Source organism: Cotesia glomerata, linkage group LG8 (assembly GCF_020080835.1).
Source record: "Cotesia glomerata isolate CgM1 linkage group LG8, MPM_Cglom_v2.3, whole genome shotgun sequence".
In the NCBI taxonomy this organism is placed as follows: Eukaryota; Metazoa; Arthropoda; class Insecta; order Hymenoptera; family Braconidae; genus Cotesia; species Cotesia glomerata.
The window spans coordinates 2,863,544-3,007,722 of record NC_058165.1 but is presented as its reverse complement, the minus strand read 5'-3'; the positions used below and the strand labels follow the sequence as shown (position 1 = coordinate 3,007,722).

The 144,179-nt window shown below is 27.3% G+C and overlaps 4 protein-coding genes across 6 annotated transcripts; 3 read left to right on the top strand and 1 right to left on the bottom strand.

The window, feature by feature from the left end:
• The first annotated feature begins 5,868 nt into the window (after nt 1-5,868).
• LOC123270639 (putative sodium-dependent multivitamin transporter) lies at nt 5,869-18,469 on the top strand. Its single transcript, XM_044736770.1, has 8 exons — nt 5,869-6,087; nt 9,985-10,150; nt 12,637-12,858; nt 13,178-13,518; nt 13,586-13,705; nt 15,395-15,612; nt 15,702-15,919; nt 17,692-18,469. The coding sequence occupies exons 2-8, from the start codon at nt 10,031-10,033 to the stop codon at nt 18,232-18,234; spliced, it is 1,782 nt and encodes a 593-aa protein (XP_044592705.1). The 5' UTR covers nt 5,869-6,087; nt 9,985-10,030; the 3' UTR covers nt 18,235-18,469.
• Nucleotides 18,470-28,223: 9,754 nt separating this feature from the next.
• Nucleotides 28,224-52,899, top strand: LOC123270202 (sterol O-acyltransferase 1). Its single transcript, XM_044736149.1, has 9 exons — nt 28,224-28,793; nt 35,480-35,535; nt 38,692-38,819; nt 39,869-40,036; nt 43,757-43,905; nt 44,010-44,149; nt 44,215-44,375; nt 49,193-49,466; nt 52,321-52,899. The coding sequence occupies exons 1-9, from the start codon at nt 28,733-28,735 to the stop codon at nt 52,843-52,845; spliced, it is 1,662 nt and encodes a 553-aa protein (XP_044592084.1). The 5' UTR covers nt 28,224-28,732; the 3' UTR covers nt 52,846-52,899.
• A 2,683-nt stretch (nt 52,900-55,582) lies between these two features.
• LOC123270201 (mediator of RNA polymerase II transcription subunit 1-like) lies at nt 55,583-63,269 on the bottom strand. Its single transcript, XM_044736147.1, has 4 exons — nt 63,127-63,269; nt 62,837-62,982; nt 61,130-61,263; nt 55,583-61,056 (listed from the first exon to the last, which is right to left on the bottom strand). The coding sequence occupies exons 1-4, from the start codon at nt 63,155-63,157 to the stop codon at nt 55,848-55,850; spliced, it is 5,520 nt and encodes a 1,839-aa protein (XP_044592082.1). The 5' UTR covers nt 63,158-63,269; the 3' UTR covers nt 55,583-55,847.
• Nucleotides 63,270-66,518: 3,249 nt separating this feature from the next.
• Nucleotides 66,519-137,726, top strand: LOC123270385 (histone acetyltransferase KAT7). Of its 3 annotated transcripts, XM_044736404.1 has the most exons (12): nt 66,521-66,708; nt 69,674-70,397; nt 71,867-72,127; nt 72,221-72,391; nt 74,594-74,876; nt 74,968-75,265; nt 76,670-76,914; nt 78,766-78,952; nt 109,761-109,854; nt 133,861-134,007; nt 134,170-134,276; nt 136,564-137,726. In XM_044736404.1, exons 1-12 carry the CDS (start codon nt 66,646-66,648, stop codon nt 136,684-136,686), a joined length of 2,703 nt encoding a protein of 900 aa, XP_044592339.1. In that variant the 5' UTR covers nt 66,521-66,645; the 3' UTR covers nt 136,687-137,726. The 3 variants fall into 3 exon arrangements, with proteins under 3 accessions (XP_044592341.1, XP_044592340.1, XP_044592339.1); XM_044736406.1 differs by lacking the exons at nt 109,761-109,854; nt 134,170-134,276; nt 136,564-137,726 and having other exon boundaries at nt 66,519-66,708; nt 133,861-133,994; XM_044736405.1 differs by lacking the exons at nt 109,761-109,854; nt 133,861-134,007; nt 134,170-134,276; nt 136,564-137,726 and adding an exon at nt 93,770-93,791 and having other exon boundaries at nt 66,519-66,708; nt 78,766-78,956.
• Nucleotides 137,727-144,179: the final 6,453 nt, after the last annotated feature.

Below are 144,179 nucleotides of genomic sequence, written 5' to 3'. Positions count from 1 at the left end.
CCAACGATACCGAACCCATTTGCACGCCTCATAGCGCGAAGCGCGTGAGGTTGTGCTTTATACTCGACTCGTCAAGATCAAGAAATTTTGTGATCTTTAAATGCCTCTATCGCAACCATATTACACTTATTCAATAATATAAGTAGATGTACATTGAAAAACACTTAAATTAAACCATCTTTTACTTTCTAAAATCATTTCATGTTGCTATTTTGAAAAAAATTTTACGTGGACGTCCGGATGTCACCCCATTTTGGATGTACCAACGATTACTCCCGAACAAATTGATATTTCAAGACCGGACCTTTTTTATTAGTTTAAGAATTCGATGAACTGGGTCCGTATTTCATATCAGTGGCCTAGCTTATGTATTTTTTTTTAATTGAATTTTTATTAAAATTCACGGATACAAACGTACAAAGCCAAACGAACTTTTCTTATTTGTCACGTGAAAACTATGGCGCCACTTGATCAAGCTAGATTTTTTAGACTGCGTATATGACAAGAAAAAGGGCGCCGAAATTTAAAAAAAAAAAATAAAAAATACTCTGTAAGAAATTATTTAATTATAATTTTTTTTTTTTAATCAATTACACAATTAATTTTTTTCTTAAAAAATGATTGAGCGTTATGAGGCGTGCACTTTTGGATTCTCCAAACTTTTTTTTTTTTTTTGCTTATTCTCTTAATTTAATTTAATATTTTTTTACAGAAAATGAAAAACATTTCTCATGCTATTTTATTATTTATTGATAAAAAATATCCATTGATAGATGGAAAGTTACGAATTGAAAGTTGAATAGTATAGTATTGATATTCAAATTACAATTGATGACACACTTTTTGTGCTATTCATTCTATCTCAAGCAGTTTTTTTTTCCATTTAATGAACAGCGAAGCCTTTGTTCGAACAGGTGGTTGGTTGGTTAACGTTTATAAAAGAAAACTAGTTTCATTTTAATTTTATCGTCGGCGGATTATAAAAGCGAAAAAAAAAGTTAACAACTTTATCGTTTTGTGTTGACAGTTTTATACTTTTATCGATATTAAAATTATAAATTATGATTAAAAGATAAATAAAAAAAATGAATATCATTTTTTTTTTCTAAATTGGACATTAATGATTCATTGATAAAAAATTACAACTTATGATTCAATTATACCGGTAATTAATGTAGCACACACAATCTTCTGGCTTCTATCTTTTATTAGGACTTAAGTATAACGTAAACTCTAGTTAATGGAAATACGAAAAGAAAAAAAAAGCAAAGAATGGTGTAACACTGAAAGCTCTACTATTCCTTTATTGGAATATCGATCGTTCTCAAATAGCCTCTGCGAAGAAAACTCGACATAGACATTTATTTAATATTTAATTTACGGCAGATTTAAAAGCTTTTTTTTTAGAAATTTTTTATGTAATGGAGATGTAACTCCGTTTAATTCAATTATTTTGAATAGTTCCTCTGAGGAAAAATATTAATTACTTAGATTAAATTTTTAGAAAAAATTTTTTTTCAATAGGATAAAAAGACAAGATTATAATGAAAAAATATTTTTAATTGAAAGTTTGGTTTTAATATCTGGATAAGTTAATTTAAATGTGTCATATGTGAGGTGAGCTTATCTTCGGACTATTATTATTTGACGAGATATAATGTAATTTCTTCATTATTGACATTTTTGAAGATATAAGCTCATTTTCGAGTTACACTCATCAAGACCTTTAATTAGAGTACCCACATGCATTTTTTTTATATATTTTATATATTTAGTATTTGTGAAATATATATAATATATAAAATATATGAAAAGTTGATGTGGGTACTCAAATGAAAGGTCTTGATGAGTGTAATATCGAGATCAGCTTATATCCTTAAAAATATCATTAGTTGACAATATATAATGTAATTTCTTAATTATTGACATTTTTGAAGATATAAGCTCATCTTTAAGTTACACTCATCAAGACCTTTCATTTGAATACCCACATGCATTTTTTTTATATATTTTATATATACGTTATTTATAACATATTTAGAGTATATAGAATATATAAAATATGTGAAAAATACATGTGGGTACTCAAATGAAAGGTCTTGAAGAGTATAATATCAAGATGAGCTTATATCCTTAGAAATATCATTAGTTGACAAGATATAATGTGATTTCTTAATTATTGATATTTTCGCAGATATGAACTCATCCTGATATTATACTCATCGAGATCTTTCATTTAAGTACCCACATTAATTTTTTTATATATTTCTTATATATTATATATGTGATATATGTAAAATATATGAAAAATGCATGTGGGTACTCAAATGAAAGGTTTTGAAGAGTATAATATCAAGATGAGCTTATATCTTTAAAAAAATCATTAGTTGACAAGATACAATCTAATTTCTTATTTACTGACATTTTCGAAAATATAACCTCATTCTGATGTTATACTCACCGAGACCTTTCATTTGAGTACCCACATCAATTTTTCATATATTTGATATATATGATATATGTAAAATATATCAAATATATGAAAAATTGATGTGGGTACTCAAATGAAAGGTCTTGAAGAGTATAATATCAAGATGAGCTTATATCCTTAGAAATATCATTAGTTGACAAGATATAATGTGATTTCTTAATTATTGATATTTTCGCAGATATGAACTCATCCTGATATTATACTCATCGAGATCTTTCATTTAAGTACCCACATTAATTTTTTATATATTTCTTATATATTATATATGTGATATATGTAAAATATATGAAAAATGCATGTGGGTACTCAAATGAAAGGTTTTGAAGAGTATAATATCGAGATGAGCTTATATCTTTAAAAAAATCATTAGTTGACAAGATACAATCTAATTTCTTAATTACTGACATTTTCGTAAATATAAGCTCATTCTGATGTTATACTCACCGAGACCTTTCATTTGAGTACCCACATCAATTTTTCATATATTTGATATATATGATATATGTAAAATATATCAAATATATGAAAAATTGATGTGGGTACTCAAATGAAAGGTCTTGAAGAGTATAATATCGAGATGAGCTTATATCCTTAGAAATATCATTAGTTGACAAGATATAATGTGATTTCTTAATTATTGATATTTTCGCAGATATAAACTCATCCTGATATTATACTCATCGAGATCTTTCATTTAAGTACCCACATTAATTTTTTATATATTTCTTATATATTATATATGTGATATATGTAAAATATATGAAAAATGCATGTGGGTACTCAAATGAAAGGTTTTGAAGAGTATAATATCAAGATGAGCTTATATCTTTAAAAAAATCATTAGTTGACAAGATACAATCTAATTTCTTAATTACTGACATTTTTGTAAATATAAGCTCATTCTGATGTTATACTCACCGAGACCTTTCATTTGAGTATCCACATCAATTTTTCATATATTTGATATATATGATATATGTAAAATATATCAAATATATGAAAAATTGATGTGGGTACTCAAATGAAAGGTCTTGAAGAGTATAATATCGAGATGAGCTTATATCCTTAGAAATATCATTAGTTGACAAGATATAATGTGATTTCTTAATTATTGATATTTTCGCAGATATAAACTCATCCTGATATTATACTCATCGAGATCTTTCATTTAAGTACCCACATTAATTTTTTATATATTTCTTATATATTATATATGTGATATATGTAAAATATATGAAAAATACAAGTGGGTACTCAAATGAAAGGTTTTGAAGAGTATAATATCGAGATGAGCTTATATCTTTAAAAAAATCATTAGTTGACAAGATACAATCTAATTTCTTAATTACTGACATTTTCGAAAATATAAGCTCATTCTGATGTTATACTCACCGAGACCTTTCATTTGAGTATCCACATCAATTTTTCATATATTTGATATATATGATATATGTAAAATATATCAAATATATGAAAAATTGATGTGGGTACTCAAATGAAAGGTCTTGAAGAGTATAATATCGAGATGAGCTTATATCCTTAGAAATATCATTAGTTGACAAGATATAATGTGATTTCTTAATTATTGATATTTTCGCAGATATAAACTCATCCTGATATTATACTCATCGAGATCTTTCATTTAAGTACCCACATTAATTTTTTATATATTTCTTATATATTATATATGTGATATATGTAAAATATATGAAAAATGCATGTGGGTACTCAAATGAAAGGTTTTGAAGAGTATAATATCGAGATGAGCTTATATCTTTAAAAGAATCATTAGTTGACAAGATACAATCTAATTTCTTAATTACTGACATTTTCGTAAATATAAGCTCATTCTGATGTTATACTCACCGAGACCTTTCATTTGAGTACCCACATCAATTTTTCATATATTTGATATATATGATATATGTAAAATATATCAAATATATGAAAAATTGATGTGGGTACTCAAATGAAAGGTCTTGAAGAGTATAATATCAAGATGAGCTTATATCCTTAGAAATATCATTAGTTGACAAGATATAATGTGATTTCTTAATTATTGATATTTTCGCAGATATAAACTCATCCTGATATTATACTCATCGAGATCTTTCATTTAAGTACCCACATTAATTTTTTATATATTTCTTATATGTGATATATGTAAAATATATGAAAAATGCATGTGGGTACTCAAATGAAAGGTTTTGAAGAGTATAATATCGAGATGAGCTTATATCTTTAAAAAAATCATTAGTTGACAAGATACACTCTAATTTCTTAATTACTGACATTTTCGTAAATATAAGCTCATTCTGATGTTATACTCACCGAGATCTTTCATTTGAGTACCCACATCAATTTTTCATATATTTGATATATATGATATATGTAAAATATATCAAATATATGAAAAATTGATGTGGGTACTCAAATGAAAGGTCTTGAAGAGTATAATATCAAGATGAGCTTATATCCTTAGAAATATCATTAGTTGACAAGATATAATGTGATTTCTTAATTATTGATATTTTCGCAGATATGAACTCATCCTGATATTATACTCATCGAGATCTTTCATTTAAGTACCCACATTAATTTTTTATATATTTCTTATATATTATATATGTGATATATGTAAAATATATGAAAAATGCATGTGGGTACTCAAATGAAAGGTTTTGAAGAGTATAATATCAAGATGAGCTTATATCTTTAAAAAAATCATTAGTTGACAAGATACAATCTAATTTCTTAATTACTGACATTTTTGTAAATATAAGCTCATTCTGATGTTATACTCACCGAGACCTTTCATTTGAGTATCCACATCAATTTTTCATATATTTGATATATATGATATATGTAAAATATATCAAATATATGAAAAATTGATGTGGGTACTCAAATGAAAGGTCTTGAAGAGTATAATATCGAGATGAGCTTATATCCTTAGAAATATCATTAGTTGACAAGATATAATGTGATTTCTTAATTATTGATATTTTCGCAGATATAAACTCATCCTGATATTATACTCATCGAGATCTTTCATTTAAGTACCCACATTAATTTTTTATATATTTCTTATATATTATATATGTGATATATGTAAAATATATGAAAAATACAAGTTGGTACTCAAATTAAAGGTCTCGATGAGTATAACAACATATCACTTCACGAGATATATTCCGGTGCTTCTGAATCCAAGTCCTAAACAAATAACCGACTGTAATTCTACCAATTTAAAGCTAGCGCTCAATATTCGCTTACGATCGGCGATTTTCGTGTCAGTACCGAACCAAGCTGTCATTATATCACTGCGCATGATTTGTAAGAACAGCTGATTTGATTGCGCATGAGCATGTCTATTATTTGAAAGGAATTTAATAAAGTTACGCGTGACTAACATGTCTTCGCTATATTCGCTCTTCATTTAATTTATATCCGACAAACTATTCCACCGATTTTACTGACAATGAGTGGGGACAACAGTCTATAGATTCTTATTATGAAATACGAACATACATATGCATGGAAACATTCTGCTGGTTAACTCAATTGTTACCGGCTTTTAATTAGTGTGTTTTAAGGTAAGTCTTGTTTTTTTTCTTACTTTTTTTTACGTCAATTTAAATATCGGCTCATAATTTGTTTATAATTTATTTATTACGTTAAAAATTCAATTTTGTGATCGGTAAAAAAAATTTCTGCGAGAAGAAATAATTAATTATTATTTAATAAATAATTTTTAAAGTTTTAAATTTTATATTTTATGTAATAAGTTTGTTGAGCAATATTGACACGTGAGTTCAGCGATAACTTGTTTTTGAAGTCAATTAATTTATCAGTTAATGAATATCTACTTATATTCTTCCTTTAGTGTATAATTTTTTTATAAAAATTAAAGTATTAGATATTTAATAATTTTTTTTTAAGAAATAAATTTTTGGAAATAAAAATTGACATTTAAAAATTTTAATAAACTAAAAATGAAATTTTTTAAAAATCATTTTTCGGAACAAATTTTTTAAATAAAATTTGAAAAAAATGGTCAAGTGATAGCTAATTTTTTATATAAAAATTAAAGTAGCATATATTTGATAATTTTTTTTTAAAAATAAATTTCTGCAAAAAAAAATTTACTTTTGAAAATTTTAATAAATTAAAAATGAAATTTTTTAAAATAATTTTTTTGAACAAATTTTTTAAATAAAATTTAAAAAAAATGGTCAAGAGACAGCTGATTTTTTTTACAATAATTAAATCATTATTAAACAATTCTTTTTTTTTCTTCAAAAAAAAAAATTAGTTCCAAAATATTTTATTTAATTTTTTAGAGTGAAACTCATCGAAGGATTTGTTTGTATTTAATAAGATTTATTAACTAAATTAATCATTTTTTAACGAAGGATTTAATAAATATTTATTAACAATAGATTATTTATCAAATACGATTTATTAAATGTTAATAAATATTTTTTAACAGTTGACAAATATTTATTAAGTAATTTATTAACTGTTAACAAATATTTATTTAAAATAAAAAGCAAAAATAGCAATTTTCTTTTGACACTTTTTATAACTCATAGCTGGAATACATGATAAAAATTAAATTCACTAAATAAATTAACGTTTTTAATATTTAAAAATACAAAAGATAATTATGAGCTGTGATAGAATTTGCTATTTTACAATAAACGTTATTATAATGTAATATAATTAATGCAAATAATTTATAAAGATGATTTTTGTTTATAAGCAATCTTTATATCATATGACATTGCAAGCCAAACAAATTCACTCAATAAAATATTTATTAACTGTTAATAAATATTTGTTAACTATTAATAAATACTTATTAACTATTAATAAATGAACTTTCCTCCCAAATAAATATTTATTAAATGTTAAAAAATATTTATTAAAATTTAATAAATTAAATAATTGTCTTCAAATAAATTAAATTATTAATAGTTAATAAATCCTTCTATCAGTGTACACTGATAGGAAGATTTGTTTATATTCAATAAGCTTTATTGACTGTTAATAAATGATTTTTTAATATAGGATTTAATAAATGTTTATTAACAGTTGATAAATTATTTATTAAATACGATTTATTAAATGTTAATAAATATTCGTTAACAGTTAACAAATATTTATTTAAAATAAAAAGTAAAAAAAGCAATTTTCATTTGACACTTTTTATAACTCTATAGCTGGAATACATGATAAAAATTAAATTCACTAAATAAATTAACGTTTTTAATATTTAAAAATACAAAAGATAATTATGAGCTGTGATAGAATTTGCTATTTTACAATAAACGTTATTATAATGTAATATAATTAATGCAAATAATTTATAAAGATGATTTTTGTTTATAAGCAATCTTTATATCATATGACATTGCAAGCCAAACAAATTCACTCAATAAAATATTTATTAACTGTTAATAAATATTTGTTAACTATTAATAAATACTTATTAACTATTAATAAATGAATTTTTCTCCCAAATAAATATTTATTAAATGTTAAAAAATATTTATTAAAATTTAATAAATTAAATAATTGTTTTCAAATAAATTAAATTATTAATAGTTAATAAATTATTTATTAAATACGATTTATTAAATGTTAATAAATATTTGTTAACAGTTAACAAATATTTATTTAAAATAAAAAGTAAAAATAGCAATTTTCTTTTGACACTTTTTATAACTCTATAGCTGGAATACATGATAATAATTAAATTTACTAAATAAATTAACGTTTTTAATATTTAAAAATACAAAAGATAATTATGAGCTGTGATAGAATTTGGTATTTTACCATAAACGTTATTATAATGTAATATAATTAATGAAAATAATTTATAAAGATGATTTTTGTTTATAAGCAATCTTTATATCATATGACATTGCAAGCCAAACAAATTCACTCAACAAAATATTTATTAACTATTAATAAATACTTATTAACTATTAATAAATACTTATTAACTATTAATAAATACTTATTAACTATTAATAAATACTTATTAACTATTAATAAATGTACTTTCCTCCCAATTAAATATTTATTGAATGTTAAAAAATATTTATTAAAATTTAATAAATTAAATAATTGTCTTCAAATAAATTAAATTATTAATAGTTAATAAATCCTTCTATCAGTGTACACTGATAGGAAGATTTGTTTATATTCAATAAGCTTTATTGACTGTTAATAAATGATTTTTTAACATAGGATTTAATAAATATTTATTAACAGTTAATAAATTATTTATTAAATACGATTTATTAAATGTTAATAAATATTTATTAACTGTTAAGAAATATTTATTAACAGTTAATAAGTAATTCATTAAGTACAATTTATTAACTTTTAATAAATATTAATTAATGGTTAATGAATATTTGTTAACTGTTAACAAATATTTATTTGAAATAAAAAGCAAAAATAGTAATTTTCTTTTGACACTTTTTATAACTCTATAGCTGGAATACATGATAATAATTAAATTTACTAAATAAATTAACGTTTTTAATATTTAAAAATACAAAAGATAATTATGAACTGTGATAGAATTTGCTATTTTACAATAAACGTTATTATAATGTAATATAATTAATGAAAATAATTTATAAAGATGATTTTTGTTTATAAGCAATCTTTATATCATATGACATTGCAAGCCAAACAAATTCACTCAATAAAATATTTATTAACTGTTGATAAATATTTGTTAACTATTAATAAATACTTATTAACTATTAATAAATACTTATTAACTATTAATAAATACTTATTAACTATTAATAAATGTACTTTCCTCCCAATTAAATATTTATTGAATGTTAAAAAATATTTATTAAAATTTAATAAATTAAATAATTGTCTTCAATTAAATTAAATTATTAATAGTTAATAAATCCTTCTATCAGTGTAATGGGTGGGAAGCATCTCTACAGAGAATTTCTCTACATTTTATAATCCCTCAGGAGAAATCTTTATTTTAAAAAACTCTCAGTATAAAACTCTACAATAAAAACAAATTAATTTAAAAAATCCTTCTTTTAAAATCTCTCAGGAAACAATCGATTACAATAGAACTTCTTTATATCGTTAAATTTTCAGGCGATACATCTCTCAAAAATAAAAGCTCGATATTTTGCTAAATTCATGTGTATTATTTTTTTTATTAAAATAATCAAAAATTTAAAGTTGTAATTATTAATAATTATAACAACTATAAAATATTTTTTTTAATTTGGTTTTCATCGGACGATCACATTTTGAGGTCCCAAAAAACTTTATATTTTTGATTAAGTCTAAAAAATTTTATTTATAATTTTTTAAAGTTTCTAATTATAAAATTTTTTAAATAAGTTTTTTTTTCAATAATTTATTTGATAAAAAAATTATTAAGTTTGTTTATTTCAGTAATTAATTTTCAACAATAAAATTTCGACTGATTTCAGGATCAAAAAAAATTTTTATTCATAAATAATAATTAATAAATACAAAATGGAAGAAACAAAAGTTCTGGGATTAGCAGATTACAGCGTGATTGCTGTGACTTTAGCTATAAGTATCGCAATTGGTTTGTATTACAGATTAACTGGAGGCAAACAGAAAACAGTCGAGGTAATTTAAACAATTAAGTTATAAACTGCTTGATATATCTATATATCTATTAATATATATAACTCTATTGAGAATATTCTTGCATGGTAATTCAATTCTTCGCATGAATAATCTGTGATAAATGAGAGAGAGAATATAATATGAGCTTAGCTTCTTAATTAAACTGATAACAAGGATAGTGGAAAATTTTTTTTATTATTACTCGTTATCTAGTGACACGATGGTCGATAGTTAATTAGATAGATTTGTTATTTTTTATCTGTTTGTTTACTTACTTTTTATTAATGGTGATAAATTTTTTTATGCTTATTAAAATAAATTAGAATTAAGTTAAGCTTGATTAATATTTGATCATTTTAAACAATTATTAATTAATTAATTAATTAATTTCTTTTAAGATTCAAGGGAAAGAATTTGAGGGATAAAAAAATCCTTACTTATTTAATTAAAAAGATTAACTAGCAACCTTGCAATAATAAAATTTTGCTTTATTGAATAATAACTTTTGTTAAATCGCGCTGTACTTTCTTAACTATTAACGTTTTTGAAGATATAAGCTCATCCTGATGTTACACTCATCAAGAGTTTTCATTTGAGTACCCACATGCATTTTTATATATTTTTCATATATACATATATATATTAATATAAAAATATATGAAAAATTGATGTGGGTACTCAAATGAAAGGTCTCGATGAGTGTAATGTCAGGGTGAACTTATATCTTTAAAAATGCCATTAGATAACGAAATGCGCTGTCATTTCTTAATTATTGCCATTTTTCAAGATATAAACTCATTTTGATGTTACACTCATCGAGACCTTTCATTTAAGTACCCACATGCCATTTTTTATATATTTTATATATATAGTATTTGTGAAATATATAAATATATGAAATATATGAAAAATTGATGTGGGTACTTAAATGAAAGGTCTCGATGAGTGTAATGCCAAGGTGAGCTTATATCTTTAAAAATGCCATTAGATAACAAAGTACACTGTCATTTCTTAATTATTGTCATTTTTCAAGATATAAAGTCATTTTGATGTTACACTCATGGAGACCTTTCATTTAAATACCTACATGGCATTTTTGATATATTTTATATATATGGTATTTGTGAGATATATGAATATATAAAATATATGAAAAATTGATGTGGGTACTCATATGAAAGGTCTCGATGAGTGTAACATCGGGATGAGCTTATATCTTTAAAAATGCCATTAGATAACAAAGTACACTGTCATTTCTTAATTATTGTCATTTTTCAAGATATAAAGTCATTTTGATGTTACACTCATCGAGACCTTTCATTTAAATACCTACATGGCATTTTTGATATATTTTATATATATGGTATTTGTGAAATATATAAATATATAAAATATATGAGAAATTTATGTGGGTACTCATATGAAAGGTCTCGATGAGTGTAATGTCGAGATGAGCTCATATCTTTAAAATTGTCAACAGTTGACAAAATTCAAAGTAATTTTTTAATTATTGATATTTTTAAAGTTATAAACTCATTTCGATGTTACACTCATCGAGACCTTTCATTTAAGTACCCACATGCCTTTTTTTATATATTTTATATCTATAGTATTTGTGAAATATATAAATATATGAAATATATGAAAAATTGATGTGGGTACTTAAATGAAAGGTCTCGATGAGTGTAATGCCAAGGTGAGCTTATATCTTTAAAAATGCCATTAGATAACAAAGTACACTGTCATTTCTTAATTATTGTCATTTTTCAAGATATAAAGTCATTTTGATGTTACACTCATCGAGACCTTCCATTCAAATACCTACATGGCATTTTTGATATATTTTATATATATGGTATTTGTGAAATATATAAATATATAAAATATATGAAAAATTGATGTAGGTACTCAAATGAAAGCTCTCGATGAGTGTAATATCGGGATGAGCTTATATCTTTAAAAATGTCAATAGTTCACAAGATATAAGGTAATTTCTTAATAACACTGATAAAAGAATTTGTTTATAGTTAAAAATATTTGTTAATATTTAACAAAGCATTTATTTGAGACCACTTTTTGGTCCTTCATAAATATTGTTTAGTATTTAGAAAGATTTATTAAAATTTAATAAATGAATATCAGATTTATTAAATACAAAAAAATTATTTTAAATACTAAGAAATATTTGTTTAATACTAAAAAGTGGTCTCTACTAAATGATTTGTTAAATATTAACAAATATTTTTAATTAAAAACAAATCCTTTTATCAGTGTATGTATGTAGAGATAGATCATTTTCAAATGCAGCCTAAATACTTATAATAAATTGACTTTTTTTTTTTTTCAAAAAAAATTTTTTTAGCCTCTTTATAATACTTTATCATTATATCCAACGTACAAGTCCTTTATAATTTTCTTAATCATATATATTAACTCTAAATTAAATCATTTTCATCATAAAAATAATTTTTCTTCTCTGTCTACAGGAATATTTTTCAGCAAATAAATCTATGGGCCCAATATCTATCAGTATTTGCTTGATGGTATCATTTATGTCAGCAATAACATTACTAGGCGTCTCAGCTGAAAATTATACTTACGGCGCGATATTTGTCGTAATTAATTTTTCCTATTTAATTGGAACACCAATAGTCTGCTACGGATACTTACCAGTTTTTTATAAATTACAAGCTACAAGTACTTATGAGGTATTTAATTAAATATAAAAATAAAATATCAATTAATAAATTAATAAAAAAAAATAAAAAATTAATAAAAAAAATAATAAATAAATAAAATAAATAAAACAAAAATAAATAAATAAATAAAAAATTAATAAAAAAAATAATTAATAAATAAAATAAATAAATAAAAAATTAATAAATAAAATAAATAAATAAAAAATTAATAAAAACTAAAAATAAAAAAAAATAAAAAAATAAAATTAATAAAAACTAAAAATAAAAAAATAAAATTAATAATAAATAAAATAAAAAATAAAAAATAAATAAATGAATAATTTTTCAGTATTTAGAAAAAAGATTCGGCGTATCAGCAAGAATATTAGCAAGCTCCATAGTATGGTTGCAAATGTTGCTGTACTCTGGAATAGTGCTTTACGCTCCAGCATTAGCATTTAAAACCACAACTGGAATGGAAAAACTCACTAGTATTCTATCAGTTGGTTTGGCCTGCGCTTTTTATTCAAGCATCGGAGGGATAAAAGCTGTTTTGATTACTGACATCTTCCAGGCTTTTTTAATGTTCGCTTCGTTGATAATTATCATAGCCACTGCAGCTTCTTCAGTTGGTGGGCTTGATAAAATTTGGGAAATTGCGAGAGAGGGTGGCCGATTGAACTTTAACAAGTTTGTAATCAATTTTTTATAGTTTGATTTTTTTTACGCTATATTGTACGTTTTTACGGAATCACAGCTTTTCATTGGATCCAACTGAGCGACATACTTGCTGGGGTCTTATAATTGGTGGAATGTGTACTTTTTTGTCACTCTATGGAATCAATCAAATTCAAGTACAACGAATGCTGACTGTTAAGTAAGTAGATATGATAATTGTATAGTAGTCAATAATTGAGAAAAAATATTGTATCTTGTCAACTAATGAGATTTTCAAAGAGATAAGCTCATCTCGATGTTACACGCTTCAAGACCTTTCGTTTGAGTACCCACATGTATTTTTCATATATTTTATATATTTTGTAAATATCATATATATTAAATATATGAAATATATAAAAATGCATGTGGGTATTCAAATGAAAGGTCTCGATAAAAGTAAGATCAAAATGAGCTTATATCTTAAAGAATATTAGTAATGATGAAATTACATTTTTTCTTGTCAAGTAATGGTATTTTCAAGGATATAAGCCCATCTTGATATTACACTCTTCAAGACCTTTTATTTGAGTACCCACATCTATTTTTCATATATTTCATATATTTTATAAATATCACATATATTAAATATATAAAATATATAAAAAATGCATGCGGGTACTCAAATAAAAGGTCTCGATGAAAGTAAGATCAAAATGAGCTTATATCTTAAAAAATGTCAGTAATTATGAAATTACATTTTATTTTGTCAACTAAAGATATTTTTAAAGATATAAGCTCATCTCGTTATTACACTCTTCAAGACCTTTTGTTTGAGTACCCACATGTATTTTTCATATATTTTATATATTTCGTAAATATCCTATATATTAAATATATGAAATATATAAAAAATGCATGTAGGTACTCAAATGAAAGGTCTCGATGAGAGTAACAGCGAAATGAGCTTATATCTTAAAGAATATTAGTAATAATGAAATTACATTTTTTCTTGTCAACTAATTATATTTTCAAAGATCTAAACTCATCTTGATGTTATACTCATCGAGACCTTTCATTTGAGTACCCACATCAATTTTTCATATATTTTATATATTATATACATATATATATATATATATATATATATATATATATATATATATATATATCCCATATTTGAGAAATATATAAAATATGTAAAAAAATCATGTGGGTACTCAAATGAAAGGTCTCGATGAAGGTGAGATCAAAATGAGCTTATATCTTCAAAAATGTCAGTAGTTGATAAAATACTAGGTCATTTCTTAATCATTCATATTTTTGAAGATGTAAGCTCATCCTGATTTAACACTTATCAAGAGCTTTCATTTGAGTACCCACATGAATTTTTCATATATTTTATATATTTATGTATTTCACAAATACCATATATATAAAATATATAAAAAATGTCATGTGGGTACTTAAATAAAAGGTCTCGATGAGTGTAACATCAGAATAAGCTTATATATTTAAAAATGTAAATAATTTAGAAATGATATTGTATCTCGTCAACTAATGATATTTTCAAAGATCTAAACTCATCTTGATGTTATACTCATCGAGACCTTTCATTTGAGTACCCACATCAATTTTTCATATATATATATATATATATATATATATATATATATATATATATATATATATATATATATATCCCATATTTGAGAAATATACAAAATATGTAAAAAAATCATGTGGGTACTCAAATGAAAGGTCCCGATGAGCATAACATCGAAATGAGCTTATTTCTTAAAAAAATGTCAATAAAAATTTTCTAGATTTGGGAAAAAATAATTAGTATTAATAAGCCGGATTATTTTGAATGTATCCATGTAATAAATAATTATTTAATTGTTCACAGGAGTTTAAAATCAGCTCAAAAGGCACTATGGTTAAGTTGGCCAATCTTAACATTACTTTCAGTAATGACATGTTTCAGTGGCCTAGCAATTTATAGTAAATACTTCAATTGCGACCCAGTAACAATTACAACAATAAAAAAAAACGATATGTTGATGCCACTGTACATCATGGACATGACATCATCGCTTCCCGGTTTACCTGGATTATTTGTCGCAGGTTTGTCAATCTTAATCTTAATTGAGCTAAAAACACTATATATTATTTTTTTCTTATCAAATTCTAATAATAGCACTCTTATATCGCAGGTATTTTTAGCGCTGGATTAAGCACTATATCTGCGGCCTTGAACGCTCTTGCGGCAATTAGCTTAGAAGATTACATAAAGCCGCTGTATTTTATTTGCACTGGGAAGGAATTTTCTCCAAAAAAATCACTGATATGTAGCAAAGTTTTAGCTTTCATCTTGGGAATTTTCTGCATACTTTTGGCGATTCTCGCTCAATATTTGAACAGTATTCTTCAGGTAGAATTACATTTATCCATTACTTTTTTAGAATTACTCAATTTTTTATACCCTAAAAAAAAAAATTTATTTTGAAAAAAAGGGCAAAATTCTTTTTTTTTCAAAATCTGGGAAACTTTTATTGACATTTTTGAAGATATAAGCTCATCTCGGCAATATCGAGACCTTTCATTTGAGTACCCACATCAGTTTTTCATATATTTTATATATATGATATTTGTGGAATATTACCGAGATGAACTTACATCTTTAAAAAAGTCAATAATTAAGTAATTACATTGTATTTTCTTAAATATTGATATTTTTTAAGATACAAGCTCATCTTGATGTTACACTCACCGAGACCTTTCATTTAAGTACCCACATCAATTTTTCATATATTTTGTATATTTCATAAATATCATATATATCAAATATATAAAATATATAAAATATATAAAAAATGCATGTGGGTACTTTAATGAAAGGTCTTAACGAGTGTAACATCGGAATGACCTTATATCTTTAAAAATGTTAATAATTAAGAAATGAAATTCTATTTAATTAATTATTGACATTTTTAAAGATATAAGCTCATCTCGGTAATACACTTATCAAGACCTTTCATTTGAGTACCCACATCAATTTTTCATATATTTTATATATATGATATTTGTTAAATATATCAAATGTATGAAAAATGTATGTGGGTACTCAAATGAAAGGTCTCGATGAGTATATTACCGAGATGAGCTTACATCTTTAAAAATGTCAATAATTAAGTAATTACATTGTATTTTCTTAACTATTGATATTTCTTAAGATATAAGCTCATCTTGAAGTGACACTCATCGAGACCTTCAATTTGAATACCTACATCAATTTTTCATATATTTTATATTTTATATATATATATATATATATATATATATATATATATATGTATATATATATGTATATATATATCTTTATTTTATATATTTTATATTATATATATATTTTTATATTATATATATATATATATATATATATATATATATATATATATATATATATATATATATATATATATATATATATATATATGTATATATGAAAAATATATCAAAATGCATGTGGGTACTCAAATGAAAGGTCTCGATGAGTATATTACCGAGATGAGCTTACATCTTTAAAAATGTCAATAATTAAATAATTACATTGTATTTTCTTAACTATTGATATTTCTTAAGATATAAGCTCATCTTGAAGTTACACTCATCGAGACCTTCAATTTGAATACCTACATCAATTTTTCATATATTTTATATTTTATATATATGTATATATGTATATATGAAAAATATATCAAAATGCTTGTGGGTACTCAAATGAAAGATCACGACGAGTGTAACATCGCAATGACCTTATATCTTTAAAAATTTTCATAATTAAGAAATGACATTTTATTTTCTTAACTATTGATAGTTCCAAAGATATAAACTCATCTCGATGTTACATTCTTCAAGACCTTTCATTTGAGTACCTACAAGAATTTTCATAAATTTATATATTTTATAAATATCACATGTATATAAAATATATAACAAATTGATGTGGGTACTCAAATGAAAGGTCTCGATGAGTCTAACATCAAGATGAGCTTATATCTTCAAAAATATCAATAATTAAGAAAATACAATGAAATCATTTTTTAATTATTAAATTCAATTTTCTCACAACATTTCTCATTTCTTCAAAAATAAATTTGTTCTCTCAGTGCAGTTTAAAATGACATTTTTCAATTATTGCAGATGAGCTTGACGATTTTTGGAGTAGTTGGAGGTCCTTTAGTAGGTTTGTTCACCCTTGGGATGTTATTCGAGTCATCAACTCAGCGCGGCGCTATTTTTGGAACAACATTATCGTTGATATTTTTGATATGGATTTCATTCGGAGGCCCAAGACCATTCCCCCAGGCTTTGCCGATGTCTATTGAAGGCTGTGATAGTGATTTACTCGCAAAATTCAATGGAACGTTGAATTTTCAAAATAATTTTAATCCAAAAAAAGAATTCTTTTATCTCTACCGCATTTCTTACTTATGGTACGCGCCAATAGGTGTCGTTATGACCATCGTAGTCGGTTGGATCACCAGCAATGTGTTGCAATCTTTGGGACTGGACCAGGTCAAGAAAAATCTTGATCCTGATTTATTTTTTCCATGCATTGCACGGCGCATTCGCAGTAGACAGAGAAATAATTGCGGAGAAGAGTCACGTGAAGTTAATTTAAAAAAGTACCAAGTAAGAGATGATGTGGCTGATGCCAAAACTCAAGAATCATTATGTACTTAATGTTATTTTAATTTTTAGGGTGCTCAAATTTTTTATTTTTGGAAATAAGCATTAGTTTCTAATTTAAAAAAGTCGCGTTAATTTTAAGTTCTGAAATAAGAAGTATAAGTACAGAGAAAATATGACAATACTGATTATTAATGACAATAATTAGTAAATTTTACATAATTTAGAAATAATATAAAACTGAAGTTGATATCTAACAATTTTTTGGATTTTTATGACAAATTATTATGAAAAAAAATAGAAGAATTTCTAATTTGGAAATTAAAGAAATTTATATGTATATGATATTAAAGAAATATATAAAATATATAAAAAATTTATGTGGGTACTAAAATGAAAGGTCTCAATGAGTGTAACATCAGGATGAGCTTGCATTGTTAAAAATACGATCAGTTGACAAAATACAATGTAATTTCTTTATTATAGAAATTTTCAAAGATATAAGCTCATTCCGATGTTCTATTCATCGAGACCTTTCATTTGAGTACCCACATCAATTTTTTATATATTTTATATATTCCATAAATATCATATGTATCAAATATGAGAAATATACAAAAAAATTGATATGGGTACTCAAATGAAAGGTCTCGATGAGTGTAACATCGAGATGAGTTTAGATCTTTCAACATATCATTAGATTATAAAATACAATGTAATTTATTAATTATTGACATTTATGAAGATATAAGCTCATTCTGATGTTACAATCATCGAGACCTTTCATTAAAGTACCCACTTGCATTTTTGATATATTTTTCACATATTCATGCATATAATATATATAAATATATAAATATATAAAATATATGAAAAATTGATGTGGGTACTCAAATTAAAGGTCTCGATGAGTATAATGTTAGAGCGAGCTTATATCTTTTAAAATATCAGTAGTTGACAAGATACAATGTAATTTTTTAATTAGAGACATTTTTTATGATATAAAATCATTTCGATGTTACACTCATCGAGACCTTTCATTTGAGTACCCAGATAGTATTTTTTTATATATTTGATATATATGGTATTTATGAAATATATAAATATATCAAATATATGAAAAATTGATGTGGGTACTCAAATGAAAGGTCTCGATGAGTGTAACATCGGAATGAGCTTATATCTTTAAAAATATCATTAGTTGACAAAATACAAGGTCATTTCTTAATTATTGACAATTTTAAAGGTATAAGCTCATCCCGATGTTACACTCATCAAGACCTCTTATTTGAGTACCCACATGCATTTTTATATATTTTTCATATATACATATATATATATATATATATATATATATATATATATATATATATATATATATATATATATATATATATATATATATATATATATAAAATTGATGTGGGTACATAAATGAAAGGTCTCGATGACTGTAACATCGAGATGAGTTTAGATCTTTCAACATATCATTAGATGACAAAATACAATGTAATTTCTTAATTATTGACATTTATGAAGATATAAGCTCATTCCGATGTTACACTCATCAAGAGCTTTCATTTGAGTACCCACATGCATTTTTATATATTTTTCATATATACATATATATAATATATATAAATATATGAAAAATTCATGGGGGTACTCAAATGAAAGGTCTCGATGAGTGTAACATCGAGATGAGTTTAGATTCTTTAAAATATCATTAGATCATTAGATATATAGATATTAAATATCATTAGATGACAAGATACAATGTAATTTCTTAATTATTGACATTTTTAAAGATATAAGCTCATTCCGATGTTACACTCATCGAGACTTTTCATTTGAGTACCCACATCAATTTTTCATATATATTATATATTCCATAAATATTATATATATCAAATATGTAAAATATGTAAAAAATTCATGTGGGTACTCAAATGAAAGATCTCGATGAGAGTAACATCAGGATGAGCTTGTATCGTTAAAAATATCGTCAGTTGACAAAATACAATGCAATTTCTTAATTATTGACTTTCTTAGAGATATCAACTCATTTCGATGTTTCCCTCATCAGGACCTTTAATTTTAGTACCCACATCAATTTTTTAATATATTTATATATATTATACATATGTATAATGAAAAATATATCAAAATTCGTGTGGGTACTCAATTGAAAAGTCTCGATGAGCCTTTTGATTATTAAAAAAAAAATAATAAGGGAATTTCTAGTTTAAAAATTTTAAAAATTTATAATTGCAAATTTTTAAACTCATAAACTTATTTTTTAATGAAATCTCACTACACTGAGAGAAAAATTTGGTTCTTTGAACTGGTTCCATCGTGAAAAAATAAGTACTTAAATTTAAATAAGTTACTTAATTTACTTCATTAAATTCCATGTACGAAAAAAAAAAAAAAAAAAAAAAATTCATGAACCAAAAATAAATATTCCCGTTGAAAAAATATATTTATAAAACATATATATTTATTTATACATATATATTTATAAAACACATAAATTTTTCAAATATTTTTTCCGTGGAGATTTAAAATATTTTTATATAATTTAAACATTACTTGATTAGATTAACGAATTTTATTATGTAATTATAATTTCATTTATCTTTTGAATGATATCATAGATAGTAATTCTAATTTTATATTACTATAGAAGTATCGTTTAGATCTTCAATTGATTAGATATTACAATGTATCAACTGATAAAGAAATAACAGTATTTTAAAAGTGATTTTTTTTAAAGAATTAAAACATTATGTAATATAAACAAAAATATTCATTGAGCAAGTGCGCTTTTTAAATAACATAAGGTAAAAGACCCAGTACCGGAACGACGAAGGGTACATGACTGGTTTTTATTACTTAGAAAATATTCAAACGGTTCATTAGTAATAATATTTTATCCAATCATATAGAATAAACATGTAGTTACACGAAAATAATTAAATTTATCAATTTTGTCGAATTTAATATTAAAAAAAAACATGTTTTTTGAAAAAGTCTAAAAGACCCAGTATCGGAACGATAAATAAAACTAATTTTTTTAATCTAAAGAGTCCGCTTTTCGTAACCTGGATTAATTAAATAATTAATAAACAAATCATAATACTTTATGTGAATTTTTCTGAATTTATAAAACTAATTTATAAAATGTTATCTTCGACTTAACTTTCGGCATCCTACTACTACCTATAAAAAATTAAGCAGTTAATTCAGAACTCAAATGACATGTATGCATAGTGAAACTAACAATAATTATTTAATATTAAAAAATCAAATAAATTTTTACTAAAAATCAAAAAAAAAAAAAAAAATAAACGATTCAAGATTATACTTGATGACACTTATGTAAAGAAGAAAATTTCAAAACAGAAATTTGCTTTTATTCTTCAAGTTAAAATTTACGAATATTTGAAACAATTTTTATAATAAAATTACTTTCTGTATTAAATGTTATTTCACAAAAACTTTTGTTGTTGTGCTTGATGTAAGCAATCAACACAGTATATATCGTAAATGTCAATAAATAATATCAATATTGCTGACTGTTCCGATACTGGGTATTAGCTCATTTCGGGTGTACCAATAGACGAACAGTAAATTTTAAATAACAATAGGGTCTATTTTGTATTATCAATTAATTGCATCGAATTCTTAGTATTTGTATTAAGGGGTTATACGCAGTTGCAAAGCTAAAAAAACAACATTTTTTTATGAATTTTTTCTAGGCACAGTTTTTAATTATCAATTACAAATGATGGTTATTTAAATAGAGCCTACTTTCAAGAATACAATAGCGCGTCAATTATGTAAAAATATAAATGTGCACCGCTCCTGTAGAAGATGTTCTGAACGACCTCTAAAAAAATTAGGAAAACGGTTGACCCTGAAGGCCATCCCTGCAACTTCCCGCTAATTCCATACTTAGGCGCTTAAAATTGCACCAATGATGTTTTTGAGCTCTTCGAGCTTAAAAATACAATTTATGGGTTATTTTGAGCTCTCCGAGCTCAAAGAGATTGCTTTCCTATGCTTTTGAGCTCTTCGAGCTCAAAAGCCTGATAGAGATTTGATAAGACACTATTTTTTGAATTTTTAAACCGCAATAACTTTTGAATGAATAAACCGATTTTCACGCGGTTGGCAGCATTCGACGCAGTTTTTCAAGCCTCACAAAGAATCTTAAATTTTGAATTGATCGCGCTAGGAATTTCGGAGTTATTTCGAAAAAACACTTTTTTCGGTTTTCTTTCGTTCACGATATCTCTCGAACGAATCAACCGATTTTGACCGGACTGGTGGCGATCGACGTGGTTTTTTGGGGTTAAGAGCTGATTAGTTCTTGGAATTGAACCATAAAGCCGTTTAAAAGTTATTCCAAAAAAACCACATTTGAAAAAAATTTTTTTTTCAGTTTTTTGAAGATTTCTCAAAATCTATTGATCTGAATCGGTCCAAATAGTTTTCCAAATCTAAGTTTGGTCAAGCCCTTTCGAATGGCACCAACCACGATGAAATCGGTCAAGCCGTTCAAAAGTTATAAGCGGTTCACATACTTTCACACACACACACACACACACACACACACACACACACACACACACACACACACACACACACACACACACACACACACACACACACACATACATACATACATACATACATACAGACACCGTGACAACCTCACGGGGATAGTCAGGGAAGCTTCCTGTGATCTTCAAACGTCGAGATCTGATGAAAACTCGATTTTTGTAAAACGGGGTGAAAACAATAACTTCCCGATTTTTGAAAATCTTCGATTTTCTTAGCGGGAAGTTAAAAAAGGCGCTTGGCGGTGATCTCCATTTCGGTGGTTTGGATTATCTGAAATCAAAAAATATGGTGAATTCTTTTACAGGATAGATTAATGCAGGTATTGGACGAAGGAATAAGATTCAAAAAAATTATTGCTATTTTTTTTTTAACAATTTGGAAAATTGTTTTTCAACAAAAACGAAAAATTTTTTACAAATAGACGCCATTTTGTCAAAAATCAAAATTTTTCTTATTTCTTCGTCCAATACCTGCATTAATCTATCCTGTAAAAGAATTCACCATATTTTTTAATTTCAGATAATCCAAACCACTGAAATGGAGATCACCGCCAAGCGCCTTTTTTTTAGAGGTCGTTCAGAACATCTTCTACAGGAGCGGTGCACATTTATATTTTTACATGATTGACGCGCTATTGTATTCTTGAAAGTAGGCTCTATTTAAATAACCATCACTTGTAATTGATAGTTAAAAACTGTGTCTAGAAAAAAATTCATAAAAAAATGTTGTTTTTTTAGCTTTGCAACTGCGTATAACCCCTTAATACATAAAAAAAAAATTTTAGTGAAAAGTATTTCCATTAGGTTTCTATGAGCTTAAGATCATCGAGTGATTTCTTAGCAAAACCATTAAGAGACCTTGATAAGTCAGAAATCTAAGACTATTGACATCATTAACATTTTTTTTTAATATTTCCAATATAATTTAAAGTTTCATTCATATTTTATTATGTAAAAAAAAGATTGAGGTTTCTAATAAAGAAAAGTTTGTTTAATTTGATTGAGTACGAGATAAAATATAAAATAATAATTGTCAAATCATTCCGGTATTGGGTCTTTTACCTTATGCTGCTATGTATATACGCGAAAATAATGGACCATTTATATTTTATGTACAATTATGATTATGATAATTTAGTCTGTATTAGATAAAATGCATTAAAAATTAAAATATATTTTTATTCTTCTATACGAAACGTTGGTGAAGGATTTGTAAAGTCTTGTTGCTAGGCAATAATTTCTAGGTTAGCTAAAGGTTGCTAGGCAACAGTTAGGGGCGTTGCTAAAGAGTAGAAGGAAGGGAAAGTAGTTATGTTTTGTATAAGACATTGTTATATAAATTGATGGTATTAATTAATAATTTAATTGTTAATAAAAAAAAAAATGTTGTAAATTAATAGAGTTTTTATTATTCTGTATATTAATTCCACAATTGTCCTATTTCAAAACAGATTAAGGAAATTCGAGCGTAACTAATGAGTCAAAATAGTGTTAAAATTTTTTTTTAATTTAAGTTTTCCCAATATTCGTCAAAATTCTTTATTTTAATTTAAAATAATTTAAACAATTTAATAATTGATTATTTTTACTTATTTAATAAAGTAAAGTAATAAAATAATTTATAGCTAAATTTGTCATTAAAGATAAATTTGGGAACTGGGGAAATAAAGAATAAACGGGGGAGGGGAGACCTTACTCAGTAGGAATTTTTCGGTAACCGAAAAAATAATTCAGACAGCCCAGACCGGGACTCGAACCCTGATCGTTTGGTTACGCGACAAAGGCTCTACCAGTTAAGCTATCTGAGACATTGTCCATAACTACCATTCAGTCACCTAATGAAAGGTCTCGATAAGTATAATATGGGAGTGAGCTTGAATCTTTAAAATTGTCAGTAGTTGACAAGATACAAGGTCTTTTCTTAATTTTTGACATTTTTAAAGATATAAGCTCATTTCCATTTTACACTCATCAAGAGCTTTTATTTGAGTACCCACATGCATTTTTATATATTTTATATATATGGGTGATTCTCTGTAAGGATGTTTTTTGCTGTCCCAGGCATTTTTTTATTAGAAAAATTGTTATTTTGTTACTAAAAAAAATTTATCACGAAAGTAAAAAAACATTTCTATTTGGAGTATTGAAAACTAAAATGAAATAAATTATGGTTTTTTTGCTATAAATTCGTAAACCACCGATATAACAATCCCCTGGGCTGTCCCATTCCCAAAATTAAAACTTTAAGATTAAATATTAAGTTATTCGTGCATAATATAAAATTTGGTCCGTAATGTTCATAAACTTAATTAGTTAACTAACAATCATCTTCAATAAAAAATACCGAAAATTAATTTGTTTCATTAAATTCATTAAACCAAAGTTTGTCCCAGGCATTTTAAGAACAGTCCCTTGCCAGAAGTTCAAAGCCAAAAAAAAAATCTAGCGTGTTATTTTACCTTTTGTAAGGTTTATAAGGACCTAAATAGCCTTGAGTTATTAACCATAGGGCTGTTAGCGCTTTATCGGCATTTTATTTAGTGTCAAAGCACCGTTTGTGCTGGAAATATGTGTCTGGGCCACTTCAAAACTCAGTCCCCTGGCAACTATTTTTATTTATAATTTATTTATAAAATTCGATCCATAAGTCTTAATATTATTCTAATTAATGTAAACATTGATTGAGAACTTGAAAAGTTGAATACATTGAAATAATTTGCTTGATTTTTCTCAATTTGATAAAAAAAACAGTCCCCTGGCAAACTGTCCCCTGTGATGTTATATGGCAAAAGATACACAAATATCGAAAAAGCAAAAAATAAATCGGCTTTTTATTTATTATGATTAAGCTGATAGTTTTGTAGCCCTTGTTAATTTTTTTTCTAATAAAATCAAAAATAATTTGGTCGGACAATTTTGTACAGATTTAAGACGTCCTTACAGAGAATCACCCATTTATAATATATAAAATATATGAAAAATCGATGTGGGTACTCATATGAAAGGTCTCGATGAGCGTAATACTGAGATGAGCTTATATCTTTCAAAATATCATTAGATGACAAGATACAATGTAATTTCTTAATTATTGAAATTTTTTAGAATATAAGTTCATTCCGACGTTACACTCATCAAGAGCTTTCATTTGAGTACCCGCATGCATTTTTATGTATTTTTCATATATATATATATATATACATATAAATATATGAAATATTGATGTGGGTACTCAAATGAAAGGTCTCGATGAGCGTAATACTGAGATGAGCTTATATCTTTCAAAATATCATTAGATGACAAGATACAATGTAATTTCTTAATTATTGACATTTTTTACGATATAAGCTCATTCCGACGTTACACTCATCAAGAGCTTTCATTTGAGTACCCGCATGCATTTTTATGTATTTTTCATATATATATATATATATATATATATATATATATATGAAATATTGATGTGGGTACTCAAATGAAAGGTCTCGATGAGTGTAACATCGAGATGAACTTATATTTTAAAAAATTTCAATATTTCACAAGATACAATATCATTTCTCAATCACTGATGTTACACTCGATCCTCAGCCCCACCATTCTTTCTCTTTTGCCGGCAAACTACACTGATAGAAGGATTTGTTTATAGTTAAAAATATTTGTTAATATTTAACAAATCATTTATTAGAGACCACTTTTTAGTCCTTAACAAATATTTCTTAGTATTTAAAAAGATTTATTAATATTTAATAAATGAATATCTGATTTATTAAATACAAACAAATCATTTTAAATATTAAGAAATATTTGTTTGATACTAAAAAATGGTCTCTAATAAATGATTTGTTAACTATTAACAAATATTTTTTTAATACAAATAAATCCTTCTATCAGTGTACCTATAAATACCGGAAAAAATTGCGTCATAAAATCTATCAATTTCCCAATTCTGGTCAATAATATCAAAACACCTTGATATTTTTCCTTACATATACACTACACATAGCTAACTAAAGAATATTTTTCTCAATCAAACTACCTGGTTCCCATTCTCCGGAATGTTTACCAAAGTATCCAATCACCGAAACCACAATACAAACATAAGCAGTAGATAGCTAACCAGTCAGTTGATACTTTAATTCAATACAATTTACAATAAGCACAAAGTGTAGAATTATTACAAAGAAATAACTTTACTCGAGTGCAAAACTATACATACATGCACATTAGGGTGGCGCAAAAAAACCGACTATTTTTTTTTTTAAGTCTCGAGTGAAAAAATGTTAGTTTTTGATGTTTTAAAAGCTCTCTCCAAAGGACAGCTTAAAAAAAAATTTTTAAGATGTCGCTCCAATTTTTTTTAAATTTCAAAAATCGTCAAAAATCGAATTTTTTTTTTTTTTATTTTTATTTTCGTCACGGTATGATTTTATAGACTAAAAAAAAATAAGTTTCTGAAAATTTCAGTTCAAAATTTGAATTTTGAAAGGTCGCTCATAATTTTTTTCAATTTATTAGTGCATTAGTTTAGATTTTTTCGAGCGACCTTTTACTATTCAAATTAAAATTCCATGCATTTTTTTTTTTTTATTTAGTACCATAATCGATAAAAATACATCACGAGATGAACTAAAAATCAAGCACAACATAGAAAATATAATTTTTTTTTAATTTAATAATTTTATTTAATCAACTGCCAGGCGTGGGTTCGAATCCCAAGCTGGTCTTAGAAACCAGCTTGGTTGAGATTTGACCTTGCCGCGTAGGTTAAGATTTTTTCAAACCAAAAAGACCCCAACGTACCACTCCCAACACTTAAAGTCGGCGATATGACTAATTAAAGAAGAAAAAAAAAAAAAAATTATGAGCGACCTTTCAAAATTTAAATTTTGAACTGAAACTTTCAGAAACTTATTTTTTTTTGGTCTATAAAATTATACCGTAACGAGAAAAAAAATAAAAACAAAAAAATTCGATTTTTGACGATTTTTGAAATTTTAAAAAATTTTGAGTGACCTCTTAAAAATTTTTTTTTAAGCTGTCCTTTGGTGAGGGCTTTTAAAACATCAAAAACTAACATTTTTTCACTCGAGACTCAAAAAAAAAAAAAATTGTCGGTTTTTTTGCGCCACCCTAATGCACACATAATCGATTCTTTGCGTACAGTCATTCATAAACCAAGTGTTAATAGCGCTAAGTTAAGTTCTCTAAAAATGAATAAAAACGAAGAAGGTATAGAAGAAATATAAGAAGATAAGGAAGCGAAGAGAGGGAAATAAAGCATCAAGTGAGTTTTAGTTATCGTTAATCGTACTAGTCCAATATTAGTCCCCAAAGTTAAAACTGTGCAGTTTAAAAATAATTACACTTAAAATTTATAATTTTTATTTATTAAGTATTAATAATTATTATTAATAATTATAATCAATTGCAAGATAATTATATAATTTGACATTGAATTAGCGATAAGTAAATTTTAAGTTCGTGCGTACTTGTACTTAAATTTAAGACGCTAATCCTAGAGATAACTTGAGTGCAAGTGTACCGATAAATATTTGCTATGTATAATTTATTCTGAACTTTGAAGTGTAATCTATTTAATAATTGATGATTAGCTGACTAGATTTTCTGTTAATAATTTAATTAGTTGAGGAAATTTTAGTGCGGAAGAAGATATTTTAGCTTCGAGGTTTCGATGTTTATTTGGTTTTTTTTTTTGTTATTATGATCTGGGGATTTAGTGGGCGATAAATATCTCGAGGGGAAGGTGCAGGATGAGGTCAGTGAAAATTGTGTCCTCGTTTTGCGATAATGATTGTTGGCTTTAGCTTGGTGATTGACAGAGCTCGCTGAGTTTTATTCTATCGAGTGTTGAATGAGCCGCTTGATCTATTTAGCTCCGAGTTATTTTATTTGTTATTTTTATTGTTATGGAAGAAGTGGAAGATTGCCACCGAGAGGAGATTCAGTTCCAGGAATTTTTGGCTTTTGGTAAGAAATTTTTTTAAATTATTTAGTAAGTTTAATAATAAACGTAAAAAAGGAATGTTTCAATTGGAATTTATTTTAAAAAATAAAATTTGAGGATTAAAAAAAAATTTTTTTTCTAATGAATTTTATGCATAGAAAAAAAATTAACTTGAATCAGGAAAAAATTTTATTTATTAGATTTGAATTGAAAAATTTTGAAACTAAGAAATTTTTTTGGTAGGATTAATTATTTTTAGCTTTATTTATTAAGTATAAAAATGAAGGTAAAAAAAGGAATATTTTAATTAGAATTTATTTTAAAGAATAAAATTTGAAGATTAAGAAAAAAATTTTTTTTTTTAAGAATTTTATGCATAGAAAAAAAAATTAACTTGAATCGCGAAAAAAATTTTATTTTGTTGATTTAAATTGAAAAATTTTGAAACTAAGAAATTTTTTTTTGTTTTAAATAAATTTTATTTAATGCAAAAATTTTTTGTATTGATTTAAATTAATTTTTTTTTTTTTAGTGTGATTTTATTTAACAATTTATTTTAGGAAATTTAATTTTCTATAAAAAAAATTCCTTATTAATTTTATCGTATCTGTAAAAATTAACTAAAAATTTTGATTTTAATTTTGTATAAATAATTTTTTTATTTTTAATGAAAAAACTATTTTTTTTTTAAATTCTTGAATTCTTAAATATATAATGTTTTTTTTTTAAATGAAGTAATTTGTTTTTTTTTTAATTTATTAGTTTAAAAATTTCTGCGAAATTTTTAACAAATCGATAAATATTTTCGCATTCTTTATATTCAAATTCTCACGGGTTATTTCTTATTTAGACTATTTTAATACCAACAACATAAATATTTATCTTCATATCTTTTACATTAAAAATATAACTTATGTTATGTCGTGGCTTACAATGAACGTTTTTTTAAATGCATTTTTAAAATACATTTTTTTTTTAATTTTAGTTTATTTAAAGCATAAAATTCAAGAAACATTAAACGAGAAACGCATTAAGTATCTCGTATCGTCCGGTCTCTCGAAAATTTTCCCGAACATGACCTGATCCTAGTGTGTTTAGAGATAAAAAAAATCCCAAGTACACAAATATAAAGGGAGTACTATTGCCCTCAGTTAAGGAAGTTCGAGCGTAACTAATGAGTCAAAATAGTGTTAAAATTTTTGTTAAATTTTAGTTTTCCCAATATCCGTCAAAATTCTTTATTTTAATTTAAAATAATTTAAACAATTTAATAATTGATAATTTTCACTTATTCAATAAAGTAAAGTAATAAAATGACTTTGGTATTTATTACTTGCCGGAATAAATAAACAGATTTGGCAATAGCGCGCTTGATTATACCCATAACTGAGACGTGGATGAGTGTGTGAGTTAAACATTTCTCTCTCTGTAACGATATTTCTATCCTTTTGTTTTTTCTCAGCTGTTGACGCGATGTTGTCAAATCTTTATTCGAATAAATGGCTGACGATAAACCAGTTACAAACATAAAATTTGACTTTAAATATTTCAAAAATTATATCGGTAATGTATTATTATTAAATTGTTTTTATATTTTGCAATAATCCAAGTTTCTTGTGTATAGTTTTTTATCCGTTAAAGTTGGGAGGTTAATATTGAAAAAATAATTAAAGTCTCGACAAAACGTTTGTCCGCCATAAGAGCCCGTGTATGAGGAGATAAAATATGTGATTTTAAAAATTTAATATCTAAGTAACTAAACGGTGAATCTTTTTTAAATTTTTGGATTAGATAAATGACGTATTTATTTATACGTATATTTAATTTCAAAGCTCAAAGTTGGAAATTATTTTAACTTCCCGCTACGAAAATCGAAGATTTTCAAAAATCGGGAAGTTATTGTTTTCACCCCGTTTTGCAAAAACCGAGTTTTCATCAGATCTCGACGTTTGAAGGTCACAGGAAGCTTCCCTGACTATCCCTGCGAGGTTGTCACGGTGTCTGTATGTGTGTGTGTGTGTGAAAGTATGTGAACCGCTTATAACTTTTGAACGGCTTGACCGATTGCATCGCGGTTGGTGCCATTCGAAAGGGCTTGGCCAAACTTAGATTTGTAAAACTATTTGGACCGATTCAGATCAATAGATTTAGAGAAATCTTAAAAAAACTGAAAAAAAAAATTTTTTCAAATATGATTTTTTTGGAATAACTTTTAAACGGCTTGATGGTTCAATTCCAAAAACTAATCAGCTCTTAACCTCAAAAAACCATGTCGATCGCCACCAGTCCGGTCAAAATCGGTTGATTCGTTCGAGAGATATCGTGAACGAAAGAAAACCGAAAAAAGTGTTTTTTCAGAATAACTCCAAAATTTCTAGCGCGATCAATTCAAAATTTGAGATTCTTCGTGAGGCTTGAAAAACTGCGTCGAATGCTACCAACCACGTGAAAATCGGTTTATTTATTCAAAAGTTATTGCGGTTTAAAAATTCAAAAAATAGTGTCATCAAATCCCTATCAGACTTTTGAGCTCGAAGAGCTCAAAAGCATAGGAAAACAATCTCTTTGAGCTTGGAGAGCTCTAAATAACCCATAAATTGTATTTTTGAGCTCGAAGAGCTCAAAAACGTCATTGGTGCAATTTTAAGCGCCTAAGTATGGAATTAGCGGGAAGTTGCAGGGATGGCTTCAGGGTCAACCGTTTTCCTAATTTTTTTATATTAGATTCGCTCGAACTTCCTTAAATAGCGTCACAGACCAGGCTTGGGAAAGTTTTAAAATAATTTTTAAATAAGATAAACTTAGGAAAAAAATAAATAAAATAAAACTCTAAATATTAAATAACAATGGAGTATTCATGAAAAATAAAATAAAAGATTAAATAATATTTTAACTGATAAAAAAATGCTCCAATTATAATAAATAATGAAATACTTTTGGGAAAATAATTCTTAAGATAAAATAATATTTTAAATAATAATGAACAATTGGCATAAATTAATAAAATAATGTTCAAATAATAATTAATAAAATAATGTTCAAAAATTAATTTAAATAATTCGTTAAGGAATAATAATAATTAAACATTAGAAAATTTTAAATAAATATAAAAGATTAATAATTAATTATTGATAATGAATATTATTATCAATAAATATTAAAATAAATAAATTAATTAATAAATAAATAAGTAATAGTTATAAATAAAATAAGAGATTTAGTTAAATAAGGAACATGTACTTGTGTGCAGGTAAATGTGCTTACACGTACACCGATACATAGGTACACATATAGTCTATAAGTTAGAGAGAGAGGGATAGTGTACCCTCTGGGCCTAAAGAGGGGAGTTTAGACGAACATCTTCGGAAAACCCGAAAGAGAGGATAGAAGCCGAGGAAAATAGGCCACTAATTGGTTACTGTTTTCCCCCAAATTGTAATTTTTAAACGCTCAAACTTTCGAGGCCCGGAGATCCTCGCATGAACTCATCCTCTTTGTCCTCCAAAACTCGTCAAGTGCGGATCGCCGAAATTTCTTGTAAAATTCGGTGGATTGTTCACTTGAATTTAAGGTATATTTAAAAATAGAATCAGTGTTTGACAATAATAGTTTTACCGAAGTAGTTTGAAAGATAAATAATATCAGCCAGTCAAATTCTGCGGTCACGTTAAGCGGAATTCAAGGTTTGAGAGTTTATTTATTTAAAATTATACACGGGAAAAAATTTCTGGGAAAATTTACGATACAACTATTGTAAAACTGGACTATACTTTTATTACTATTAATTGTCAAATATTTTAGAAGAAAAAATACTATTTATTCATGAAAAAATACGATATTACTATTGTAAAAAGTAAGAGATGAAAATTTCCAGTGCTGCCTCTGTATCTTTCCAATAGAACTATAGCAAATTTTACAATAGTTGAATTGGAATGTTTCTCAATTAGTGTGTGATGGCCATGCACACACTGATAGAAGGATTTGTTTATAGTTAAAAAGATTTGTTAATATTTAACAAATCATTTAATAGAAGCCATTTGTTAGTCCTTAACAAATATTTTTTAGTATTTAAAAAGATTTATTAATATTTAATAAATGAGTATCAGATTTATTAAATATAAACAAATCATTTTAAATACAAAGAAATATTTGTTTAAAACTAAAAGGTGGTCTCTAATAAATGATTTGTTAACTATTAACAAATATTATTTAATACAAATAAATCCTTCTGTCAGTGCAGCGCTAGACTCCGAGTTTATGTAAATGTTAAAGGATATGGGTCTTAGTTTACCTCGGATAGCGTAGAGGGAGAGTCTCTGGCTGCCAACACAGAGTTGACATTTTTTTACGGTAAAAGTTCTAGAGTTTTACGGTAATTTTATCGTATTATTTCTGAACTTTGCAGCAAAAGTACGGTAGAAATGCTGTATAACTATAGTAAAAAAACTGGCCAAAATAACCACAGAAATACCGTAGGGGACGATCGGGCAAGACGGAGAGGGCGGGTAAAATGAATAATCGTTTTAAATCGCTGGTCGGTCGATAGAAACATTTTAGACAGCAATCTATCAATCTATTATGTAACTACACTTACCGTTATCGATAAAGCATTGGTTTTGCATACTTGTGGGAATTTTTTTTATAAATATTGAAATTTAGGAAAAAAAAAAAATTTTAAATCGTAAGTATACAGTACTTAGTTTAATGTTGTTAAGGACGATGCAGATTTGATTTTTTTTCTTCATATTCAGGACGCGGTTGATATTTTTGCGACGATTGTTTTGATTGAAATGTATTTTCCAATCAGTATTCGTTTTACGCGACCTGAGTATTCATTTTGCCCGCCCTGGTAGGGCAAAACGGATAATGTTGACTTTTTTTTTTTTTTTAATTTCGAAGAAGAATTTCTTTGTTATTATTTTTATTTTACTTTAATTATAAACTTCAATTACCCAAAAAATTATTAGCCAAAGTTAAGAATGGATATGATTGTAATATATACACAGTAAAAAATTTTTCGTCAAATTTAACACAAAAATTTGTGTTGATGATTTTTTTTACACAATTTGTGTTGAATCAACACTCTATTGTATTGAATCAACATACTAAAATGTTAATTTCTACACACTAAAATGTTAAATTCTACACAAACATTTTTACACTTTACACAATGACGAAAAATTTTTTACTGTGTATTTGTTATTTCATTTTCAAATTAACATATCCATTTTGCCCGTCCTTCCCCTATTATTTCAGAATTATAATGGTTAATTTATGGTAAACGCATTAATACCGAAAATTTACGGTATTTCAAAAACCGCGAGGGAAGTTTCGGAGTTGGTTATGCGTGGTGGCGCTGAAGGCGCCGTGGATCGTGATAATTACGATCCGTTTCGCCGTAGTAAGGAAACGTTTCTTTATGATCGCAATAAGTTTTGACATATTCACATACCATGAAAAGTTAATATAAGAATCGGAAGTATAGAGTATATCAGGTTATAATATTTTGAAAATGACAATACTGTTTTGAGCTAATCACAATACTACGTTCACGATCCGCTGGATCGCTACACAGAAAAAAAAATTTCTTGACTGGAGAATAAAATTCTTGGCTCAAGTAAATTTTCGGGTGCCCGAAGGAAGACCGAAGTTGTCTTGGCCGAAGTAAAAACTTTTCTTGAAATTCTATTCTTGGTGGAAGTAATTTTTCTTAATTCAAATTTTCATAAATACTTGATACAATAAATTTTTATATTGGATCAAGATTTTTAGATACTTTAGGGAAGCAGCGCCACCTACTTCAGCTGAGAAAAAAATTTTCTCACCTTGAGAAAATTTTTCTCTTGAATAATTGATATTCATTTTAGATTATTTTAGCACGCAATTATACATATTGAATGAAAGAAAATGGTTCAATATTATTTGATCTTCCCATTTGACATGTTCGTCAATAAAAATATTAATGAAAATTTATTATCGAGATATTTAATTTTTTGGAGCAAGAGAAAAATTTTCTCAAGACAAGAAAATTTACTTCTGTCAAGAACTTAATTTTTTGGAGCAAGAGAAAAATTTTCTCAAAACAAGAAAATTTTCTTGATTTAAATAAATTGTCTTGGATCAAGATACGTATTTCTTGAAGCAAGAGAATTAATTTTGTTGGGATAAGTGAAATTTCTTGTGTCAAAAAAAAATTTTTTTTCGCCCAAGAAAATAATTAGCAAGAAAAATATTTTCTTGGTTCAAGTGAACCATTCTTTCTGTGTACAATAGCAATACTTTTTTCTCCGTGTAGTTTAAATATTAAATTTATATAATTATTACGACAGTATTATCTTTACATCCCTTCTGAGTCCCGGTCTAGAGGCTTCGGCTTGGACCAAAAATAAATTATAAATAATTTACGTTCCGAAATTCGGACGTAACACTTAACAGAATGATTATTGATAAAGAGATTATTATCATATATCTAGTACATTTTGCCAAAGTGAGTCTTTATTAAAATATTTACTTAGCAAATTATAAGTTAATAAAAATAAATGTAAGTTTAAACTTCGGATTAACAAGTCAATTCTTTGTGTTGAAGATTATAAATATAAAATCTCTGTTTATGTTTACAATTATTATTCATCAGCGGCTCAATAACTTACAGCGAAATCATTGCATTTATTTTATAATTATAATTATTATTTATTTTATAATGTTTCAGGTAAAACAGACAAATTATCAAAAATGACTACGGAACAGAGCAACTATTCTAAAAAGGTAAAATTTAAAAAAGTAACTTTCAATAAATCGATAAATTTATAAATACTTCAAAAGATGAGAATCATCATCAATAAAAATAGTTATTTAATTGCTAAGCTCAGCAAAATATTATTTCCCGTCTTTAGTTGATGATAATGTTATCTAACATCTAACGGTCGGGTCAAAGATATTTCATTGAAGAAATGATAACAATAAATATTTAAAAATTCTATTGATGAATGAAAATTACCCAGATTATTAGCAATAATTATAAGAGCTCAGTAAAATAATTTAAAACCATTTAATTTTTTTTTTTCTTCAATGCGATTATTATAATTATTCTAATTAAGGAAATTCATAGAGTCAAAACATCAAAATAACTTAAAAAATTTGCCCGTCTGTCAAGTATGAAGCTTGTAAACATTGTAACTTGCCAAAAAATCTATTAATTCAGTCAAATTTTTTTTTATTTAATTCTTTAAAGGAATAGTAAGTCTCTTATTGCGAATTGCGATGTAATTCGGTGTATAAAATATAATAAAATTTATAAAATAAAGATCACTATATAATTAAACTTATCAGACTAAAAATTTTTAGTGGTCCCGCATGAAAAAACTATATATGGCTGAACATATATGGAAAGTTATAGGGGGAATATGTGATCATATATAGCGGCAAAATTATATATATGAAATAATAAATGTTTTGTTAATATAATGAAGATATATTTGATTCAATATAAGTTCAAATATATTAGTGCCGTATATTACTTAGTATATGTTATAAAATATACTATTATTATATAAAAATTACTTATATAGAAAACTATATAATAGATAAATATATTTTTCGTAAAATATATGTTGAGATAGATTATTACTGTATACTTTCGTTTATAAAATTTCAATTATATGGCAATATATATTATTATTATGAGTTTTACTTGTATACCGTTTTCTGGTTTTTACAAGGCTAATTGTCTCAGCTTCTCCGCATATAGTCTTTTTCAACTCTTTATTATTAACATACGCTCCGCTCTATATTATCAACACAATCTTTCAACTCTTTTATTATCAATATGTTCTCCGCTCTTTTTATAATCAACATGTTCTCCACTTTTTATTATCAACATGTTCTCCGCTTTTTATAATCAACATATCATTTCGCACATAATTCTATTCTCAATGCGGCTGTGGACCGACTTGTGCTTCTGTACTGTAATTACCCTATTACTCACCCCTTTCTATCGGTTTTTGGAATAGTGGCGATGGGGAAACTACAGAGAAAACCCATGTCAGTACAGTCGGCTACCGGAGCGATCTCCGACGGTTGGTGTTGGAACTATTCGAACAACCGTCGGGGCTCGAACCCTCGCCTCACGACATGATGCACGAACGAACTAACGGGATAATGACTTTGTCCGCTCGGCCATCATGCCGCTTTTATATGGCAATATATATTATTGTATTATAAAATACCATACATAATACCAGATATTTATGATATGTCGAAATAGGTCAAAACGGAAAGATTAATAAAAAAAAAAAAAATTAATAGTTTGTCGTATATCTTAAGTTTCAAGAGTAACTTGGTCAATCGAGTTTACGGTCGAAGCAAATCTGAATTTCAGTAAATTAGTAACACATCACGAAATATTTTCTTTTTTTTTATAACTTTTTTTCAGAGAATTATTTGGCCTCAGCATTCTATTGTAAATTGAAAAATCTACAGAGTGATATCATACCTCAAATAGTAACCGACGGAATATCGCTACCTTATATCGAATCAACCAAGTGTCTGGGTCTTTATTTATTTAATAATTTATCTTGGAATTTACACGTCTCGAAAACTGTAAGCAAAATAAACTCTGCTTTATATACCCTTAAAGTAAAGAAAAATATTTACACTAAAGATATTAGGAGGTTATTTATCTCAGCAACGATATTACCACTTATTGATTATTGCTCTATTGTTTTAACAAACACAACTGCCAAGGACAATTCTAAGCTGCAGCGTGCACTAAACTCAGCAATTCGTTTTATTTACAACCTAAAGCGGGACGAGCATATTACACCATTTAGGCGTGAGCTTGGATGGCTATCCATAAGTAAACGTCGAATCTATTTCTTAGCATGTTACTTTTATAAACTGTTAAGCATAGGCAAACCTCTTTACTTGCGTGAGTTATTTATTGAAGACTTAGATACTAGACGCTCTGAAAGACTGGCAGCAAAAAGAAATTTTATAAATTTTAAAGTACCAAATTTTACCTCGACTGTTTATGAATCTTCTTTTGTTGTTAGCTGCATTCGTCTTTGGGAAGAGTTGTCAGAGGATCTAGTCAAAGCGCCTAGTATTGATATTTTTAAGAATAAAATCTTTCATTACCTCTTCGAACTTGATATTTAAAAATTGTCTGTTAAATTCAGTTAAATCATCAAAAACTATGTAATCAAACAAAAATGTTACTTAAATCTTAAGTTATTCTTCAATCTGTATTGTTAAATTATATTCTTCTTTTTACTCTGTCAAAATATACATTAAGTTAAGTATTTATTAAGTTATAAAATATCGTTAAATTAAGCATCAAATATGTAAAATATTTTAATATAATGTAAACTTTTCTTTTGCCATCTGGCCAGTTAAGGCTTTGGCATAAATAAATATATCTATCTATCTATCTATCTATCTATCTATTGTAATTTTGGTACCAATGCCAATATTAAAATTATATTGAACATATAATTTAAAGTATATTTTAAATTATACTGAAAAATACATTGTTCTTATACTATTTATAATATAGTGTTGATTATAATATGTACGATATATTTAATCATATATTGCTGAAAATATAATTGAAATATATGTTATGAGTATAACATCAATACATAATACTACATATATCATTATTGTATATATGAAACGGCAAAATTTTGCATATGGGTCCTTATATAATCACATATATTTTTATATATGTAAAATATAATTTTTTGTATATGATGAAGGATATATAGCTTTTTCATGCGGGGTAGTAATTTATCTTTACCATTAAATTTTACGAATGAAAGTCTTTAAATTAACTAATTAAAGCACCAAAATATTCTTCAACTTGAATTATTAGTTTTTAAGGTATTATTTTTAATTAATTTCTAATAATATTTAATTTTACAGAGAAAACATTTAAAATACGGAAATTCAACTGATCTCAAAATGTCAGAGTTCCAAAAAATAGAAAATATTGAAAAAGATGACACGAAGAACCACAAAAATGGAACAAATAATTCTCCCAACGATCACAAGTATGTTAAATAACAATCTTCTATACTTACACGCTTCCCTAGCGGTTTTGTAAATGCCGAAAAAATGTTGCAATTATACAGTATTATTGCGGTATTTTTTCAGCATTTTTTCGGTTGTTTTGGTCAGTTTTTTTATCGAAAAATTACGGAACATTTACCGTAAAAATGCGATACATTTACGCTGAAAATGCGGCATATTTACGGTAATAAGGCAGTAAAATGACTGTATTAAAACCATATTTAAAAAATGGTGTCAAATTAAATAACGCTCGGACTGGGATTCGAACCCAGAACCTCCTGGGGACATGTCGGCTACTCTACCATTTGAGCTACCCGGTCTATACCATATTGTTTTTTTGCTTATTCTATATACATTAAGCCACACGGTCCATCTTACGATAAGCACATTTAAAATTAAATAATATAATTATAGATGTGAAACAATATAACTTTTCGATTTTAGAAAATTTGCAATTTTCTAAGTGAGAAATTAAAAATTGAAATTAAAATTAGAATATATTTACTTAACATATGTATTATTTTATATTAATTATCGCTAAATACCTAATTAAAAAATAATATTCTACATATTTTTTATTCAAAAATAGTATTTGTTTTTGCAAAGTAGCGATGGAGAATAAAAAGCAAAATTTGAAATTTTTCATTTTATTCATTTCTAACATAGAAGTGAACTAAAAATAAAACTAAATCTTTAATAATTGTCCATTATGTCAGAAAATATTCGGCAAAATTACTATATTATTACGGTAATTATTTGGAATTTTTTGGGTAAAATTTGGGCATTGATGCGGTAATTGTATAGTATATTTTTGGTAACTGTACAGCATAAGTGCAGTATATATACTGGATAACTACAGTATAAAAACTGGCCAAAACAACTATAGTTTAACCGCATTATTACCGAATTATAACGGTAAATATACGGCATGAGCATAAATGCCGAAAAATTACGGTATTTTTACGGCATTATCAAAACCGCGAGGGTTCTAGCGTGAATGCTTTTTTGTAATATATATTTTTTTTTGCAGAAAATTGAAGCATGTTTTGAGAAAAAAAGTTTTCGAAACGCGTAACTCGACACTCACTGATCTCTTTAATGAAATTAAGCATGTCAAAACAATTTACAATTTTTTCGTAGCATTGTTCTTGATTGCGTTTTTGAACACAGCTGTTTATGACATTCTTCAAAATGGATCGTAAGTACAGTATAAAAAAAATTTTCAATTTTCCTGATTGAGAAATCTAATTTGAAATGATTTAAAAGCATCGGATTTGAATACTATATATGGGTGATTCTCTGTAAGGATGTTTTTCGCTGTCCCAGGCTTTTTTTTATTAGAAAAATTGTTATTTTGTTACTAAAAAAAATTTATTACGAAAGTAAAAAAACATTTCTATTCGGAGCATTGAAAACTAAAATGAAATAAATTTTGGTTTTTTTGCTATAAATTCGTAAACCACCGAAATAACGGTCCCTTGGGCTGTCTCATTTCCAAAATTAAAACTTTAAGATTAAATTTTAAGTTATTCGTCCATAATATATCGCGTGCTTAAAGATAAAAGGACGCATAAATTCTTATAAGTCATTTTACCTTTAGGCACGCGATATAATTTGGTCCATAATGTTCATAAACTTAATTAGATAACTAACAATCTTCTTCAATAAAAAGTACCGAAAATTAATTTGTTCCATTAAATTCATTAAACCAAGGTTTGTCCCAGGCATTTTAAGAACAGTCCCCTGCCAGAAGTTCAAAGCCAAAAAAAAATCCAGCGTGTTATTTTACCTTTTGTAAGGTTTATAAGGACCTAACTAGCCTTGAGTTAATAACCATAGGGCTGTTAGCGCTTTATCGGCATTTTATTTAGTGTCAAAGCACCGTTTGTGCTGGAAATATATGTCTGGGCCACTTGAAAACTCAGTCCCCTGGCAACTATTTTTATTTATAATTTATTTATAAAATTCGATCTATAAGTCTTAATATTATTCTAATTAATGTAAACATTCATTGAGAACTTGAAAAGTTGAATGAATTGAAATAGTTTGCTTGATTTTTCTCAATTTGATAAAAAAAAATTAGGAAAACGGTTGACCCTAAAGGCCATCCCTGCAACTTCCCGCTAATTCCGTTAATACTTGGCCGCTTTTTTGAACTCTTCGAGCTCAAAAGTACAATCTGTGTGTTGTTTTAAGCGCTCCGAGCTCAAAAAGATACCTTTTCTATGCTTTTGAGCTCTTTGAGCTCAAAAGTCTGATAGAAGTTTCATAGAACACTATTTTTTGAATGTTCATACCGCAATAACTTTTAAATGAATGAACCGATTTTTACGCGGTTGGCGGCATTCTACGTAGTTTTTTAAGCCTTATAAATAATTTCTAAGTTTTAATTGGTCAAACTAGAAATTTAGGAGTAACTCTGAAAAAACACTTTTTTCGGTTTTCTTTCGTTCACGATATCTCTCGAACGAATCAACCGATTTTGACCGAATTGGTGGCGATCGACGTGGTTTTTCAAGGTTGAGAGCTGATTAGTTTTTGGAATCGATCGGTTGAGCCGTTTAAAAGTTATCCCAAAAAAACCACTTCAGAAAAAATTTTTTTTCCTACTTTTTTTTAGATTTCTCCAAATTTCTCAAAATCTATCGGTCCGAATCGGTTCAAATTAACAGGAAATCTAAGTTTGGCGAAGCCCTTTCGAATGGCACCAACCGCGATAAAATCGGTTCAACCGTTCAAAAGTTATAAGAGGTTTACATACGTACACACACACACATACATACAGACATAGTGACATCCTCGCGGGAATAGTCAGGAAAGCTTCCTAGGACCTCAAAACGTCGAGATCTGATGAAAACTCGATTTTCGAAAAACGGGGTAAAACCAATAACTTCCCGATTTTTAAAAATTTTCAATTTTCTTAGCGGGAAGTTAAAAAAAACAGTCCCCTGGTAAACAGTCCCTTGTGATAGATAGATAGATAGATAATAATTTTATTGGATTCTGGAGCCTAGGCTCCCTCAGAACCATCATCAAATATACATTTATAATTAGTGTATGATGTACAGAGTTTTAGATACATAAAAATAAAATCAAAATAAATATAGTAATTAACAGTAATAACATGTTAATCATGCTTATAAATAATACTTGTGTTATACAAAGCTCAACAACCTTCAATAGCAGTAATAAACGTTCAATATAGCAGATCAATAATTTTGGAAATAATAATCATAGCACAGTCTACGGAATATTTCGAAACTTTCGGCTTTTGTAATTTCAGCTGGCAGCGCATTCTAGATACGTATACCACGAATAAGAAACGAGTTATCATACATACAACAATTAGGCAAAGATTCTAAGTGACATTTAAATAGCTGACGATAATTTAAATATATTTCTTTGTAAAAGAGGCATGCTATAAAGTAGTTTCTTCTGTCACTCAGCTTTAACCAACCCAGCCTCTTAAAGTACGGAGTAATGTGTTCAGCCCTCGCAATTTTATAGATATAGCGAACACAGCAATTCATTTTGCGCTGTAATCGCATTTGCGAGTCATTAGTAATATTGCAGTAAGCCGCACAACAATAATCAAACACTGGGAATATTAATGGTGATGTTATATGGCAAAAGAAACACATAGATCGGAAAAACAAATAGTATATTACATACCTAGGCCAGTAAAATAAGAAAAGTCTCAGATCACATGTAATTGTTGGCCGAGGCGAAGCCGAGGTTGACAAACATGTGATCTGAGGCTTTCTTATTTACTGGCCAAGGTGTGTATACTATTTTTCTGCTCGACGTAGCCGGAATGTGGCAACTTTGTTTAGCGCAGCGGCCAGAAAGTTGCCACTTTCCGGCCGGAGGGCAGAAATAGTATATTACACTACAAGGGCAGAAAGTTTGAGATTCCTGCACTGTGCGCCATGATGCCCGAGGCGAAGCCGAGGGCATCATGGCGCGCAGTTCAGGGCTCTCAAACTTTCTGCCCGTGTGGTGTATACTATTTTTCTTTATTTTCGGCCGAAAGTACGCTGACTTACAAATCAATTAACGTTACAGTTAAATGTTCTTAGTACGTTGTCGATGCCCGCCCGACATTTGCGGCACGAGCGAAGCGAGTGCGGCTGGTCGGGGGCGGGCATCGACTTCATCTAAATAGACAAAAATAATAGTAACTTTTTAAAATTAAATTAATTCAATTGAATAGTCTTATTTTTATTAATTTTTGATTACTCAAATACATTAAAATCATTAATTTTATCAAAATTTTAATTATTTCGAGTAATTTGTCAACTATTTTTAATTAATTATTGCATATTTTCTTTTTCATCACAACTATTACCAGTACATGAACTATAAGAATTATAAAAATTATTAATAATGAATGAAAAAAAATGATTCAATATTATTTGATCTTCCCATTTGACATGTTCCTCAATAAAAATATTAATGATTATTTATTATTAAGATATTTAATTTTTTGAAGCAAAAGAAAAATTTTCTCAAGACAAGAAAATTTACTTCTGTCAAGAACTTAATTTTTTGGAACAAGAGAGAAATTTTCTCAAAACAAGAAAATTTTCTTGATTTAAATAAATTGTCTTGGATCAAGACACGTATTTCTTGAAGCAAGGGAATTAATTTTGTTGGAATAAGTGAAATTTCTTGTGTCAAGAAAATAATTAGGAAGAAAAATTAATTTGGCTGTTTATTTATTATGATTAAGCTGATAGTTTTGTAGCCCTTGTTAATTTTTTTTCTAATAAAATCAAAAATAATTTGGTCAGATAATTTTGTATAGATTTAAGACATCCTTACAGAGAATCACCCATATAGATATACAATTAAAATGAAAGTAATCATTTCAAATCATCTTTCTGAATCAGGGTTATCATTAATTATTTTTCTTCAGTCTAAGCCTCGGATTCTTTACGATAAAATTGGGATTCGGAAAAATGACAACTGTTATAAAAATGTGGTGTTTTATGGAGGCTTCATCTTATAGTGTGTATTATTTCTACAATTTTTATGCTCATCAACGAATTAAATTATCACCAAAATGTAAGTCTGTTTTTTTTTTTATCATATCAATATGCCGGAAACAAAATTTTCCTTGTTCTCTTAATTATATACGTAATTTATTAAATTCAATTATTTTTTTACAGCATTTCAGTTAAAAATTTGGGATTACACGTGGTTCTTGCTATTTGTTGCATATCAACTAACGTTCTTAGTTCTGCCGGCACACATAACCTTAAAATCCCAGCTTCCGCCTCCTTCTGCTACCATCGTTTTAATGGAACAGGTGAGTAATTAAAATTCTTTCTTTTTGCCTGGGAATTGATTGAAAATGTAACAATTGAATTTCAGGTCCGCATGATTATGAAAATTCATGCCTTTGTTCGAAGCACTGTTCCATCAGTATTGAATCGTAAATTAAATGACGGAAGTGGAGATCTTATTCCAAAATTCAATAAATTTTCGTACTTTATGTTTGCACCGACTTTGATTTATCAAGATAATTATCCAAGGTAATTATTAAGATTATTTATTGCGTAAAATTACTAACCGTTTTTTAAAGAATTATTATAGAAAAATAGTATATTACACATCTAGGGCAGTCAAATAAGAAATGTCTCAGATCACATGTAATTGTTGTCCGAGGCGAAGCCGAGGTCAATAAACATGTGATCTGAGGCTTTCTTATTTACTGCCCGTGGTGTGTATACTATTTTTCTCCTCGACGGAGGCGGAAAGCGGCATTTTCGTTTAGCGCAGCGGGAGGAAAATTGACGCTTTCCGCCCGGAGGTGAGAAAAAGTATTTTTTTTTTCTCTTTAAATGTATTTGATGCCTGCCCCCACGACCAGCAGCACTCGCTTCGCTCGTGCCGCAAATGTCGTGGTAAGCATCAAAACATACTCATCAACATTTAAAGTTAAAAAAAATAAAATTAATAACGTACTTTCGACCCGCTATGAAGAAAAATCGTATACACTATACTCGGCTTCGCCTCGGGCATAATGACACGCAGGGCCGAAAATTCAACTTTCGGCCCTTGTAGTGTAATATACTATTTAATTCATTATAAAAACATGTTAAATGAATCATTTTTTGAAATTTAACATTGAAAAACTTATACACGAGAAGCTTTGCACAAGCACAAAATAGTATATTACACACCTAGGGCAGTAAAATAAGAAATGTCTCAGATCACATGTAATTGTTGTCCGAGGCGAAGCCGAGGTCAATAAACATGTGATCTGAGGCTTTCTTATTTACTGCCCGTGGTGTGTATACTATTTTTCTCCTCGACGGAGGCGGAAAGCGGCATTTTCGTTTAGCGCAGCGGGAGGAAAATTGACGTTTTCCGCCCGGAGGTGAGAAAAATTATTATTCAAAATCAATGTTATTTTCTTGAATTAAATAAACAATTAGACTTACCGAATAACGCTGGAGACGTTCCGAAGAATCTTCTTGTCGCAAAATAAATTCTTGCCCTATTTTTACTCTCATTACTAAATTACTTTTATTCCAATGAAATTCTACCCTTCAATTTATCAGAAATTCGAGCTTCAATTAAAATCAACCAATTTCTATTTATAATAATATATTTAAAAATTTTTAATCACAAAAAATTTCAACAATTGCATTTTCTTTTATTTAACTCTAAAGTTGGACTTCTAATTTATCACAGAATTATTTATAGTACATTTAAAAAAAATATACAACATATCTTATTTATTTGTTAAAGTGGAGCCATTGTGAAAATACCTCAAAAAGCACATTACGCTTTTGAACAATAAAGTAAATTTTTTTTTTTGTTAAGCCCTCTATTTTTATTTTAAACTTTTTAAAAATTATTTTCTGCATGTAAGTTTGATTATTTATTAAAGCGTGTATTCAGTTTTTTTAAATCATAATTGTTTTAAATTGAAAAACGAACAATACTCTCTAGTAGATCTTAACTTAACCTTAGTTATATTCTTGATTCATGGATTGAGCTATGCATAACTTAGTACACGCCTTAGTACTTGGCACAAGGCACTACCGTGTCTTTGAATATAAAAACTCTGTAATCCTGAAGATCCTGGTCAGGATAATAGAACAGAGTTTTAATAAAAAAACAAACTTAAAAGTATAAAATAATTTCCAATAAGATTAAAATAAAAATAGACAGATTAACAAAAAAATATTGTGTGGTTTTATGAAACCACGATGCAAGTGAAACTTTTTTTGGATTGTTGACATTCAACTCAAAATTTTCAGAAAATTAATCAATTTAGGGTATTAAAATTGCGTTTTTAATCCTAACTTGGTAATTGGTAAATGAAAAGGGTCATGTCAGCCCAGGGGATGTTGCCGCGATTGTGCTTATAGTTATTAATGAATCTTAATGAAATTTAGTACACATATTTCTCAGACGATTATCTCAAATAAGTTCAAAGATGAGTTAAGTTGGTCAATAAGTTTAGAAATAATACACGGAAAAAACAACATTTAACTGGTTTCCATGTCGGATGGAACCTAGTTCCATCTATAGTGAAAAAATGTACAGATGGTCACTACTTCTATGTAGATTGTAGTAGGGACAATCATCGTTGAACTGAGATTATACAAATATAAATAATGCTGTGAAGCGGGAAAGAATAGGAGTTACGGTAATTATTACATGAAGCGTTCCACATTCACGTAACAGGATATTGGTAGGAAAGGATTGAGAAAGGAATGTGGAGAGGATCATCTTAATGTGAGTTTATAGAATATGCGAGAAAAAATCCACAGATTCGGTAGAATCTGGCGCCAAGTTCCGTTCAAATCTGCTGTAAACGGAGCGCCAGACTACCGACTGTGTTTACTGTAAGCAGAACGGTATTTTGAGGTTGCAAAATTTTATTTAATTCTACGGTACTTTTTATTCCTAAATTGTATATTATAACAGTAATTCATACTTTATTTGACTGTTATTAATTAATTATATTCACTTATAACAATTAATCTACTTGAAATTATTAAATTTAATCCGCACAAACTATAGCAACGCAAAAATTTCGATCCTGACTTTTTTTCGATGAGCAAAGTGATCTGCCACAGACTAAATAATTCGAGAATGCATAGTAATCCTTTATTAGATGAGAAACTACAGTTAAAAAAAGATATTTCACAGCTTGCATCTACACCCGCCAGGGTGCGCTGGAATTATTTTTACATAAACTGTAGTAAATTTTTATTATAATTACAAAAAATACTAAAATCCGAACAAAAACAGTTTCACTGTAAAAAAATCGCGCCAAGTCCACGTTCATAAGACTATTAAGAAAAAAAAATTTGTTTTTTTCTTTACAAAAATATATAAAATAAAAAAATCCAAGTAACCGATATGATTGTTTATGATTTTTGGAAATTAAAAAAAATTGTGTTATAAATTTAAAAATTAAGAAAAAAATTTTGGAACGTACTTGGTGTGCGTCATTGTGTATTTCAATTTTTTTTAAGTCCTAGTAAATAGATTTTACGAATTTTATTAAAAGTAAAATATTTTGCAACTGCGCACACTAAATACGTTCCAAATTTTTTTTTTAATTTTTAAATTTATAACAAAATTTTTTTTAATTTCCGAAAATCATAAACAATCATATCGGTTACTTGGATTTTTTAATTTTTTTATTTTATATATTTTTGTAAAGAAAAAAACAAATTTTTTTTTTTTAATAGTCTTATGAGCGTGGACTTGGCGCGATTTTTTTACAGTGAAACTGTTTTTGTTCGGATTATTAGATAGCTCGGACTAGGATTCGAACCCAGAACCTTCCGAAGACATGTCGGCTACTCTACCATTTGAGCTATCCGGTCTATACTAAATTTCCTTTCGCTTATTCTATATACATTAAGCCACACCGTCCATCTTACGGTAAGCATTTTTACGTTGAGTCCCATCTCGGATTGAACTGAGTTAAACGAAGATTGTCTCCACCACAATCTACATAGAAGTAGTTACCATCTGTACATTTTTTCACTATAGATGGAACTAGGTTCCATCTAACATGGAAACCAGTTAAATGTTGTTTTTTCCGTGTAGCCATTTGAATTTTTCTGAAAATAGTGAAAGTTGCATTTTCTGTCTTGTCATTTTTGAAGAACATTTAATTGAAATAAGATATCTTATTATTTCTTCAAAACTTATCTTATGATTGATAAAATTGCGTCTTTAATTTGATCTATCAAATTTTTACCGAATGATGATCTTATTAAGATTATAAGAATTTCAATTTCTGCCAGTTTTTGGTAGACCGGTTTTATTAGTCTGTGTAATAAAACTAACGGTGGTTTGATTGAAAATTAATTGTGATTTTTCACTGATAATTTATTGTTTGATATAATTTTTTTAACTATGAATTTTATCGAGATCTACCTTTCAATTCAATTATTCTATCAATGACTTTATTTTCGCCATGAGTCTCGTAGTTTATAAATGTAACTAATATTCTGTAGTAATGAAAATAAGCCTTGATTAAACAAAAGGATTAAAAAGTATTTAAAGTATTGAACTATTAATATTTAAAATTTTCTCAAATTCTACCTCTTATGAAAGTTCAGTACATGAAGAATCATTTTTGATCCTTTTGTTTTTTTAGGGAGTAAAGAACGTCTTACATTGCATTTGAATATAAATGCTACACGGTTAGCTGATACGAGCTATGGGTGCCGCCATATTGGCCTTGGCTGCTCTGCCGTGAGCCTTTCACTTTATCCCCACTCCACGGCCGGGTAATGCGACATGCGATAGATGGACGAAAAATTTTGGGGCGATAGAATAAAAGTTTCACTTTAATAAATTTATTCTATTGTAAAAAAGATTCACTGTAAATTTGAAAACACACTAGTCAATAATTAACAACAATCAACATCCAAACGAAGTATAATTAGTAACCTCTTTGCACTAATAACTGTCTAAGACGTCCAAAATATCGAGCAAGTATAATTTCAATCACAAAAACAACAAAAGCAAAAGCAGCACAATACCCGACAAAATAATAATTGAATATCAAATAAAATTAATAAAAAATTCATGATTGATCTTTGCTATACTCTAGACGTGCACATTTTTATTTAACGAAGTTTTCGTTTTATCATTATAATACTTATTATAATAAGAATCTTAATAATCATGAGAAAATTTCTCCTGTTTTTCATCAAAATTATTCATAATTAAGGATTTTCCCTCAAAGTAAATGACCAAAGTTCCCGGACAACGTATGCGCAGAACCGTTCTAGCGCATCTAAAACCTGAATTTTCAACATTCGATCATGTTAATCTTGAAACTCAACAATTGCTTTTAAAATTACAGAACTGAAAAAATCAGATGGCGTGTAGCTACAAAATATTTTCTAGAAGCTGTCTTTGCAATATTATTTGTATCATTGATGTTCGAGCGCTACGTTCTTCCAGCTTACAAAGACTTTGGTCGTGAACCATTTAATTTGCACACATTTTCATCACGGATAATAAGCACTACATTACCAGGAACAATAATATACCTCTGTGGATTTTACTGTTTGCTCCATGCTTGGATGAATGGATGCGCTGAGTTGACGCGCTTTGGGGACAGATTGTTTTACCAGGTAAAATTTAAAGAAACCACGCGACAATGTTATACTCATCGAGACCGTTCATTTGAGTACCTGCATTTCGCATGCATTTTTTATATATTTAATATATATGATATTTGTGAAATATACAACATATATGAAAAAAATCATGTGGGTACTCAAATGAAAGGTCTTGATAAATGTAACATCGAGATGAGCTTATATCTTTAAAAATATCATAGATAGTTTACAAAATACAATGTAATTTCTTAATTATTAATATTTTTAAAGATATAAGCTCATCCTGATGTTACACTCACTGAGACCTTTTATTTGAGTACCTATATGATTTTTTCATATATTTTATATATTTGATATATATATATGATATTTGTGAAATATATAAAATATACATAAAATTCATGTGGGTACTCAAATGAAAGGTCTCGATAAGTATAACATTGGGATGAGCTTATATCTTTAAAAATATCATCAGTTGACAAAATACAATGTAATTTCTTAATTATTAACATTTTTAAAGATATAAGCTCATCCTGATGTTACAGTCATTGAGACCTTTCATTTGAGTACCTACATCAATTTTTCATATATTTTATATATTTGATATATATATATATATATATATGATATTTGTGAAATATATAAAATATACATAAAATTCATGTGGGTACTCAGATGAAAGGTCTCGATAAGTATAACATCGGGATGAGCTTATATCTTTAAAAATATCATCAGTTGACAAAATACAATGTAATTTCTTAATTATTAACATTTTTAAAGATATAAGCTCATCCTGATGTCACAGTCATTGAGACCTTTCATTTGAGTACCTACATCAATTTTTCATATATTTTATACATTTGATATATATAATATTTGTAAAATATATGAAAAATTCATATGGGTACTCAAATGAAAGGTCTCAATAAGGGTAACATCGGGATGAGCTTATATTTTTAAAAATATCATTAGATTACAAGATGCAATGTAATTCCTTAATTATTGGCATTTTCAAAGATATAAGCTCATCCCGATATTCCTCTTATCAAGACCTTTCATTTGAGTACCCACATCAATTTTTCATATATTTTATATATTTGATATATATAATATTTGTAAAATATATGAAAAATTCATATGGGTACTCAAATGAAAGGTCTCAATAAGGGTAACATCGGGATGAGCTTATATTTTTAAAAATATCATTAGTTTACAAGATGCAATGTAATTTCTTAATTATTGGCATTTTCAAAGATATAAGCTCATCCCGATATTCCTCTTATCAAGACCTTTCATTTGAGTACCCACATCAATTTCTCATATATTTTATATATTTGATATATATAATATTTGTAAAATATATGAAAAATTCATATGGGTACTCAAATGAAAGGTCTCAATAAGGGTAACATCGGGATGAGCTTATATTTTTAAAAATATCATTAGTTTACAAGATGCAATGTAATTCCTTAATTATTGGCATTTTCAAAGATATAAGCTCATCCCGATATTCCTCTTATCAAGACCTTTCATTTGAGTACCCACATCAATTTTTCATATATTTTATATATTTGATATATATAATATTTGTAAAATATATGAAAAATTCATGTGGGTACTCAAATGAAAGGTCTCAATAAGGGTAACATCGGGATGAGCTTATATTTTTAAAAATATCATTAGTTTACAGGATACAATGTAATTTCTTAATTATTGGCATTTTCAAAGATATAAGCTCATCCCGATATTCCTCTTATCAAGACCTTTCATTTGAGTACCCACATCAATTTTTCATATATTTTATATATATGGGTGATTTTCTGTAAGGATGTTTTTTGCTGTCCCAGGCATTTTTTTATTAGAAAAATTGTTATTTTGTTACTAAAAAAAATTTATTACGAAAGTAAAAAAACATTTCTATTTGGAGCATTGAAAACTAAAATGAAATAAATTTTTGTTTTTTTGCTATAAATTCGTAAACCACCGAAATAACAGTCCTCTGGGCTGTCCCATTCCCAAAATTAAAACTTTAAGATTAAATTTTAAGTTATTCGTCCATAATATAAAATTTTGTCGATAATGTTTATAAACTTAATTAGTTAGCTAACAATCTTCTTCAATAAAAAGTACCGAAAATTAATTTGTTTCATTAAATTCATTAAACCAAAGTTTGTCCCAGGCATTTAAAGATCAGTCCCTTGCCAGAAGTTCAAAGCCAAAAAAAAAATCCAGCGTGTTATTTTACCTTTTGTAAGCTTTATAAGGATCTAACTAGCCTTGAGTTAATAACCATAGGGCTGTTAGCGATTATCGGCATTTTATTTAGTGTCAGCACCGCTTATGCTGGAAATATGTGTCTGGGCCACTTCAAAACTCAGTTCCCTGGCAACTATTTTTATTTATAATTTATTTATAAAATTGAATCCATAAGTCTTAATATTATTCTAATTAATGTAAACATTGATTGAGAACTTGAAAAGTTGAATGCATTGAAATAGTTGCTTGATTTTTCTCAATTTGATAAAAAAAAATAGTCCTCTGGTAAACAGTCCCCTGTGATGTTATACGGCAAAATATACACAAATATCGAAAAAGCAAAAATTAAATCGGCTGTTTATTTATTATGATTAAGCTGATAGTTTTGTAGCCCTTGTTAATTTTTTTTCTAATATAATCAAAAATAATTTGGTCGGACAATTTTGTACAGATTTAAGACGTCCTTACAGAGAATCACCCATATCACAAATATAAAAAAAATTCATGTGAGTACTCAAATGAAAGGTCTCGATGAGTACAACTTCGAGATGAGCTTGTATCTTCAAAAATGTACAACATTAAATAAAAACTAATTTTTTCAAACTTTCAGGACTGGTGGACTTCAGTATCATACGGCAAATACTATCGAACTTGGAACATCGTGGTGTACGACTGGCTCTACACTTACATCTACAGAGACTTTTACGAAAAATTGTTTCCAGGTAACAAGTTAATAGCGACATTTTCCGTGTTTTTCACATCGGCAGTCGTCCATGAGTACATACTAGCATGTGTATTCCGATTTTTCTACCCAGTGATGTTTTTATTTTTCGGAGTCTTCGGATTCGTTCTTGTCTTGATAACAAAAAAAGAGTCGAGCGCAATCGGCAACATTTTTCTGTGGTTCTCTCTGATAACCGGCTCCGGTATGATGGTCAGTTTCTACACCATGGAATATTTTGCTCGGCTTAATTGTCCAGGATTAAAAGACGAATTTTTGGATTCCTTCGTGCCCAGAAGTTGGCTTTGCTATGACCGATTTTCCGGCGGAAACGGTGAAAATCATCTAGTTTTGTATATAAGTACTTTGTCTTTTTTGACTTTATTTACATTGTTGTATAAAAAATTCGGTTAATTTTTTTTTGTGTTTATTTAATCATAATTTAATTATTTGTGATGTGTTTAAGTCGCGAGAATTTTTGTAATTAAAAAGAAAATTTATTTATAATTGTTATGCTAAATAAAAAAATAATGTTATTTTTAAAACAAGTTTATATAGATTTATTATAGCGATTTTTTGATAAATATAATATTTAATATATTTTTATATAAATCATAAGTCATAATTCATTAATTTAATGATAAGACAACAGGATTATGCATATATACATTGTATACATAAACCAATTTTTTTTTACAATATAATTTATTATTATTATAATTAATATTATTCTTAATTAGAAGATATAAGTTTAATTTACATTTATAACACTTTAATTAATTTTATTTTTATTTTTTTAATAACTAATTAATTCGTCAATCAGATCCTAATTAACTAGGCAGTTTTTTTTTAATTATTAATAATTATTTTCATTTTTTTTGTACAAGCTCTATTGGCAAGAACCCACGAAATTTTTTTTTATTTATATTATAAACAATTTTTTTTTTTTTTTACGTCAAGTACTATCAAATTATTTTTTTTTTTTTTGAATGGTACTAAAGTTAGTTAACAATTTTTTTTAATTTTTTAAACAAATAAAATATTTAAAAAAAATTATTTAAAAAATTTCCACTAATTTTTTTTACATGTGGAATTTTTTTTATAATAATTTTATGGCTATAAAATAATTTAAAAATTATTAGTGTTAATTAACTTTAGTATTTTTTTTTTAAATATTTAAATTATTTTATAAAAAAAAAAAATTTAATTTTCGGGTAATTAAAACTTATACTTAAAAAAAAAGAGATTACGACAATTGTACTGCAAATCACAAAATTTAGTACACAAAAAATTTTCACAAAAAAAATTACTTAAATTTACAAAAATTAAACTACGTATAAATTGTAAGGCAGTTTATGTTAGATCAATAATTAATAATTAATAATTACTAAAAAAAAAAGGAAGCGCGTTTTGAAAAATTGAAATTAAGTTAATTAAAATAAAATAATGAAAATATTGAATTAATTAAAAATTGAAAAAAATAATAATAAATTAATTCCGAGAGTCGCAAAAAAAAAAAAAATAAATAAATTTAATATACAATACAATTAGATCATGTACATTACAATCCACGAGCATTAAAAGTACATAACGTCATGGATTAGTCTTAAAACAGACAACGCTTGTCACGTATACAAAGATTAATTAATATTTAATTTTAGATGGAATAAAAAATAATTATCTATTTTATTGTTAATTAATAGTAATAACATCGCGTGTGAAAAGGTAAAAGAGCGCAAAATTTTTTTTTTTGCTATTTGTTTTTAAATTATTTAAGACACAAAGATTTGAGGAAAAAAAAATTGAGAGAGAAGCTATAAGGGCGTATAAAGAAAATTTAAGTTTTAATCTATATTATTAAAAGAATGCATATGAAAATACTCTGTCTGTAGATAGATAATTAAGAAATGACCTTGTATTTTGAAAACTATTGACATTTTTTAAGATATAAGCTCATCTCGATGTTACATTCATTGAGACCTTTCATTTGAGTACCCACATCAATTTTTCATATATTTTATATATTTATATATTTCACAAATACCATATACATAAAATATATAAAAAATACCATGTGGGTACTCAAATGAAAGCTCTTGATAAATGTAACATCAAGATGAGCTTATATCTTTAAAAATGTCAATAATTAAGAAATGACCTTGTATCTTGAGAACTATTGACAATTTAAAAGATATAAGCTCATCCCAATGTTACACTCATCGACACCTTTCATTTGAGTACCCACATCAATTTTTCATATATATATATATTATATATTTATATATTTCACAAATACCATATATATAAAATATATAAAAAATACCATGTGGGTACTCAAATGAAAGGTCTCGATAAGCGTAACATCAGGATGAGCTTACATCTTCAACAATATTAATAATTAATAAATTACCTTGTATCGTTTAAACTATTGACATTTTTAAAGATATAAGCTCATCCCGATGTTACACTCATCGAGACCTTTCATTTGAGTACCTACATCAATTTTTCATATATTTCATATATTTATATATATGTATACATAAAAAATATATCAAAATGCATGTGAGAACTCAAATGAAAACTCTTGATGAGTGTAACGTCAGGATGAGTTTATATCTTTAAAAATATCAATAATTAAGAAAAGGTCTTGTATCTTGTCAACTACTGACATTTTTAAAGATATAAGCTCACCCCGACATTACACTCATCGAGACCTTTCATTTGAGTACCCACATCAATTTTTCATATATTTTATATATTTATATATTTCACAAATACCTTATATATAAAATATGTAATAAATACCATGTGGGTACTCAATAAAAACTCTTTATATGTGTAACATCAGAATGAGCTTACATCTTTAAAAATATCAATAATTAAGAAATTACCACGTATCCTGTTAGCTAACGAGATTTTTAAAGATATGAGCTCACCCCGACGTTACACTCATCGAGTCCTTTCATTTGAGTACCCACATCAATTTTTCATATATTTTATATATTTATATATTTCACAAATACCGTTTATATAAAAATATAAAAAATACTATGTGGGTACTCAAATGGAAGGTCTCGATGAGCGTAACATTAGGATGAGTTTATTTCTTTAAAAATATAAAAATTTAAGAAAATATAATATCATTTTTCAATTATTAACGTGTCAATATTTTGTTCCATAATTAATTAGACAAAAAAAAATTTTTAATTATTAATTATGATAAAATTTAAAAATTCCCGCTCTTTTAGCTTTGAAAAATCAATATTAATTTTACGCGTAGAATAAATCTAAATTGGCAATAAAAAAAAATGCGTCCTTTTACCATTTAACCGACAATATCATATAAATAATCTGCCTACTGCCTGCGTGTCGATTATTTTAAAAACAAAAGACTTACGCAGCGCATTGAGTAATCTTCATTTGCCCAATCCCACTAGCGCCTCATCCATAAGCTCGTCGTCGGTAATGCAGGGCGACGCTACCGAGTGAGGCGAGGGAATAACTCTCGGCGAAGGAGCGGGACTCTTAACAATATGAACACTTACCGACGGACTGGGAGGAAAGGCAGGCGGAGGTGGCGGCGGAGGTGGAGGTGGCGGGGGCGGAGTGTTCCTACACACAGGTACCGACTGTAGATTAATCCCCCGGTCGGTAATCCCTCCCACGGCGGCCATCTTGATGTCTTTTGGCGTCGAAAAATCCAGTAGCATTTCCCCGACTTCGATTTGTCCTTGAGCCTTACTAGAAACTTCACTAGAAGCCAATGGCGGTGTAGAAGAAGTCTTCTCCATGACTTTTCGTTCCTCCATTTTGTTGTACTTATTCAACGCAACGTCAGCCGGCTTTGTACATAAATTCAAGCTTTCGGAGCTAGCAGTGGTAGAATTTATCGCGGAAAAAGGTTTTGAATCTGTAGTATCGACTCCTAGTATCGACCCAGAATCCTCAGTAGCGCCAGCTAGCGGCAGTTTTATGAACTGAGAAGACGACCTTGAGATTGACAAATCTTTGCACTCGCGAGTCTCGTTATCCGACGATTGCATTGATAAATTAGTGGGAACGTCCTCATGTGAACTAGAAATAGCAGCCGCTGATGACGAGGGTAGAATTAATGAGGGATCCAATGAAGCGGTCAAGTTTAACATCGGCAACGCAGTTGATAAATTATCCGGCTTTGTTTGAGCGATATCCCTTCGAGATATCGAATTAGAATCCAAAATATCGGATTTCTGATTAAGGTTACCGGCCGTCGGTAATGTCTTTTGGTCTTTGGATGATAAAGTGTCCTTATTGTTACCCACTTGATCCGAACTGATCCCCGTTCCCGATTTATCCCCCGATTTCTTATCCGAATTATTATCAGCAGTTGCGTTAACTCTCGCGGATAGCTTAGGAATTTGAAATTTAGTGTCAAGCTGCTTCATCAATCCTTCAACAAGCGGAGGGTAGTTTGAAACACTTGACATGGAAGTATGAGCAGCTAGAATCTTAAAAGCACGCTCGCTTTCACTCTCTTCGCGCAATGGCGAAGGACTGGCTTTTCTTACATCAGATTTAACGCCAAATAAATTGCTACTTGGGTTGCTAGAAGTCGCCCCAGTTCCAGAGCTAGTACTTTTATCACCGGATTTAGGAATTCGGGGCTTATCACGTCTGCTTAGGTCCGTAGCTCCGGAACTGGACATTTTAGGCGAGCCGGTAGAAGCTTTAGTGGCGCTTTTTGTTAAGACACTTCCACTGGAACTGGATCCAGATTTTAGGGACGTTTTCTGACCTACTGTGCTTAGTTTGTTCCCGACACTCATTTGCTGTCCGGATGCTTTTGAGGAGGATTGAGATTGCGGTTTTTTGGAAGCGGGGCCTGAATTAACTCCGGGTTTTAATCCAGTGTGCGTTTTGGGTGACCCGTTGCCGGATGATGAAGACGATGATGAAGACACCGTTGAAGAACTTACTGAAGAACTGATTCCAATGCTTGAAGACACTTTCATATTTCCCGCTTTGGAATCTTTAGCACGAGTTTTGTTAATCGTTATTTTCATATCAGAGCTGTGCTTCACCATATACTCCGTAGAATTTTTGCCATCTACTGGGCTGCTCTTTCCAGCGCTCTTTTCACCTTTAGTCGATGTGGCAGGACGTTCCTTCTGTCCCGATTCGGGTGTCTTGCCACTGCTACTACTGCCATTGTTACCCGGATCATCGGTAACATGCAGCGCATTCTTGGACAGTTTATCAATCACAGCACTAAGAGAACCTTTGCGATTTCTAGCTTGTTGCGCTTTGCTGATATCTGAACTGCCAGCTCCACTACTTCCTGCGCCACCTCCACCGCTGGATGGAGGTGTGCTTCCACCTGATGTGCTAGGAGGTGGTTCTCCAGCATTCGGTAGCAAGTCTACGGATTTCAACTTACTGGACTTTGTTTTGGGGCTTTGTCCTGAATTGCTAAATGCAAGTCCAGTTGAAGAAGAAGTTGATGATGTGGAGGAAGTAGATGACGGATTTTTACGGTCTTTATCTTTATCCCGAGTTTCTTTGCTCGATTTGGGTTTAGAGGAACTGGACTCGTTTTTCCCACAAGTGGGTGAGTTGTTAGCAGCTGATTTAATAGCGGAAATACTAGGTTTACCCGCACTGGCAGTGCTACCATGTTTTGGAGAAGAAGTACCGTGTTTAGGACTAACACTTGCTGATATCCCAGTGGAAGAGTGTTTAGGACTATTGTAAACAGGCGAATGTTTAGGACTTGGCATTGATTTGCTAGTTGTCGTACTGGCAGTCGACGTAGTCGCGGAAATAGACAAGGATTGTCGTAAAGTTGGTGATGATTTACCAACCAATGCCAACGGGCTGTGAGTTGGGGAAGGATTCAGCTTACGCAAAGTTGTAGCTGGAGAAGATGGACGCGAGCCACTTCCACTACCATTACCATTACCGCTGCTAGTCGGCTGATTATCGGTAGGTTTTATGCTAACGGAAATAGGTTTAGAAAGCGGATCTTGAGATTGCTTCAGCAATTTTTCAGGCAACGACCCAGGTGGACCCATCGGCTGCATCGGGCTATCCGCTCTTTTCCGCTTGTTCCTTTTCTTTTCAAGCCTCGTTTTATCATCAGAGGTCTTGTTGCTCTTGCGGTCACGCCGCTCGTCTAAGCTCACTGGTTTTATAGTAGCGCCAGTAATTGGCGTTATTGTCACCGAGCTGGGCAAATTAGTCGGGGTAGTTGTTGATATAGGGATGATTTCAATACCAGGTCTACGATCTAGGCCCATTCCTGTTAGCACAGAATTGTAATTGGGTGTCTGTTGGACAATATTACTACTAGAACTGCTGCCAGTCAAACTACTGCTGCTGCCAGTTAAACTACTAGTGCTGCCACTCGTTATCGGTGTAATGCTAACAGAAGGCGGTACTAAGCTGCTTTTAGTGTTTTCATCAACAAAAATCGGACTTTTCTTGTCCTCGCGATTCTTACGAGACTTCCGCTCGCGCTTCATTATTTCATTGTAATCATCAGGTAAGTCATGAACTACCTCCATAACATCTGTCTCGTTTTCAACATCATAATCCGTTGAGCTGCGAGTATCGCCAGACACTGCGGCAATGTCAACAGCATCTAAACCCGATAGATCAAGACCAGCAACTAAATTTACGGGAGTTGATGTAGGGGTAGGTGTCCGGGTGCCATTAGTATTATCACGACCAGTTGGCGTTCCTAACGGCGTAGAGTCCGAACTAGAACTCTCTAACAGTATTTCATTCTCATTATTATCATTTTTATTCTTCGGACTGCGCCAAAGGCCGTCTGCAGTTTTTCTTTTGCGGGACTTTTTAGTCCGCTCAACTGGGGAAGTAGTTGCTGAAACAGTAGCAACTGCTGTAGTAGGGGTTGTAGTAGCCGTACTAGGAGACGTTATAGTTGTTTTAGTTTGCTGATTCAATAACGCGCTAAGTTGCAAGGGATTTAGCATAACCGATGTATCGGATTGGCCGGAAAACGACGGGAACCCGATACTATTCTCCGTTCCGGCATCTAAAAAAGACTGCTGCTGTGATGTTGATGATGATTGGGATGATGTAGAAGAGGCTGAAGAAGCCGAGCATAATCCTCCGGTAGTAGTTTGTCTATTTAATCCATTACTACCGTTACCATTACATCCCGGCTCTGTTTTTATCTTAGTTTCACCGTTAGTAAAATCAGAAATACACGCTGGACCATCATGCCCATTTTCCCGTGATAAGTTAACACTGTAATTACCATTAGTCATACCATTTCCAGGATTACTACCACTATTACCATTACTATTGTTACCACTGGTGCTAATACCTTTTGGCAATGTATTACGACCTTCCCATATCTTAATCAACGCACGCATTGTCACTGGAATACTAAGGCACCTCTGCAATACTTTACTAACTATTTCAGACGTCTGTTCTGTATTAGTTATACTAACTCCATAAAGTTTACACTTAAGGGCTGATATATCCGTCAAATCTAACTCAGCAGTAGCTAGTGTCTCTTCAAAGGGATGCTCTAAGCTTATTGAGACATGTTGCCAGGATAAAGCGCTTACTTCTATTATTGTGGTTTGCTCTAGATCATTTCGTGCCATCGCACGTACGCAGCTTGTTATCAAGGTATTAAACAGCGCTTGCTGACGTAAGCTGGATAGTATTTGCGGAACATGAGCTGGGTGAGTAAATGGAATGCTATTCACCAGAATTCCCTTCATACTTTTAGTCTCAGTCATGAAGTAGCAGTGCTGTTGGTCGGGTAGGGTCACATATAGACCTCTATTATTCCGACAGTCTAATTGTCCTTCGCTAGCGTGCTGGACTATCAAGTTTAGCAAGGGTTGAGGCTGCGGTGGCGGAGATTCGCTACCATCCAGATCATTTATTTTCTGCTCTGTTATTTTTTGGATCCGGTTGATCAGTTCCATGCAAACTGGCATTTTACTGGGGAGTCTTAAGACGAAACATGCCGGCAAAGAGGAGGAATTTAAGCTAGTTAAGGGGGCGTAAGAGGGAGTGTTTTTTCCCGAAGCTGTACGGTTTACGGTAAGTATGCTAGTTGTGGGTAATTTGTGGGAACCTTTGGAGGAACTTTGGAGGCAAACTGTTACGTAATGGCCTATTTTGCGCGATATCACTGTTTCAGGGCTTAGGGGTTCAATTGTGCGGGTCTCGGGGTCTATTAGATCATAGGGGGACACGAAGTAAGTTAGTTTCATTGGATGGCCACCTTTACGACGCTCGAGAATGCCTACTGGGCTTTTATGGACGATATTAAAAGACTCTTTTATGAAAGTTTGCAATTGTGCTAAGCCACCCAAGTCCGCTTCCAGGGACTGCAAAGCGCTAAACGCTTTACATTTCTGTTTCTTTTCAGCCTGAATTTGATAAATTGACATCAAACCTTGTAATTGCGCGGTGAAATCTACAAAGTCACCTCGGGAGAGACAAGATACTAATTCCTCGCAACTTTGCTGCTCGGTTTTACCTTCGTGGTGGATTTTGACGTCTTTTACCACTCCTGATGGCTCTATCAGAACTTCCAGGTAAAACATGTCGGATGAGATAAATAGTTCCGTTCCCGATGGCCCGAGCATAAATTTTAGACTGAATTTAAAAAATTTGTAGTTATAGATTGAGGAATAGTTTTTTAAGTATAAAATAAAGAATTATTACTTACTTTAGTTGCCTTGACAGACTCTCCAGTCTTTCTACCATTGACTGGAGTGATGTGACCTTGATTGAATGTTGTAAGGTGTCCAGACATTTTTGCAGCTGGCTTTTTTCAACACTGTCTATTGCGAATCTTTTGTCCTAAAAATAATTAATATTTAGAAGAAAGTTTTAGAAAATAAAAATAACTAGCAATCTTGCAGTCACTATGTGACTGCCGTGACTTGTGAACTATGAATAAATAAAATTTGGATTTATTAAATAATGACTATTATTAAATTGCACTGTACTTTCTAAAATATTGATAATTTTGAAAATATAAGCTCATCCCGATGTTACACTCATTAAGAGCTTTCATTTGAGTACCCACATGCATTTTGATATATTTTTCATATATACATTTATATAATATATATAAATATATGAAAAATTGATGAGGGTACTTAAATGAAAGATTTCGATAAGTAAAAAGTCAGGGTGAGCTTATATCTTTAAAAATGTCAATAGTTGACAAGATACAAGGTCATTTCTTGATTATTGACATTTTTAAAGATGTAAGCTCATCCTGAGGTTATGGTCATCAAGAGCTTTCATTTGAGTACCCACATGCATTTTGATATATTTTTCATATATAAATATATATAATATATATAAATATATGAAAAATTGATGTGGGTACTCAAATGAAAGGTCTTGATGAGTGGAACAACGAAATGAGCTTATATTTTTAAAAATGTCAGTAGTTGACAAGATACAAGGTCATTTCTTAATTCTTGATATTTTTGAAGATGTAAGCTCATCTTGATGTTACACTCATCAAGAGCTTTTATTTGAGTACCCACATGCATTTTGATATATTTTTCATACATACATATATATAATATATATAAAATATATGAAAAAATGATGTGGGTACTCAAATGAAAGGTCTCGATTAGTGTAACATCAGGATGAGCTTATATTTTTAAAAGTATCATTAGTTGACAACATAGCAATGTCAGTTCTTAATTATTGACATTTTTAAAGATATAAGCTCAAACCAATGTTACACTCATCAAGAGCTTTCATTTAAGTACCTACATGACATTTTATATATATTTTATATTTATGATATTTGTGAAATATATAAATATATGAAAAATTGATGTGGATACTCAATCGAAAGGTCTCGATGAATGTAACATCGGGATGAGCTTATATCTTTAAAAATTTCAATATTTCACAAGATAGAAGGGCATTTCTTATTTATTGACATTTTTAAAGATATTAGCTCATCCTGATACTACACTTATTAAGAGCTTTCATTTGAGTACCCACATGCAATTTTTTATATATTTTATATATATGATATTTGTGAAATATATAAATATATAAAATATATGAAAAATTGATGTGGGTACTCAAATCAAAGGTTTCGATGAGTGTAACATCAGGATGAGCTTATATCTTTAAAAATGTCAATAGTTCTCAAGATACAAGGTAATTTCTTAATTATGTATCTCGAGATGGAAAATTTTCGAATGCAGCCTAAATACATGTCATCATAAATTGACAATCTGTGAGAATGATATAAAACCTTTCAGAAGGCACAAATTCAAATCAAGACCTTTGCAATGACACTAAATTTAACTAAAAAAAAACCGATATTATCATATGAATATCCTGGACACGAAATTTTTCTCTTATTCTCTTAATAATATAGAAGATGACTTACCAGCATTGCCATACGTAGATTTTTAGCTGTCTCAACAAGACTTTTAAATGCTGATGACTTAGATCTTAATTTCTCCATCAATAATTCCATTTGCCACTCTTTATTTTTGTCGATGCCAGGGCCTCCTCCAGTGGACAATAGTCCACCTGATTTAGTCATTCATAAAAATTAGTTTATTAATTAGTACATAAATTATATGTGTTACTTAACCTTTATTACGTTATAATTATCGACAGTTTTTTTTTTTTTTTACGGCAATTTTTATTATTTGAATAAAAAATTTTATTTACCGTGAGGCTTCTGGCCATTGGCCGTATCCATTAGGACACAATTCACAATTTTATTTATTTTTTATAAAATGTTCTTGAAAATAGATTATTTATTAATAAATATACAGCCTAACACCTCTAACCACTCTATACTATGCCTGAATATTATTTTTTATTTTTAGTAGTGAAAAGATACTTTCACAACAAAATTTACAAGTCGCGCCTTTACAGATGTTTGGATAACTAAAATTTAAAAATGGTGGAAAATAATATTTTAAATACATACACTTATACTGAACTTATCTGACACCTGTAAATTTTTAAATTGTTATAATAAATTAATTATACTAAAAAAAATGCTTTAAAAAATTTCCACTAATAATTTTATTTAAGGGGTTATATAGTTAGAATTCTGAAAAAATCGATTTTTTTTTACACGCTTTATATTAGCTTCACTGTATGTCAGTTTGTTTGTCAGTTTGTCAGTATGTCAGTAACTCTCCGTGGGTAATCTGCGCGCCTGCGGCCTTCCTTGGTTCTGGTAGCCGTTTCTCAGGCTCGCTCTCCGAAATCGAACTCTGATTCCCCGTATTTATAATATTTATAAATAATTATTTTTTATTAGCTTCACTTGTATGTCAGTATGTCAGTATGTCAGTATGTAACTCTCCGTGGGTAATTTGCGCACCTGAATATTTTTGATAATCAACAAATAATAGTTTAAAAAAAAAAACTAAAAAATCACGCTTTTATAAATAAACCAAACTAAAAAGTAAAAAAGTTTGGAAAATCCAAAAGTGCACGCCTCATAACGCTCAATCATTTTTTAAGAAAAAAATTAATTGTGTAATTGATTAAAAAAAAAAAATTATAATTAAGTAATTTCTTACAGAGTATTTTTTATTTTTTTTCTAAATATCGGCGCCCTTTTTCTTGTCATATGCGCACGCAGTCTAAAAATCTAGCTTGATCAAGTGGCGCCATATTTTTCACGTGACAAATAAGAAAAGTTCGTTTGGCTTTGTACGGTTGTATTCTTAAATTTTAATAAAAAATCAAGTTAAAAAAAAGCGCAGAAGCTAGTCCACTGATATGAAATACGGACCCAGTTCATCGAATTCTTAAACTAATAAAAAGGTCCGGTCTTGAAATATCAATTTGTTCGGGAGTAATCGTTGGTACATCCAAAATGGGGTGACATCCGGACGTCCACGTAAAATTTTTTCAAAACGTTTTTTCAAAATAGCAACATGAAATGATTTTAGAAAGTAAAAGATGGTTTAATTTAAGTGTTTTTCGGTGTACATCGACTTATATTATTGAATTAGTGTAATATGGTTGTGATAGAGGCATTTAAAGATCACAAAATTGCTTGATCTTGACGAGTCGAGTATAAAGCACAACCTCACGCGCTTCGCGCTGTGAGGCGTGCAAAATAAATAATAGTTTAAAAACTAAAAACACGCTTTTATAGAAAACCAAACTAAAAATAGAAAATAAATTTAAATTAAGAATAGTGTTAAAAATTTCAATAAATATAAATTAATAATAGTGTAAATAAAAAAATGTATTTTATTTTAAAAAAAGCGTGGGGTGCTTTTTAAGATATTATCAAAATGATAATCACTATACTCATATCTGTCAATAAAATATTTATAACTATTGACACCATGCACCTCACGCTTTTTTTAAAATAAAATACATTTTTTTTATTTACACTATTATTAATTTATATTTATTGAAATTTTTAACACTATTCTTAATTTAAATTTATTTTCTATTTTTTAGTTTGGTTTTCTATAAAAAGCGTGTTTTTAGTTTTTTTAAACTATTATTTATTAATTTTATTTTCTTAATGTACATATATCGCGTTACTAAAACCATAAGGGCGTAATTCAAAATATACGCCCTTATGGTTCTGCAGAACAATTTTATTCATAAAAAAAATTCTGAAAATTGTCAGCTGTCTGCTAATTTTATTTTCATTAATAATTTTATTTATATTAAGTTATGAAAAAATTTATGACATTAAAGTTAGACCATTTTAAAAATTTTTTTTAACAAACAAATTTGTACTTAATTTCATTTTAATTTCTAGATGTGAAATTTTCTTATTAAAATTTTTTCATAATAAATTAGTTATAAAAATCTAAAAAATTAATACATGTCTTTGAAATTTAGTACCCTAAAAATATACTAGTGGAAATTTTTTTTATAATGATAATCATAAGTAAAATTTAATTTAGCAGATTTTTAATGATTTTAAGAATTTTTTTAACAAATAAATTAATAAGAATTAATTTAGCAGATATTTAATCATTTTTAGACTTTTGTTTATTAAATAAATCATTGCAAAAAAAAATGAGAAAAAAAATTTACATATGGAAATTTTGAAAAATTATAAATGCAATTTTTTAAAAATAATTTTTTAGAATAAATTTTTTTGTTAAATAAAATTAAAAAATTGTAGTGTTTGCTAACTTTAATGTCATAATTTTGCTTAATTTATTAAATTATAATTAAAAAATATTTTTAAAAAATTGCACTTTTAGTTTTTGAAGTTTTTAACAAATGAAAAAATTTTTTTTTAATTATTTTGTAATAATTCTTCAGTAAAAAAAAATCATAAAACTTTTTAAATGTCGGCTAACTTTATTTTCATAAATAAAAAATGCAATTTTAAAAAAAAATTTTTTTGTTAAATAAAATTAAAAAATTTAAAAATATCTGCTAATTTTAATATCATTAATTATAATCATATATAATAATTTATTTTTTACCTTTTATTTTTTTTAGATTATTATAATTATTTATGAAAATTAAGTTAGCCGACATTTAATAATTTTTAGAATTCTTTTTTATTGAAAAAATGATGACAAAAAAATAAAAAAAAAATTTCACTTGTAAAAAACTTTAAAAACCGTAAGTGCAATTTTTAAAAAATATTTTTTTGTTGTAATTTAATTATTAAAAAAAAAATCAAAAAATTAAAATCGTCGGCTAACTTTAGCATTATTAATTATTTTCCTTAAATTTTCTGCTGGAATTATTCTTAACTATTCTGACAGCTGATTCGATAAAGCGGCAGCCATCTTTGTCAGTATTCGTTAGTAACGCAGAAACCTACCAATGGAACTGACGTTCCACAACAATAATAACTGTGTTGTTTTATATAAACAATAAATAATACAAAAAATAATAAAAATAGTGAGTAAATAATTAAATTAATTAAATAAATAAATTTCTAAAGTTTTTATATCAAAATATTTATTAAAAATACTAAAATAAAAAAATAACTTTGTTTAAATTTTGAATTTAAGTGAACTGCAACAACAGCGCCCTCAGTTGTCAGTATTGACTTTTCGTACTAACATTGCAATTGTTTTTTTCTATTTAGCTAAATGTCTAGTTTTCGCAAGTGTAAGTCAAAGACTAAACAAATATCAATTGTAATGTTTACAATATACAATTAAAAATAATCTAAATAATTTTAGACTATTTATAACAATGAAGTTGGAGTGAATTAAATGAGTATAATGTATGAAATGTATTGATAAATTTACTGATTTAAAAGTATCAAGAAAAATGACACCTAGACGCAAGGTAAATAATTACAAACTAGGTTATGTTTATGTTTATTATAAATATTTTATATTTTACAAAAATTAATTTAGCAAATATTAAATAATTTTAAGAATTTTTTTAACAAGTAAATTTTGCCGAAAAAAAATGACATTCAGAAATTTTATGCAATTTTTTTTTAAATCATTTTTCCAAACAAATTTTTATGAAAATGAAGTTAGCTGACATTTCAAAATTTTTAGAAATTTTTTATTGAAAAAATTTCAATTAAATAATTAAAAAAAAAATTTCACATGCAAAAAAACTTGAAAAACTATAAGTGCAATTTTTTATAAATATCTTTTTAATTTTAATTTAATTAATAAAAACTATCAAAAATTTTTAGACGTTTGCTAAGTTCAGTGTCAAAAATTTATGAAAATGACGTTAGCTGATGAAAATTAAGTTAGCCGACATTTAAAAATTTTTAGAATTTTTTTTTATTGATAAAATGATTAATAAAGCTTAAAAAAAAAATTTCACTTGTAAAATACTTTAAAAACTGTAAGTGCAATTTTTAAAAAATATTTTTTTCTTCTAATTTAATTATTAAAAAAAAAAATCAAAAAATTAAAATCGTCGGCTAACTTTATTATTATCGTTAGCTGACATTTCAAAATTTTTATAAATTTTTTTTTGAAAAAATTTCAATTAAATGATTAAAAAAAAAATTGCACATGCAAAAAACTTGATAAACTATAAGTGCAATTTTTTAGAAATATCTTTTTAATTTTAATTTAAGGAGATTCGAGCGAATCTAATGTAAAAAATAATTTCCAACTTTGAGCTTTGAAATTAAGTATACGTATAAATAAATACGTAATTAATCTAATCCCAAAATTTAAAAAAGATTCATCGTTTAGTTACTTAGATATTAAATTTTAAAAATCACATATTTTATCTCCTTATACACGGGCTCTTATGGCGGACAAACGTTTTGTCGAGACTTTAATTATTTTTTTCAATATTAACCTCCCAACTTTAACGGATAAAAAACTTTACACAAGAAACTTGGATTATTGCAAAATATAAAAACAATTTAATAATAATACATTACCGATATAATTTTTGAAATATTTAAAGTCAAATTTTATGTTTGTAACTGGTTTATCGTCAGCCATTTATTCGAATAAAGATTTGACAACATCGCGTCAACAGCTGAGAAAAAACAAAAGGATAGAAATATAGTTACAGAGAGATAAATGTTTAACTCACACACTCATCCACGTCTCAGGTTATGGGTACAATCAAGCGCGCTATTGCCAAATCTGTTTATTTATTCCGGCAAGTAATAAATACCAAAGTCATTTTATTACTCTACTTTATTAAATAAGTAAAAATCATCAATTATTAAATTGTTTAAATTATTTTAAATTAAAATAAAGAATTTTGACGAATATTGGGAAGGCTAAAATTAAAAAAAAATTTTAACATTAGGAAGTTTTAAAAATTTTACTACTTTGCGTGAATCTTCTTAAGGAGGTTCGAGTGAGTCTAATGTAGAAAATAATTTCCTACTTTGAGCTTTGAAATTAAGTATCCGTATAAATAAATACGTAATTTATCTAATCCCAAAATTAAAAAAAGATTCACCGTTTAGTTACTTAGATATTAAATTTTACAAATCACATATTTTATCTCCTTATACACGGGCTCTTATGGCGGACAAACGTTTTGTCGAGACTTTAATTATTTTTTTCAATATTAACCTCCCAACTTTAACGGATAAAAAACTATACACAAGAAACTTGGATTATTGCAAAATATAAAAACAATTTAATAATAATACATTACCGATATAATTTTTGAAATATGTAAAGTCAAATTTTATGTTTGTAACTGGTTTATCGTCAGCCATTTATTCGAATAAAGATTTGACAACATCGCGTCAATAGCTGAGAAAAAACAAAAGGATAGAAATATAGTTACAGAGAGAGAAATGTTTAACTCACACACTCATCCACGTCTCAGGTTATGGGTATAATCAAGCGCGCTATTGCCAAATCTGTTCATTTATTCCGGCAAGTAATAAATACCAAAGTCATTTTATTACTTTACTTTATTAAATAAGTAAGAATTATCAATTATTAAATTGTTTAAATTATTTTAAATTAAAATAAAGAATTTTGACGGATATTGGGAAGACTAAAATTTAAAAATAATTTAACACTATTTTGACTCATTACTTCCTTAAGGAGGTTCGAGCGAATCTAATGTTAAAAATAATTTCCAACTTTCAGCTTTGAAATTAAGTATACGTATAAATAAATAAGTAATTAATCTAATCCCAAAATTAAAAAAAGATTCACCGTTTAGTTACTTAGATATTAAATTTTACAAATCACATATTTTATCTCCTTATACACGGGCTCTTATGGCGGACAAACGTTTTGTCGAGACTTTAATTATTTTTTTCAATATTAACCTCCCAACTTTAACGGATAAAAAACTATACACAAGAAACTTGGATTATTGCAAAATATAAAAACAATTTAATAATAATACATTACCGATATAATTTTTGAAATATTTAAAGTCAAATTTTATGTTTGTAACTGGTTTATCGTCAGCCATTTATTCGAATAAAGATTTGACAACATCGCGTCAACAGCTGAGAAAAAACAAAAGGATAAAAATATAGTTACAGAGAGAGAAATGTTTAACTCACACAATCATCCGCGTCTCAGTTATGGGTATAATCAAGCGCGCTATTGCCAAATCTGTTCATTTATTCCGGCAAGTAATAAATACCAGTCATTTTATTACTTTACTTTATTAAATAAGTAAAAATCATCAATTATTAAATTGTTTAAATTATTTTAAATTAAAATAAAGAATTTTGACAAATATTGGGAAGACCAAAATTAAAAAAAAATTTTAACATTATTTTGACTCATTAGTTACGCTCGAACTTCCTTAATGTCATTATTTTTTTTCCAATAAATAGACGACGAGTTCAGAATCAACGTCATCCAGCAGCTCTGGATCATCATCAAGCAGCTCGTCGAGCTCTGGTAGTGAATCGAGTTCATCAGACTCGGAAAATTCCAGCAGCTCAGCGCGTAGCCAAAAAGTATCTGATTCGGAGAATAAAAATAAGAAAAAGCCAGCACCAGCTGCTGGGTCTGGTTCCAGCAACAGCAGACATGTTAAAGGCAAGACTGAAGCAGCCTCGACGGATAATAAGAGCAAGGACAAGGATAAGACTCCCCAGAAATCATCAGCTCGTGCTATTTATTCATCAGAATCCGAGGAGTCGCCAGCTAAGTCAAAAGCTCCGGTGAAGAGAAAGCCACCTGCGAAGCCTAAAGCTACTGCTACTGTTGCTCCGGTTATAAAAGCTCAGAAGCAGCTGGCTAAAACAGTACAAAGTAAAAATTCTGCTCTAGCTGCTAAGTTACTCAGTTGCAAGCAAAAAGCAGCTGCTAGTAGTAGTGGGAGTAATAATCCTGGCTCGGGTAAGGCTAATGATAAAGGTAATAAGAGTGGTGATACTGGTCAGAAGAAGGACAAGAAGAAAAGTATATTCAGTCCGGAAAATAGCAGTGAGAGTGACAGTCCTCCTGCTAAGACCAATGTTAAGGCTGGTAATAGTGTCGCTAGGTCCAAACCACCACCTAAGACTAAGGTTAATACGGAAAGTAAACCAAGACCGCCTGTTAATAGACCTAGTAAGTTATTTATTTTATTTTTCTAACAGCTATATGTATATTTCAGCAGGATTTCGGCCACAGATCTTTATGTTTTGTGGACTTTTATGAATTAAAGATCAAGTTTGAGGATAATGATCTCTAGATACATAATTGTGAAATTACCTTGTATCTCGTGAACTAATGATATTTTTAAGGATATAAGCTTATCCTGATGTTACATTTATCAAGAGCTTTCATTTGAGTACCCACATCAATTTTTCATATATTTTATATATTATATATATGTATATATTAAAAATGTATAAAAATGCATGTGGGTACTCAAATGAAAGGTCTCGATGAGTGTAATGACGAGATGAGCTTATATCTTTAAAAATATGAGTGGTTAATAAGATACAAGGTCATTTCTTAATTATTGATATTTTTAAAAATATAAACTCATCCCAATGTTACATTCATCAAGAGCTTTCATTTGAGTACCCACATGCATTTTGATATATTTTTTTTATAGATATATATATATATATATATATGAAAAATTGATGTGGGTACTCAAATGAAAGGCCTCGATGAGTGTAATCTTAAGATGAGTTTATATCTTTAAAAATATCAATATTTCACAAGATACAAGATCTTTTCTTAATAATTGATATTTATAAAGATATAAGCTCGTCCCGGTGTTACACTCATCAAGAGCTATCATTTGAGTACCCACATGCATTTTTGATATATTTTTCATAGATATATATATATATATATATATATATATGAAAAATTGATGTGGGTACTCAAATGAAAGGTCTCGATGAGTGTAATCTTAGGATGAGTTTATATCTTTAAAAATATCAATATTTCACAAGATACAAGATCTTTTCTTAATAATTGATATTTATAAAGATATAAGCTCCTCCTGATGTTACACTCATCAAGAGCTATGATTTGAGTACCCACATGCATTTTTGATATATTTTTCATATGTACATATATATAATATATATAAATATATAAAATATATGAAAAATTGATGTGGGTACTCAAATGAAAGCTCTTGATAAGTGTAACATCGGGATGAGCTTATATCTTTAAAAATATCATTAGTTGACAAGATACAATATCATTTCTTAATTATTGATATTTTTAAGCTTCCTCAGATCATCAGCTGGTTAACGAGTTGTGGGTGTTTGAAAATTTTAACAAAATTTTAAATTTCGTCAATTTTATGGAAATTCTCCGAATAGATGAAAACTATTAAATTTATCGTAAAGTCCACATAATTTCTTTCAATTCAAGCTATTATTCATGAATCTGAAGTTAACAGACATTGGAAATTTTTTTAGAATTTTATAATAATATAAATTGTTAGTGGACAGTTATAGAAACATTATTTTTTAGTTTTAATTATTTAATTAAAATTAATTTTTTTTTTTTTTAATTATTGAAGTACTGAAATAAAATTAAAAATTAAATAATTATTTTAATTTTAAAAGATTTAGTAGCAAGACACCAGCCAAAGTCAGAAAGTTCAGCAAGTTCAAAAAGTTCTGGTGGGTCTGGTAATTCCGAGTCTTCTGGCTCATCTGGAAGTTCTTCAGATTCAGATTCATCTGACAGCGCTCCAAGCCCAGCACCTCCTGTTAAAAAGAAAGAATCGCATTCATCGAGCTCAGCAACAAACACAAGCATTGCTTCCAAGCGACCGTCAGCAGTTATTGCTGCTGTGAAACCTCAAAAGACATCAAAGCGACCTGGTAAGACCTGTTAAAATAAAGAAAAAATTTTTATTTTTTTTTTTTATTCATCAACTCGGGCACTCACTTACTTATTTGTTTTAATTACCACAGTAATAAAAAGTGAAGAAGATGCTTCAGATAGTGAAAAGGACGATGATGAGCCTGCTGGGCGAACTTCATCAACTACTTCACCTAAAGGAAAGAAAAAAGTTCAGCAGCGGAAAGGCAGCAAATTATTTCAATCGCAAATTAAAATAAATAGCGATTCGGATTCTGATGGCGGTGAGTGGAGTTATTATTATTTATTTATTTATTTATTTATTTATTTATTTATTCTAAGATCCTGTGAATAATAAGGACTATTATTATTAAATTTTTTTTTCCCCAATGCTTTGAGATCCTTGTAAACCATAATTAATCCAAGTTGAGAGGGTGCAGGATATTAATAAAACGCTAAGAAACTTTATTATTTAGCGATGTTTTGTGCACTTTCTTTGCACTTCCTCAGGCTATCATAATGTACATCTCAGCGTTGGTCACGCTTTAATTAATTGAAATGAGCACAAATTAGCTTACAACAAAAATAAATAATTCTGTTGACAACTCCAATAGTCTCATGTCCGTCATCTTAGTCATCGAGTTCAACTCATCCTGATATTATACTCATCAAGAGCTTTCATTTGAGTACCCACATGCATTTTTGATATATTTTTCATATATACATATAAATATATAAAATATATGAAAAATTGATTTGGGTACTCAAATGAAAGGTCTCAATGAGTGTAATGTCGGGGTGAGCTTATATCTTTAAAAATGTCAGTAGTTGTCAAAATATAAGGTAATTTCTTAATTATTGCTATTTTTAAAGATATAAGTTCATTTTAATGTTACTCTCATCGAGACCTTTCATTTGAGTACCCACATGGCATTTTTAATATATTTCATATATATGGTATTTGCGAAATATATAAATATATAAAATATATGAAAAATTGATGTAGGTACTCAAATGAAAGGTCTCGACGAGTATAATGTCGGGGAGAGCTTACATCTTTAAAAATGTCATTAGTTAAGAAGATACATTGTAATTTCTTAATTATTGACATTTTTCAAGATATAAACTCATTTCAATGTTACACTCATCGAGACCTTTCATTCGAGTACTCACATGGTATTTTTTATATATTTTATATATATGGTATTTGTGAAATATATAAATATATAAAATATATGAAAAATTGATTTGGGTACTCAAATGAAAGGTCTCAATGAGTGTAATGTCGGGGTGAGCTTATATCTTTAAAAATGTCAGTAGTTGTCAAAATATAAGGTAATTTCTTAATTATTGGTATTTTTAAAGACATAAATTCATTTTAATGTTACTCTCATCGAGACCTTTCATTTGAGTACCCACATGGCATTTTTAATATATTTCATATATATGGTATTTGCGAAATATATAAATATATAAAATATATGAAAAATTGATGTAGGTACTCAAATGAAAGGTCTCGACGAGTATAATGTCGGGGAGAGCTTACATCTTTAAAAATGTCATTAGTTAAGAAGATACATTGTAATTTCTTAATTATTGACATTTTTCAAGATATAAACTCATTTCAATGTTACACTCATCGAGACCTTTCATTCGAGTACTCACATGGTATTTTTTATATATTTTACATATATGGTATTTGTGAAATATATAAATATATAAAATATATGAAAAATTGATGTGGGTACTCAAATGAAAGGTCTCGAAAAGTGTAACATCGCGATGAGCTTATATCTTTAAAAATGTCAATAGTTCACAAGATATAAGGTAATTTCTAAATTATGTATCTAGAAATAGAGCATTTTGAAATGACCTCATTTGAAATTCCAGAGAAAGAAATAATGAAATAATTCCATAGATAATAAACTGACGATTGATCCTACGATAAAATTATTATTTTTTTAAATTATTTAACCCGTTGAGGACCTCGACGGGTTAAATAATTGGCACCAAACTTTAATATAACATTCCCTCTAAATATCTACTAGCTATTTTTAATTTCTAATAATTTAAAAATATTAAAAAATCGTTTAGAAAAAAAAAACTAAACTTTTTTTATAAAAAAAGTCACATAAATTTTGATTTTTACGAAAAAAAACCGACGCCATTTTATTCGGAAAACAATATATTTTAAAGAAAAAAATCAATATTTAATTAAGTTTGAAAGAAATATATTTATTCTGAAGTTTGAAGTTACGAATTTCAGTCGCTTAAAATGAGGCTAGCAGCATGGAGACCTTTGTGACGTATCACAACTTATTGCGTAGATTTCAACCGATAGCAGATGGCACACTTAGACTCATTTATAAATCTCCTTCTAAATTTAAAATTGCCTCAAAGTTCGCCTGGGGTCCAGTGGACCCCATGTGTCCTCAACGGGTTAAAAAGTATTACTTTTATTATCATCAAAATTAATAATCCTTTAGGTGTTGAAATAAAGAGAAGCCTCAGTAAATCTCCAGTAAAACGGGCACCTGCAAGACAATCTTCAACATTATCAAGGGTAAACCAAGGATCTGCAAGCGGAGGTAGTAGTACAAGTGGACGAGGTGGTTCAAATTCAGTATCACGATCTCGTAGTGTCAAGGAACGTGAGTGTCCTTTAGCGGCGTCATGTGACTCCAAAGGACATCTTTCTGGGAAATTTGACACTCATTTTACACTAGAAGCTTGTCCTTTGTATCACAACACCACACCGCAAGCTTGCGTGTAAGTTTTATTTTATTTTAACTTTAATTATAACTTTAATTTGTTAATTACCTATTAGAATATTTTTATTCAATTGTAAATAAAATTACAGAGAATTTCATAAAGAGCGGAAAAAACGAGAAGAAGAGCGTAAAAAAGCGCTAGTAAATATTGGAAAAAAATCACCTAAAGGCGTTCATCAGACAACTGAGCATCGTAATTACCAGCTTAAAATTAAAGAATTACGCAGCAAATGGAAACGTCCGACTGATATTGTTTCCAATGATGGTGACAAAGTTGGTGGCCGATTAAGTATCGAGAAAGATCGCGAGCCACGGTTAACTGGGCTAACTTCTGACTATGATTTGAAACTTTTCATGGAGGCGCAAGCTCTTGCGAGTGAAAAAATTGTAAGTTATTTATATTATTAAGAGAATAAGGAAATTCAAAAATTCTCTATTTCTAGATCGATAATTAAGAAATGACCTTGTATCTTGTGAATTATTGACATTTTTAAAGATATAAGCTCATTCCGATGTTACACTCATCGAGACCTTTCATTTGAGTACCCACATCGTTTTTTCATATATATGTATTCATATATATATATATATGAAAAATTTATAAAAACGCATATGGGTACTCAAATGAAAGCTCGTAATGAGTGTAACATCAGAATGAGCTTATATCGTTAAAAATGTCAATAATTAAGAAATTACATTGTATCTTGTAAACTATTGACATTTTTAAAGATATAGGCTCATTCAGATGTTACACTCATCGAGACCTTTCATTTGAGTACCCACATGGCATTTTATATATATATATATATATATATATATATATATATATATATATATATATATAAAGATGCCATGTGGGTACTCAAATTAAAGGTCTCGATGAGTGTAACATCGAAAACAGTTTACATCTTAAAAAATGTCAATAATTAAGAAATTACCTTATATCTTGTGAACTACTGACATTTTTAAAGATATAAGCTCACCGTGACATTACACTCATCAAGAGCTTTCATTTGAGTACCCACATACGATTTTTTATATATTTTATATACATAGTATTTGTGAAATATATGAATATATAAAATATATGAAAAATTCATGTGGGTACTCAAATGAAAGCTCTTGATGAGTGTTAAATCAGGACGAGCTTACATCTTCAAAAATATGAATGATTAAGAAATTACCTAGTATTTTGTCAACTACTGACATTTTTGAAGATATAAGTTCATCCCGATATTACACTCATCGAGACCGTTCATTTGAGTACCCACATCAGTTTTTCATATATTTCATATATTTATATATTTCACAAATACCATATATTTAAAATATAGCAAAAACGCCATGTTGGTACTCAAATGAAAGGTCTTGATGAGCATATCATCGAAAACAGTTTACATCTTAAAAAATGTCAATAATTAAGAAATTACCTTATATCTTGTGAACTACTGACATTTTTAAAGATATAAGCTCACCCCGACATTACACTCATTGAGACCTTTCATATATTTATATGTATACATGAAAAATATATCAAAAATGCATGTGGGTACTCAAATGAAAGCTCTTAATGAGTGTAATATCAGGATGACTTATATCTTTAAATATATCAATATTTAATAAAGTACAGTGCAATTTAACAAAAGTTATTATTTAATAAAGCAAAATTTTATTTATTTATAGTTTATAAGTCACGGAAGTCACATAGTAACTGGAAGGTTGCTAGTTTTTATTAATTTATTTATTTTTTTATTGTAAAATTTAATTTGTATAAATTTATTATGTAAATAGGAAAAAGAACTCAAGGACTTAGACTACGATGTGGAAGGAAAAAGTAATGGTGGTACTAAGTGTGTGGAAATGGGAAAATGGGAAATGGAAGTTTGGTATCAAAGTCCGTATCCTGAAGAATTTACACGAGCACCAAAGCTTTATTTGTGTGAATATTGTTTGCGTTACGCTAAAAGTAAACAAGTGTTGAGGAGACACAGAGAAAAATGTGTGTGGAGACATCCACCGGGACATGAAGTTTACAGGTAAATGCATTTTCTTAGAAATTTTATTTATGTAAGTTGTTTTTCAAGGCATTAAAATTTTATGACAACGGTTATAAATTTACAGAAATAGCCGTTTTTAAATTTTATTAGTAATCTAACTTTCAAGTTTTATTACTTTAGCTTGTTTTTATTTTATAGGAAAAAGTATTCAAATATCTTTAGAGTTAATTTATAATTTACAATAGAATTTAGATATTACTATTTAGCAGTTACAATTTTTATAACTTTAAAATTAATTATTATTTAAACAATATTTAAATTTATGTAAACTTTCTTAGTGATAAAACGCAGAGTCTAGTATTAGTCAGAACAATAATATGATATTGAATTAATAAAATGAGTTATAAAACTAAAAAAGATTAAAAAAAAATTTTAATAAATATGATAAGAACTAACAACCTTGCAGTCACTATGTGACTGCCGTGAACTATAAATAGAATTTTGCTTTATTAAATAATGGATTTTGTCAAATTGCACTGTACTTTCTTATCTATTGATATTTTAAAAGATATAAGCTCATCCGGATGTTACACTTACCAAGACCTTTCATTTGAGTATCCACATCAATTTTTCATATATTTTATATATATTGTATTTGTGAAATATATAAATATATAAAATATATGAAAAATTGATGCGGGTACTCAAATGAAAGGTCTCGATAAGTTTAACATCAGAATGAGCTTATATCTTTAAAAATGTCAATAGTTCACAAGATACAAGGTCATTTCATAATCATTGATATTTTTAAAGATATAAGCTTATTTAGATGTTGCATTCATCGAGACCTTTCATTCAAGTACCCACATAAATTTTTCATATATACATATATATAATATACATGAATATATATAAAATATATAAAAAATTGATGTGGGTACTCAAATGAAAGGTCTCGATGAGTGTAACATCGGGATGAGCTTATATCTTTAAAAATGTCAATAGTTTGACGAAATACAAAGTCATTTTTTAATTATTTATATTTTTAACGATATAAGTTCATCCCAAAGTTACACTTTCCAAGACCTTTCATTTGAGTACCCACATGGCATTTTTTATATATTTTATATATATTATATTTGTAAAATATATAAATATATAAAATATATGGAAAATTGATGTGGGTACTCAAATGAAAGGTCTCGATAAGTGTAACATCAGAATGAGCTTATATCTTAAAAAATGTCAATAGTTCACCAGATACAAGGTCATTTCATAATTATTGATATTTTCAAAGATATTAGCACATTTCGATGTTAAATTCACTGAGACCTTTCATTTGAGTATGGCATTTTTTTTATATATTTCATATATATTATATTTGTTAAATATATGAATATATGAAAAATTAATGTGGGTACTCAAATGAAAGGTCTCGATGAGTGTAACATCAGAATGACCTTATATCTTTAAAAATGTCAATAGTTGACGAAGTACCAGGTCATTTCTTAATTATTGACATTTTTAAAGATATAAGCTCATTCTGATGTTACACTCATTAAGAGCTTTCATTTGAGTACCCACATGAATTTTTCATATATTTTTCATATATACATATATATAATATATATAAATATATAAAACATATGAAAAATTGATGTGGGTACTCAAATAAAAGGTCTCGACAATTCTAACATCAGGATGAGCTTATATCTTTAAAAATATTAGTATTCCACAAGATATAAGGTAATTTCTCAATTATATAGAGAATTTTCCTCTTTCATTAATTTAATAAAATTTCAATCAACTAATCTATATATATAAATATTAGAGAGAATAATAATAAAAAAATATCTTGAACTACATCAAAATAATTTTTATTTCTTACAGAAAAGACAAAATAGGAGTTTGGGAAGTGGACGGCAAGCGCTACAAACAATATTGTCAAAATCTGTGTCTACTCGCAAAGTTTTTTCTGGACCATAAAACCCTCTACTATGACGTCGAGCCGTTTTTATTTTATGTAATGACAATCAACGACTCAGAGGGCTGTCACACTGTTGGATACTTCAGCAAAGTAAGTACAGTTATTAATATTATTACCAGTACTAACATAGAACTAAATATGCTTTCAATACCTTCAATAAATCATTAATAGACAGCATATTATATATAATACTGCAACATAAATTGTTACATATTCAGTATATATATATATTTATATTTATATATATATTATATAACCGGTAGCGTAAAGTTACACTATCGATTTTGTACTTTGTAAGCTTATTTATCGGTGGTTATTCGTTACATTGTCTATAAGTTTACCCTCATTTCATTGTCGTCATTGTCGTCATGCCGGTAAATATAAAAAATACATATGTACTCGTACTTGTGTATATATAGATATGTCTACTAGCTTTATATATATATATGTATATATATACTTGATGTCGTATTGGCGAATCGAGATTTCCAGGGAGTGGCTATGCGGTTTTCTAGTGTCTCTGCAAGTGGATGCTGCCGGTGCTGATATTTCCCGGGTGCATGCGCCTTTTGATCACTAGATCAAAATCACACATGACAATTTATGCATTATCGAGATCTCTATTATTCATTTATATTCAAATACTCCATACCAAGTTTAGTTGATGCTGTTTTTTTTTTTTTAATCGTCATAGATAATTTATTATCTATGAAAGTATTTCATTATTTCTTTCTCCGGAATTTCAAATCAGAGTTATGATTTTATTTACTGACAAAAAACCAGAGAAATTTTTTACTAAATTAATAAATCTTCTTTGGGGTTTATAAACAAACAAGCTCAACAAAATTTAATAGACAACTGTTTGAAGAAAAAAATTTTATTTGCCATCTTTTGATCATTTGATTTTCACTATTTTTTTTTTGTTATATCATTAGGAATTTTTTGAATACTTATCAATTTAGAACAATGATTTTTTTTTAAATCAATAAGTATTTCATTAAATTTTTTTTTTTAATTGAAAATCATGTAACAAATTTAATATTGACTAGTAACCTACAGTCACTATATGACTGCCAAGATTTACGAATTATGAATAAGAAAATTTTGGCTTAATGATTTTTTGATATTTATAATCACACTAGTAGATTGGGTACTTTTTAAATAAATTTTAAAAATAATATTGCTATCACAAGATCAATCGTTAATTTATTATATATGTATATATAGGTGATTCTCTGAAAGAACGTCTTAAATATGTACAAAATTATCCGACCAAATTATTTTTGATTTTATTAGAAAAAAAATTAACAAGGGCTACAAAACTATCAGCTTAATCATAATAAATAAACAGCCAAATTAATTTTTGTTTTTCCGATCTATGTGTGTCTTTTGCCATATAACATCACAGGGGACTGAGAAAAATCAAGCAAACTATTTCAATTCTTTCAACTTTTCAAGTTCTCAATGAATGTTTACATTAATTAGAATAATATTAAGACTTATAGATTGAATTTTATAAATAAATTATAAATAAAAATAGTAGCCAGGGGACTGAGTTTTCAAGTGGCCCAGACACATATTTCCAGCACAAACGGTGCTTTGACACTAAATAAAATGCCGATAAAGCGCTAACAACCCTATGGTTATTAACTCAAGGCTAGTTAGGTCCTTATAAACCTTACAAAAGGTAAAATAACACGCTGGATTTTTTTTTGGCTTTGAACTTCTGACAGGGGACTGTTCTTAAAATGCCTGGGACAAACTTTGGTTTAATGAATTTAATGAAACAAATTAATTTTCGGTACTTTTTATTGAAGAAGATTGTTAGTTAACTAATTAAGTTTATAAACATTATGGACCAAATTATATATTACGGACGAATAACTTAAAATTTAATCTTAAAGTTTTAATTTTGGGAATGGGACAGCCCAGGGGACTGTTATTAAGGTGGTTTACGAATTTATAGCAAAAAAAACAAAATTTATTTCATTTTAGTTTTCAACGCTCCAAATAGAAATGTTTTTTTACTTTCATATTAAATTTCTTTTAGTAACAAAATAACAATTTTTCTAATTAAAAAAATGCTTGGGACAGCAAAAAACATCCTTACAGAGAATCACCCATTTATCAAAAATATATAAAAATGCATGTGGGTACTCAAATGAAAGCTCTTGATGAGTGTAATATAAGGATGAGCTTACATCTTTAAAAATATCAATAAATAAGAAATGACCTTGTATCTTGTCAACTACTGACATTTTTAAAGATACAAGCTCACCCCGACATTACACTCATCAAGACCTTTCATTTGAGTACCCACATCAATTTTTCATATATTTTATATATTTATATATATTATATATATATATATATATATATATATGTATATATGAAAAATATATATAAAAGTGCTTGTGGGTACTCAAATGAAAGCTCTTGATGAGCGTAACATCAAAATGAGCTTACATCTTTTAAAATATCAATAAATAAGAAATGACCTTATATCTTGTCAACTACTGACATTTTTAAAGATATAAGCTCACCCCGACATTACACTCATCAAGACCTTTCATTTGAGTACCCACATTAATTTTTCATATATTTTATATATTTATATATATTATATATATGTATATATGAAAAATATATATAAAAGTGCTTGTGGGTACTCAAATGAAAGCTCTTGATGAGCGTAACATCAAAACGAGCTTACATCTTTTAAAATATCAATAAATAAGAAATGACCTTATATCTTGTCAACTACTGACATTTTTAAAGATATAAGCTCACCCCGACTTTACAATTATCAAGACCTTTCATTTGAGTACCCACATCAATTTTTCATATATTTTATATATTTATGTATACTATATATATATTAGGGTGTGCCAAAATGTAACTTCCGTGGAGAACCTTTTAAAATTGGAATTTTGAGTTCCGCTTTTAACAGGGGCTGCGTTTGGGCATTTCCTGAGATATTTTGGTGTGAGACGATGTATTTGATTTTCATAGAATTTTTTAACAGGAGATTTAATTGGGTACTTCCGGCCAAATTTTGAATTTTCACCGGAAATGCCCAAACTAAGCTTCTGTTAAAAAATTCTATGAAAATCAAATACATCGTCTCACACCAAAATATCTCAGGAAATGCCCAAACGCAGCCCCTGTTAAAAGCGGAACTTAAAATTCCAATTTTAAAAGGTTCTCCACGGAAGTTATATTTTGGCACACCCTAATATATATGTATATATGAAAAATATATCAAAAATGCATGTGGGTACTCAAATGAAAGCTCTTGACGAGTGTAACCTCGAGATGAGCTTATATCTTTAATAACATCAATAATTAAGAAAGTACAGTGCAATTTCACAAAATTCATTATTTAATAAAATTTCACACAGTGACTTTCTAGTATTTATTAAATCCTATCAGTGTATCAAAATTTTTCCAAATAGTTAGATTTTAATGAAATCCACTAACTAGTAGCAGTTACAGCATTGCCATCCAGCGTACGTAGAGTAAAAATGGAGCTACAATAGCCGTAGCAGCAGCAGTAGCAGCATCAAAATCTTTATCGACGTTCAACGACCCCGACCCTGGCTAGACGGTCGAGCCAAGCATTGAGGGTGGCCGGGTTCAGGATATACGCATCCACCAGTATTAGTGGTACTATGTACCGCTAGAGTTTAGTGTAGAGTGTGTACAATTGGTAGTAGTATGTAGTATGTAGTTGAAGAGTAAACGAGAGACAAGGACAACGATGACTGGATTGCGTTGGCCCGTATGCTCTCACGCCGGCGCGGCTTCTGGATTCTCCGAGTCTAGGGTTGAGGATAAAGGACGTACTGGGTATAACATTGAAGGATAGAACAGGGCGCTGGGTGTTGGGTGTTGGGCGCTGGGTTTAGGGTACTGCGGATGGTTATGGTAGTACTGCTGGTGCTGGTATTGAAGTGGTTGGGTGTCCCTACCAGCCAAAGGACGAAGAGAGGGCGTCGCCGCGCGTCAGGTCGTCAACCTCTCTGCAGCACTGCGACGTCGGGGTCGTTATTATTTCCTCCTCACCTCCTCTTTCTCTCTCCTTTTTATCTACATACACTACAGCATACTAACGCTAAATGGATCGGTATTTTTACTCTATATAGATAGATTTTATGTCTGTAGTGAGGGTAGCTTAAATCCTAGTCAACGCCGCCTTTTTCCCTGGATAACTTCAATCCCAGACCCGATCCTACACTTTTCGCACCTTTTCTTTTGTCAAATCCAATAGAAATTTTTTGAATTATTGATTCTGTTTTTATATTGGAGTTTAATTGAATTTTTATTTAGGAAAATTATTTAGTAGATTTTTTGAGACTTACTAGAAGACACGTGGATGTTTTTTTTTTAATTTATTTAAAAATCTGGTGAGATTTTGAATTATAATATATTTTGGGCAATAATTAAATAAAAAATTAATATTTAAATAATTTTTTTTTATTTTGCTTGTTTTTGCGGAATTTATGATAAATAAAAATTTTCATAACTTTTTTGCGTTTAAAAGTTGGAAAAAATTTTGGCTTTCATGTTTTTGAAGAAAATTTCTGTTTTATCTTTTTTTTTCAAGGTTTTTGATATATTTTTGTTGAAAAGTACATAAAAAAACGAATAATCTAAAAAAAAAGGTTGAATATCACAATTTTCTAAAAAATTTGTTAAAATTGTGATTATCAACTTTTTTTTTTAATTTTCCATTTTTTTATGTATGTAAAAAAAAAAATATATCAATAAACTCAAATAGAAAGTTTAAAAAAATGAAAATTAAAATAGTTGATTTTTTTGTAAGTAGAAACTTTTTTATATATTTGATATATATGATATTTGTGAAATATATAAAATGTATAAAAAATGCATGTGGGTACTCAATTAAAAGGTCTTGATAAGTGTAACATCGCAATGAGCTTATATCTTTAAAAATATCAATAATTAGAAAATTACGTTGTATCTTGTCACCTAATGATATTTTTAAGGATACAAGCTCATCCTGACATTACACTCATCAAGACCTTTCATTTGAGTACCCACATCAATTTTTCATATATTTTATATATTTATATATTCCACAAATATAATATATATAAAATATATCAAAAATGCATGTGTGTACTCAAATGAAAGCTCTCGATGAGTGCAACACCGCAATGAGCTTATATCTTTAAAAATATCAATAATTAAGAAATTACGTTGTGTCTTGTCACCTAATGATATTTTTAAAGATATAAGCTCATCCTGACATTACACTCATCAAGACCTTTCATTTGAGTACCCACATCAATTTTTCATATATTTTATATATTTATATATTCCACAAATATAATATATATAAAATATATCAAAAATGCATGTGTGTACTCAAATGAAAACTCTCGATGAGTACAGTAGTATATTATCAAGACGAGCTTACATTTAGGATGAGAAGCATCCTAAATCAAGAAAATAATTTCGAAAAATTTAATTATCTTGACTCACGTAAAAATCTTTCTGTTCAAATCAAGATCAATTTCTTCAAAATTATTTCCTTGATTAAATTATTATTTCTGTCTAATTAATTATAAAACACCTAAAAATTATAAACACTTCAAATTTCTTCATAAAATTACCCAAGAACCCAACAGCTCCTCTGAAGATTTTAAAAATGAATACCGCCTCAGTGATTAAAGTTATAAGCCAGCTCTTTTGTCATGAAAGCACCCAGAAGCAAGAATCAAGAAGCAAGAATCAAGAACTGAAGGACATAAAGCGTCCTAGAAATAATAAATACAGTATTACGTAATACGTCCCGTTGGACCCTCATCCTCATCCTCAAGGACAAGTAAGACACACAATCTTTCTCTATCTTACATATTCTTGAAGACGAAGAGAACATTTCTAACTCTAGATCTCCGTCTGAGCCTACATATACATCTGTAAAAGAAAGACTGGATGCTGGAGACTGGGTGAGACACATCAGGGTCGGGCAATTTCTTATAAAAAATACCCTCAGACTGAGACTACGTCTCCCAATTCACCCTCCAGACGGTGAAAGGAGGAATTGAGGCTACCAAGAGAAAGCTAGAAGAGAATTATTGCTGGATCCATCCGTCTATCCATCCATCCATCCATCCATCCATCCATCCTTTATTGTACATAGTTGGCTGGTTGGTTGGTTGGTCGGCTGGTGCTGGGTGTTGGTACAGAGTACAATCCCAGGATAACTGGATAGAGTAAAAGAGAAAGAAAGAAATAGTCGTCTAGGTCGTCGATACGATACGGCTGTGCACTAGCGGCGAGAGGTTGGGGTAGGCTCGCCATGCCAGCCAGTTCTCAACCCCAACCCTCTTTCCCTAACTCCTGGCTGCGTACAACCAACCCGACCGACGACTGGGTACGATCGATGCCAGACAGACCTGTTCACACTGCCAAATCCTACCGAATACAACGCCCTATTCTATTACACTGCATTACTCTTATTTTATGGATTACATTGCATAAATCTAGATTTTAGATTCTAGATTAGAGATTAGAGATTGATAGATAAACCTGCTTTTTCATACTTTGGTTTACTAAGTTTAATATTTATGCTGGTTACTTTATTTAATTTAATAAGACAAAATTTACTGGACTAGATTTATTTTATTGAGTCTGGAAAGAAATGCCCAATATAAATTGAAATATCTAGGATAATTTTTTTATGAAAGTATTCCCCTGAGGGCTTCAAAGGTTTGGGATTCAAAATCTACGTGTCAAGGTCACTGTTAATGGACGAGCTTTTTCTTGGTTGGTAGAGTGGTAGAGCAATATCAAGATGAGAAAAATCATTGGGAGTTATAGTGTTGCAGGAAGAAAATTACTTACTTTGGTAATATTCTACGGAAAAATTGTGAGACTTTTGTAACATACATTTTTGATGATAAAAAATTATTTTGAAATTGATAAATTGGAATAAAAAATTTTTTATTAAAAAATAATTGTGCTTTCATTTATAATTGAGCATTTTTTGATCGAAGTTTTTTAAATCAAGAGCAAAATATTCTTCAATCAAGATTTTGGTCGTTTTCTGTGTATAGGAAATTTAATAATTTAAATTATTAAGAGAATACGAAAAATTTTGTTTTCAGGATAGTCATATGATAAAATCGGTTTTTTTAGTGAAATTTAGTGTCATTACAAAGGTCTAGGCTTGAATTTGTGCCTTTTCCAAGTTTCACATCATTCTCACCAATAGGTATTTACGATGATAAGTATTTGGGCTGTATTCTAAAATTCTCTATCTTTAGACACATAATTAAGAAATAACCTTTTATCTTGTGAAATATTGACATTTTTAAAGATATAAACTCATCCCGATATTACACTCATCGAGACCTTTAATTTGAGTACCCACATCAATTTTTCATATATTTTATATATTTATATATTTATATATATGAACATATGAAAAATATATCAAAAATGTCATGTGGGTACTTAAATGAAAGGTCTCGATGAGTGTAATATCGAGATGAGTTTATATCTTTAAAAATGTCAATAATTAAGAAATGATCTTGTATATCGTCAACTTCTGACATTTTCAAAGATATAAGCTCACCCCGATGTTATACTGATCAAGACCTTTCATTTGAGTACCCACATTAATTTTTCATATATTTTATATATTTATATATTTATATATATGAATATATGAAAAATATATCAAAAATGTCATGTGGGTACTTAAATGAAAGGTCTCGATGAGTGTAATATCGAGATGAGTTTATATCTTTAAAAATGTCAATAATTAAGAAATGATCTTGTATATCGTCAACTTCTGACATTTTCAAAGATATAAGCTCACCCCGATGTTATACTCATCAAGACCTTTCATTTGAGTACCCATATCAATTTTTCATATATTTTATATATTATATATATGTATATATGAAAAATATATCAAAATGCATGTGGGTACTCAAATGAAAGCTCTTGATGAATATAAAATCGGAACGAGCTTATATCTTCAAAAATGTCAATATTTAAAAAAGTACAGTGCAATTTAACAACAGTCATTATTTAATAAACCAAAATTTTATTTATTTATAGTTTACAAGTACATACTGACTGCAAGGTTAATAGTAAAGATATTAACGATTTTTTTTTTACTCTTCTATAAACTAAAGATTAAAATAGATTTGATTTTTATAAATTCAATTTTATTCAAATTATTCTATACAAATATGAAATTACTTGAACACTTATTCAATTTTTGTGTTAAAAAATAAATTAAAGCCTGAAGTTTACTATCTTAAAAAAATTAAATCATATTTTTATATCCAAGAGAAGATAAATAAAATCTTAATTTTGCGGATTTATTTTCAATAATAAAAATTTAATTAATAAATTAAATTGATACCTGGAGTGTATCATATAAATTAATTTAAATAAAGGTTATTTATTAATATTCGTTTAATTGATTAAAGGGTGAACAATTTGGGTGAGGAGATAAATTTAATTATTTCAATAGAGCTAATTTTGTGCTCGTCAGTTAAATGTATTGATTTTAAGAAATAGGAAGTAGGTTATGATGCTTTTTTTTGCAGTACTTTATAATAAGCTCTAGAATTTTTCGCATGCAATTTCCTGAAGTACATACGAGTTTTTATCAGAATTTAAAATTAAAGGGCTTAGTTGAATTATTTTACGATTTTCTAAGGAATATTTTTACAGGAAAATTACTCTAGGCAATTTAAGGATTTAAATTATTTATAAAAAGAATAGTTTATTACTCTAGTTGACTAAAAGGATTCTATAGTTTGGAAATAACGATGTTGTAAAATTTATAGCTTTTTTGCGGTTAAAATTTTACGTTCTTTTTTTTACCGGTGGAATTTTTAATTTAAATTGTTCTAGCGTTCCGTGAAATTTCCAGGTTCTGCTCGGTAAACTCTCCGTACGCTCTACTCGTGTACTTTATGCTGGTGACACTGCATTAGTTTGCATGAGTAACGTAAAATATAGGTTACTATACTTGAAAAATCACCTGGTGCTATTTTATTTTGAGTTTTAATTCTAATAAAAAATTAAATGCACTCGGGTGTACAATCCGCAACGATTTTAATATGGAACAAACAAATGTTGGTTTCAAGTTTTTTTTTTAGTGTAAAAAATTTTTATAGAAAAAACAGAATTAAACTCTGAAATTTATAAAATTTGTTCGTTAAACAATTATCTTTTCAATACTTTAACCACATACGCATTAATGTAATGAAAGATGCAGAAAATGCACTGATAGAAGGATTTAGTTCTATTTAATAAGATCTAGTAATAGTTACTAAATAATTTATTAAAGCTCATTTATTTCCACCAAATAAATATTTAGTAGTATTTAACAAATTATTGCTACTTAAATTATTGCTCAATAAATCGTTTATTGGTATTAAAGAAATTCATTTTTTTTTCTAATTTTAGCGTACAACCTAACTTTCTTACTCAAAATAAATCAAAATAATTAAAATAAATAATTTTAAGTAAAAATATAAGGTATTATAAAGAAATTAATCTCATTAAATTATAATTTTTTATTTGAGACATTTATAAAATTTAAAATTAAACAAGTTTTTAATATATCAATAATAGACAAATTGATAAATTTAAACTAAACTCTAGTGAGAAATGACATACAAGCCATTCGGGAGTATGTGTGTTTGAGAAATAAAACTGTTTCATTTTACAATTTTTGAGAATTATTATTACGTCAAAAAATTTTGAATTCATTATTTAAAACTTTTTCGTGTTAATTCTCTAAATTCAACACAAATGTGTTAAGGATTTAACGCAAATTTTTTTTTGGGTAGTTATAGAGCGCCGACCGCTAGGTGGCGCATGGAAAGATTCCTTCTCGCTGGCAGAGCGGACTATTTCACTGATAAAAAGATTTATTTCTATTTAATAAGATTTAGTAACAAATTTTTAATTACCAAATATTTAGTAATAGTAACTAAATCATTTATTAAAGCCCATTTATTTCCACCAAATAAATATTTAGTAGTATTTAACAAATTATTTATTGCTACTCAATAAATCGTTCATTAGTATTAAAGAAATTCATTTTTTAACTAATTTTAGCGTACAACCTAACTTTTTTACTCAAAATAAATCAAAATAATTAAAATAAATAATTTTGAGTAAAAGTATAAGGTATAATAAAGAAAATAATCTCATTAAATTATAATTTTTTATTTGAGACATTTATAAAATTTAAAATTAAACAAGTTTTCAACATATCAATAATAGACATATTGAAAAATTTAAATTAAACTCCATTGAGAAATGACATACAAGCCATTTGGGAGTATGTGTGTTTTCAAAGGGAAGATAAATCTCCCAAAATCGAGCTGAATAAAATAATTTAAGTCAGTGAATAGGTTATGTATCACATTGGAATTAAAGCATAGCCATCTACCGACAATACTTACCAAACAAATATTTAGTACCTACTACTAAATATTATTTGGTGGAAACAAATATTTATTTAGATATAATAAGGCTTTGTTTATATTAATATAATTTATTTAGAATAAAAAAATGATTTATTAAACTGTAACAAATAATATTGATGGGTAAAAAATATTTTTTTCTTCCAAATAAATAACTAAAAATTCTGTTATTAAATCCTTTTATCAGTGTACGCGCTCAAGGTATAAACTTAAACAAAGTATCAAGTAATTCAAACCAGTAATTAATTGGCATGAATTTAACTAACTTTAAAATCTTATAGATTTGCAAAAGCAAGATTTATACAAAATATAAACGTAATATATCCGTGTTTATGAAATACTCTCTATTGATTCAGTCCAATTATAATTTAGTGAATAAGTTTGGTGGGTGTATTGAAACTACTCAAGATTAATCATCTCGATATTGCCTGAGTCATAACTTTGATCATCTTAACTGTTTGTTAGCAAGAATACTCAGTGAACTGATGTACAATTTTAATATAAAAATATCTCACATTTTTTTATAATATAATATTTTATTCCTCATACTGAATCTTTAAACTCAATATACAAAATGGAACCCGACTAAGAACGACAGCTTTCTTTGATAAAAGCTCTGAAGCTTCTTACGAGCCGAATGTTTTTTCCACAAGAAAGGTTGTTCAAAGCTTACCAAATAATGAAAAAATAACCTGAAGTGAAACAGAAGTGTAATAAAAATAAAAATAGAGACTTAGAAGAGATTATACGGACGAATGATCACAATTTTATTTTAATATAAATTGATGGTACTAATGATTAAGGTAAATACTTTTTTTTAAATGTAAGGAAGAAAAAATACGGACAAAAGAAAATAGTTATATTTGTAATATTATATAGAGTAATTAGCTTTGTTTTTTTATAAAGTAAATTATACTAAAGTAAAGGAAGCAAATATAGACCAAAAAGCGTAACGATTTAATTTTTAAAATATCTAGTAATTTTATTTTATATTCAGTATGTAATTATAAATTTTTTATTATACTTTACTAGAAGAATTTAGTACGGAGTACTAAACTGATTTAGTAATAAAATTTTGTAGTCATTTATTTGGGAGAAAAAAATATTTTTTACCCATCAATATTATTTGGTACAGTTTAATAAATCATTTTTTTATTCTAAATAAATTATATTAATATAAACAAAGCCTTATTATATCTAAATAAATATTTGTTTCCACCAAATAATATTTAGTAGTAGGTACTAAATATTTGTTTGATAAGTATTGTCGGTAGATGGCTATGCTTTAATTCCAATGTGATACATAACCTATTCACTGACTCAGATTATTTTATTCAGCTCGATTTTGGGAGATTTATCTTCCCTTTGAAAACACACATACTCCCAAATGGCTTGTATGTCATTTCTCAGTGGAGTTCAATTTAAATTTTTCTATATTTCTATATAATTGATATGTTAAAAACTTGTTTAATTTCAAATTTTATAAATGTCTCATATAAAAAATTATAATTTAATGAGATTATTTTCTTTATAATACCTTATACTTTTACTTAAAATTATTTACTTTAATTATTTCGATTTATTTTAAGTAAAAAAGTTAGATTGTACGCTAAAATTAGTTAAAAAATGTATTTCTTTAATACTAATGAACGATTTATTGAGTAGCAATAAATAATTTGTTAAATACTACTAAATATTTATTTGGTGAAAATAAATGGGCTTTAATAAATGATTTAGTAACTATTACTAAATATTTGGCAATTAAAGGTTCGTTCCTAAATAATTGAGTAACTATTACTAAATCTTATTAAATAGAAATAAATCTTTTTATCAGTAAAGTAGCCCGCTCTGCCAGCGAGAAGGAATTTTTCCATGCGCCACCTAGCGGTCGGCGCTCTATAACTACCCAAAAAAAATTTGCGTTCAATACTTAACACATTTGTGTTGAATTAAAAGAATTAACACGAAGAAGTGTTAAATATTAAACTCAAAATTTTTTGACGCAATATTAATTCTCAAAAATTTAAAAATGAAACAGTTTGATTTCTCAAACACACATACTCCCAAATGGCTTATATGTGATTTCTCAGTGGAGTTTAGTTTAAATTTTTCAATATGTCTATTGTTGATATGTTAAAAACTTGTTTAATTTCAAATTTTATAAATGTTTCAAATAAAAAATTATAATTTAATGAGATTATTTTCTTTATAATACCTTATATTTTTACTTAAAATTATTTACTTTAATTATTTTGATTTATTTTGAGTAAAAAAGTTAGATTGTACGCTAAAATTAGTTAAAAAATGAATTTGTTTAATACCAATAAACGATTTATTGAGTAGCAATAAATAATTTGTTAAATACTCCTAAATATTTATTTGTTGGAAATAAATGGGCTTTAATAAATGATTTAGTAACTATTACTAAATATTTGATAATTAAAGGTTTGTTATTAAATCATTTAGTAACTATTACTAAATCTTATTAAATACACTAATAGAGGGATTTGTTTATATTTAATAAGTTTTATTAACTGTTAATAAATGATTTTTTAACATCATAGGATTTAATAAATATTTATTAATTGTTAATGAATATTTGTTAACTGTTAACAAATATTTATTTAAAATAAAAAGCAAAAATAGCAATTTTCTTTTGACACTTTTTATAACCCTATAGCTGGAATACATGATAATAATTAAATTCACTAAATAAATTAACCTTTTTAATATTTAAAAGTATAAAAGATAATTATGAGCTGTGATAGAATTTGCTATTTTAAAATAAACGTTATTATAGTGATATATAATTAATGCAAATAATTTATAAAGATGATTTTTGTTTATAAGCAATCTTTATATCATATGAAATTGCAAGCGAAACAAATTCACTCATCAAAATATTCATTAACTGTTAATAAATATTTGTTAACTATTAATAAATACTTATTAACTATTAATAAATCAAATAATTGTCTTCAAATTAATAAAATTATTAATAGTTAATAAATCCTTCTATCAGTGCAGCAAGTCAAGTCAATAATTCATTTTCCCTCGTAACTTCAGAAATATTCTATTAAATTTTATTCCAAGAATTTAGAAAAAAAAATATTCAGAGCCGAGCTAAGTATAAGACGAAAGTCAATGAATAATATCTTTAACAAATTTAAGCTTAAAGTTAAGTCATTAGTCATTGTCACCCGGTCTCTCTTCTGTCACTCTTTGTTCACCTGCACCGACAATTCTTAATTCTTGTCCCTTAAGAGAATTGTTTACCTGAGTCAAGTCCTGACTCAGAGCCCAACCAGGAATGCAAGTCCTCGGGTTTAGTTTGTGAGTGTACAATACAGGAATGAAATAAAAAAAGTCTAAAGAGTAAGAAAATATTTTTTTTTTCCCCACTAATTATCGCCTCTGCAGTATTTTAAGTTGCAAGTTTTCTTTTAACTTCTTTATGCTGCTACAAGATAAATGCGGTTTAAATGCCTTCCTTCATTGTCATTGCAGTACTAATAAATCGTATTATTTCAGCCAAACGTTAAAATAAAAAAAATAACTTATTTTAAACCAAGTTTCTGCAATCCGTACATTAGCGGAGAGAAGAATATAGTTATATTCACAATGGAGATAAGAATTGATATACTGACAAGGTTAAATCGCGTGTGAAAAGGTAAAAGGGTGGTGCATTGCTACGAGTTAGCTACCCAAAATTTAAAAAAGATTCATCGTTTAGTTACTTAGATATTAAATTTTAAAAATCACATATTTTATCTCCTTATACACGGGCTCTTATGGCGGACAAACGTTTTGTCGAGACTTTAATTATTTTTTTCAATATTAACCTCCCAACTTTAACGGATAAAAAACTATACACAAGAAACTTGGATTATTGCAAAATATAAAAACAATTTAATAATAATACCTTACCGATATAATTTTTGAAATATTTAAAGTCAAATTTTATGTTTGTAACTGGTTTATCGTCAGCCATTTATTCGAATAAAGATTTGACAACATCGCGTCAACAGCTGAGAAAAAACAAAAGGATAGAAATATAGTTACAGAGAGAGAAATGTTTAACTCACACACTCATCCACGTCTCAGGTTATGGGTATAATCAAGCGCGCTATTGCCAAATCTGTTTATTTATTCCGGCAAGTAATAAATACCAAAGTCATTTTATTACTTTACTTTATTAAATAAGTAAAAATCATCAATTATTAAATTGTTTAAATTATTTTAAATTAAAATAAAGAATGTTGACGAATATTGGGAAGACCAAAATTTAAAAAAAATTTTAACATTATTTTGACTCATTAGTTAAGCTCGAACTTCCTTAAGGAGATCCAAGTACCCTTTTAGAATAAGGAATGTCTATAAGAAAATAATAAGTAGAAATACTTTTGTTATGCATCTTAAAATTAATTTTTAAATTAAATAATAACATTTTTGAGGAAATTTCCGATAAATTTACTCGTTAAATAATTATTAACATTTAATTGATTAATAAAAAATCTAGCACCCTGAATTACCGGTATACACTTGACAACACAAACAGTGTCCCTAACCTTCAAATTTATTTATGTTTACTGGTTAACTAAAATGACTAAGATCTTCTAGCATTTTAAAAACCGCGGGTACTTATGCTTTGGGTAACTGCGCAAGCGATGTTGCCAAGTCAAATACAAGACTTTAAAGAACGCAAATTTCGAGTGATTTTTCATAATAAATATAAAATATATCTGTAATACGTTCGGAAAGTTACTTTTTTATTGTTTTAATCTTTAGCTTATTATTTTTCAATCAAATTCAATGAAAATAAAATTTTTTTAAAATCGTTAATTGCATTAAATTCTTAACCAAATACCGGCTGGTGGAATCTCTATTTTACATGTAAAAATTACTATTTTCAAACCTAATTATTTGATTAAATATCCCGGAAACCTACTGTTTTTTAATTTTTTTATTAATTATTAGGCTACGTAGATTGAATTTACAAATTTTCAGGAAGTTTTAAAAATTTGACTACTTCGCGTGGATCTCCCTTAAATACTCAGATTTTAAAATTCTAACTATGAGAGCCGTAGCCATCTAGTGGAATTTTTTCAAACTAACTTTTTGATCCAATTTATTTTTAATTATTAAGGAGATCCAAGTACCCTTCTAGTGTAAAGAATGTCTACAAAAAAATAATGCGTAGCAATACTTTTGTTATGAATCTTAAAATTAATTAATAACTTTTTTGAGGAAATTTCCGAAAAATTTACTCATTAAATAATTATTAACGTTGCGAAGATCTCCTTAAATAAATCAGTTTATTATAAATTGAAATAAATCAATTTTATTTAAAAAAAAAAAGCAGTAAATTTTCAAATTTCAAATTCAATTTTTTGTTGCAATATTTCAATCAAAAAAATTTCAATTAAAAAAAAATTTTTTCTATTGTTTGATAAAATATTTTTGTACTAAAAAAAAAATATTTTACTTAAATTAAAAGCTTTTAAATTTACTAAAGAATTATTCAAAAATTTTTATGATTAATATAAAAAAAAATTTTAATATTTTAAATTGTTAATTTTTCAATTTTTTTAACAAAAAAAAAAAAAAAAAATTATAACCTTGAAGCTAAACAATTATTCACATTTTTTGGGCATGAATAATGAAAATTTAACAAAAGAAAAAGAAATTTTTAACAGTACTATATAAATTTAAATATAGAAATGACTTGTTGGATTAAGAACACATTGCTATTAAGTGTTTTGCACACTTGTATGACTAAGTAATTGTTGTATATATATGGAAAAAAAATAAAATTAGTAAGTTAATGTCAATGGAAGACAATTGCAAATTGCCTTTGTTATTTTATTTCGCGTTTTGATTTGATTTAATTTATTAAACTTTTAATTTTATACAATTTTATACATTTAATTTTATACAATAAAAATTAAAACTATAAAAAAAAAATTACTATTTGGTAATATTTTATGGAATTTTAATTATCCATTACACGATTAAAAATTAAATAAATTACATCAATTAAATTTTAATTTGAATGTCAAACACTGAAATAAATGAAAATATGAGCACTAAAATGAATTACAGAGATGCATATTTTAATTTTGAATATTAAACATTAATAAACAGCAATAACAAATACCAGTGCGTTGTTTTTCAATATTTTAATCATGACGTATGATTGAATAATGAGCCTGTAAAGGTTTTACATGGGATGATATTAAATTGCGCTGAGCTTGTTTAACCAGAGCTGTAAATAATGCAGTGCTCTTTAATGTACCAGCGTTTTCATTAGCCATTAATTTTTAATTTTTAATCCGAATAATTCCTATAAACGAGTAAAGCTTTAATTTTTAATCCCAAGTAGTTTAATTAACTGTAAAAGAGCTATTTTTAGTTAAAAATATTCTTATTTGCGCGATCACTGGAAATTATTGTAAAATATTTCATTGTAATTTTCCACATTAAATTATTTTATTATTTGCTAATTTGTAAAGTACTTTATAAATTGAAGCGTTTTTAAGTCATAAATGCGAATTTAAAATTGTAAAATTAAAATATTAAATTTTATTTGCTCATTTCATAAATTAATTACGTCCGATAAAATTTACAGAATTTCAGTAAATTGATTTTCAATTTTTTATTTTTTTGATAAACCATTAATAATAATTATTATTACTATTATTATTATCTTAATTAGCAACCTTGCAGTCACTACGTGACTGCAATGAATTGTGAATTGTAAATGAATAAAATTTTGGTTTATTAAATAATGACTTTTGTTAAATTACACTGTACTTTCTTGAATATTGACGTTTTTAAAAATATAATAAACTCATCCTGATGTTACACTTATTAAGACCTTTCATTTGAGTACCCACATCAATTTTTCATATATTTTATATATTTATAAATATGTATATATGAAAAATATATCATAATGCATGTGGGTACTCAAATGAAAGATTTTGATGAACGTAACATCGGGATCAGCTTATATCTTTAAAAATGTCAATAATTAAGAAATTACATTGTATTTTGTCAACTAATGATATTTTTAAAGATATTAGCTCACCCTGACATTACACTCATCGAGACCTTTCGTTTGAGTACTTTCATCAATTTTTCATATATTTTATATATTTATATGTATGTATATATGAAAAATTGATGAAAGTACTCAAACGAAAGGTCTCGATGAGTCTAATATCGAGATGAGCTTATATCCTTAAAAATATCATTAGTTGATCATCAAAGATACAAAGTAATTTCTTCATTATTGACATTTTTAAAGATATAAGCTCATCCCAATGTTATACTCTTTAAGAGCTTTCATTTGAGTACCCACATGCATTTTCATATAATTTTCATATATACATATATATAAATATATAAAATATATGAAAAATTGATATGGGTACTCAAATAAAAGGTCTCGATGTGTGTAACTTCAGAATGAGCTTATATTTTCAAAAATGTCAGTAGTTGACAAGATACAATATAATTTCTTAATTATTGACATTTTTAAAGATATAAGCTCATCCCGATGTTACACTCATCAAGAGCTTTCATATGAGTACCCACATGCATTTTCATATATTTATATATATAATATATATAAATATATGAAAAATTGATGTGGGTACTCAAATGAAAGGTCTCGATGAGTCTCATATCGAGATGAGCTTATATCCTTAAAAATATCATTAGTTGATAAGATACAAAGTAATTTCTTCATTATTGACATTTTTAAAGATATAAGCTCATCCCAATGTTATACTCTTTAAGAGCTTTCATTTGAGTACCCACATGCATTTTCATATAATTTTCATATATACATATATATAAATATATAAAATATATGAAAAATTGATATGGGTACTCAAATAAAAGGTCTCGATGTGTGTAACTTCAGAATGAGCTTATATTTTCAAAAATGTCAGTAGTTGACAAGATACAATATAATTTCTTAATTATTGACATTTTTAAAGATATAAGCTCATCCCGATGTTACACTCATCAAGAAGTTATATGAGTACCCACATGCATTTTCATATATTTATATATATAATATATATAAATATATGAAAAATTGATGTGGGTACTCAAATGAAAGGTCTCGATGAGTCTCATATCGAGATGAGCTTATATCCTTAAAAATATCATTAGTTGATAAGATACAAAGTAATTTCTTCATTATTGACATTTTTAAAGATATAAGCTCATCCCAATGTTATACTCTTTAAGAACTTTCATTTGAGTACCCACATGGCATTTTTTATATATTTTACATATATGATATTTATGATAGATATATAAATATATCAAATATATGAAAAATTGATGTGGGTACTCAAATGAAAGGTCTCGATGTGTGTAACTTCAGAATGAGCTTATATTTTCAAAAATGTCAGTAGTTGACAAGATACAATATAATTTCTTAATTATTGACATTTTTAAAGATATAAGCTCATCCCGATGTTCCACTCATCAAGAGCTTTCATTTGAGTACCCACATGCATTTTCATATATTTATATATATAATATATATAAATATATGAAAAATTGATGTGGGTACTCAAATGAAAGGTCTCGATGAGTGTAATGTCAGGGTGAGCTAATATCTTTAAAAATATCATTAGTTGACAAAATACAATGTAATTTCTTAATTATTGACATTTTTAAAGATATAAGCTGATCCCGATGTTACGTTCATCAAAATCTTTCATTTGAGTACCCACATGGCATTTTGATATATTTTTCATATATACATATATGTAATATATATAAATATATAAAAAATTGATGTGGGTACTCAAATAAAAGGTCTCGATCAGTGTAATGCTGAAGTGAGCTTATATCTTTAAAAATATCAGTAGTTCACAAGATACAAGGTAATTTCTTAATTATGTATCTAGAGATAGAGCATTTTGAAATGCAGCCTACTTATAATAAATTGACTATCGGTGAGAATGATATAAAACCTTGAAAATGCACAAATTCACTAAAAATATATAAATTTCACTAAAAAAAACCGATATAATCACAAGAATTTGTAATTTGGCAATAGTTTCAAAAAAATAAAATAAAAGAATGAAATAATAATCATGTCGGTCTTATTTACAATTTATTTCTCTTCGACACACAGAGAAATAAGTTTCCATCTATAAAACAAAAACAAAAAGAAGAAAAAGTCTATACAATCTGTAATTTTGGAGCCAAAAGCGTCTATCGGATGTTGACTTCTTCATTAAAAAAAAATTGGCAAAGCATAGAGCCAACCTGTATTGTTTGGATGCACATCACACATGTACTAATAAAAAATACATGTGTAAGCTATGCAGCAGTACCAGCAAAGCAATGTGAATTTTTCATCTGACGTAAAAGTTACAGGTCAGAAGAGATATTAAATAAAATGGGTAGGATAGGATGGATGTAAAAGACTGCGACGTCGACCGCAGTAAGTGCATGCGTGGTGTGTTGCAGATATTGGAATGCAGCAGAAGTCATTGCAGCTCCTGAGTCTGGCACATGCGCGAGTTAACAGTTGAGAAGCCAGAGTAAGAGTAACAGTCTACATGCTACATCCAACATGCAACTGACTGATTGTATGTATACAAAGAAAAAGACCCTTGATTGTGATTGTCTCTTTACACAAGATCAAAAGAGAAAGACACTGATGTAAAAAATAAAACATCTACTTGCTGAAGAAGAAGAACAAGTGAGACAAAAAGATACTATACTATCCAAGACGATTGGCTCGAGAGTGTTCAACTCCAAGGAGTGTTGAGGCGTAATAAGGCATGCGGATCTATACAACATCCAGCTTCTACATTGATAGAAGGATTTATTAACTATTAATAATTTAATTTATTTGAAGACAATTATTTAATTTATTAAATTTCAATAAATATTTTTCAACATTCAATAAATGTTTATTTGGGAGAAAAGTTCATTTATTAATAGTTAAAAATATTTATTAACAGTTAATAAATATTTTGTTGAGTGAATTTGTTAGGCTTGCTATGTCATAAGATATCAAGATTGCTTATAAACAAAAATCATCTTTATAAATTATTTGCATTAATTATATTACATTATAATAATGTTTATTGTAAAATAGCAAATTCTATCACAGCTCATAATTATCTTTTATATTTTTAAATATTACAAAGGTTAATTTATTTAGTGAATTTAATTACTATCATATATTCCGGCTGTAGAGTTATAAAAAGTGTCAAAAGAAAATTGCTATTTTTGCTTTTTATTTTAAATGAATATTTGTTAACAGTTAACAAATATTCATTAACCATTGATAAATATTTATTAACATTTAATAAATCGTGTTTAATAAATAATTTATTAACTGTTAATAAATATTTATTAAATCCTATGATGTTAAAAAATCATTTATTAACAGTTAATGAATCTTATTAAATATAAACAAATCCTTTAATCAGTGTATTTTTATAAGGAAAAGTACAGAAAATCCTCGACAGGTGGCGCATAATCGCTGAATCTTCTCCTTACTAGAGTTAATTTTTACAAAATAAATGTACACTGATAGAAGGATTCATTAACTATTAATAATTTAATTTATTTAAAGACAATTATTTAATGCATTAAATTTTTATAAATATTTTTTAACATTTAATAAATATTTATTTGGGAGAAAAATTCATTTATTAATAGTTAATAAGTATTATTAATAGTTAACGAATATTTATTAACAGTTAATAAATATTTTGTTGAGTGAATTTGTTTGGCTTGCTATGTCATAAGATATCAAGATTGCTTATAAACAAAAATCATCTTTATAAATTATTTGCATTAATTATATTACATTATAATAATGTTTATTGTAAAATAGCAAATTCTATCACAGCTCATAATTATCTTTTATATTTTTAAATATTACAAAGGTTAATTTATTTAGTGAATTTAATTATTATCATATCTTCCGGCTGTAGAGTTATAAAAAGTGTCAAAAGAAAATTGCTATTTTTGCTTTTTATTTTAAATAAATATTTGTTAACAGTTAACAAATATTCATTAACCATTAATAAATATTTATTAACAGTTAATAAATTGTACTTAATAAATTACTTATTAACTGTTAATAAATATTTGTTAACTGTTAACAAATATTTATTAACATATAATAAATGGTATTTAATGAATAATTTATTAACTGTTAATGAATATTTATTAAATTCTATGATGTTAAAAAATCATTTATTAACAGTAAATAAAGTTTATTAAATATAATTAAATCCTTCTATCAGTGAGTGTTGAGGCGTAATAAGGCATGCGGATCTATACAACAACCAGCTTATTTTTTTTCTTCATTTCATTATCATTATAAATTATCAGCCAAAGAATTTTTAATTTTTATTTTTGAGCCATTGCAAATTTATTAACTCCCGGCTCCTGCCTACGTTAAATCACACGTGATTGCAATCCTGTGGGAGTAGTGGTGCAATATATCCTGCATATATTGCTAATATATACAATTTCATTTAATTGATGGTCATTTTATTGCTTTATTAATTGTTCTATAAAAACAAACAATTCCGTAGAATTTATTGACTATGAAAGTTTGTACAGACATTAGACATTATAGTGAACCTTCAATGAGTAAATGCTTCGTAAGTTCAACGACCGCATTCCAGACGCGATTAGCTCGGAAACTTTATGGAGTAAGCTCGAAAAAAGCTGGGAAAACTCTTTGATTTAATCTTGTAAAGTCAAAAGTTATCTGGATTTTAATAGAATTTTCTTTTTCTTTATTTAAAGTATAAGTTTGTCTTTTAAATAAAAAAATTTTATAAGTTAAGAATGTTTTATATGATATATAAATACTTTTTATTCAAAATACTCGATTTCTAGATATGTAATTAAGAAATGACCTTGTATCTTGTGAACTATGTACATTTTTAAAGATATAAACTCATCCTGATGTTACACTCATCGAAACCTTTCATTTGAGTACCCACATCAATTTTTTGTATATTTGATATATTATATATATTTCACAAATACTATATATGTAAAATATATAAAAAATGCCATGTGGGTACTCAAATGAAAGGTCTCGATGAATGTAACATCGGGATGAGCTTATATCTTTAAAAATGTCAATAATTAAGAAATGACCGTGTATCTTGTCAACTACTGACATTTTTAAAGGTATGAGCTCATCCCGACATTACACTCATTGAGACCTTTCATTTGAGTACCCGCATCAATTTTTCATATATTTATATATATTATATATATGTATATATGAAAAATATATTAAAATGCATGTGGGTACTCAAATGAAAGCTCTTGATGAGTGTAACATCAGGATGAGCTTGTATCTTTAAAAACATCAATATTTAAGAAAGTACAGGGCATTTTAACAAATATCTTGTGAACTATTGACATTTTTGAAGATATAAGCTCACCACGACATTACACTCATCCAGACCTTTTATTTGAGTACCCACATCAATTCTTCATAGATATATATATATATATATATATATATATATATATATATATATATATATATATATATATATATATATATATATGAAAAATATATCACATACGCATGTGGGTACTCAAATGAAAGGTCTCGATAAGTGTAACATCAGGATGAGCTTATATCTTTAAAAACTTCAATATTTAAGCAAGTGCAGTGCAATTTAACAAAATTCATTATTTAATAAACCAATATTTTATTTATTTATATTTTCCAATTCACTGCAGTCACATAGTGACTGCAAGGTTGCTACTCATTATTATTATTAAAATTTTTAATTATTATATTTAAAATTATTTAACAGTTCCAAATTTTAATAATAATAATAAAATAGTTATCACGAATAATAATTTTTATTTCAAATTTCTATCATCATTCAATAAAAAATAAAATTTATTATTTTATAAATTCAAAAATAGATAAATCCGTGAAATGACCTAATTAACAAGAGTTATGAAGTTTTTTGTTTAAATGATAATAATTCAATTGAAGTAACTATTTTGCCTGGCACTTCACGACGGAAACTGCTCTGCAAAAACAATGGAAAAGTTTCATTTTATTTTGCTCGTTTTCTGTTAAGTTTATTGTAAAATTGTATAATTTTTCGATTACTGTAATATAAAGCTAAAATTATTTTGCCATTCGAGGAGCTATTTTTTGACAAAGATTTATACTACAATAATTAATAAAAAAAAAAAAAAATTAAACTATTAAAAAAAAATAGAATTTTTTTTTTTTTAAATGTTACAAACATTTTATCCAAACTACCAATGTACTTATAAATGTGTTAAATTTTAGTTTGCAAAAAAATTTCGACATAAATTTGTGTAACTTGTAACCTAGATCTATGTTACACATCCATTTTATTTCTTGTGCAAGTTTATGCGTTCGAATGTTTCAGCATAAAAATTTATGTTCATCACGTTCTTCATTAATTTCTACTTCACACATTTTTATCTGCCAAGCAGTATGTAGTATGTTTTTATCACTGAACCTTCCAACATTTTACCTCTAATGTATCTTATATACACTCAATTGCTTCTATCTGATTAAAGGATAAACGTGCAAAGTACGCAAAGATACATTCGTTTTTTTGGAATGAAAAAATTTTTATAGTTATATACAAATGAATTTTCAAAAAATACTTTAAATAAATTTTTTGAATTATCAAAAATTTTTTCGTTAAGAAATAATCTTTGTATTTTTTTAACCTTATATTTGAAACCTTAACATGATGACAGCTTATCAAAATTTTGGAAAATGCATCCGAAAGTTCATTAACTCGTCAACTAATGATATTTTTAAAGATATAAGCTCACCCCGACGTTGCACTCATCGAGACTTTTCATTTGAGTACCCACATCAATTTTTCATATATTTTATATATTTATATATATGTATATATGAAAAATATACTAAAATGCATGTGGGTACTCAAATGAAAGCTCTTGATGAGCGTAACATCAGAACGAGCTTATATCTTAAAAAATGTCAATTATAATTAAGAAATGATATTGTATCTTGTAAATTAATGATATTTTCAAATATATAAGCTCATCCTGACATAACACTCATCGAGACCTTTCCTTTGAATACCCACATCAATTTTTCATATATTTATACATATTATATATATATATATATATATATATATATATATATATATATATATATATATATATATATATATATGAATATATGAAAAATATATCAAAATGCCATGTGGGTACTCAAATAAAAGGTCTCAATGAGTGTAACATCGAAATGAGTTTATATTTTAAAAAATGTCAATAATGAAGAAATGACCTTATATCTTGTGAACTGTTGACATTTTTAAAGATATAAGCTCATAACGATGTTCCAGTCATCGAGACCTTTCCTTTGAGTACCCACATCAATTTTTCATATATTTTATATATTTATATATATTATATATATATGTATATATGAAAAATATATCAAAATGCCATGTGGGTACTTAAATGAAAGGTCTCAATGAGTGTAACATCGAAATGAGCTTATATTTTAAAAAATGTCAATAATTAAGAAATGACCTTGTATTTAATCAACTATTGACATTTTTAAGATATAAGATCACCCCGACATTACACTCATCGAGACCTTTCATTTAAGTACCCGCATCAATTTTTCATATATTTTATATATTTGATATTTGTGAAATATACAAAATATATGAAAATAGTATTGTAAAAGTAATAAAAAAGAAAAAAAAATAGCAAAGTACAATAGTAATGTTCAGAAAAAAAGTAAAGAAATATTTAAAATAAAATTTAAAAAAATATATATTTTTTATTTTATTTTATTATTATTTCATAATTAAATGAGCATTAAGTCGCTTTCGTGCGCTTTTGGATTTTCCAAAATTTATATATTTACTATCAAGTCTTCTTGTGAAATTCCTTCAAAATTTTTTAAGATTTTATCTCAATTTCTGGCAAATATATTTATTGCAATGTAAGTACAGAAAAAAATTCTAAATAATCCATCGCAATAAAATGAATCAACTGAAATTTAATTAGTTGGAATTGGCAGACTGTTGCTAACTGGCTCCTGCCTCCTGTCCAGTTAGTCCTTAGTCTGGGTCTCCTACTCATGCTCACAAAAGTCAGCTAAAATTTAAAATAGCTCTTAAACTAAACGGTAAAAATAAATCTGTAATTTGAAGGACAAAGTTTGAATAAAATGTTGACAACTATATACAATATACTAGTGTGGTTCTCAATTCTGAGTAGATACAAGATACAAGATATAAGAGTAATTTAGTAGAATGTGGTTGTAGGCCAACTGCTAAAAGCTAACGAGTAAATAAGGGGGATAAGGACGTACGAAAATGGGCGAATCATTGTGAACGAGTAATACTCGATAGTCTGCGCTTCTTTTATTTTATGGGTATGGATATGTTATGTTCTGAAGAGATTTTGCGGCAAAGTGAGAGAAAATACTGGCTAAAATCTTGGGCTAGAGCGGGAGAAAGTATAAATAAAATATGTGGGAGGGAATCAGCCGAGGACGAAACGGAACGACTGGAGAATCTGGGGCCCAAGACGTCCTTGGGCCTTCCCAGACCCGCTGAACTTCAGGGTCGTCTCTCCTAGTTTGTACAAGTCTATCCGTTTCGCTATGTGGATCCAAGCCCCTTTCCCTCCAGTTTTTTCCCCGCAGATTCCGACGTCTTGCCTGCTGAACACCGAGTCCATTTTTGACTCGCGAATTCGCGGATCCGGCCGCTGAAAAAAATTATTTAAAAATTTTGACACACTTTTAAGCTAATTATAGCTAATAGAAGGATTTATTAACTATTAATAATTTCATTTATTTGAAGACAATTATTTAATTTATTGAATTTTAATAAATATTTTTTAACATTCAATAAATATTCATTTGGGAGAAAAGAACATTTATTAAAAGCCAATAAGTATTTATTAATAGTTAACAAATATTTATTAACAGTTAATAAATATTTTGATGAGAGACTTTGGTTGGCTTGCAATGTCATATGATATAAAGATTGCTTATAAACAAAAATCATCTTCATAAATTATTTGAATTAATTAATTAAATTACATTATAATAACGTTTATTGTAAAATAGAAAATTCGATCACAGCTCATAATTATCTTTTATATTTTTAAATATTAAAAACGTTAATTTATTTAGTGAATTTAATTATTATCATGTATTCCAGTTATAGAGTTATAAAAAGTGTCAAAAGAAAATTGCTATTTTTGCTTTTTATTTTGAATAAATATTTTTTAACAGTTAACAAATATTCATTAACCATTAATAAATATTTATTAGCAGTTTATAAATTGTACTTAATAAATTACTTTTTAACTGTTAAAAAATATTTGTTAACATTTAATGAATGGTATTAAATAAATAATTTATTAACAGTTAATGAAGCTTATTAAATATAAACAAATCCTTCTTTTACTGTACACTGATAGAAGGATATATTAACTATTAATAATTTAATTTATTTGAAGACAATTATTCAATTTATTGAATTTTAATAAATATTTTTTAACATTCGATAAATATTCATTTGGGAGAAAAGAACATTTATTAAAAGCCAATAAATATTTATTAATAGTTAACAAATATTTATTAACAGTTAATAAATATTTTGTTGAGAGAATTTGGTTGGCTTGCAATGTCATATGATATAAAGATTGCTTATAAACAAAAATCTTCTTTATAAATTATTTGCATTAATTATATTACATTATAATAACGTTTATTGTAAAATAGCAAATTCTATCACAGCTCATAATTATCTTTTATATTTTTAAATATTAAAAAGGTTAATTTATTTAGTGAATTTAATTATTATCATGAATTCCAGCTATAGAGTTATAAAAAGTGTCAAAAGAAAATTGCTATTTTTGCTTTTTATTTTGAATAAATATTTTTTAACAGTTAACAAATATTCATTAACCATTAATTAATATTTATTAATAGTTAATAAATTGTACTTAATAAATTACTTATTAACTTTTAATAAATATTTGTTAACTGTTAACAAATATTTATTAACATTTAATAAATATTTATTAAATCTCATTGTTAAAAAATCATTTATTAACAGTTAATGAAGCTTATTAAATATAAACAAATCCTTCTTTTACTGTACACTGATAGAAGGATATATTAACTATTAATAATTTAATTTATTTTTTTTTTTTTTTATTTTTATTTTTTTTTTTTTTTTTTTTTTTTTTTTTTTTTTCTCGGCCGGACCCCCATTGAGACAGAAGTCTGAAAAGCGGGGTTAAAATAAAAAAAAAAAAATAATTTAATTTATTTGAAGGCAATTATTTAATTTATTAAATTTTAATAAATATTTTTTAACATTCAATAAATATTCATTTAGGAGAAAAGAACATTTATTAATAGCCAATGAGTATTTATTAATAGTTAAAAAATATTTATTAACAGTTAATAAATATTGTGTTGAGTGAATTTAAATATATATTTAATTATATTATATTAAATTAAATTTATATATTTTAAAAGTCTCAAAAGAAAATTGCTATTTTTGCTTTTTATTTTGAATAAATATTTGTTATCAGTTAACAAATATTCATTAACCATTAATAAATATTTATTAACAGTTAATAAATTATACTTAATAAATTATACTTATTAACTTTTAATAAATATTTGTTAACTGTTAACAAATATTTATTAACATTTAATAAATCATATTTAATAAATAATTTATTAAGTGTTAATAAATATTTATTAAATCCTATGATGTAAAAAATTATTTATTAAAAGTTAATAGCACTTATTAAATATAAATAAATCCTTCTATTAGTGTTTTTAACAAGATTGAGTAATAGTTACTAAATGATTTAGTAACAAGCCTTAAATTACCAAATATTTAGTAATAGTTTCTAAATCATTTATTACAGCCCATTTATTTCCACTCAATAAATATTTAGTAGTATTCAACAAATTATTTATTGCTACTCAATAAATCGTTTATTGGTATTAAAGAAATTCATTTTTTAACTAATTTTAGCGTACAACCTAACTTTTTTACTCAAAATAAATCAAAATAATTAAAATAAATAATTTTAAGTAAAAATATAAGGTATTATAAAGAAAATAATCTCATTAAATAATAATTTTTTATTTGAGACATTTATAAAATTTAAAATTAAACAAGTTTTTAACATATCAATAATAGACTAATTGAAAAATTAAACTAAACTCTACTGAGAAATGACATACAAGCCATTTGGGAGTATGTGTGTTTTCAAAGGGAAGATAAATCTCCCAAAATCGAGCTGAATAAAATAATCTAAGTCAGTTAATAAGTTATGTATCACATTAGAATTAAAGCATAGCCATCTACCGACAATACTTACCAAACAAATATTTAGTACCTACTACTAAATATTATTTGATGGAAACAAATGTTTATTTTGATATAATAAGGCTTTGTTATATTAATATAATTTATTTAGAATAAAAAAAATTAGGAAAACGGTTGACCCTAAAGGCCATCCCTGCAACTTCCCGCTAATTCCGTTAATACCTGGCCGCTTTTTTGAGCTCTTCGAGCTCAAAAGTACAATCTGTGTGTTGTTTTAAGCTCTCCGAGCTCAAAAAGATACCTTTTCTATGCTTTTGAGCTCTTTGAGCTCAAAAGTCTGATAGAAGTTTCATGGAACACTATTTTTTGAATGTTCATACCGCAATAACTTTTGAATGAATGAACCGATTTTTACGCGGTTGGCGGCATTCTACGTAGTTTTTTAAGCCTTATAAATAATTTTTAAGTTTCAATTGGTCAAACTAGCAATTTCGGAGTAACTCTGAAAAAACACTTTTTTCGGTTTTCTTTCGTTCAAGATATCTCTCGAACGAATCAACCGATTTTGACCGGACTGGCGGCGATCGACGTGGTTTTTCAAGGTTGAGAGCTGATTAGTTTTTGGAATCGATCGGTTGAGCCGTTTAAAGGTTATCCCAAAAAAAACCACTTCAGAAAAAATTTTTTTTCCTACTTTTTTTTAGATTTCTCCAAATTTCTCAAAATCTATCGGTCCGAATCGGTTCAAATTGACAGGAAATCTAAGTTTGGCGAAGCCCTTTCGAATAGCACCAACCGCGATGAAATCGGTTCAACCGTTCAAAAGTTATAAAAGGTTTACATACTTACACACACACACACACACACACACACACACATACAGACACCGTGACAACCTCGCGGGGATAGTCAGGGAAGCTTCCTAGGACCTCAAAACGTCGAGATCTGATGAAAACTTGATTTTCGAAAAACGGGGTAAAACCAATAACTTCCCGATTTTTGAAAATTTTCAATTTTCTTAGCGGGAAGTTAAAAATGATTTATTAAACTGCAACAAATAATATTGATGGGTAAAAAATATTATTTTCTCCCAAATAAATGACTAAAAATTTTGTTACTAAATCAGTTTAGTACTTCGTACTAAATCCTTCTATCCTTGTAATACTAAAGAGTTTATTTTTTAGACAAAAATTTGCTTATTTATCTTATATAAAAAATTTTTTTATGTCCCACACATAAGATGAAATTATTATAAAAAATTGTAAAGAGTTGTTATAACTTTTTTTTTTCTAAAAGATATAAATATAAAAACAAAAAATATTAATGAAATTCTAATAGAAGAGGTTTCAATAACAAAGTTCATAGTTCAAACGTTTGACTTCTTTTGTCTGAACTATTGACTTTAGGTGTACGCTTCAAAGAACCTTTTTTGTGTGTACCAAATTTAATCAAGTACAAAATTGTTTATATTAAATTTATTCTCTTATAGTAAGTTGTACAGTGCATCAAAGATCTTGTGAAGAAATTTATCATGCAACATTAAATAAACTTTTTATTAATAGTTCAATTTTTTATCATTAAATTTCAGAGATTTAAATTTAAGATACAATAAAATTTAACTGTTAATAATTATTCATTAATTATTGATAAAAAATCTTTTCGACCCTTGATTTAAAGATTAAATTAATAATTTAAAAATTAATTAACAATTAATACATGTAATTAAATTATTAAATATTTTTAGTGAACTAATGGTTGTTAAAAAAATTTTTAATGGCATTTTTTATTTTTATTATTTATATAGTTTTTACATTTCTCAAGTTTACTTTTTTACTTACAAATTATCGCATTACACCAAGTCAGACGTCAAGTATGACTCATTGTTCCGACGAGCACTTTTTATTCTTAACTCAAACTGGAAAAAGAAAAATTTTTTAATGATAATAATTGAAATAAAGAAAAGTGTATTTTTTTTTTTTTTTTTTTGATAATATTAATTTTTGTAATTTTGAATTGCAGGAAAAAAATTCATTTTTAAATTACAACGTCTCATGTATCTTGACCTTACCACCGTACCAACGTCAGGGCTATGGGAGACTTTTAATCGATTTTAGTGAGTAAAATTAATTATTTTTCTTTTTTTTTTAAATTCTTTAAAAATTTAAATCCTATAAAAAATTTTGTTAAAATTTAGAAAATAATTCAAATCTTATAAAAGATTTTTTTTTAATTCAAAAAATATATAAATAAATTTCTTACAATTTTTATATTAATAACTTAAATTTTTAATTAAAAATAAAAATTTTTTAACTATTAAAAAATTTGATACAGACTAATATTTAAATTTTAGCCGATTTTAGTTTGAGTTATGCTGTTTTATAAACTTTTCTTTGTCCTTGATAGTGCGAACCTATAAAAAACAAGTTTAGAAAACCTCTATAATAAAAAACTATAAAATTCGAGATGACTTGAAACTTTTTATGAACTTTAAAAATTAAAGGCCAGAGAGACAACGAGCGATTCCGAACTCGTTCGGCTTTTACCTCAACTTTATAGAACTCATTCACAAAAAGTTTTGAATTTATTTTTTACGAACGCGAAAAAAATTTAAAACAACGCTTTTGTCAGCTCGAAATTCGCTTTAAATTTTAAGATGGACTATTTTTATTGCTCTTACGTATTATTCTTACTATAAAAAAATTTAAAGACAAAATTTAAAATTCTAATAGTTATTTTTAATTAATTTTCACTAGATAAAATGTATAAAATAAATTTTAAATTAAATTAAAATTCAATTTTAATAATGTCAGATAACAATATTTATTATAAATAGTTCTTTTATAATATATTTTTAGGAAAAAAAAATTGCGACGTTTATATATACTCTGGTAAACTTTTTCTACTAGCGAGAGATCGTAGCCACCTATCGGCAAAACCAAGAACTAATTTCTAAAAAACTAAAATCTATCAATTGAACATCAAACTAAGTTATAAAAAATAAAGTTCTCAAATAAATACAATGGCAATCTTGCAGTCACTATGTGACTGCCGTGACTTTTGAACCGTAAATAAATAAAATTTTTCTTTATTAAATAATGTTTTTGTTAAATTGCACTGTACTTTCTTAACTATTGACGTTTTTAAAGATATAAGCTCATCCCGATGTTACACTCATTAAGACCTTTCATTTTAGTACCCACATGATTTTTTCATATATTTGTTATATTTGATATATATGATATTTATGAAATATATAAAGTGTATAAAAAATTGATGTGGGTACTCAAATGAAATGTCTCGATGACTGCATCACCAAGAAGAGCTTGTATCCTTAAAAAAATCATCAATTGATAAAATACAATGTAATTTCTTAATTATTGACATTTTTAAGGATATAAGCTCATTCCGATGTTACACTCATTAAGACCTTTCATTTGAGTACCCACATGATTTTTTCATATATTTTATGTATTTGATATATATGATATTTGTGAAATATATAAAATAATGCATGTGGGTACTCAAATGAAAGGTCTCAATGAGTATAACATCAGAATGAGCTTATATCTTTAAAAATGTCAATAGTTCACAAGATACAAGGTCATTTTTTAATTATTGACATTTTTAAAGATATAAGCTCATCCCGATGTTACACTTTTCGAGACCCTTCATTTAAGTACCCACAAGGCATTTCTTATAGATTTTATATATATGATATTTGTGAAATATATAAATATATAAAAAATATGAAAAATCAATGTGGGTACTCAAATGAAAGGTCTTGATAAGTGTAACATCATGATGAGCTTATATCTTTAAAAATGTCAGTAGTTGAAAAGATACGTGATTATTTATCAATTCTTGACATTTTTAAAGATATAAACTCATTTTAATGGTACCCTCATCAAGAGCTTTAATTTAAGTACCCACAAGACATTTTTTATATATTTTACATATATGATATTTGTGAAATATATAGATATATAAAATATATGAAAAATTGATGTGGGTACTCAAATGAAAGTTCTCAATAAGTATAACATCAGTATGAACTTATATCTTTAAAAATGTCAATAGTTCACAAGATACCAGGTAATTTCTTAATTATTTACATGTTTTAAGATATAACCTCATTTCGATGTTACACTCATCGAGACCTTTCATTTAAGCACCCACAAGGCATTTCTTATATATTTTACATATATAATATATATAAAATATATAAAATATATGAAAAATTGATGTGGGTACTCAAATGAAAGGTCTCAATGAGTATAACATCAAGATGAGCTTATATCTTTAAAAATATCAATAGTTCTCAAGATACAAGTTAATTTCTCAATTATGTATCTAGAAATTATTTTCGAAGGCATTGATGAAAATAATATAAAACACAAATTTAACCCTAAAAACCCATTTTATCATATAAATACACTGGCCACAAAATAAATAATTAACTGATCCAGGTAATTTTCCAATTTATATCCTTGTCACACATCATTACCGTGACATAGTAAGCTTCCACTTACTAGGGGAAGGGGAAAATAAATATAAAACGTCTGATGACGGTGAAAATGGAAACCTCTGGCGTTTTTACCAGTGACGTCATTTTCATTGATGCTGACGTCAAGTGGTGGAGTCGTGGAGTTAGTAACACCGTACTCTACTACTAGGTAGTGGGAGTGATGTTCAGGTGGTATGAGTGATGTTCCCCACGGGGATGAAAGAGAAGGAGAGAAAGATGGATTACTTTGCGAAAGAGACGGATAAACTTTGGTTATGAATCCTCCTCTGTGTGTTATGTGTTCAATGCTCTGCGTACGCATTTGTAAAGCCCAGACAGAGCCTTGGTGGTGATGCGGTGGTGTGCTGGTGGGTAGACGTCTGGTGTGACCGTGGTGTGATGCTGATGATGAGGATGAGGGTGAGCAACGGTACGGGCTTCGTATCAATGTTGTCAAGTGGTCGGGTTGGGTTAGGTCTATATATTACTATTAGTATTAGTACGAGCGAGAAAGAGAACACAAGAAAATTATAAAGGAAGATAAAGACAGTGATAGCTTGTTCAAGAGAGAAATCCTGCCGCAGAAAAGCGAGATAGTCGATGTCTCGCCGCATCGATCCACACCCACCACCATCGCCAACACCATCATACTACTCTAGTACTACTAGCATTACCACCCACACCCACCCATCCAGCCGGTACCTTCTACGCACACACTGGCAACTCGCAACTGGCAACTACTGTGTCCCTGGTTACTACTGATGCCGATCCTGGAAACCAGTGTCTGCTTTTACACGTATATATGTGGACGTAGATGAAGAAAAGGAGTTGAGTATAGTACAGAAGATAAATTTAAAGGAAAAATAAGTAAATGGCTAATGCGCATGTACCAAAATCCCTGGATACGTCAAGAGTTCGTTGACTTTTAGATTCTTTTAGAGAAAAATTGTGGGATAATTTAGTAATTTGGGTGGTGGGTCAAAATAGTCATTAGTAATTAGTATTAGATTGTTTTAGGTGAAAATTTTTAATGGTTCTTTTTATTAAAATTCGATGATTTGAGGAGATTAAAAAGTTATGCGTGGTCAAGAGAAGAAATTTTGAATAAAGATGATTCTTTTGAAGAAATTGTTTTTTATTAAGAACGATTGATGTTTCCATGATTCTTGATCCCCAGACAAAATATCTCAAATAATTGAATTTTTCAATAAAACAATTCAAAATAATACACACACGGAAAAAAGTAAACTGTAATAAATAACAGCCGATTTATAATAAGTAATGATCAACTGCTAAAAATTACCATTTCAAACAGTAAAATCGTGATCTTACTATTCACTTTATAATATTTACCATTTAAACGTTACAATTTACTCTTTACATGGAAGAAAATACTATTCCAAACAGTAATATTCGCTATATAAATGTCTAAAATGTTAAAGTTTAATAATTAAGAGTTCAGACTTTGATATTTATCATTTCTTACCTGAAAAATGATCTTATGATATGTAAAAAGTATAAAATAAAGTTAGTAAATTTCTAGTACAAGCAACGTCAATATTTACAAAGTAAAATGGTAAATTTTAAACGCAATGCTAAAAATCAAACTGTAATTATTGACTTGCTTGGACTCGTAAAATGTATATTTTAAAAGTATAATTTTTACTGTTTCAAATGTTAAATTCTCCCAGAGTGAGACCCCCTTCTCTTTCATCTAAGTTCCCCTTCTCCTCATAATATCGACTATATATTGAAATGGCAATTTTTACTGTTTGAAACTGTAATTTTTTAAGATGAAAGAGTCGTTATTTACTACATTGACAGCTTCTAATCACTTATTTAGAATATTAAATTATAAATTGTGGCTTTTATACTTTCTACATTAAGTTCTGTAATATTTATATTTTGGCCACCCCGATGTCCGCTTTACTGTTTAAAACTATAAAAATTAACCGGAATCCGAGTGAATATTACAGTTTATTTTTTTCCGTGCAGAAAAAAGGTTCACTTGAGCCAAAAAAAGATTTTTCTTCCTAATTATTTTCTTGAGCGAAAAAAAAAATTTTTTTTAACACAAGAAATTTCACTTATGCCAACAAAATTAATTCTCTTGCTTTAAGAAATACGTATCTTGATCCAAGAAAATTTATTTAAGTCAAGAAAATCTTGTTGTGAAGAGAAAATTTAGCCTCGAGCTCCAAAAAATTTAGTTCTTGATAGAAGTTAATTTTCTTGAGAAAATTTCTCTCTTGCTCCAAAAAATTAAATATAAAGATAGAAGTAAATTTTCATTAATATTTTTATTGATTAACATGTCAAATGGCAAGATCGAATAATATTTCATCATTTTTTTTCATTCAATATGTATAATTGCACGGTAAAATAATATAAAATGGGTATCAAATATTCTCGAGAAAAATTTTCTCAAGGTGAGAAAATTTTTTTCTCAGCTGAAATAGGCGCTGTTTCCCTAAGTATCTAAAAATCTTTATCAAATATAAAAATTTATTGTATCAAGTATTTATGATAATTTGAATTAAGAAAAAATCTTCCACCAAGAATAGAATTTAAAGAAAAATTTTAACTTCGGCCAACACAATTTCAGTCTTCCTGCAGGCACCCGACAAATTTTCTTGAGCCAAGAATTTTGTTCTCCCATCAAGAAATTTTTCTTTCTACGTATGGGTGGTTAAGAGACGAAATTTTGAACAAAATTGATTCTTTAGAAGAAATTGGTTTTTATTAGAGAAGAAATTTTAAGGTAGTACTCTCAGTTAAAGATTTACCTTTAGAATTCAATGAAATTTGAAATATTAATAAATTATAAAAAGATAAGCCCACTAAATTTTTAAAGCTTGAGCGAACCAGTAAATGAATATTTACCTTTCAAAGTTTTATTTTTTTTTGTCTTATTTATTTAATTTTTATGCCAAGGCAAAATAACCAAATGATGATAAATTATCATTGATAATATAGATAAATATCTCTAAATATCTCTAAATATAGATAAGAGCTCGTTTATTACTTTTGGATGTTATGTTGATCGTGTCCCAACTGAATTTAAATTATATCTAGTCAATAAGGAGCTAAAAAGAGTTCAATCCTACAAATATCTGGGATTGAGCATTGATAGTAGACTAAAATGGGACTATCATACCAAAGATTTATTAACTAAGTTAAAATTTTTTACATATGTTTTCTATAAACTTAGTTATGACTTATGAATAGAAGGACTTTAAAAATAATTTACCATGCAATGATTGAAAGTATTATTAACTATGGATTAATTGCCTGGGGTGGTGCTTATAGTACCACTAGAAATTCTACAGTATCAACTCAAAATAGACTGATTCAAAAAATTATTATAGATGAAAATTGTAATGTTCTAAATATACAAAAAACTTTCATTGTAAACTCACTCATCTTCTATTTCAATGATTGCAGGCACAAACTTTCAAATACTTTTTCAATACTAGAAATAAGTCAATCTCACTTCCTAAAATTAATAAAAAGATCACAAGTCAAAGTGCAAAATACACGGCCTTTAAATATTTTAATTTATTACCGAACGAATTAAAATATTTTGCCGGAACAACCAAATTACTGAAAATAAGTCTAATTCGATGGATAAAGCAATGTGACTTATGATTTTTCTCTAAACTACTATTATAAATTAATTATATATGTAAACTAGCTTTCTTGATTTGTATTTTAATTTATACCAGTCCTATGAACAGATGTTATGCATCTCTATAGGACAGATATGTCATTTATTGTATTATATTATATTTGATTATCTGTAATATTTTCTGGTTTAATAGATAAATAAAATATAGATAAGTTTATAATAAAGTACACGTATAACAGTATTAAAAATAGAAGACCGACATCATCAATTTTAAGGAACTTTATGATTTTAAATGATTTAATAATATAGACGGAAAGAAAATTGAAGGAGTTTTACTATTTTACTATTGTAATTTTTACTAAATAAAATAGTAACCGTGGACTATACTTCTCATTTAGTAATTTTTACGATCTACTATTGTAAATTTTATCCAACAAATAAGACTAGCAAGAGTCTTAAAAAGTCGAATACTATAGAGCAAATTATACAATATGTGTTTGTGAACTTTACAATTCAACTATTGTAAAAATTCACAGTTGGTTTTTTTAAAAGAAATAATAGGGAGAGAGAGAGATAGAAGGTTGGACTAATTGGTACCTGTACAGTAATCGAAAAAAAAGAAACCGACATTTTCGTGCTATCTGGGAATCGAACCCAGAACTCTGTGTTGGCAGCCAGAGACTCTCCCTCTACGCTATCCGAGGTAAACTAAGACCCATGTCCTTTAACATTTACATAAACTCGGAGTCTAGCGCTGTGCACGGCCATCACTCACACTAATTGAGAAACATTCCAATTCAACTATTGTAAAATTTGCTATAGTTCTATTGGAAAGATACAGAGGTAGCACTGGAAATTTTCATCTCTTACTTTTTACAATAGTAATATCGTATTTTATCATGAATAAATAGTATTTTTTCTTCTAAAATATTTGACAATTAATAGTAATAAAAGTATAGTCGACCTTTACAATACTTGTATCTTAAATTTTCCCAGAAATTTTTCCCGTGTAGACATAAAATTCTGTACGCAAATCTTAAATTTTTAATTTTTTAATTTTAAATTTCAAATGGCCTGTTTGATGTTTATAGTACACTGTCTAGTTCTAGTTTTACAAAAAATTCAAAAGCTTTACTTTTGAAAGAGTCTTTTAGGGTTAACAGGTCTTATAAAAAATTACAGTTTTTATTTTATTTTACAAAAAAACGTTCAGATTTAAATAAAAATTTAAGTGAAAAAAGTAGAGACTCAGAGGATTAGATAGTTATAATTAATAAAAAACTTTAAAAAGTTATCACTGTCTCTCTTTCTGTAATGTAACTTCGTATAGGAAAATCAACTGCGTACATCTAATAGTCTTTGTATGGTACCTTAACTGTATTGAGCGGCAACTGATTACAAAAATGTGTAATTTTTTATACAACTGATAAGTCTAGCGATTGCAGCGCCTCCTCAAACTTGATGGATAATACTGTTACTTAGATTTATTTTTACTGGAGACTTCGGTAAACTTTTTAGTAATTTCAGTAAAAAACATTTTATTTTACTGTAATTTTCAATATTAATATAAGGTAAAAGCCCCAATTATTGACGGGGGTCTAAATATTGACGCCCTAAATTATTTTTAAATATATTAAATTATCTGTAATAAGAATAACGATCAAATAAATTTTTATTAAATTCTAATTAATTAAAAAATTGAAAAAAATCACATTCAGTTCAAAATATTAAATATTAATTATTAAAAAAAAATAAAGTTAGCACCAGTTCATCAAATCAGCTTACGAGCGTCTATTTTCTTAACAACTTTGGTTAGAAAAGCATTTTTTTAACTGCCGAGTTTAAATTAATTTTTCATGTAATTATATGATCTATTTTTTTTAATTAACAATATATGAAATATTTATAAAATTAAATAATCGAAATTAATTTTATGCTCTACGATATTTAAATAATGGGAGTCAATAACTAGTTCATAATTTTTATGGTGAATCCCATATTGACAGCCAGTCGACAGCGCTATGACGCCTTTTTTTTAAGTATAAAATACGTTATATACGCGATTATATTCAAGGCTTTTAACTGTCAAATAACTCGGCGTGTTTTAGTGTTAAATAAGTTTTTAAATAAATTGTTATATTTTTCATAATAATTATTCATTCATAGAAATTATTATTAATTAACTTTAATAATATTGATTACTTTATACCAAGTTTTTGATAAATAACAATATAACCAAATGATTCGACGCATGTGCAGTAGGGGCGTCAATAATTGGAGTTACGGTACGTCAATAATTAGATCAATCAGTTTTTTAACCCGTCAATAATTGGTGTATCCAGATCATATATTTAATTATTTAAAATTAATTAGTAAATATCACTGATTATCATTTTAAAAAAAGAAATTGATTAGTTAAAACATTACTGAAGACATTACCGCAAACAAAATTCATCGATATTTATATCCCACAAAAAACAGTTTACTGTAAACCGCCGCGCCGAGTACACTTCCAACTATTGTTACAAACTATAATAATTCAATTTTTACAAAAAACTATTGAATCGAAAAAAAAAAAAAAACGAAGTACAAAAAATTTTTTAGATTAAAAAAACATTAACAGGCGAGACCATCTTTTTCTCGCTTTGCTCTCACGGAGTTCAACGGAAATATCTCTGTCGCACTCCCTACAGCAGAGCAATTGCAGTTTCGATTGGTTTCACGAAACGAATGAAATTTTTGAAAAAAACGCTTTGTGGTGAAATAGTTTATTAAATTATCTATTATCTCTAAAAACGTTTTTTCAAAATTTCCATTCGTTTCGCTAAGCCGATTGAAACTGCAATCACTGGTCTCGGCTGTTAAAGACAGTAAATACTAAGGAAAAAAATTTAATGTATTTGGTGAGCATCATTCGAATATTTTCATTATCCACAGTTTTTAAAATTGATACTTGTAGTGTGAATTGTATAGCACACCAAGTACACTAAATTTTTTTCCTTAGTATTTACTGTCTTTAATGTTTTTTTAATCTAAAAAATTTTTTGTACTTCGTTTTTTTTTTTCGATTCAATAGTTTTTTGTAAAAATTGAATTATTATAGTTTGTAACAATAGTTGGACGTGTACTTGGCGCGGCGGTTTACAGTGAAACTGTTTTTTGTGGGATATATCTTTTTTTTGTAAAGAGTATATTAAGTGACATAATCAAATATTTTATAAATATTTTAAAATTCCAAATATGTACTTCTCAAGTAATTCAGCTGATTCTTTATGCATGAATTTTTGTAATAATTTAATTACAAACAAAATTACTACAATACTTTAAATGACGCGCGTGACTAACCAATGTGACATCTAAAATATAGCGGTAATGATTTTGTGGCTCCACCTACTGTCATATATTGAAAAGTTAAACTAAAGACCAACTACTTATGGTAGTTTTCCAATTACGAGAGCACAGTGCGACTCATTGCCGCACGGTGCCGCATTAGCACATGTTTAATTGAAACAGATTAGTTAAGAAATGCAGCAGTAGATTGCGTTGGTATTGCTTCAAGTTTTGAACAAAAATTCGAAAGTTTGGCTATCTAAAAATCTAAATATTTGTTCACCTGTATATTTAAATCTTTAAAATCTTTGGAAACATTCATGTTAAGCGGCTAATTCAAAACCCTCAATCACATCATGACAATGCTTACAAATATAAAAATCTAAAAAACGATTTCATTTTATAAAGATAAAATAATAAAAAGAATTGTGACGCGCCTCGATATTTTATATAAATTTATATAAAATTATTCTTAGTTATTAAAAATAAACTCAGAAAAGAATCAGAAAATATTACGAGAGAGAAAAGACAGCCGCGCGCAGCCTACTCGGGAACGAAAGAGAAGAGAAAGAGAGACGGCGAAAGGGGCCGGAGACAAGCCGGGAGTAGTAGGGGAAGCAGCCGGGGAATCACAGTAGCGGGGAGACGCGTAGTTCGCGCGCTCGCCGTGAGGCAGCGCGGTGTCGCTCAAATGGTTCGCCCGCAGACTCTTGCTCTAGAAGTATTATAAGCAATTTTCTGAGCAGTTTTTGTCAGATCAGCTTGAGCTTCTGAAGCGAGTGGTACACTTACAGAAGAGGTTTTGAGTGCTGTGTTGTACAGAATAGAAGGATATATCCCCCTTCTATATTAAATCTGTCCTCACAGTGGATCTTTTGAGCCAGGTTGACCTGAGGTACTCGGGTCATCGAATAGCCTCTATTGCACGGCAAGAGGTTAGGTTGTGGTACACAACCTGTCGTTCTCGAACGAATATTGGGAAATAGCTAGGTGGTTGTGAACTCCTGGACTTGGAGGTACTCCTCGTCGGAACACCTAGGGGGAGATACGGCTGGGCGTCGAGGTACTTGACAAATCCCGGTATCTCTATATTTGGACAACCGAGCCTCTCTTGGTTGATAGAGGGAACTGAGGAGAGTTAGATAGATCCGCGGACGCGACGCGAAGTCCTCAGTAGGCTGCAAGTAGGTTACGGCTTGTCAGTAGTATTTGTATATTATATTTTGAGATAAAAGTTAAGATAATACGTATTGTTTATTGTTTCTTTAGTGAATTGAATATTGTATAATTGTATCTTGGTTTGCAATAATGAATTTGATTTGATTATTATTTTTATGAGTTTTGATGAATAAATTAACCTTATATTTGGAATCTGCGTTATTATTTGGTTAAGATTAGTTAGTTGTAAGTTTATCTGTGTTGCGTGATCCCCATCCCGACCCTGGACACGGCGAGCTAGAGCACGGGGAAGACGTGTTCATCACGACGAGGCTTTAAAACCTTCCGCAACGTCACAGAATATAAATTCGTTTAAGTTAGTCATCCATAATTAAATATTAGAAATAAAAATATAATAGTTAAATATAATCTGTTTTATTGTATATATTTAATTTTATTGCAATAATAATTATTTATCAATAATAATAAAATACACTTACAACTGTCAAAAATAATAAAATTTGATAGATAATAAGATAAACGTTAATTATACCAACTCAATACAAAAAAATACTTTTAATTTTATGTAGACTCGTTGGTAACTCTTACGCATCACATCCGCGAGCAAAGGTTTTTTGAGTGTCCAACTGTGTGAAGCGTTGCTGTTATTGGAACACTCGAAGCTGCGCACAATGCCGCATTATGCGCTCTAGTGCTGTAATTGGAAAACTACCTATATCGGCGCTAAGTTCAGTACTTAGTATATTAACTACTTAGATGGTAGAATAACAGGGTTAAGTGGTGCCAACTTGGAAATAAGAAAATTCGCCCTAAATTTGTAAAATCTCTCGTAGAATCGAAAACAGGCGCAAGCAAAAGTTTTCAAACTGGCGATATATATTAAATAATTGTTAAGAACCAATAATTTTTTGTAATATATGCATAATTGGTAAAAAGAAAGTTATTAACAATGATGTCAAGTGTTAGTGTCTTAGCAATAATAAAAAAATATAGAGCTAAATATGTGAGGAGGTTATGTTGACATATGATGAGAGAATAGAGACACGTTGTCTCACGCCATATATTGGACGTGTACTTGGCGCGAGACACTATCGTGTCTCCGGATTTGATTGCTTAAAAAAAATGAAATCATAACTTTGTCTCTTATAGCGTCAATAATTGGGGCTTTTACCTTAGTAAAAAATAATTATTCACTTTTTTTTACGGTACACTAAAGTAAAAACTATAATGATTCTTGTCTATATTATTTTTACATTTCATTTGTTAATAATAATTAAAAAATTGTAATTAAATCATAAATTGCTCAACGTCCCACGTGTTAAAAATTTGGAAGCGTTCGCACTAGAAGCGTGTAAAAATTTTCTTTAAAACAGAAAATTTTAATCAGTTGCAATAAAATTCTTAAATTTATGAAGATTTTGAGTAATTTTTTTATTGCTTCGCATTTATTACGCTTTTATAGTCATTTTGTGGACTTTTTTATTAGTAACAGACTGGTTTGCATTGTCATCATGGAAATGTGCTCCACAACTACCACCAGGACAACAATGACTCAAACAACTACCGGTTACACAGACAGACCAGGCTTACATCAATGGCACAGGTCGTGATGAACCCTTTCCACCCTTAACCTTTTTTATCTAATGCCATGCCTGATGGGTGAGCGAGGTCATGTGAGGTCACGCAATTGTAATTCACGTATGAGCGGATTGCGGTATCCCGTCTCCCTTATTCATATTGTAGTTTTGTTTGCTGTCTATGGATATAGCTTCGGGTTTGGTTTGGTTGTTTAGAAAAATCTTTTAATTGTAAATCGCTTTGTTTTATTCATTTTATTTTATTTATTCATTTTAGTTAAATTTTTATGCTATAGAGAAAAAATTTATTTTGGAAAAAAATGAGCATTTTCGTGATAAAAAATTGATTTGTTTAAAATTTTTTACTATTTTATTTAACTACAATTGCAAATGATTAAAATTTTCTGTCTTAAAGAAAATTTTTACACGCTTCCAGATTTTTGACACGGAAGGAAATTTTTTTAAAAATTACCGAGAAGATAACATTAATCGTGGGACGTTGAGCAATTTATGATTTAATTACAACTATTTAATTATTATTCACAAATGCAATGTAAAAATAATATAGAAAAAAGTTATTAATTTTTACTAAATTAAACATTCTTTCGTTTTTTTTGTGCTGCAACCAGCGCTCAAACGGTAGCGTGGGGTAACTAAAAGAAAGCGCGGCAAATTTGAATTCAAATGACCGAATTCAAAATTTCTCCCTAAATTTCTTGATTTAAATTAAATTTTCTTATTAAAAATGAAAGGTGTCGTCCAAAAAAATTTAATATTCCATACACTAGCAAGTGTCAGGAAGTCATTTTATTTACAGACTAATAGAAGGATTTTTTAACTATTAATAATTTAATTTATTTGAAGACAATTATTTAATTTATTAAATTTTAATAAATATTTTTTAACATTTAATAAATATTTATTTGGGAGGAAAGTACATTTATTGATAGTTAATAAGTATTTATTAATAGTTAACAAATATTTATTAACAGTTAATAATTATTTTGTTGAGTGAATTTGTTTGGCTTGCTATGTCATATGATGTCAAGATTGCTTATAAACAAAAATCATCTTTATAAGGTATTTGCATTAATTATATTACATTACAATAACGTTTATTGTAAAATAGCAAATTCTATCACAGCTCATAATTATCTTTTATATTTTTAAATATTAAAAACGTTAATTTATTTAATGAATTTAATTATTATCATGTATTCCAGCTATAGAGTTATAAAAAGTGTCAAAAGAAAATTGCTATTTTAGTTTTTTATTTTAAATAAATATTTGTTAACAGTTAACAAATATTCATTAACCATTAATAAATATTTGTTGACAGTTAATTAATTGTACTTAATAAATTACTTATTAACTGTTAATATATATTTATTAACTGTTAACAAATATTTATTAACATTTAATAAATCGTATTTAATAAATAATTTATTAACTGTTAATAAATATTTATTAAATTCTATAGTGTTAAAAAATCATTTATTAAGGAAGTTCAAGCGTAACTAATGAGTCAAAATAATGTTAAAATTTTTTTTAATTTTTAATTTTCTCAATATTCGTCAAAATTCTTTATTTTAATTTAAAATATTTTATACAATTTTATAATTGATGATTTTTACTTATTTAATAAAGTAAAGTAATAAAATGACTTTCGTAGTTATTACTTGCCGGAATAAATAAACAGATTTGGCAATAGCGCGCTTGTTTATACCCATAACTGAGACGTGCATGAGTGTGTGAGTTAAACATTTCTCTCTCTGTAACTATATTTCTATCCTTTTGTTTTTTCTCAGCTGTTGACGCGATGTTGTCAAATCTTTATTCGAATAAATGGCTGACGATAAACCAGTTACAAACATAAAATTTGACTTTAAATATTTCAAAAATTATATCGGTAATGTATTATTATTAAATTGTTTTTATATTTTGCAATAATCCAAGTTTCTTGTGTATAGTTTTTTATCCGTTAAAGTTGGGAGGTTAATATTGAAAAAAATAATTAAAGTCTCGACAAAACGTTTGCCCGCCATAAGAGCCCGTGTATAAGGAGATAAAATATGTGATTTTTAAAATTGAATATCTAAGTAACTAAACGGTGAATCTTTTTTTAATTTTGGGATTAGATAAATTACGTATTTATTTATACGTATACTTAATTTCAAAGCTCAAAGTTGGAAATTATTTTTAACATTAGATTTGCTCGAACCTCCTTAAGGAAGTTCGAGCGTAACTAATGAGTCAAAATAGTGTTAGATTGTTTTTTAAATTTTAGTCTTCCCAATATCCGTCAAAACTCTTTATTTTAATTTAAAATAATTTAAACAATTTAATAATTGATGATTTTTACTTATTTCATAAAGTAAAGTAATAAAATGACTTTGGTATTTTTTACTTGCCAGAATAAATAAACAGATTTGGCAATAGCGCGCTTGATTATACCCATAACCTGAGACGTGGATGAGTGTGTGAGTTAAACATTTCTCTCTCTGTAACTATATTTCTATCCTTTTGTTTTTTCTCAGCTGTTGACGTGATGTTGTCAAATCTTTATTCGAATAAATGGCTGACGATAAACCAGTTACAAACATAAAATTTGACTCTAAATATTTCAAAAATTATATCGGTAATGTATTATTATTAAATTGTTTTTATATTTTGCAATAATCCAAGTTTCTTGTGTATAGCTTTTTATCCGTTAAAGTTGGGAGGTTAATATTGAAAAAAATAATTAAAGTCTCGACAAAACGTTTGTCCGCCATAAGAGCTCGTGTATAAGGAGATAAAATATGTGATTTTAAAAATTTAATATCTAAGTAACTAAACGGTGAATCTTTTTTAAATTTTGGGATTAGATAAATTACGTATTTATTTATATGTATACTTAATAATTTCAAACAAAGTTGGAAATTATTTTTTACATTAGATTCGCTCAAACCTCCTTAGCAGTTAATAAAGCTTATTAAATATGAACAAAAATCATTTTATCAGTACAGACAGACAATAAAGTAAAAGAATAATCCTTGAACCTCAATGTAAGCTCCGTTCTGTGGTACAGTATCTATTCATTATTGTCCCGTTGGCATTCGCATTTGCACTATGGCAATAGCAAACCGTCTGTCACTGGTAACAAAGTCCACAAACTGACCAGGAAAGCGTAATAAATGCTTAGCAATCTATAGAGCCTGGAGAGCGTCCAGAGGGAAGTAAAGCAGAGCAAAGCAAAGCCTATGCTACTGTCTCTGATATTCAGAGTTTCTCGCTGATCCTTTATGAGTTAGGATTCTCCACGGTACGATGAAGGATGCTAGCCAGGAATATGTGCTGTAGGGTAGGCCAAGGTACGGCTGATGCTGATGATGCTTTTGTGGAGGATAGCAGATAGATAGATATACCTCCTGTCTGTCTATCCTTTCTCGCGGGAGTTTGGTAATGCAGCAGCGGGGCTGCGTCGGAGGGAGGAACAGCGGAATTTTGTTGGGAGACGGTCGTTGAACTTGTACAGAGGGTATATAGTGATAGCTTCAGCTAGCTAGCTAGCTAGCTAGTTGCTGGTTGCCGGCTGCTGGCTGCTGGCAGTCTGTCTGGCGCAACCCTAGGTTAGCCCAGCCCTAGAATACGTGATGGTGGTGGGAGCTCTGGATTTTCAGGGTTTATCAGAGAGCTCTGTTAACTTGGGGATTTGGCGGAGGCTAAATAAAGGGATGGGTTTATATATTCCTCATCCTCATCCTCATTCTCATCCGAGTCCTCCGAGCTCTGTTACATCTCTAGATTGAACGCTACTGCTCTGCAAACCGCCGACGAATTACAATCCCCGGAGGTTTTCACAAATTACTGATTGATTTCGTTAAGGACTTATCAATCCATGATTATTAGCTCACCGTTTAATTATTGCCATTGTTTGGGAGACCTCTATGGGGAATAAATAATTGGACTAAGGATAACAATAAGGTGATGATTTTATTATCATCTTGTAATTTTTTAGTGAAATTTATTATCATTGCAAAGGTCGAATTTGTGTCTTTTCAAGGTTTCATATCATTTTCACCGATAGTCAATTTAGTATGATAAATTTGAAAATGCTATATCTCAAGCCCTTGTATCTTGTGAACCATTCACATTTTTAAAGATATAAGCTCACTCTGATGTTACATTCATCGAGACCTTTCATTTGAGTACCCACATCAATTTTTCATATATTTATATATATTATATATATTTATATATGAAAAATATATGAAAATGCATGTGGGTACTCAAATAAAAGCTCTTGATAAGTGCAACATCGGGATGAGCTTATATCTTTAAAAAAGTCAATAGTTAAGAAAGTACAGTGCAATTTAACAAATATATTGTGAAACATTGACATTTTTAAAGATAAAAGCTCACCCCGACATTACACTCATGGAGACCTTTCATTTGAGTACCTACATCAATTTTTCATATATTTTATATATTTATATATATTATATATATGTATATATGAAAATTATATGAAAATGCATGCGGGTACTCAAATGAAAGCTCTTGATGAGTGTAACATCGGGATAAGGTTATATCTTTAAAAATGTCAATAATTAAGAAATTACTTTGTATCTTGGCAACTATCGACATTTTTAAAGATATAAGTTCATCCCGATGTTACCCTCATCGAGACCTTTCATTTGAGAACCCACATCAATTTTTCATATATTTATATATATTATATATATGTATATATGAAAAATATATGAAAATGCATGTGGGTACTTAAATAAAAGCTCTTGATGAGTGTAACATCGGGATAAGCTTATATCTTTAAAAAGTCAATAGTTAAGAAAGTACAGTGCAATTTAACAAATATATTGTGAAACATTGACATTTTTAAAGATAAAAGCTCACCCCGACATTACACTCATGGAGACCTTTCATTTGAGTACCTACATCAATTTTTCATATATTTTATATATTTATATATATATTATATATATGTATATATGAAAATTATATGAAAATGCATGCGGGTACTCAAATGAAAGCTCTTGATGAGTGTAACATCGGGATAAGGTTATATCTTTAAAAATGTCAATAATTAAGAAATTACTTTGTATCTTGGCAACTATCGACATTTTTAAAGATATAAGTTCATCCCGATGTTACCCTCATCGAGACCTTTCATTTGAGAACCCACATCAATTTTTCATATATTTATATATATTACATATATATATTTATATATGAAAAATATATTAAACTGCATGTGGGTACTTAAATGAAAGCTCTTAATGAGTGTATCATCAGGATGAGTTTACATCTTTAAAAATAACAATCATGAAAAAAATGATCTTTTATTTTGTGAACTATTTATATTTTTAAAGATATAAGCTCATCCCGATGTTTCACTCATCGAGACCTTTCATTTGAGTACCCACATCAATTTTTCATATATTTATATATATTATATATATCGGCGGTACTTTGGTAAAACTTCGTATCTCTCATTTAAAATACTTAGAAATGCATGTTGGTACTCAAATGAAAGCTCTTGATGACCGTAACATCAGGATAAGCTTATGTCTTTAAAAATGTCAATAATTAAGAAATGACCTTGTATCTTTTCAACTAATAACATTTTCAAAGATATAAGCTCACTCCGACTTTACACTCATCGAGACCTTTCATTTGAGTACCTACATCAATTTTTCATATATTTTATATATTTATATATATTATATATATGTATATATAAAAAATATATCAAAAATTCATGTGGGTACTCAAATAAAAGCTCTTGATGAGCGTAATATCGGGATGAGCTTATATCTTTAAAAACGTCAATAATTGAGAAAGTACAGTGCAATTCAATGAAAGTCATTAATTAATAAACCAAAATTTTATTTATTCACAGTTCACAATCCACTGCAGTCACGTAGTGACTGCAAGGTTGCTAATTATTATTATTACTCTTGTTAAAAATTGAAAAATGTCAAATAATAATAACATTTTTTCCAAGCAAGGCTATACTTTAATTACCTACATAATTTAAATCAATCTCACGAAAAATGATTCATGTCTAAAAATGAAACAAAAATTAGTATGACTTGTTAGAGGTAGTAGTCATTATAATCAGAATTATCAATGATTGTAATGATTGTATCGGTAGTATTTTATTCGCCTCACGGCTCAAAAAGTGAGTAGCCAATGAGGGAGCCTCGCGGATTCGCGTCATTACAATTCCTCGGTGTAACGAGGTGGAACGATCGTTCAACTAAGCATCAGGGCCAGACGTCTCATCCTCTACCGGTCACTGATCTCTTCTTCACACTCATCATCACTGTCCCTATACACAACTCTTGTATTCCCTCTTTTTTTCATTGTCTTCTCTTTGTCTTTTTTATTTACGTCCAAACCCAAAGTCAAATAAATTTCTTTTTACCTATCTCGCTCTTGTTCGTTTAATTTATCATTCGATTATCTTCCCTCCTCTCTTTCTCTCTCCTCCTTGTTATTTATACACTTTATTTATCTATCCCTCTTTATGTTAACTCTTAAGCCATTTCTATCCACAAATTGTGTGTTCATTCAATCGAATTTAATTTAAACTAATCCCTAAACTCGACGGACAATCCCAACAAATTCATCAAACCCGTCGAATTTTATCGACACAATGCCAAACCAACTCTACCCTTTGTATCCACTTCAAAAAGTTATATCTTTTGTTTCTTTTATTGTTTTCATTCTATATGTACATTCATATTCATACATTTCATATTTGGTATCTTTACACTGATAGAAGGATTTATTAACTATTAATAATTTAATTTATTTGAAGACAATTATTTAATTTATTAAATTTTAATAAATATTTTTTGACATTGAATAAATATTTATTTGGGAGGAAAGTACATTTATTAATAGTTAATAAGTATTTATTAATAGTTAACAAATATTTATTAACAGTTAATAAATATTTTTTTGAGTGAATTTGTTTGGCTTGCAATAAAATATGATATAAAGATTGCTTATAAATAAAAATCATCTTTATAAATTATTTGCATTAATTATATTACATTATAATAACGTTTATTGTAAAATAGCAAATTCTATCACAGCTCATAATTATCTTTTATATTTTTAAATATTAAAAATGTTAATTTATTTAGTGAATTTAATTATTATAATGAATTCCAGCTATAGAGTTATAAAGTGTCAGAAGAAAATTGCTATTTTTGCTTTTTATTTTAAATAAATATTTGTTAACAGTTAACAAATATTCATTAACCATTATTAAATATTTATTAACAATTTTTAAATTTTATTTAATAAATTAATTATGAACTGTTGATAAATATTTGTTAACTGTTAACAAATATTCATTAACATTTAATAAATCGTATTTAATAAATAATTTATTAACTCTTAATAAATATTTATTAAATCCTACGTTTAAAAATCATTAATTAAGTTAATAAAGCTTATTAAATATAAATAAATCCTTCTAGCTTTAATTTAAAAAATTTGACTACTTCGCGTGGATCTCCTTAAATACTCAGATTTTAAAACTCTAACTATGAGAGCCGTAGCCACCTAGTGGAATTTTTTTAAACTAACTTTTTAATCCAATTTATTTTTTATTATTAAGGAGATCCAAGTACCCTCCTAGTGTAAAGAATGTCTATAAAACAATAATACGTAGAAATCCTCTTGTTATCTTAAAATTAATTTTTAAAATCTTTAATAACATTTTTGAGGAAATTTCCGAAAAATTTACTCATTAAATAATTATTAACATTTAATTGACTAATAAAAAATATAGCACTCTGAATTACCGGTATACACTTGACAACACAAAAAGAGTGTCCCTAACTTTCAAATTAATTTATGTTTACTGTATGGAGGGTAGAAGCAGGGGCTGCTCACTCAATGCTTTTAGATGGGACCGAATTTTGTCTTTGCAAAGATTCATTCATACCACTACAAAATTGAAATCACTATGTATCTATAGTTTTTTTTTTGTTAGTGTAGAAAAAATGTCAGCAGTTTTTAGGAAATTGAGAGCGCCCTCTATTGAGTAACGTGATTGGAGAGAATTTAGGCGCGGAAATTGGAACGAAATAATAAATTATTATTGGAATTATGATAACAAATAATAAAATATCAATAGAAGTCAGTTGAAAAATAAAAAATCATCAATAAAACAATAAATGAATAGTAAATACACCAAATAATAAATAATAATAAACAAACCCACTTACGCTCGAGGCTTAAAATTTACTTAATGTGATATTTGGTTGTAAGCTGAGATAGCTCTGAGGGACGCTGAAAGACTTGTCAACGTTCAGGCGCACGTTCGAATTTTGCTACCGTGGAATTTTTTTTTTTTTTTATTTTTTTCAAAATAAATAATAAAATTAAAGTAATGTCAAAATTGTTTTCTTTCTTTTTTTTTTTTTTTTTTTTTATAATAAATAAATGAGCAAAATTTATACTTAGGAGAAAAAAAAACTACGGAATAAATTATTTTGGCTTTTATTATAAGTTGATAAGTCATTGATTAATAAATAACAAAAATAAATCATTCTTATTGTTTATAATAAATTAATAATAATAATAATAATAATAATAGTAATATATTTGATGATGTGTAGACTTAATCAGGAATTTATTTACATTTTTTTTCACAAAAGGAAATAAAAAAATGTGATTTCACAATATACAAAAAAATAATGATTTAATATTTAATTAATATAATATAAATAAAAGAAAAAAGTTTCTAAAAAAGAAAATAAATAAATGTGAATTATTAAATAAAAAATTGGACAGCAATAATATTAACAAACGCAAAGTAAACAATAGCAAAAGTTAGAGGTTATAAAACTTTACTAAAGAATAAATTTAAAAAGACTTTGAAAAAATTAATTATTGATTTAAGAAATAGGCTCAAATAGTAATTAGAGTTTAGAGATAGCTGAATAATAATAAAAAGTCAAGAATAACGCTTCAAATCGCAAAAAATTCGAGATAACCAAAATCAACACATGTAATCGCAATAATAGTGGCCACAAGAATGGCGGATTGTTATTTTCCGGTTGTGGATTTCGAATATTATTATTATTAGAAGTGCTGCCATATTTCAGAAATAAATATAGGGAAAATTTCATTTTCTTAAGTTGTAGTCCTTCGTCTTTGCAAATGACAAAATTGGGTATGGTGAGGGTCAGAAGTGAGCAGCCCCTGGGTAGAAGTACTTCTACCCTACATAGTTTACTGTCTAACTAAAATGACTAAGATCTTCTAGGATTTAAAAAACCGCGGTTACTTATGCTTTGGGTAACTGCGCTAGCGGTGTTGCCAAGTCAAATACAAGACTTTAAACAACGCAAGTTCCGAGTGATTTTTCATAAAAAATATAAAATATCTCCGTAATACGTTCGGAAAGCTACTTTTTTTAATGTTTTAATCTTTAGCTTATTATTTTTTCAATCAAATTCCATGAAAATAAAATTTTTTAAAAATCGTTAATTGCATTAAATTCTTAACCAAATACCCAACTGGTGGAATCTCCATTTTACATGTAAAAATTACAATTTTCAAACTTAATTATTTGATTAAACCCTGAAAACCTACTGTTATAATTTTTTTATTAATTATTTACGTAGATTGAATTTACAAATTTTCAGGAAGTTTCAAAAAATTTTATTACTTTACGTGGATCTTTTTAAAGTATTCTTAGAAAATTACAAAATTTTATGGCAATTAATAAAGATTTCGATTTAAAAAAAAATTTTTGCACTTACGCTTAAAAATGTACCATATATTTATTGTAAATTATCCATAAATTACTAATTTTTTATTAATATCATTTCTTCTTTGTGCGTAACCAGCGCTTGAGCGGTAGCGTGGGGTAACTAAAAGAAAGCGCGGTAAATTTGAATGAAAATTAAATTTTAATATTAGAAATCAAAGTACAAGTTTTAAAGCATTTTATATATTTAACATACTAGCTAACAGAAGGTCGCTTTATTCATAAACACTCAATAAATAAAAAAATAAAATAAAATAATAGGTTAATCTGGGATTACATAAACAAACATTTAATCTTTAATCTTGAACGTAATTTTTAACAATGTTAGCGAAAATACGCGGTAATAAAAATAAAATAATAATTAATATAGAGATAAATATATAAATATATATAGTGGTGATAATAAATGTAGTGGATTTAATTGCATACTGACATATATTTATGGATTACACAATTGCACTGTTCCGCTTACTGATCAATACATTAAATGTAAAATACGGACAATTATATCAACAATGGATCACATAAAAATAGCCATTAATTTTATATAATATAATTATAATTACTTGTGATCATGAAAATTGTATTGTTATATTTTTTTATATTGTTTAAATTTATAACTCAATAAAATTTTCAATTATTATTATTATCAAATTTTCGTACTGCAGAATAATAATAATAATAATAATAATAATAATAATGATAGTAATAGTAATAACTAGCAACCTGCAGTCACTAAGTGACTGTCGAGTAATTGCGAACTATAATAAATAAAATTTTGCTTTATTAAATATTGACTTTTCTTAAATTGCATTGTACTTTCTTAACTATTGACATTTTTAAAGATATCAACTCATTTGATATATGTTTCATATATACATATATATAATATATATATAAATATATAAAATATATGAAAAATTGATGTGAGTATTCAAATAAAAGGTCTCGATGAGTGTAACATCAGGACGAACTTATATTCTAAAAAATTTCAATATTTCACAAGATACCAAGTAATTTCTTAATTACTGACATTTTTAAAGATATAAGCTCATCCTGATGTTACACTCATCAAGAACTTTTATTTGAATACCCACATGCATTTTTATATATTTTTTATATATACATATATATAATATATATGAAATATGTGAAGAATTGATGTGGGTACTCAAATGAAAGGTCTCGATGAGTGTAACATCGGGATGAACATATTCTAAAAAATTTCAATATTTCACATGATACCAAATAATTTCTTAATTACTGACATTTTTAAAGATATAAGCTCATCCTGATGTGACACTCATTGAGACCTTTCATTTGAGTACCTACATCAATTTTTCATATATTTTTTATATATACATATATATAATATATATATAAATATATAAAATATATGAAAAATTGATGTAGGTACTCAAATGAAAGGTCTCGATGAGTGTAATGTCGGAGTAAGTTTATATCTTTAATAATGTCAATATTTAACAAGATACAAGGTCAATTCTTAATTACTGACATTTTTAAAGATATAAGCTCATTCTGATGTTACACTCATCAAGAGCTTTTATTTGAGTATCCACATGCATTTTGATATATATTTTTCATATATACATATATATAATATATATAAATATATGAAAAATTTATGTGAGTACTCAAATGAAAGGTCTCGATGAGTGTAACATCAGGATGAACTTATATTCTAAAAAATTTCAACATTTCACAAGATACCAAGTAATTTCTTAATTACTGACATTTTTAAAGATATAAGCTCATCCTGATGTTACACTCATCAAGAGCTTTTATTTGAGTACCTACATGCATTCTATATATTTTTTATATATGCATATATATAATATATATATAAATATATAAAATATATGAAAAATTGATGTGGGTACTCAAATGAAAGGTCTCGATGAGTGTAATGTCAAGATGAGCTTATATCTTTAAAAATGTCAATAGTTCACAAATTACAAGGTTATTTCTTAATTATGTAACTAGAGCTAGAACATTTTAGAATTAACTAGAATGATTATTATTGTTATCAATGTTTTATTTATAAGAAATAATAAAATAAATAAAAATTTTTTCCATTACAGGTTATCTTCTAACGCGAGTAGAGAAGAAAATAGGCTCACCGGAAAAACCATTGTCTGATCTAGGTCTCATTTCCTATCGAAGTTACTGGAAGGACGTATTATTGCAGTATCTTTGTCATTTTGGAGGCAAGGAATTATCTGTAAAAGGTTTGTTTCAATCTTATCGTCATTTACATTCCCATTACCATTTACCATTTACCATTTACTATTTACTTACCTTTACATATTTATTGTTATTATTATTATTTTTATTTCATTGAGAAACAATAACCAGAAGTTTAATAAAATGCTAAACATTTATAAATGTAGACATTAGCAAGGAGATGGCTATCGAAACTTACGATATCGTCAGTACATTACAAGCTCTGGGAATGATGAAGTACTGGAAGGGTAAACACATCATTCTAAAGAAACAGGTGAGATCATTATTTATCATTTTCAATCTTTTAAAAAACATTTTCTTATCGAATTAAAAAATTTTTTTTTTTTTTAAACAATATTATTTAAAATTTTTTTTTTTTTTTTATTACAAACTTTTAAAAAATATATACATTTTCTAATATTTATACACTTTATATATTTACATATTGACTCAAGTTTAATTATTAAACTTTTTTTTTCTTTTTAATAAAAACTTACAGAGAAAAGTCAATAGTAAGAAAAATAGAAAGTTTTATAATGAAAAATTTTTATTATAATTTTATAGATTAAAAAAATTTATAAAACATTTATAATCTATATTATTAAGAGATAAGAAAAATATTGTGTCAAGGATAGTCATATGATGAAATCAGTTTTTTTCTAGTCAAATTTAGTAAAATGACCTTGTTTCTCGTGAACTATTGACATTTTTAAAGATATAAGCTCACCCCGGCATTACACTCATCGAGACCTTTCATTTGAGTACCCACATCAATTTTTCATATATTTATATATATTATATATATATATAAATATATGAAAAATATATCAAAATGCATGTGGGTACTCAAATGAAAGCTTTCGATGACTGTAACATCAAGATGAGCTCATATCTTTAAAAATATCATTAATTGAGAAATGACCATGTATTTTGCTAACTAATGACATTTGTCAATATATAAGCTCATCTTTATATTACACTCATCAAGACCTTTCATTTGAGTACCAACATCAATTTTTCATATATTTTATATATATTATATATTCCACAAATATCATATATATGAAATATATAAAAAAATGCCATGTGAGTACTCTAATGAAAGCTCTTGATGAGTGTAATATCAGAATGAGCTTATATCTTTAAAAATATCAATAATTAAAAAATAACCTTGTATCTTGTCAAATATTCACATTTTTAAGGTTATAAACTCACCCCGACATTACACTCATCGAGACCTTTCATTTGATTACCCACATCAATTTTTCATATATTTATATATATTATATATTCCATAAATATCATATATATAAAATATATAAAAAATTCTATGTGGGTACTCAAATGAAAGCTCTCGATGAGTGTAACATCAGAATGAGCTTATATCTTTATAAATATCCATAATTAAGAAATGATGTTGTATCTTGCTAACTACTGACATTTGTCAAGATATAAGCTCATCTTTATATTACACTCATCGAGACCTTTCATTCGAGTACCCACATAAATTTTTCATATATTTTATATATATTATATATCCCACAAATACCATATATATGAAATATATAAAAAATGTCATGTGGGTACTCAAATGACAGGTCTTAATGAGTGTAACATCAAGATGAGCTAATACCTTTAATAATATCAATAATTAAGGAATGACGTTGTATCTTTGTAACTACTGACATTTATTAATATATAAGCTCATCTCTATAATACACTCATCGAGACCTTTCATTCGAGTACCCACATAAATTTTTCATATATTTTATATATATTATATATCCCACAAATACCATATATATGAAATATATAAAAAATTTCATGTGGGTACTCAAATGAAAGGTCTTAATGAGTGTAACATCAAGATGAGCTAATACCTTTAATAATATCAATAATTAAGGAATGACGTTGTATCTTTGTAACTACTGACATTTATTAATATATAAGCTCATCTCTATAATACACTCATCGAGACCTTTTATTTGAGTACCCACATCAATTTTTCGTATATTTTATATATATTATATATCCCACAAATACTATATATATGAAATATATATATAAAAAAAAATGTCATGTGGGTACTCAAATGAAAGCTCTCGATAAATGTAACATCAAGATGAGCTTATATCTTCAAAAACGTCAATATTTAAAAAAATACAGTGCAATTTCACAAAAGTCCTTGTTTAATAACGCAAAATTTTATTTATTCATTAGTATTTCTTTTAAAATATAAATTAAATTGCCAAATTTTTAATCATTTTTTTCTAAAAAATTTAATAATATTCTGTGAAGTAAAATAAATTTTTAACTCTTAAAAAAATATTTAATACCACAAAGTTATTTATAGTCTTCATTGTAACAACATATATATTTTATTACATACCTACGATAACTATATATAGACGTACATGTAATAGTATAGTATTGTATTGTATTGGAAAATAGCGATCAATGTAACAGCAAAGACGACGCGCAGACTCGTCGTCGATTTTATTAACAGATATCCTTAATTTATAAATTTCAAAAAAATAAAATAAGCTATTAACTGTATTCAGGACGTGATTGACGACTACAAAGAACGTGTCAAACGCCGCGGGCCAGTCTACAAAGAAATAGATCCTGAATGTCTCAAATGGAACCCGTTCCAGCCACCAAAGACGTCGTCGACCTCAAATTGAATTAGAAAATTTTTAAAATAAGTAAAAATAATTTTTTTAACAAATTTTTTGCATGAAAATTATTTTATTTTAAACTTAAAAAATAAATATGTGCCTTAACGAGTTTCTTCAAGAAGAAATAGTTAAGACGTAATTGTAAATAAAAGTATAGTATAAATAATAATAATAAGTGTAATAAATAATAGATCTATTATTGTTGAATTTTAAAAAAAAATGTACAAAATATTTAACATTATTTTTATTAACATTTCTAATGTTATAAAATTCCTTATGTGACGTGTAATATATATTAATAATTAATAATAATTATTAAAATTAAATAAAAAAAATTTTTTATATGAATAATTATTAAATAACACGTATGGTTAGTTTTAAAAACCGTTGAAGCAATCTAGTAGATAATAAAAATATATATATGAGAATAAATGAATATCATTAAGAAAAATTATTATTACACACGTGTACCAGACGGTGTTTTATTATACGCGTAGAGTGCCCTCATAGTAATTGCATTAGGAAGTAACAACCCTCTTTACTCTTTACTTGTATTTTTTTATTCTACTTGTAATACTGTCTAATGTCTAGTCAGTGACCACTACTAGATGTATATATTACATATGTGTAAAAGACCCTCCATAACGTTATTATTCCATTAAGTACTTATGAATTAACATACTAGATATGTGTACTAATGTGTCTTCATGATTCTTTGGCAATTATATATTATGTTTGCAAGTGTTTTAGGTTTTAAAGAAAAATTTTTGCGACACTAAAATAGTACTTGGAACATTTATTATGTTTATAAAAATTGATTAATATTGTTTTTTTACAGTAAAATTGTGTTATAATTAAAAGACTAATATGTAGTATTTGTCAAAAACTTTATTTTGTTTCTAATATTGTTGGTTAAGCTAGTGCTTCTATTGCGCATGCGCGGCATCAGTTCCTGCTGTTCCAGCAGGAACAACATTTCATACAGTTTTATATTTTGTTGAAAAATTAATCTCTGACTAATTTTTTCATAAGGAACAAGAAAATAACTGTCTTATAAGAAGAAGTGATTTATTTTTACTATAAAAAATATTTAAAAATAAATTAACATTAAAAGTGTGTTATAATAAAGTTCAAATTGAAAAATTAATTTAGTATCTATCAAAAGTTTGTTTTTGTTTAAATTACAGTTGGTAACGCTAGTGCTTCTATTGCGCATGTGCGGCAACTGTTCCTACAGTTCCAGCAGGAACAATATTTCATATAGTTTTATATTTAGTTTAAAAATTGATTTTTTTATAAGAAACAATAAAAATTACCAATTTAAAAGAAGAAATGATTTATTTTTGATAAAAAAATTATTAAAAAAAAAAATTATCATCAAAAGTGTACAATCATAGTATTAGAATAGTAATATTAATGTAGAATCTATAAAAAACATTTTTTTGTGTCTAATATCGTTAATAACGCTAGTACCTATACTGCGCATGCGCGTTATCAGTTCCAGCAGGAACAAAATTTTATACAGTTTTAAATTTCGTTTAAAAATTAATTTCTTGATCAGAAACGATGAAAAGAACAAAAAATGATTGATTTAAAAGAAGAAATGATTTATTTTCATTACAAAAATTATTATTATTATTAAAAAATTAAAAAAATAAATAAATAAAAAATAACATTAAAACTGAACAATAATAGTATTAGAATAGTAATATTAATGTAGTGTCGATAAAAAAAATTTTTTTGTTTCTAATATTGTTGATAACGCTATTATTTATACTGCGCATGCGCGTCATCAGTTCCAGCAGGAACAACATTTTAACCAGTTTTAAATTTCGTTTAAAAATTAATTTCTTTATCAGAAACGATGAAAAGAACAAAAAATGATTGATTTAAAAGAAGAAATGATTTATTTTAAAATTCTATTTAAAAAAAATCACAAATAAATCTCAGGAACAAAAGAAGAAACAAAAGCTGGTATATTTAGCGTGGAGCGTTCTATATTTAGGAACAACTTTTACATGACATCTGGCAATGGTACGAGGACAAATCTAAAATAAAAAAAAAGGCTGTTCAATATCGTATCGAATAAAATTTTGACTAGAGAATATATTTAAGTATTTATACATAACATTAAAACCAAAAAAAGGACTTCCAGAAATTACGGTCTAACGATTAATTCGTGACGGTCATGAAATCTAGGTCAACGTTGATGGTGGTAAACTGGAATTCACCAATGAAATCGGAACGACCATATTCGCACGTCCTTCTCTTTCATTCTCGTTGTCCTCATCAAGTATATATATATACACATATAAATCTAAAAGTATGTATAACTACGGATGGGCTTGTATTAATGTATTTAATGCCGTATAACTTGAAGGGAAAGTTGATAAATATACACGGTACGTCGTGAATCATGATGTATAATAAGCGACAAAATGTAACCGACAATTTTTGCAATAACGTGATGTGAGTAAATAATTGAAAATTTTTTTACCGTTTTTTAAGTTTTTTTTTTTTTATTTTATAAATATTTCTTTGTTCACGACTCAGGAAGTTAAAAATCACTCTGATGGTCTACTTAAAAATTATAAATATTTTTTTTATAATTATTAAACCAATTAAATTTTTTAATAAGTTCAATTTTTATTTTTAATTTCACAAAATTTTAATTAATAATTTATTTTACTAAAAAATAATTTTTTTTTTAATTTTACAGAATTTTAGTTAATAATTTATTTTAATAAAAAATAATTTTTTAATAAGTCTAATTGTATTTTTAATTTTACAAAATTTTAATTAAGAATTTATTTTACTAAAAAATAATTTTTTAATAAGTTCAATTTAATTTTTTTATTTTACAAAATTTTAATCAATAATTATTTTAATAAAAAATAATGTTTTAACTTTTTTAAGAATTATTTAAAATAAAATGATTTTATTTTAATTCAAAATATCAATTATAAATAATAAAATTCATAATTTAATTTTAAGAAGAAGAAATACAAATAAATAGAAGATTATTTTTATTTATTTATAAAAAATTTATTTTAAAATTTTACAATAATTTTTTTTTTTAATTTAATATCTTATACATAAATTAAAAACAAGTAGTTTACAAATATATTGGTTTTTTTTTTTATTAATTTGCTTTTAAAAATTTTGTTAATTTCTTTAATACAAAAAAATTTGAAACAAATTTTTTTGACGCAGAATTTTTTACTGTTTTATACGAATTTGGATAAATAATGAGGCTGCAAAACAAAATTTTTAAAAAAACCTCTTATGAATTACTTATTAATTACGTAAATAATAAAATATTAAAGTACCATGTTTTTTTTATTTAATTTAATACAGTGAGAAAAAAAAATTTATTTAAAAAAAAAAGAGCAATTTAATAAAAAATTAAATTTGTTTAAAATTTTATTTTTTAGCTGAAGAAATAAAAATTTTTTTCACAATAACTTTCTTATAAAATTTTTTAAATTTTGGAAAAAAATGAACAAATTTTCTATTCAAAATTATTTTTTTCAGTCAAATTTTTTTTCAACAACAAAATTACAGTGAAAAAAATTTTCTTCAGTGAAGAAATAAAATTGTTTAAAATTTTGAACAAATTAATTTTTTTTTTTTATTGTAAGTACTTACAATGACTTTCTCTTAACTAAATTAACATTATTTACTTCTTAATTATTTAAAAAATAAGATTCTTTTATAAAAAATTTTATAATTGTCTTTTAATTTATTAAACATTTATTATGTTTAATTTTTTACAGCTTAATTTTTTTTGTTCTTACACTTAAAAAAAATATAAAAATATATTTATCTTCTTAGTATTTTTTAAGTAAAAGAGTTGAAAATAAATTTTATAAATTGAAAAACCTTCGACTTATTATATTAGCACAATCGGAGACAATGATTTTCAGAACACTAACCCTGTACAAGCGCCGGCGGATGTTGACCTATCCCATGCATCTATTTTCACGGTCAGGAGTTAAATGAAAATTTAATTTCACAGTGACGTATTAATTAATATAATAACAATTATTAAATTATATTAAAAAATTTTTAATAATTTATTATATTGTTTTATAAAATTGTTAGTCTCATTGAATTTTTTTTTATAAAAAAAATTCTATACACGGGAATAAATTTCTGGGAAAATTTACGATACAACTATTGTAAAGCTGGACTATACTTTTATTACTATTAATTGTCAAATATTTTAGAAGAAAAAATACTATTTATTCATTAAAAAATACAATATTACTATTGTAAAAAGTAAGAGATGAAAATTTCCAGTGCTGCCTCTGTATCTTTCCAATAGAACTATAGCAAATTTTACAATAGTTGAATTGGAATGTTTCTCAATTAGTGAGTGATGGCCGTGCACAGCACTAGACTCTGAGTTTATGTAAATGTTAAAGGATATAGGTCTTAGTTTACCTCGGATAGCGTAGAGGGAGAGTCTCTGGCTGCCAACACAGAGTTCTGGGTTCGATTCCCAGATAGCACGAAAAGGTCGGTTTCTTTTTTCGATTACTGAACAGGTACCAATTAGTCCAACCTTCTATCTCTCTCCCTCCCTAATATTTCTTTTAAAAAAACCAAGGGTGAATTTTTACAATAGTTGAATTGTAAAGTTCACAAACACATATTGTATAATTTGCTCTATAGTAATCGACTTTTTAAGACTCTTGCTAGTCTTATTTGTTGGATAAAATTTACAATAGTAGATCGTAAAAATTACTAAATGAGAAGTACAGTCCACCGTTACTATTTTATTTAGTAAAAATTACAATAGTAAAATAGTAAAAACTCCTTCAATTTTCTTTCCGTGTATCGTTAACTATTAGAGATAAGAGAAAATTAATAAGTACATTTTTTCTAGATAATTAAATTTTATATAAGAAAAGAAATTTCTTTTATTAATTATTAGGCTACGTAGATTGAATATACAAATTTTCAGGAAGTTTTAAAAATTTTACTACTTACGATGGATCTCTTTAAATACTCGGATTTTAAAATTCTAACTATGAGAGCCGTAGCCACCTAGTGGAATTTTTTAAAACTAACTTTTTGATCCAATTTATTTTTAATTATTAAGGAGATCCAAGTACCCTTCTAGTGTAAAGAATGTCTAAAAAAAATAATACGTAGAAATACTTTTATCTTAAAATTAATTTTTAAATTAATTAATAACATTTTTGAGCGAATTTCCGATAAATTTACTCATTAAATAATTATTAACATTTAATTAACTAATAAAAAATCTAGCACTCTGAATTACCGGTATACACTTGACAACACAAAAAGAGCGTCCCTAACTTTAAAATTTATTTATGTTTACTGTCTAACTAAAATGACTAAGATCTTCTAGCATTTAAAAAATCGCGGTTACTTATGCGCATGGGTAACTAAGCAAGCGGTGTTGCCAAGTCAAATACAAGACTTTAAACAACGCAAGTTCCGAGTGATTTTTCATAAAAAATATAAAATATCTCCGTAATACGTTCGGAAAGCTACTTGTTTTATTGTTTCAATCTTTAGCTTATTATTTTTTCAATCAAATTCAATGGAAATAAAATTTTTTTTAAATCGTTAATTGCATTAAATTCTTAACCAAATACCCAACTGGTGGAATCTCCATTTTACATGTAAAAATTACAATTTTAAAACCTAATTATTTTATTAAACCCCGAAAAACTACTGTTATAATTTTTTTATTAATTATTTACGAAGTTTGAATCTACAAATTTTCAGGAAGTTTTAAAAATTTTACTACTTCGCGTAGATCTCTTTAAATACTCAGATTTTAAAATTCTAACTATGAGAGCCGTAGCCACCTAGTGGAATTTTTTTAAATTAACTTTTTGATCCAATTAATTTTTAATTATTAAAGAGATCCAAGTACCTTTCTAGTGTAAAGAATGTCTATAAAAAAATAATTCAATTTTATTAAAATTAATTTTTTGGATCTCCTTCAGGAAGTTCGAGTGTAACTAATGAATCAAAATAGTGTTAAAATTTTTTTTTAATTTTAGTCTTCCCATCTTTCGTCAAAATTCTTTATTTTAATTTAAAATAATTTAAACAATTTAATAATTGATGATTTTTACTTATTTCATAAAGTAAAGTAATAAAATGACTTTGGTATTTATTACTTGCCGGAATAAATAAACAGATTTGGCAATAGCGCGCTTGACTGTACCCATAACCTGAGACGTGGATGAGTGTGTGAGTTAAACATTTCTCTCTCTGTAACTATATTTCTATCCTTTTGTTTTTTCTCAGCTGTTGACGCGATGTTGTCAAATCTTTATTCGAATAAATGGCTGACGATAAACCAGTTACAAACATAAAATTTGACTTTAAATATTTCAAAAATTATATCGGTAATGTATTATTATTAAATTGTTTTTATATGTTGCAATAATCCAAGTTTCTTGTGTATAGTTTTTTATCCGTTAAAGTTGGGAGGTTAATATTGAAAAAAATAATTAAAGTCTCGACAAAACGTTTGTCCGCCATAAGAGCCCGTGTATAAGGAGATAAAATATGTGATTTTAAAAATTTAATATCTAAGTAACTAAACGGTGAATCTTTTTTAAATTTTCGGATTAGATAAATTACGTATTTATTTATACGTATATTTAATAATTTCAAACAAAGTTGGAAATTATTTTTTACATTAAATTCGCTCGAACATCCTTAAATTAATTAATTCTTTTTTCAGTACACTTAATTTTATATAATTCTCCAATTACCTGATAAAATTAACAGGGTAAATTAACTATAATTACTCACACATGTAAGGTCTGACACGTATAATAATAATATTAATAATAATAATAAAATGAAGAACATAATGTGGAATGGCACAGTCATATGAATTGCGCTCCAACAGGTGCCGGGTTTACGATCTACCAGAGCACCTGATGAAGTACAATCAACATGCAGCCTCCTCGGCGATAAAAAAAAACTTCATTCTCATATTTATATTCATATTTACACTTATATATACTTAACCATTAGCTTTCATTGTGCTCCGTGCTTTCCGGTGTCGGTTATTTTCACCTTCGGTTAGTTTCACCACCCAAGGTCTTATACTTCCGCTTCTTTTCTCTTTTACTTCTTCTTCTTCTTCTACTTCTTCTTCTTCTTTTTCTTCTTTTCTTCGTTTATTCTGGTTATCTTTTTCTTCATGAGCTTTCTTAACACTGACTAACTCGATGTTAAGTTAGTATATTAACTTAGTATGTAAGACTCCTTTTAGTTGGTAACTTGGTATGTGTGACAAGAAGACATTAACTAGCTCGCGGCGCGCGCTACTTCAGGTACCTGACTGGTTACTTAATTAATTCACAGCCGGAAGTACTCGAGTAACGCGCGTTACAAGTAGCCTTTTTTGGTGCACTCTCGTCGATTGATTTGGGATTCCTGTGAAGAAATCAACGTTTTTTATTTATTATTATTATTATTATTATTGAAGTGTTATG

What these genes read in the sequence shown, in the direction of transcription:
- LOC123270639 (XM_044736770.1), top strand. Translation starts at nt 10,031, where the DNA reads ATGGAAGAAACAAAAGTTCTGGGATTAGCAGATTACAGCGTGATTGCT. An exon ending in GCAAACAGAAAACAGTCGAG is followed by an intron (nt 10,151 to 12,636) that starts GTAATTTAAACA and finishes CTCTGTCTACAG; the next exon opens with GAATATTTTTCAGCAAATAA. An exon ending in ACCTGGATTATTTGTCGCAG is followed by an intron (nt 15,613 to 15,701) that starts GTTTGTCAATCT and finishes CTTATATCGCAG; the next exon opens with GTATTTTTAGCGCTGGATTA.
- LOC123270202 (XM_044736149.1), top strand. Translation starts at nt 28,733, where the DNA reads ATGGAAGAAGTGGAAGATTGCCACCGAGAGGAGATTCAGTTCCAGGAA. An exon ending in GACATTCTTCAAAATGGATC is followed by an intron (nt 40,037 to 43,756) that starts GTAAGTACAGTA and finishes ATTTTTCTTCAG; the next exon opens with TCTAAGCCTCGGATTCTTTA. An exon ending in AATTAAATTATCACCAAAAT is followed by an intron (nt 43,906 to 44,009) that starts GTAAGTCTGTTT and finishes ATTTTTTTACAG; the next exon opens with CATTTCAGTTAAAAATTTGG.
- LOC123270201 (XM_044736147.1), bottom strand. Translation starts at nt 63,157, where the DNA reads ATGGATACGGCCAATGGCCAGAAGCCTCACG. An exon ending in CAATGGCCAGAAGCCTCACG is followed by an intron (nt 62,983 to 63,126) that starts GTAAATAAAATT and finishes TGACTAAATCAG; the next exon opens with GTGGACTATTGTCCACTGGA. An exon ending in AGTCTGTCAAGGCAACTAAA is followed by an intron (nt 61,057 to 61,129) that starts GTAAGTAATAAT and finishes TTTTAAATTCAG; the next exon opens with TCTAAAATTTATGCTCGGGC.
- LOC123270385 (XM_044736404.1), top strand. Translation starts at nt 66,646, where the DNA reads ATGAAATGTATTGATAAATTTACTGATTTAAAAGTATCAAGAAAAATG. An exon ending in AAAGACATCAAAGCGACCTG is followed by an intron (nt 72,128 to 72,220) that starts GTAAGACCTGTT and finishes TAATTACCACAG; the next exon opens with TAATAAAAAGTGAAGAAGAT. An exon ending in CTGTTGGATACTTCAGCAAA is followed by an intron (nt 78,953 to 109,760) that starts GTAAGTACAGTT and finishes TTTGAATTGCAG; the next exon opens with GAAAAAAATTCATTTTTAAA.